The sequence below is a fragment of the Mixophyes fleayi genome, chromosome 2 (genome assembly GCF_038048845.1).
Source record: "Mixophyes fleayi isolate aMixFle1 chromosome 2, aMixFle1.hap1, whole genome shotgun sequence".
NCBI lineage: Eukaryota > Metazoa > Chordata > Amphibia > Anura > Limnodynastidae > Mixophyes > Mixophyes fleayi.
Window position 1 is genome coordinate 12,772,121 of NC_134403.1, and position 144,179 is coordinate 12,916,299.

Here is a 144,179-nt window from a genome sequence, read left to right on the forward strand (position 1 = left end):
ATACAGATAGCAACTTAGTGCCCATTATACAATACAGACAGAATTCTAGTGTCACCTGCACAATACAGAGACCGTTGTAGTGACCCCGGTAGAATGCAGAGAGCATTCTAGTGTCCCCTGTTCAATACAGAAAACACTCTAGTGTCCCCTGTATAATGAAGATACCATTATAATGACCCCTGTACAATACTGAGACCAATCTAATGATCACTGAGCCATTGAGACAGTGTTCTAGTGACTGCTGTATAATACACTGTACTAATGGCGGATGCTGGGCAAGGTAGGGCAGTGAGAGTGCATGATGGGACAGGTAGTGCAGTGAGAGCTCATACTTTGCATAATAGTGTAATGATTGTAATTCTGGGAGTGATAGTGCGGCAACAGCCCGTGCTGGGAGTGTTAATGTCATAATGTATATCATCAGCATCATCATCATTTATTTATATAGCGCCACTAATTCTGCAGCGCTGTACAGAGAACCCACTCACATCGGTCCCTGCCCCATTGGAGCTCACAGTCTAAATTTCCTAATACACACACACACACACACACAGCCAACCTACTAGTATGTTTTTGGAGTGTGGGAGGAAACCGGAGCACCCGGAGTAAACCCACGCAAACACGGGGAGAACATACAAACTCCTCACAGATAAGGCCATGGTCGGGAATTGAACTCATGACCCCAGCGCTGTGAGGCAGAAGTGCTAACCACTGAGCCACTTTGCTGCCGTGGAGCAATACTGTTGTCTTGTTTTTGGAGCCTGTGATGTTATTCGGTTTTTATCTTCTTAAAATTTGGAGCTTATGAATATTGAATTATATATAGTAGAAATGAGTGGTTCAGATTTGCACGCCAATATTGGATCTTAAAACGAGGCAAAATGCCATTTCCAGGATTTTTTCCCCCCAAAATTCTCATGAGAGTGTTGGATTGATATCTTTTGTATATGTAGCCCTCCCTCATTTTCTCAATTGCCATTTTAGGACAGACAGTGTGTAGAGAGGAGGTTAGCTAAAGTGCTCTGCTCTGAAAATAGCGTTCTGGGTGAACTAGGAACATGGGAAAGCAACAGAATCCAGTCGTTATTGTAAAGCAGTTCTGTAGAGATCAGTCAGCTACAATAGTTTGCTGACCAATTGCATTTAATTTCAAACAGTTTACACTCACTAGTGGTTATTGGTTGTTGTTAATACATATAATAGTACTAGTATATAGACTGAGTTAGATATCATTCTGAACTACATTAATGGCCAAAACTTTTGAGAAAGACACAAATATTGGTTTTCACAAAGTTTGCTGCTTCAGTGTTTTTAGACCTTTTTGTCAGATGTTGCAATGGTAAACTGAAGTAAAATTACAAGCATACGTGTCAAAGGCTTTTATTGACAATTACATTACCATTACGTTTATTTGCAATGTTGACCCTTCTTTTTGAAGACCTCTGCAATTCGCCCTGGCATGCTGTCAATCAACTTCTGGGCCACATACTGACTTATGGCCGCCATTCTTACCTAATCAATGCTTGGAGTTTGTCAGAATTTGTGGGGTTTTGTTTGTCCACCCGTCTCTTGAGGATTGACCACAAGTTCTCAATGGGATTAAGGTCTGGGGAGTTTCCTGGCCATGGACCCAAAATTTAGATGTTTTGAACCCGAGCCACTTAATTATCACTTTTGCCTTATGGCAAGGTGCTCCATCATGCTGGAGAAGACATTGTTCCTCACCAAACTGTTCTTGGATGGTTGGGAGAAGTTGCTCTTGGAGGATGTTTTGGTACCATTCTTTATTCATGGCTGTGTTCTTTGGTAAAACTTTACCAAGTTTTACCAAAGGTCGGTAAAGCCATAGTAAGCTGTTTAAGTACAGACATTTTCCTGTTTTTTTTTTATTACATGTAGGTCAGAAACCTTGGGCAAACATATTGATTTACTGAATATGTGAACATGGCAAAGTGACTATAAATACTTCCCCCCTCCACTCATTGCCCTCAAAGAAGTCATGTTTTAGGTATTTAACTGAGTGAGCTTCTGGCAGTGTATTAATCCTGTCTCCACAGATGTAGCACCCAAGGATGTTGCCACAGACACATGTGTAAAATATTATTATTATTATTATTAATTTTTATTTATAGGGCGCCACAAAGTATCCGTTGGGCCGTACAAGGACAAACAATGGCACAGTACAAGGTGAAACAGCACAGTACAAGTAACAGTAAGCACTATAACTCTGGGGGCTCAGGCACAGCATGAAAGAGAGGGAGGGAGGGGAAAAGTGAGTACAGGCAGGTAACTATGGCCCAAGAGGGTGGGCACGGATGACAGGTTGAGAGTCACTGAGGGGAGCGGAGAGAAGCGAGAGGAGACAGAGGGCAAAGGGACTGAGAGGAGGTGAGCTGAGTAGCTGGAGAGCGCAGTTAAAAGTGATGGAAACAGAATGTAGGAGAGCCCTGCTCAAAGGAGCGAACAATCTAAAGGGAGGGGAAGACAGACAGACACATGGATGAGACAGAGAGACGGGAGGAAGGGGGAGAAGGGAAGAAGGGATGAGAAAGAGAGGTAGCCGACCGATGGGAGTTTAGGCATGAGACTGGAAGGCTTTAAGGAAAAGGTGGGTTTTTAATGTTCAATACCGTCGCTGTGAAGGCCAATCAGTCTGGGGATGTTGCCCTTTTTTATGCGAGCACTGCTTGATGCCATTTTGGGGCTTGTTTGTTTGCAGAGTATTTAAAAAAATTATTAGTTTAGGCTTCCTCCAGTACCTCTTATCTTGCCATTTTGGCCTGATCCAGAGTCACACCTGTACTACTGTGGTAATAGAAAGTAGAGATGAGCGCAAACACCCATGTTTTGGCTTTAGTTCGAAAACTATCTTTGTATTTTGGGTTTGGCCAAAATTCTTAATATATTTTGCTTTTGCCTTTGACTTTGGATTTGGATTTAATTAAAAAAATTAGCAAAATAGGTAAAAATCATGTGATCTTGAGCTGATTTTGTTCAGACTATTGTCTAAATTTGAATTTTCGACCTAATCTGTCGACCATTTAAATTGTCGACCTAATAATACTGTCGACGCTTGAATTATCAAGCTACTGTTGTCAACTTTCTAAATGTCAATCAAATGAATGTCTTGCCTTGGACCGCATAACCTCTTGCTTCAGCTGTTGACATGGCAGGTAATTTTTTTTTTTTAACTGCTGCAATGAGCTTCTTTTTGCGGGCCACAGACAGCATCTCCTGTACCAACCTCTCATTATTTAAGAAATTCAGCCCACCAGGTTTTGTGTGCAAAGCATGCTACATCCCTATGAAACATAGTGGCAGAGAATTGGCTGATAGGATGGTCATGTTAGACAAGTAGATAGATGAAGGTGGACTGCGCCCAAAAGCAAAATGGTGGTAGTAATACCACGGACACAATATCTTTAATGTTAGACAGCATGCACCATAGAAAGTGAAAATGCAGTAAGAATCAGTGGTCATTAGATGGACAGTGGCATTAATAGACATTTAGACATGCAGATAGATGATGGTGGCCAGCACCCAGAAGAAAAACAGTGAAAGACCACACACACTATATTTTATAATGTTAGACAGCATGCATCATGGAAAGTGAAGAGGTAATTAGAATCAGATATCATTAGATGGACAGCAACAGCATCATTAGACATGTAGACAAGTAAATAGATAAAAGTGGGCTGCACCCAGAAGTACAATGATGAAAGAAAGACCACACAACCTATAATTTTAACGTTAGACAGTATGCATCATGGAAAGTGAAGATACAGTAAGAATAAGAGGTCATTAGATGAATAGTGGCATCAGTAGACATTTAACAGATTATGATAGACCAAAGACATAATGTTGAATAGTTAAAGATGAGATTATCCTTAGGACCACTCATCCGCCTACCTGCCCATATGTTTATCAAACTAAGCACTTCAACAACAGGGTCTGCCACTTTGGCTGGAGTGCTTGATTTTTTTGGGGCCCCCACAAAAGAGAACATTTTGGTTGTTGGTTGTTGAACTGGAGAAGAAATAGGCATTTTAACAACTTACTTATGGGCATTTTGCTAACAGTGGTCATATTCCTCAATGATGACAATATCATCACCCTCATCACTATCCTCATCACAGATGTCTAAATCAAGTACATTTTCTCTTTATAAAAGAAGATACACCAAGTAGGTAACCATTAGGTAGCAGGTGAGACACATTGTTGAGGGACAGCAGTGACACATTGGAGAGGGAGAGCAACGATGTATCAGAGCTCATTTGATGGACAGCGGTGGCATCAGTAGACATTTAACAGATAATGACAGACCAAGACCAAAATGTAAAATGGATGAAGATGGAATTGTCCTTGGGGCTACACATGCACCCATATCTTAAAAAGGACATGCACATAGTTTAACAATCCAAGCACTTCAGTGACATTGACTGCTACTTTTGTTGCTGAAGTGCTTGATTTATTTGGGCCCCCACAAAAGAGAACATTTCGTTGTTGGTTGATGAACTGGAGAATATATATGGATTTAACAAATTGCTTATGGGCATTTGGCTAACAATGGTCATCTTTATCTATGGTGACAATGTAATCACCCTCATCGTCATCCTCATCACTGATGTCAAGATCATCATCACACAATATTCGTTCATCCCCACTAGAATCTAGTATCACAGTCTTCTAGCATTTGGTCTGTCTGAAGTGTCAGTGTTCACATGTCAGCAAGCAGTGCAGGCCAGGTCCTCAGAATTAACCCCTGAGGGGGAGGGAGGCGGGCTCCCAGCAGAAGGTGACAATATCCTAGAGTCATTCCCTGAGGAGGAGAGAAGGGGGTTGCCAGAAGGTAACACTGAATCAGTCTCTCCAACCTCCCTTCCTCCGGCTCCTGCAATGATAGATTTATGTTAACTTAGGTTTATGTTAACTCTGATGTTAACTCTGATTAAAGTAAATTGTGCTAGATTAATTCTAGGGAGAACCGAAGGCTTCCTAAATAAGAGTGTCAGCTCTTCTCAGAAAAAACCTTGGTGGTGGCATAGTTGGTATCGCAAAGCTAGTGTGTGGCAAAGATAAGGAAGGATTTAATAATTTTAGACAGACCAGGTGGTTGTTTTTCGGTTAACCCTGTGTCACACACGCGTCACGCAGGCTCAGGTGAGTGCTGCTCGTGACAGTTAGCTCCAGATGTTCAAGTGGAAATTTAGAAATGGTGGTATGAAAAATGTAAGTGAATGGAATTTGTTAATATTACAATCCAATAAAGTAGGAGTATTGACAGCATGGCATAACACTGAATACCAGACCACCTTGACCACTGGTTAGCCCATGTCTAACCACATATGTGTTGTTATTATTCTTAATTGTATCTGTTATTATGTTTATAAAATTCATGTATGTCATATGTGTAAAATGATTGTCCAGCGCTACGGAATCGCCTATAAATAAACAGTGATGATGATTTTACTACCTTCCGCTGTTGATATCTTAAGCTCGGTTGCTGTTTGTCTGCATCCTGAGATGTTGAGGACTTGTTTAAAGAAGTGATTAGTACATAAAATATGGAAAGCTGAACAAAAAGTGAACACTCTATGCTTCCCTCCCCCCAACCAGTGTAGTTATTACACAAAAGCAGCTTTCTTTAACTAGGCTGTTCCTGCAACCAGCCCTCATTCGCAGGGTCTGGATAAGCAGCAGACAAAGATAAATGGTAAAAATACAGAGAAAAATCTCCCAGCAACACTGCTGTGAGTCAGTAAAAGAGCAGCCTCTCTACTTGTACATAACAATGCAGAATTCTCAGTTATACGTATTTGCAAATGCATGAAAAGCCACCCGCCACTTCACTGCGCTTTTGCTAATAGGGTGGTCCTAACTCTAATTACTGAGAGTCCCTATTGAATGGTTCATACATTTATTTGGTTTTAAATTGAGAGCTAACTTAACTAGAGGTACCCCAAGAGCATCAAAATGGCAATAATTTGATTGAGCAAATTCCATGTATCTGTTTCTTTGAGAGGCAAGTTCTGGTATCAGTAGCTGATGCTGAGTGCTGGACCTGTCACTCGAGGACCTGACCACACTATCTTAAAGTGTTTATAGTCACTGATTTCCTCTGAGCACTCTCCCATGCACCTAACACACTCATTCACTTATCTTCCAGCAGGACAGGAACTAAGTTTGATGTCCTCCTGATTTTGGTAGATACACACTGTAACAGCAGAAATAGTCCAACAGGAGTAGTAACCCCTCATCAGTACCACCAGCTAATAGCTGAGCTCCCCCTTCTAAACCTGCTCCCATTCTCATGGTGGTGTGGTTTCAGCAAGGCAGCTTTTAAATAATGCATCCCCACTGAATTGGTTACCTGAAATTCAGAGGGTGGCCATCTAGCCTCCACCAAGTCCTCAGGATGCAGCAGACACCCTGAAGTGAGTGTATCCAGGAAGTTTATCTGATTTCAGTAAAGAACAATGGTCACCCATTTGTTAGGCAGCAAAATATATTGTATCTAAAAGAAGTCTCTGCTCTTATACTGACTTAATTCATTAGTGTTTCAGCTTATGAAAAAGGCCCCAGAGCTGATTCACCTCTTGCACAACATGGCGGACCACTATTGCCGGTAGTCCAGCAATATTTTTAGCCAGTGGCTAGCGCAAATTCTCATGATGCCTCTTATTGGCTCGGTTTCCTGGTAACCTGGGTGAAAGCAGCTCTTTTAGGGGAGATGGGTCATCTAGCTGTACCTATAGGACCTGTCTGGGTACACTTAGAAACATGTAATACACCATACATCCAAAATACATGTACATAAAGCTCCACAATGCGTGACCTACATTACCAGTAGAGAGGAGATGCCATGCAGACTTTGTCATCATCATCATCATCACCATTTATTTATATGGCGCCACTGATTCCGCAGCGCTGTATAGAGAACTCACTCACATCAGTCCCTGCCCCATTGGGGCTTACAGTCTAAATTCCCTAACATACGCACAGACAGAGAGACTAGAGTCAATTTTGATAGCAGCCAATTAACCTACTAGTATGTTTTTGGAGTGTGGGAGGAAACTGGAGCACCCAGAGGAAACCACGCAAACACGGGGGAGAACATACAAACTCCACACAGATAAGGCCATGGTCGGAAAATTGAACTCATGACCCCAGTGCTGTGAGGCAGAAGTGCTAACCACTGAGCCACCGTGCCATGCAGACTTAATATACCCGGCATCCTACACTCATCACAACCTCTTTTTCTCCTTGCACCCGGTCAGCAATTTTTAGCTGTCTTAGTTAAATGGATTTCATTGAACAACTCTTGTGTATTTGGATATCTTTAGATAACATGGTCATTTAAATGATAACTGACTAAAATCTGCTAGGGACATGACAATTAGAACAATGATTACTACATCTGCTGTAAAATTAATGGTATGTGGATAAACCAAAACTTAGTGTCATCTCTAGAAATCAGTTCATAATTGTAAATTGATTTTTATATTCATTATTTTGTACAATATAAACCTATTTTCTGTCTAAATTTTGTATCCTAAATTTTGTGTCCCTAATAAAACATTGTTTGTTCATTTTAGTTTCAAAACCTAAGATCGAGCTGCACTTCGTTATGGTGAATTCTACGTTCATTAACACTGCAATCAAGGCTGCTTTTCTTCACTCGGACACACTGTACTTGGTTCTAGTAAGCCTAACACTGATCTGCTTCTGCCTTTTTATTTATTTTATGGCCATAATCTTAAGTGTCTACTTCACCACTGCTCATGTGCAAGAGGACGCTCGCTACATCTTATTTATACACATGCTCATCAATGACACAGTGTATCTTACATTAGGACTTTTTGTGTTCTTTACGACAGCATATTTAATTTATTTCCCTGTCCCCATTTGTTACATACTAGTCACATTGTCCACTATGGGATTTGCGGTGACTCCGTACAACCTTGCAGTCATGTGCTTGGAACGATATATTGCCATCTGTTTCCCACTAAGACATGCAGCATTTTGCACTAGAAAGAAATCATTTGTGGCCATTGCTGTGATTTGGATAATTGGATTTATACCCAATCTTGCAGATTTCATTATTCTGTGCTTTTCAGTTGAAAATAATTTTTTTCCCTTTTACTGTCTTTGTGTGAGATCCGTTTTTATGTTTAGCAAAGCTCAAAACAACTTGTGGTCTATCACCCATGTTTTAACTTTTTCCCTGGTGGGGCTGATAATCGTGTTCACCTACATCAAGATCATGTTGGTGGCTCTAAAGATCAACTCAGGAAAGTCTTTTGCCTCCAAGGCTGGAAAAACCGTTATACTCCACGCGTTTCAGCTCCTGCTATGCCTGACAGCTTTCACTTACACCATAACAGAAGCGTACCTTAGAAAACACCTTTACATGTTACCGTTAATCAACTTTTTCTTCTTCATGTGTCTTCCAAGGTTCATTAGTCCCTTAATTTATGGAATAAGAGATGAAGTGTTTAGTAAATGCATAAAGCGATTTGTTCTTTGTAAACCCTTTCGGACAGTTCCAAATTCAGTCCATCAAAACTTTCAAATAGGCCTCAAGTATTAGAGTTTATATGAAAGGTGAATAATAATGTATGTTTTAATATTTGTCCCATATAGGAAATTGACAGAATTAGGTCAATTTTATATTTAAAGATCAAATAACCCAAGTTGAAAGTGCACTAGAGGAAAGCCATAACACAAGTTTAACTCGGTTGCCACCTGCACAATCAGTCATATTTACTATATCTACAGTTATAAAGGAAACATTATTTTTACATGCCGTAATAGCCTCTCAACTTTCACTAGAGGTGCTATTTATCATGATAATTTGTATTACAGTGAAGTAATTATTTTTGTCACTACATATCTAATAAACAGTTGGCTATAACTGCAATTTACAAATCTTCCATTGCCATGGAAGCTCTGTAATATTTACCCTTCACATTCTACTCTACTGAACATTAGCGGAGTCCTGTAGCCTGTACAAAGCTGGAAGCTCGACTTAAGCTACCATTTCCTCTACTTAAATGAAAAAATAAATATAATAAAAAAATTATATATATATATATATATATATATATACAAGTATATATATATATATCTATATCGATATAGATATATATATCGATATAGATATATATATATATATATATATAGATAAATAGATATAGATAGATAGATATATATAGATAAATAGATATATATATATATATATATATATATATATATATATATATATATATATATATATATATATATATAAATATAGATAAATTGATATAGCTAGATATATATATATATTTCATTTCTCTATTTATTAACGCTGTCCTTAAATAGGTAGGCTTCCCAGGGTGAGATCGGAAGGGATGGTTTCTTTGCAACAGTTCCTCAGTGGATGCTTCAATGTTTTTTTACAGAGGTCAATCCTACATTCCAAGTCAAGGGCTGCTGAGTTTACAGCAATGTATAATATAACTTATATTTGCCTGAAGGTGGACGATCATTGCGTAACACTTTTATTGTTGTGGAATTACCATTTGAAAAATATATTAACACCATTGCCATATAGTGCACTTTAATTTGCTTTTATAGACAAACAAACATGCATCAGCAGACTTATGCAAACCCATAAATCAGATCATGGTCCTTTCTATTGTATTCTGCTTTTTTCCTACAGTTTTTGGAAAAAATAAATAACAAGAGAGTAACAAAACTTGCAAATTAGCACGCTTGCAAAAATCACAGAAAAAGTATTTCTTATTTGATGAAGTACAGTAAACGTACTCAGTATGTGGGATGCTCACACTCTCATTAATATAAGGTTAATATGTTACCTGCCTTAAAGTCATCAGCATATATAAGGCAGTAACTAGAGCATTAAGGAAAATTACAGAATCCATATATAAAAGTAAAAACATTCAAATTAGAAAAAAATATGTTTTTTTACATGATTTGGAAACACATAGTAAAAACATTTTGGGGGTTTTAGTAACACGTACTATCACTGTCTGATGGTACTCTGGCTGCTTCTTCTACAGTGCTGCAGCCACTCAAAACTGTCCACAGAAAAGTTCATCAGAGCTTTAGAAGCTATTCATTGTATACTGCGGCACGAGCACATTTCTCTTAATGTAGACACAAACAACTTCTTGTTTGATTACTTTGCATTATTGTCAGAATGGCAAAATAGTAGACAACTGTGGCGATTATGTATTGCACCTAATCACTGTTTGTTACATTGGCCCTAAATATTCATGTATGACAATGTGTATATTGTATGTAACCTTGTAATGTAATGTCAAAGTGTGCTTTGCTGATATATGTGACCTGCACAATTGACAAGAGTCATTTGAAAGTAACCAGGTCCAGAGACAGATAGCATCTCTGGGGATTTACAAGATGTGTAAAACAACTTGGCCAGCCAGGCAAAAGGAGCAGAGGTGAGACGTCCTACCCTTTGAAATTCCAGACTTATCTCAGGACATTGATAACTCATTTCCAAAAGCCCTTTGTCATTCTGGGAATCAATGTGACCTGACATTGAGAGAGTTAATTTCTAAAGTTGGGGGTGGGAGCAGTGTGAGAAGGTTTAGAAGTTAATTTCCATAAGTGGGGGTGGGAGAAGTGGGAGAAGTTAAAATCCATTGTCTGACCCAGTAATATTGTCATTCTATGAATCTATGTTGGAATGTGCCTTCTTTCCCAAAGTGTACTCCTCTCACGCCAAGTCTTAAACTAGTACGTTAGTGACTCTGGTTTTATTTCCTATTTTATTTATGAAACTTATTTGTGCAACTTATTTTGTATGTCTTGTTATTAAGTATTTGTACTTAAGCCTTGGAAACATTTTTCAAATTAAATACATTTAATCTAACATACTCTCCGTGATTCTTTGTGAACTTACAAAGCCAAGTGAGGCTACTGCTACATGTTATTGTGATTTAATTATGAAACATTAATAAATGGTTTTAGTGAACGCAAGGACTCCATAGTAAATCGTTCATGGTGGCAGAAAAGATGTATTCATTGGTAAGTGACTAAAGTGACTCCAGTCATAGACAACTGTTTCAGAGGTCGGGTGGGCGTTCATGACAACAACCTATAAGTTCCACACACTTTCTGGTAACCCTAACACTAAATTAACAGATACCAGCTCTCTGGACACCTGTCAACTAATTCAGTATAGGTCAACCTGAACAATGGAAATAGGCAGGTTTTTATACTTGATACTCCTCACACAGCCCTAGCTTGATGAGCAGGTGACACTCCCACCTTCTTTTTAAAAGGAATTCTCATCAGTTGCTCTGCTTTGATTGTTCTGACTGCAGACACCCCCTGTCAGCTTGCTCCTTCTGGGGGAAAAAAAACATTGAAACCATGTAAGTTAAAGCAGACTCTGCACTATTATTTTGTCACACATATGTTCCCCACCTGTTTATATTTAAACTTGGTGCACTGCTACACAAATGTGTAACTGTGTTTGCATCCTGTGCAGATTGTCAGCTAAATACCTCCTTTGTCACAATACTTGCACCAGAATGAGTTTGTTTGGACACCTGAAAAGTATCTGTACTGTATAATGTCCATTAGAATGGAGTCTGCTTCATTTCTGGTCACCAGAATCAATCTATTTTGAATATTTTTAACCAGAATTTGCTCTTTGTAAATGTGTCATCAGACTTGGCTCAGCTTCTTCGTACATGGCAAGAATACAGGGTGTCAGAATAAAATATCACAAAGGGTAGCAAAAAGTGTAACCATCAGCCTTGAGCCTAGGTTAAATATATTGGAAGGTGAGTAGAAAAAGCAAGGACACAACATTATCAAACTAATAAATAGCACAGGTAGGCAGGTGTGTGCCATGTATTATGTCACATGGTGACAAAAACAACCAATATATTGCCCATGGCTTTGTGTCACTGTCAGTATAGTTTATGAGATTATAAGATATTATTAGTTACGATATTTCTTTTGAAAACATGTAATAGCTAATGGTATAGACAGATCTCAAACATATGAGACTGTTAGGAACCCCTCCAGCCGGCACAACACAACTCGGAATCTACTCTGCCAGTCAGGTGTTCACTGGAGCCCCTGATGGTGGGGACAGACTGGGCCGCAGACTGACAGAGGGTCGTGAAGTGCGTACCAGCTGGGGAGAACCCAGGCAAGAAGAGTCAGGTCCACGCAGAGGTCAAGGGCCGGCAGCAGACAACAGTAACGATGAACAAGCTGAGGTCAGGGGTCACAGGCAAATAGCAGAACGGGTAAACAGGCCAAAGATCAGGGTCACAGGAAACACGAGCGAAGTCCAATTCAAAGCCAAGGGTCATACACGGGGAGTCAAATAGAGATATCAGGATACAGGACAGGAACTAGCAGGTCAGCAGACTGGAACACAGGAGCTATAACCGGCAATGAGGCAGCAGACCTCATTGCCCTAAATACCAGTGGCCACCAATCAGAGCCTAGCTCTGAATTAGACACAGCCCCCAGCATAATTAATAGGTTGCATTAATTAGCCCACAGGCTAGAGAATATTTTGAGCGCTGTGCCCTGCTTCCTCTCATTGCCGGGTCGCAGCGCTGAAGCGTCTTCTTGTTGCCCCGGCAACGGCCGGGTCAGGGCCGGAAGTGACGTCCCGGTCGCCATAGCGACGGCCGGGACGCAGGTGAGTGAGTCGCGGCGGCTGGGCACTGCCGCGGCTCGTAACAGAGACATTTGTTCTCCTCTCAGAGGAGGTTATCTACAAAGCACAAATCGGATACCTTACAGCGCACATTCAGATTCGGATGTGCTGCGCATCTAGATTTTCACAAACTCACCTAGATTCCTACTGGAGTGTATAGGTTTATGAAATAAGATGGATTTACACGGAGAGCAGCAATTTGGTTAGAGAGAGGGGAGAAATATTCAATATTTTCAGGACATCAAACATATAGATGAAACATCCTTGTACAATCATTGTATATTTTGGTGACAGATATTTACTGAATCAATGAGAGCAAGGCAGAATTATTTATGGAATGTATTTTTTTCTATTTCATTAGCTCCTCTATTCATAATACAACAATGATTGTCTATTGTGTCCAGTTAAATTGCTATCCAAAAGTTTTCATCACTTAAAGGGATTAGAATTTTTACCATTATTAGTTTTGGTGCAGTTTTTAAGCTGTAATCAGCTGGGTGAACCTGGACTTCTTTGTACATTTGGTTAGTAAGTTGTAGTCTAAATTTGGTACTGTGTCCTTATCCAAATGTAATTGAATACAGTTTGTGAGTACAGAATGAGAGGGAGATCTTACCTGATATTGGTGATTCATCCCGGTTTGGTCTGCGTTCCTTCAGTGTGCACATGTTCCTTCAGCTGGATGCCATCTACCTTCATCAGGATCAGAGGTTATATTGTGGCCATAATGATCTTTCCTTTACCTTTTTTTTCATCGGATTCCATTGACACCTCAGACTTATTCAGGGAAGGCTTCCTCTGGCATGTTTGTTAGAGATGTTGAATGAAATGATGTGGGAAAGGATGTTGTTAAGTTTTAATCCAATGCCTTTCACCTTTCACATGGATATAGGACTTCCTCAGGGACAATATATTCAGTAAATTGTAGCCATCATCGCCAGTTGCATTCCAAGCTTATCACATTTGTTCTAAATCTGCATTTAAGTTATACAGAAATTATTTTCATAAACTATCACATTTGGACCCTGCCATCACCTTCTCTAGATCAGATAATGTTTATGCTATCCCTCACTGGGAATAAACTTGGGTACAATATGTATATACTTAATATATATAGGGGTATACTTCAGGTCCCTTTTACTTCAGTTGTAGTGTCATCAAAATGAGGGGAAAATATTTAGTGTATACTCCAATTATAGGAGTCACTTCTATAATGTATCATACAAAAGTATTATCCTGTAGGTGTGTAATGATATTGTAATAGGATGTAATGCACTTGATTATCTCACAGTGATTTGCCTATACCCACAATATTCTAGCTCAAAACTAATTTTAGCTTCTTATGAGGACAAATGGGTTACTTTGTTTGCTAGAAAAGGGGCCATATACCACATTGTGGTTAATATCCTTAGCATATCATACCCAGTAGTAATGTGAGGGGGTAAGGGTTCTTGTGTGAGGTCTTCTTTCCTCCTTAACACTCCAACTTATATTCAACTAGATGCATAATATATATCAAGCTTAGAGAACGCCTTAAAAACTGAGATATATAAATGAGGTCTTGTCTCAAATGATTTATATGTCATATTCATGTTCCATATGCATTTTTATGTAAATGTTTCCATGATGGTTTGGTAAAAAGGTATTTCATTTCTAAGATTCCTGAATTTAAAAGTGCTTTGAATATAGGCCATAAAAGAGCTGTAAAGCTCTATCAGGCTAGACAAATAACTTTTCCAGTGAGGTCACAAGGAGGCTGGTAGACAGGGGGAAAATGTGGTTAAGCTATCCTGAAAATCTATAAGAGATTGTCATATTCCAGTAGGCCAATCTGTGTTGGGGAATAGATCCATGTTTCTGCGTCCTCAAATAGGAAATTGTGTGTATTTATTGTCATTCCATTTCTGTATTCTTCCTCTTTATTTTAGAACAAACTTAATTGCATCAATTTATATAAATGTGTGTCATTTAGTCATTTAATTTGTATACCGTAAGCATTGTGGCTATTTTGCCGTATTGCATTCTGCTTAATAATGTTCTGCGTTTGTGTTCTTAATTCAAGTTTTAGATAGCTGGTTATTAAAACACTACTGAAATACAGAGGATTATTTGGTAACTGTCACACACATGTCACACAGGATCAGGTGAGTGCTGTTTGTGACAAAACAAAAAGACAATAAAGAAGAAGAAAATAGGCCACAAGACAAGAATATCTGTAAAATATTTCAATGTGAGTGATGCAATGTTGTAATGCCGGAAATCTTCAGAGTCAGCTTTTCAGCAAGTCGCAATTCACTGCATGTCGCAATTTCAGCATTTGGATTTGTACAGTCGCTATAACTGCAGTTGGGATTATCCTATTCACAAAATCTAACCACACCCTTTAAATTTCCTTTGCCGACAGATATGGTGGATACCAAACTATGGCCTTTACATTCAATTGATCACTTGTTCACCTTCAATGCACCGTTTATGTGGAAAAGTGTGTTTATATTAATATAATAAAAACACCCAAACCCACAAAGGTCCACCTTTTATAAAGACTGCCACAATGACCTTTTACTCTAATAACAAATTTAAGAAATAAATGAAGCTAAAAATTGAAATGTTTTATTAAGTGAAAGTTATGGCTATAAAAAAGCTGTCCACGATTTTTACTCTCATATGACCACACCCCCCCCCCCCCACTACCTGCATTTTTTTCTATTTCATCCATGGGATACTGGATACATTTAGAGTGCAGTGGCAGGAGATTGGGCACTTTTAAATTTGCCTCTAATAGCTTAAGCTTTCCCTCCTTTAAACCCTGGAAGTCCTTCGGGAACTTTAGCTTTTTTAAGTGCTGTCAGAACTGGGAGATCTTTTTCTGTGGCTGCCCTAGGCAGCCTTTTGATTTGATGCAATTTTATTGTACTTGGAGTTCTTCCAGTCACTTTGCTCTGAACCTTGTGTCTGTTTAACAGATTGTGTTGAACATTTTGGCTGATTTATGTTCAATAGTAATCTTGGGCCTGATTCATTAAGGTTCTTAACTTAAGAATCTTCTTATTTCAGTCTCCTGGACAAAACCATGTTACAATGCAAGGGGTGCAAATTAGTATTCTGTTTTGCACATAAGTTAAATACTGACTGTTTTTTCATGTAGCACACAAAGATCAACTTTAAAGTTCAGTATACAAATAAGCTATCAAGTATTTGTTTGCTACATGAAAAAACAGTCAGTATTTAACTTATGTGCAAAACAGAATGCTAATTTGCACCCCTTGCATTGTAATATGGTTTTGTCCAGGAGACTGAAATAAGAAGTTTCTTCAGTTAAGATCCTTAATGAATCAGGCCCCTTGTTACTGTGCATGGCAGCTTTGCTCTTTACTTTGCATCTGTTTTGCAGTCTGCTTTCAGCTGCTAATTGTGCACTGCAGCTGTCCTCTATCTTTCCTGTTATGTCAGATTAGGGGAATAAGTCCACGGCCAAGCATAGGATTAGAGACTCAGTTTTATAAAATTCCTAAAGGTAGCACTCTAGTTGGTCTAGTGGCTATTTAGGTGTTGACACTTAGGCACATAGTATGGGGCAGAGGTTCAGCAATGCATTAGCCAGCAGGGGAATTCCACTGTAATAGTTGAACCTGCCTGGGTGAGACCTTTGGACTCGGTGGTAGTCAGCTTCACGGTACTGACTACCCTGACAGATGACAGCGCGACATGAGGAGCCCGACTGAAGAGTAGGCCGACCGGCAAAAAAAAGAACGTACCGGAATGCAGGTGTCTTCAGGTGACGACTCGCTGTGTGGCCGCCTCCCAAAAATGACGTCATCCTTAAGTGCGAATTGCCTTTAAAGCGGCGATGGACGTAGCCGTCTGTCATTTATGACATGTAAGTACTATTTTCGGGGTTATGGGTGTTAAGGATATTAGGGTTAATCATTAGGGTTAACCCCAATCCTAACCCTAATATCCCTAACACCCATAACCCCGAAAATAGTACTTACATGTCATAAATGACAGACGGCTACGTCCATCGCCCTAATGATTAACACTTAAGTCATTAATCATACATGTGCACTCCTCCATCTTTGCCATACATGCACCTCCTATCCCTCATCACAGTACATTCCCTCCCACTCCCTTATCACAGTAAATGATCCCCTCCCCCAAAGTAAATGTCCCCCTCTCCCCTCTCCGCAATCACAGTAAATGCCCCCCTCTCCCCCCACAGTTAATGCCCCCCCACAGTTAAGGCCCCCTCTCCCCCCCAATCACAGTTAATGTCCCCCTTTCCCCCCCAATCACAGTTAATGTCCCCCTCTCCCTCCCACAGTTAAGGTCCCTCTCTCCCCACCAATCACAGTTAAGGTTCCCTTCTCCCTCTCTTCCCCCTCCACAATTAAGGTCCCCCTCCCCCCTTTCCACAGCTAAGGTCCCACTCTCCCTCCCCTCTCCACAGTTAAGGTCCCGCACCCTCCACAGATCAGGTACCCCTCTCCCCCCTCCCTCCACAGTTAAGGTCCCCCCTTCCCCCCTCCCTCCACAGATAAGGTCCCCCCTCCACAGATCAGTTCCCCCTCCCTCCATAGATCAGGTCCCCCTCTTCCCTCTCCCTCCACAGATCAGGTGCCCCTCTTCCCCCCTCTCTTCCTTCACAGATAAGGTCCGCCTCTTCCCCCTCACTCCCTCCACAGATAAGGTCCCCCTCTTCTCCCCTCCCTCCCTCCACAGATAAGGTCCCCCTCTTCCCCCCTCCCTCCCTCCACAGAAAAGGTCCTCCTCCCTCCCTCCCTCCCTCCACAGATCAGGTTCCCCAGGCTCTCCCTGTTCCCTCCCTGCCACAATTATGGTCCTTCAGGCTCTCCCTCTCCCCCCTCCCTCTACAGTTATGCTCCCCAGGTCCCCTGGGCTCTCCCTCTCCCCCGCCCCCCAAACAAAAAAAGAGCTCACTAACTTACCTTTTCCTCGTGATGCTGCAGCTCTGCCTCCCGGTCACTGATACACTGGGAGTGCGGCGCGCGGTGATGACGTCACCATGCCGCGCTCCTAGCCTATCAGAGTCTGGAAGGCAGAGCTGCAGCATTGTGTAGAAGGAAAGAAAAAAAAGGGGAGGCACGATCGGTGATGGCGGGGCCCAGACAGTCCAGGGAGTCTGGACAGACGGATAGGTCTGTCCAGGCCCCCTAGTCTGTCCGGGCCCCTCACAGCGCTACTGGCCGTACCCCCCTGATGGTGGCCCTGCTTAAGTATGCTCACAAAGGGTTCCCTCTCCCTTCAAGCAATAGTTTGAATGAAGGGAGTCAAAACTCATGAATAATAATGGCACTAACTGTGCTGGGTGCAGGAGAGCTTAGTTTTACAATCTTAGTGCATCCATCTTACTCATTCACCTCCCTTCTTAAAGTTATCACTTTTACACTAAAAGACATTATTCTGACTTTTCTATCCAACAGTTTTTAATTACATTTATGAGCTTTAAGTAAAAATTGTGACTTGTTTAATTTATTTATTGCCAACCAAATGCCTATAGCCCATTACTTATCATGTTTGATGTGTATACGTCTACTTTCATTTACCAGTCATAAATATTCTGTGAAATGACTAAACTACAATTTGTGCAGTCAGCGTCCTCACAGTATGAGCCTGAGTGATTCTCCTAATGAAAATAACTACAGGTGATTTCCAACAGACGCAGGGGACAGATTACATCACTATGTTTTATTCCATGTGCAAGAACATTATGAATTTATTCCATAAAGAATGTTCATGTGGGACATTTGTTGTTGTTGGAACATTAAGATGTCCAAACAACTTCACCATCATGCATGGAAGATTGACTTGGTGCATTACATAATAATAACTTTTTTGCAGTGTAGTTGCCAAAAAGATTACTGTAGGGAGTCCATAGCAGATAAATACTTAAGGCCATCCATATATTACCAGAACCATGTTCTACATCAGCAGGCTAAGATCACCCACAGGTAAATTTACTACTTTGGTATGGGTATTTTATTTAAGTAAAATTTGTTCACAGTTAGAAATATTTCACATTAAATTGGGCTTTAGACATACACACACACACACACACACACACACACACACACACACACATATACCCAGTGTTATTTCCATGTATTCTGTCGGGGTGTTGGTCTAGGGTGGGATCCTATCGCTGTTTTGGATGGATATAATGGTCATTGGATCTTTATGCAATATTTTTATTTTTACCTGGTCCATTCATTTTTGAGTGGAGAGTTTACAGTATTATTGGTTAGAGATTTCAGGTTGTATAATCAAAAGAATACATATAACTTCATTTTAAGTTCTTTCATCTGGTTTTCTGTGTACAGTGGGCCTGATTCAATAAGGAAAGTTAAGCAAAAATATTGAGTCAGTTTTCTCCCGGACAATACCATGTTGCAATGCAAGGGGTGCAAATTAGTTTATTATTTTGTACATAAGGAAAATACTGTCTGTTTTTTCATGGAGCTCACAAATATTTCATAGCTTTATTTGTACACTGAAATTTAAAGATGATCTAGGACATGCTCTACCCCAAATATAAATCTGCCATCACATTTTAAATTTACCTCCCCCTCCAATGCAACATGGGTTTGCCTTACTTACTTACTTTTGCTCAATTTTCATGAATCAGGTATAGTATGCTTATGAATAATGTTTTAATTGTTATCATTCTTATTTGTATTTATTTTTTTGTTGCTTATGAGAGATCATCAAGTGTTATAACGGAGGACCCTGCCTGAGACTTTCTTTTTACATGACCTTTATTTCTTATAGAAGTAGCACTATTGCCAGTGCTGTTTCAGTATACTGACTAATGATAACAGCATTAAAGCTATGTACTCAGGGCCCTCTTAAGAACCTCTTGGGCCCCCGGGCACAGCAGTGCACCGGGGCCCCTATGTATACAAAAATAAAAAAATAATGATTATATATATGGGCCCTGCAGCCCAGGGGGGCCCGTCGGAGGCAGGAAAAAGAAAACCCTGAAAAAAAGAAGAAAATACTTACCGTGCTGTCAGCTGGCGATCCGGCTCCCTCGCTGGTCTCCTCCTCCATGCTGCGCTCCGCAATGGATGTCGGGCGGGCGTGATGATGTGACGCCCGACATGCACTGCCAGCGCGACGGAGGAGGAGACCAGGGAGGGAGCCGGATCGCCAGCTGACAGCATGGTAAGTATTTTCTTCTTTTTTTCAGGGTTTTCTATTTTTTCCTGCCTCCGGAGGGCCCCCTTGGGCTGCAGGGCCCCCGGGCACCTTGCCCAGCGTGCCCAATGGGAAAGACGGCCCTGTATGTACTGCAGTGTCAATGCAAAATAAATTAAATGATTATTGCGGTTTTTTGAGCTACCACCACACCAGTTGCATGCAGGATCAGGTAGGGCAACGAGGGACTAAAGAGTCGTGTTATCTTGCATCAGCTGCTACCACTCAACATTGTTATATAATATATGATATAATAATAATAATAATAATAATAATAAGAAGAAGAAGAAGAAGAAGAAGAAGAAGAAGTGATAATATAATATATATAATATGTTATGTAATATCTTATTTTCTTCTTTGATTACATTTCTCAGTGTATCATACATTTATTTTTTATAGTGTTTTGAGCTTTATTGTTTTGTCAGCTCTGCAGTTCTTTACTGTGGTCTCTTCCATCCACTTTTTGTCACTTGCTCTGTTACACATAATTGATTTGATGAATCTGACACATTTGAATTGAAATCAATTCAATGACTTTTTGCTCTGACGCACAACATACGTGCGAAAAAACGTCAACTTCAACAGTTGAATTAATTGTCTTCTGAATATTTTTGCTGAGTTTCATAAATGTATTTTATATAGTGGTTTGCATACTTAATATTTGGCTATTGTATTAGCTATGCTTTAAATGTATTACTTAATTATTAAGGTTAAACACTGCAGACTATTTGATAAAGGCTAAAAGAGTCATAGAGCTCAGAGTAACCAACAGTCACTACTGTCTGGAGGTATAATTATTTATATTACTGCTATCTATGTTACTCCTTTTCATAGTGCACCCTCTTCTGTCCCGTGAACCAGCAGAATAAGGGCTGATGTCTGATTGCTACTTATTAAATTATTTACATGAATTAATAATGCAATAATTAAATACAATAAATATATAATGTATTCATTATTCAGCAAAGCAACTCACTGCTTTGTTGTTTGCACTGTAGAGTTTCCAGTCTCCCTCCAATACCTCTCCCCTAACACCAACTAATGGCCACCAGGAGGTGGGTGTGGCATATACATTGCAGACTCCACATCTCTCAAGCTTCTGGTGTCACAGTAGAGTGACCTTTTGCCATGTTTCCTAAGCCAAGACGAGGATGCGATTCCGAATCAATTCACGTCTGGGCTCAAATTGTTAAAACTTGGAATTGTCGGATTGACGCTCATCTCATGTTTCATGCTATGCTGTGTATACAGGTTCTTATGTTTATTTTTTCTTGTGTCTTTATCAGTAGTGAGCTCTGTATAACTATAATTCATGCTGTGTGCCTCTGCCTGAACCATAGAGTGTCAGCATTATCTGTATTCTGACACAAACATTTCATTTTAAATTTTCATTTACATTACATTTTCTTTGCAATGCTGACTTAACAATACAAGTGCAAGAAAGTAATTAACCAATGCCAAATTCTAGTTATGAGATATATAATACCATTTGAGAGATAGGGAGTTGGGAATGTTTTGGTTTATCTGTGGTTTACTTGTTCTTCCACAATTTAGAGCTAGGACTTCTATATGACAGCATGATGATTAAGAGCTCTCTGGCTGCATACAAGAGAACAAGCTTTGTAATTATTCATCTAATTGGCAGATCTACAGTGTCTCAGCTACTGCTATGCGTACATATGTGGCCGCCAAGCGAGCCAGGTTTAGAGGGATTCTAAAACACTGAATGAGTGCCATGATATTAATTTAGTGTTCTTATTTACCCCATAGCACCCTTGGTGCCGGCTGCTGAAATCGAGGGACAGCAGCCAACAGATTCTTACCTGTAATGCTGCATGGTGCAAGGCTATGATGTCACGGCCCAGCACTACACTTTCAGACTAAAGAGAAAAAGGTGATCGTAGTACTTGAGGTACCAAGAACATTATACTCTACATTTTACATGAAGACCAGCCCCTGTTTATAATTAAAACTACAGGTTTGTCTGTACAAATATAATTTACAATGCACTTTGATATATCCAGCTTCCTCTCCTTCACGGTTTTAAACCCTCTGTGGTGGTAAAATTATTGGACAGCACGGTGGCTCAGTGGTTAGCACTTCTGCCTCACAGCACTGGGGTCATGAGTTCAATTCCCAACCATGACATTATCTGTGTGCAGTTTGTATGTTCTCCCCGTGTTTGCGTGGGTTTCCTCCGGGTGCTCCGGTTTCCTTCCACACTCCAAAAACATACTAGTAGGTTAATTGGCTGCTATTAAATTGACCCTAGTCTCCCTCTGTGTGTGTATGTGTGCGCGTGTATTAGGGAATTTAGACTGTAAGTTCTAGGTACAGTGCTGCAAAATTAGTGGCACTATATAAATAAAAGATGATGATGATGATGATGGAAGTAACTTCCACACCACATCTACATGTCCTGTTACATGGAGTGGTTACACTTTGGTGTAGAGATAGGTCCAAATGGGTGGTGCTATGCATTAGAAAGGGTAATGCCCTGCAAAATCCTTGACAATGAGAAGCAGGGTCATGGCCAGAGCTGCTGTTTAACTGTCATATTTTTGTCAAGAAAGAACGTCAGACTGAGTGGCTAACAGTAGAGCCAGAAAAGAGAGAAAAGTAGAGACAGTGAAAAAAATTAATGAATGTGATCCACAAGGATAAACCTACAGTGTGCATGCACTCACGATCATAGAGTTTACAGTCACAATCTTTTCAGCCGATGGTTATGATAGTTGAAGAGCACACATCTGAGGGTAAATCTTTTCAAATATGTTTAGTGTGTCCGCATGCTGAACAGGAGTTTTTTTTTTTTTCAGTCGTTACTAAAATCGTTATAGATAACACATTGGGGCGGAAAATTATGTAGTGTGTACCCAGCCTTACAGTGAGACAGTAATAGGGCCTGATTCATTAAGGAAAGTAAATAAAAAGGAGTGACTTTACACCTTGGCAAAACCATGTTACATTGGAGGGGGAGGTAAATTTAAAATGTGATGGCAGATTTATATTTGGGGTAGGATATGTCCTAGATCAACTTTAAATTTTAGTGTACAAATAAAGCTATCAGGTATTTGTGTGCTACACGAAAAAACAACCAGTATTTAACTTATGTGTAAAATAATAAACTAATTTGCACCCCTTGCATTGTAACACGATTGGTCCAGGAGAAAACTTATTCCTTTTTTTGCCTTACTTTTCTTAATGAATTAGGCCCTAAGATTATTAGCAGTTAGTAAAAACAAGCACCATTCTGACAGAGAGCACAAATATTTATATGATTTAGATAAATGATCACACTTAGACAGATATTGGAATAGAAAGAGAATTACTGACAAAACAAAGGTGAAAAAAGGAGAACCACAATGCCAGGGAATGTCAGCATACTTAAGAGGGTGTCAACAACGAGCGATTCATCATTAACATTAAAGGGAAGCCTAAGGCCAACTCTGCTTTAATCAGATCCAATACAGCCAATGCATGCCACAGATACAGATTGAACTAAAACAGATAATTGACACCACATTGCAAAATACAAATAGAGCTCACATCTAGTTATATCAACATTACAATTATCATACATTATGTGTATTATTATATACATTACATTATCAATGAATGGCCGAACATTTGCTAGAAAAATTGCATTTCAGAGAACTTTAAACTACAACGGTTAAAGAAAAAAATATAACATGGTTTACAAAGAACCCTATTGGTCTACATCTTCAGTTATTATCAGAGAACTTATAATTAACAGACTTTACTACTTATCAAATCTAATGATGTAATTTGCTATAAATGCCAACTCCTGTACTATAAATTCATCCTATTTTTTTCTCTTCTCTTTGCAGCTAATTGGCCAGTTTGTGACATTTCTCCTGCTGTAAAACATCTATTAAAAAAAGGACAAGACAATGGTTAACGTAACTACTCCTTACAGCAACATGACCTTATTTTCCAAATTTAACCTGGCCACTGAGAATATGAGGATTTTCTTTCTAGCGTTAATACTCCCAACTTTCGGCTTGTACCTCGTCTTTGTCACTGTCATACTGATCGGCATATTCTTCACCACAGCTCAAATCCGAGAGAATGTCCGATACCTGCTTTTCAGCCATATGCTCATTAGTGATACATTACAACTTTCTCTTGCATTCATTCTGTTCATAGCGTCTATATACATCTTCTACATGCCTGTTAGATTGTGCTGTGTCATAGCTGCAATTTCAACCACTTCAACTTTAATTACCCCCTACAATTTGGCGCTCATGTCCTTGGAACGCTACGTAGCTATTTGCTACCCTTTGAGACATGGAGAGATCTGCACTGCACAGCGATGTTATGTTGCAATTATCCTGACGTGGGTGGTGGGAGCTATCCCTGTTCTTACGGAACTTATTTTACTGGCTTACTATGTAGACAGGAGATTCTTTTCTTTAAAAATGGTATGTGTGTGGAAATATTTGGAAAAATATCCTGTGCAAGTCACTATAAGGTTCCTAACCATCTCCCTCAGTTTCAGCCTGGTGGGACTCACAATTATCTACACATATATCAGAGTAATGTTGGTTGCTCAGAAAATAGGGTCAAACAAATCTTCAGCGTCCAAGGCCAGAAATACTGTCTTGATACATGGGTTCCAGCTCCTCTTGTGTCTGTCGTCATTTAGCAGTGCATTTACAGAGTCTTTGATTATAAATCATTATATCTTTTTTTCAGTCATTAATTTCTTTTTGTTTATCTGCCTTCCCCAATATATCAGTCCCCTAGTATATGGTATTAGAGATGAAGTCGTTCAAAGATCTATAAGGAAGTTTTTCTTTCGTGTTTAAAAAGTAACATGAACTATACTTACATGATCATTTATTATTTTTCCTACTTATCTTACCAATAGAAAAAGAAAATTATTGAATATTTAAATGTCAAAACATATATTTCCCACATTGGCACACTAGCATACATTAACATACATATTAATACGTGCATTCATATACAACCACAATCTGGCATACCATATATAGCCGAGTAATCATTAATCCATGTCTTTCCTCTTTTCCTTGTCTGTCTACTCTCTGGTTATATATTTCCCCCACAATTGTCTTTGTTTCCCCTTCTTATAGCCTATCGTACGATTCTAATTGTATTTATCTATATCTCAACACCCCCTCCCCACACAATAAGGTGGTTGTGAATCTTGGAAGACTGGTGTCACGTTCCCATGTCTCCTGAGCACATGATCCAACAGTAAATTGAAGAGGCAAGTGGCCACTGGCATTGCTATAGTAGCAGTTGCAGGAGTACCACTAACTCCATTGTTTTACAATCTGCGGCCCCTTTGCCTTCGCATTGGTTTATCTGAACTACTGTGTGCAGTAGGATGTAGGATGTAGGATTTCAAAAATAATTTAACATTTCTAAATATTTCATGTGTTATTTTAACTGTAGGGCCTCCACTTATCCTTAAGTTGATGGAGGAACAAGTAAACCAGGGGCAAATGCAGTAATTCTATAGAGGCGTTTACAATTTCCTGATTTCAGAAAATAAAAAACACATTAAGCCTAATATTTTTGTTGAATTATGGCACTAGTTGTTGCTAGATTTTTACCATAGCAACAGAAGCAATCCAAAAAATATTGATAATGAGAACATTGATTGTAAAATGTTATAATGAATTGTGATTTTTGTAAAGAAAAAAAAGAAAAGAAAAGGGGGGGAAAAAACAAGGCCATGTATCCAATAAGCTAACTAGACTGCAGCCTAGGGTGCAAGGACTTGGGGGGAGGGGGGATGGGCTCCAAATTTTGGGGGGGATGCAAATTTGCAAAAATGTGATAGGAATAGGTATACACTGAAATAAATCTTAATACAGAAGAGAACAGTTGTTCAACAAAGTGAAGAGAAAACATGAAAAAAAAAAGTAGTACAGTTTTAACCCTGACATATGATCACGGTAAAGGCTGAAGACAATGAGTCATATTTTGGTGAGGGTTTGAGGATCAACATGTAAGAGAGACAGGGACAAGCATGATGACGAAATGAGTGACAAAGATTGCCGTGACCCTTTTAAAAAGCTGAGATTCATAATCAGGGGAACATAAACTTTGGTGGGGGGAGGTGCAAGAATTTGGATTTTAAACTATCGCAAAATTCGCTTTTACCTACTGAATATTAGCCTAGCATGGAATGTGAGGGGGCACTATGAGCATATTAACCTAGGGTGGTCTGATCCCGTAATCAGGCCCTGAATAAAACTAAACATGATTTATAATATTTGTGTAATTACGCTGCACTATAATTTCACTTACACATTCCCAAGGGTTATTGTACAGACAGGAATAAGGCTGCAATGAGGGAGGATCTCACCTCTGAAGCAGCTGATAATGTACTTCAGGATACACTCTGCCTCTTGTCACCATGTTCAATGTTTCGCAAGGTGAAGGAGCCGAGTAGCTAATACCATGTCTCTCCAGCCATCACCTGACTTCTATACTGACCCACTTTCTCTCTTCCCACTCTCTTTTTAATTCTCTCCAGTCTGGCTTCTATCCCCTTCATTCAACTGAAACTGCCCTCACTAAAGTAACAAAGGACTTACTCTCAGCTAAGTCCAATGGTCAGTTCTCCCTTCTCATACTCCTCGACCTCTCTCTTGCTTTTCACACCATGATCATTCTCTTCTTCTCACCACCCTTCACTCCCTAGATCTTCGCGGAACAGCTCTCTCCTGGTTTGCCTTCTACCTCTCTGGCCATTCTTTTATTGTGTCTGCTTCTGGCTCTCCCGCCCCCCTCTTCCCCTTTCTATTGGAATCCCACAAGCCTCTCTCCTTGCCCTCTGCTCTTATCTCTCTACACCATCTCTCTTGGTGTTTTCATTCATTCATTTGGCCACCAATACCACCTCTATGCTGATGACAAGCAAATGTATCTTTCCTCCCCTGACCTCTCTCCCGCTGTCCTAACCCAGGTATCTAGCTGTCTATCTGCTGTAAATATCTGGATGTTACAGCGCTTCCTGAAACTCAAGATCTCCAAATCCAAGCTCCTCATCTTTCCTCCTGCAAATGTTACTATCCCTCCCAATATCTCCCTCTTGGTTGACAGCATCACTCTTTCTCCTGTCACCCAAGCCCGCTGCATTGGAGTCACCCTTGACTCAGCCCTCAGCTTTACCCCTCATATCCAGTCCCTCACCAAATCCTGCCACTTCTGCCTCCGTAACATTACTCTCTCAGGAAGCAACCAAAATCCTGGTCCATTCACTCAACATTTCTCATTTTGACTATTGCAGCCTTCTTCTCACTGGTCTTCCTCGCTCTCGCACCTCTGACCTTCAATCCATACACAATGCTACTGTTAGGCTCATCTTCCAGTACCACCACACCTCTTCTGCTTCTCCTCTCTGTAAATCCCTTCATTGGCTCCCTATCTTTTTCAGAATTCAATTCAAGCTCCTTACCCTCACTTACAAAGCCCTTACTAACACTTCTCCCCCTTACATCTCTGACCTTGTCTCGAGGTACATACCTACTCGGCCACTCTGCTCCGCCTCTGACCTCAGCCTCAATTCAGCTCTCATCACCTCTTCTCATGTTCGCCTCTAAGACTTCTGTTGTGCTGCCCCTAATCTTTGGAACTCCCTACCCCTTCTGACTTGACTCTTCCCCAACCTTCAGTCCTTCAAACGCTCACTCAAATCTTACCTTTTCAAGCTCGCCTAACCTACCGCCTCCTAACCATTATATCCATCTTCCTCTTCTGCCATCTAATTTTTTTTTCACAATTGGTCCTACTGTCTCTTACCACCCCTCCCTTTCGAATGTAAGCCCTCGCGGGCAGGGTCCTCGCTACCTATTGTCCCACATCTGTCTCCTGTCATTTGTGCATCCTGTCACCAGGGCCGGATTAAGGGAATGGAGGCCCCTGGGCTAAGGGGGCCTCCATTCCCCCGTGAGGGCCCCCCCCGGTGAGCCGAGCTGAGCCGCGCCGCCGCCCCCCTCCCCCCCAGCACTTACCTCCTTCTCCTCCTTCCCCGGCGCGCTGTATGCTCTTTACTGAGGAGATCTCGTGAGAGTGAGACTCACGAGATCTCCTCAGTAAGGAGACTACAGCGCGATGGGGAAGAACCACAGTGAAAGTGCTCTGGATGCCCGAGGCCCCTGGGCTGTAGCCCAGTTAGCCCTAGGGTTAATCCGGCCCTGCCTGTCACATCTTTTGCTGCCCTCTCTGTGAGTCCCCATAGCATTACTCACACTCATCTGTGTTACTTATATGTATTACCTCATCTATTTGTTACTTGCTTCTGTATCCGGCACTACGGAATCTACGTCGTCTTATAAATAAATAAATAAATAAATTATTATTAATAATAATAATACTAATAATAATAGAGCCAATCAGGGCCATAGCTTTAATCCATCACATGACATCTATAGAGCCAATCATTCCCAGGCAGTCATGTGAATCTACAATAATCAGCAATGACAGTGCATCAGCTGCGGGGGATGTACAGGCCTGTGCTAGATAGGAACAGGGCCAAGAGCGTGCTGTGCATCATTCAATGTGGTACTGACAGAATATGTAATCCAATCATATGGGGGTTTCTGGGCAAAAGAACCCCCCTTCCCCCCTAAATGTGCACATGCAAACAGCAGCTAAAACCATCATTGACAATGACCTGTACTGACAAAATATAATTTACAGTTTACATTATTATTATTATTATTATTATTATTTTATTATTTAGAAGGTTCCACAAAAGGTCCACAGCCCTGTAAATTACATTTACAGTAGTATACAATAAGTAGACACAATGATCGATATTACATGAAAAATAATACTTAAAAAATAAAACAATAAAAAGACCAGACCTACTGATTAAACAAACAAACAAATAACTTGTAATTCAGATCACATTTTTTCGCAGACAGTGAGTCATGGTCCAAAGTTTAGTAGACCTCGGCTTAAGAAACAGGGAAGCAATCTTGGAAATACAGAGGATGAGGAAATAATGGAAGGAGAACATGAGGAAATAGGGTCCTGCCTATGAGAGCTTACATCCCAAAGGGAAGGGGAAGACACAATTAAGGATGGGGCTGAGTAGTGGAGTGGTTGTGATTGACAAGGCAAAGGAGTTAGGAGAAGGGCAGATAGGATTGAATAAATAAATGAGTTTTAAGGGCACGCTTCAAGCATTTGAGAGTAGAGGCTAACCCAATCGTGTGTGGGGGATCGTTCCACAGGTGGGGTGCAGTCTGGATGAAGACCTGGAGGAGGGAGTCGGAAGAGGTTATCAGTGTGGTAGTGAGGGGGTGGTCGTTGGCAGAGCGGAGGGGGGCGGCAAGGAGTGTGGAAAAAGATGAGGGTTGGTGATATACTGGGGAGGATTTAATGAGGGCTTGGCAGGTAGGGTGAGGAGTTAAAATGTAAATCTGTAGACCACAGGGAGACAATGTAGCAACTGACAGAGAGGGACAGCAGAGAAAAATAAAGTGGGCAGCAGCAGCATTAAGGATAGACTTAAGAGGAGCAAGGCTCGGGTTTGGTAGGCAAGAGAGGAGGAGGTTACATTGATCAAATTGAGAGATTATAAAGAAGTGAATAAGAGTTTTGGTGTCTTCCATGGTGAGAAAAGGTCAGATCTTGGATAATCCAGATAGTTAGTAAAAATTAAAAAGACACTAATCCATGAAGTTCAATCTTTCATAAGTTCCATTTGTGTTGATCCAGAGGAAGGCAAAACAAAATCCTCAATTTAATAGCTGCTAACATAGTCTCATGGGGGGAAAAACCCAGAAATGTCAATCAGATAAATTTCCTTTTCATAATATCTTTTACAAAGATAGCTACAGACACAATTTCTTGTAATAAAGGTATCTGATACATTTTTAAATTATGTTAATGAATTTACCATCACTTGTGGTAGGAAGCTCAATAGCTAAACCCACCAGCTGTCTCCTTGTCCTCTGTGTGGTCGTTTATCATACTGTGTATGTGACCCTAAAATTCACCCACATCTGTATTAACATTTTGACATTTCCCTGGTGAGGCAAACAGAGAGGGAAGGGGTGTGCAAGCATAGGGAGAGTATAGTAAGCATGTGTTCACTTAATTGCTATATATTTAGAGTTGTAAAATAAAAAACAACATGTCCCCTCAAAAAAGTTATCTAAGCATCGGGGACTGTGCTAAATATTCTTTGATAAGCACCAACTCTCATTAAAATTAAATTAGTATCACAACACCTTAAGAAGTATAAAAATATATTTATTTAGAACAATATAATATATAATACATTAATAACACCATAAACTTTATTAATTGAGATGTTTATTATGATATTGCAATAATTCTGCAGTTTGTACAGAGACATGGGACTACTATGGCAACCACAGTCAGTTGATGTAGTGAGCAGAGAGGCAATGGAATGCTCTTCTGAGCTCTGTCTGCGCTGTGCACTGTAAAATCCCCACCACTGACCCCGATCCCCCTCTGCTTTCACATGACATGCCTGTGTGTGTGTCTTACCTTAATCAGGAAAGGGCTGGCAAATTTTGGCCTTGGAGGCAAGATTATATTCAGCAGCCTATTTAAAGGTATAAAATGCAGGTAGCCCAGTTTTTCCCAGCCCAAAGTAGCCCACTATGAGACCGGCCTGGGGGGCAGATTCCCCCCCACTGCCCCCCAGCCCAGCCCGCCCCTGCCCTTAATTATCAAACTGTATTAATTTCTGATGATATTTTGCACTGACCCTATATTCACATCATATGTCAAGCCTATTCCACACAGTATATCACCCATCTTCATATTTTGGACTACCTAGATAATAGAATGATAGATATTCTGAATTCCAGGAAAACCATTTTGTTTAATTTTCCTCAATTAGGTATACATTAAAGCTTCATTTACAAAGTATTTCACAAAAAAAACTGTTTTATATAGATTAAAGTATCCAAGGACTTGTATATAAGTTAGAAATTGGTTGCACCTTAGTATAATTTCTTTATATGCACAACCATCCAATACATCACTAAACATATCTCATGCATCCTTGGATGTGTGGCACTATTCACAGCTTTTTGCAATCCAACTCAGGCACAATACTAAGGAAAGTGCTTGCACTATCTATTGTGGTGTGGAACTAAAGTCATCATCATCATCATCAGCTATTTATATAGCACCACTAATTCTGCAGCGCTGTACAGAGAACTCACTCACATCAGTCCCTACCCCATTGGAGCTTACAGTCTAAATTCCCTAATACATACACACACACAGATCAAGAGAGACTAAGGTCAATTTAATAGCAGCCAATTAATCTACTAGTAAATCCTAGTCAGAGCTGGATTAAGGCTTTGGGAGGCCCGGGGCACTTAAGACAGGGGGGCCCCTAGGATCTAAAATTAAGGCAGTGGCTCCCAAACTTTTGCAGTTCGCGGCACCCTTAGAGTCTCCATTTTCAAGCCAACCCCTCCAAAATAATTACCGAGCAGTCCCGTTTTATAAGTAGTTGGGTCAAAATAACGTAATAAGTATTTAGGTCAGGACGGAAATACTTAGTAAGTTGTTTGCAAAAATAATACACATAAATCCAAGGGAAAAGAGTATTTTTATATATTTTTTTTCTATTATATTTCTGTCAAAGAATAATTTACAGCTAGCTCACTCTGTGCCCTCCTTCATCTCCACACACTCTGTGCCCTCTCTGCATCCACACACTCTGTGCCCCCTCTGCATCCACTATATATACTATATACGTACGTTTTTCCAATGGGCTTTCTCAGAGGAGTGACCAGATTGTAAGCATAGGGTCTGTTTTATGTTGAGTCCAACCAATAACTTGCCCTCATTTTCTGATGGATATATAGAGGAACCTATCAGTCTTCCATGAACACGGTACGTTGCACTTACACATATCATATCAGATTTCTATAATATGCCAATTTCTATCCAAATATGGACAGCGGGTAAGTATCATATAGCTGTACATATCATTTATACATTTTCAAATAGACAAATAAAAGAGCTTGCAAATGTTGGCTGAGTACAATATGGATGTGTTAATTGTGATACATTTCAAGGTGGTCTTATCCACTGATACACCTACCAGGAGATGAATCTCTTGCCAGTGTTCTACACCTGGAGCAAAAATCCATAATGTAAAAAAGAAGAATAAAGTAAATAAAAAAGTAAAAACGTGTGCCCCTCGCCCCAAAGTCAACAAAGTATCAGCACTGATAGCCTGAGCTGGTTAAGATTAATATGGGGGAGCCACCTAAGTATGCTCAACATTAGTCTAAATTTCCTAGGGATTCGCAGACAAAAAAAATTCAGGCCGCACTAGGAAAAACTTTCCCTGTGCTGTTAGCACTGGAGTTCCTCCAAACAATCCTGGCCGGTGGATGCTGGGGCATTAATCCAAAACCTTCTAGCATTTCATCTATTATTTGATGTTCTCTCCTAGCACATATGCCTCCATTTTAATACTGCAAATGTCATGCGCCAGACCTGGTGATCGGTTCTATCATACCAGAGTCCAGTGCTCTTCTTCCGGGCCCAGATGCAGTTCTACTGTGGTGGGTGCTCCATCCCCTATGCAGCTTCCTTCTCTCCATGATTACATACCCTAGAGGTGACAGTGGGGAATTGCCAGTCTTTTATGTACTCTGTTGATGATACCTCTTACAGCCTGCTTCATCTATAAAATTCCAGTCACTTACATTTTAATTACATTTTTCATACCGCCACTTCGAAATTTCCATTTAAACCACTGACTGTACCTGTATATGTTCTAGTGCCATTTAGTTCAGATCCATTTTGATATCAAATCAGTACTGCAGGAATGGAGAATACATCATTTGTATAACAATTCTACACTGTATTGTAACATTGTACTACACTGTATTCTAATTCTCTAATTCCAGCGTGAACCTCATCATGATCAAAGAAATGTTATAAGCAGAAAATAACAATGCAGTGGTAGATGCACAGGAGCGGGCTGGCCCGTGGGGCAGGGAGGACAGCGCCCCCCTGGGCCGCTCAGTCAGACCGCTACTTGGGCCGGGGAGGTAGGCCGGCCGGCCGGCCACCCCCCGGATGCAAAATTCAACACTTTCCCCCGCGGCCGCATCTGATGACATCAATCATCAATGACGTGGCCGCATCCCCTGTCATGTGATGCGGCCGCCTGTGTGCCCCCCGGGCTTCTCTCTCCCAGCCCGCGCCTGTAGATGCATAAGGCTTCTCTGGAAAAATGTGCCATATGCATAACATAAAAATGCATTCAGGTACAAGCCATACTGTAATATTCTATTACATTCTATTTTAGATACTGGCATGTGGTTGCATTAGGAGCAAAGATGCATCCTATGTGAAACATAAACTGAACTGGTAGATGTATAGGGATTTTCTGACTCCATTCAGCTAAATATTTGTGATTATATATTGTGACATTCATTACAATTTTTAATGTATACTAATAAAATATTTTCTGTTTTTATATTACCCTATTATCCCTTGAGTGCCCCATAAACACATGCTCCCTTATACTAGACTAGTGGATATTTTCCTGGTGCAGTATAGTTGTTCACTTTAAATTTATCAAATGGGCTCTGTAAGGAGTGGGTGGGGTGGGGTATGTTATTCCGGTTATAGTTATTCCGACAACTAATATAGCGGCAAAAGAATTCACAACAATATGGGTTTGACATGAATCAAATGTAGACTTACTATAATTATAATACTATAATTTTCAGGATTTTCAGACTCAGGACATTGATACCACATGGTTTAAATGATAGTAAAGAGTTAAATAATACCTGATTGTATGTTCAAGATTGTAGTCTCTACTAGGGATGTGCACCGGCAACTTTTGGAGTCTCGTGTTTTGTGTTTTGGATTCGGATTTGCTCGATGTTTTGGGTTCGGATTTGTTTTGCAAAACACCTGCCGAAAGGTTTTGGTTCGGATTTAAGGTTTTGGATTCGGATTTTTTTTGAAAAAAACATAAAAAGTGTAAAAATCTATTTTTTGGGCTTATTTTCACTCCTACGCTATTATTAACCTCAATAACATTCAATAACAATCATTTCCACTAATTTAAAGGCTATTCTGAACACCTAACACCTCACAATATTTATTTTTTTTAGTACAAAATGTTGCAACGAGGTATCTTTCTGGACTGCGTAGAGGAGTGTTCCCCACAATATAATTAAAACCCAATACACCCAATAATAGTATCTGCACTGCGTAGAGGACTGGCCACTGGCCACCACAATATAATATATAGAAAACCTTCAACAGGTCTGAATTACACCCAAAAATAGTATCTGCACTGCGTAAAGGGCTGGCCACTGGCCACCACAATATAATATATAGAAAACCTTCAACTGGTCTGAATTACACCCAAAAATAGTATCTGGACTGCGTAGAGTAGTGGGCACTGGGCACCACAATAAAATATATAGAAAACCTTCAACAGGTCTGCATTACACCCAAAAATAGTATCTGCACTGCGTAGAGTAGTGGGCACTGGGCACCACAATAAAATATATAGAAAACTTTCAACAGGTCTGAATTACACCCAAAAATAGTATCTGCACTGCGTAGAGGACTGGCCACTGGCCACCACAATATAATATATTGAAAACCTTCAACAGGTCTGAATTACACCCAAAAATAGTATCTGCACTGCGTAGAGTAGTGGGCACTGGGCACCACAATAAAATATATAGAAAACCTTCAACAGGTCTGCATTACACCCAAAAATAGTATCTGCACTGCGTAGAGTAGTGGGCACTGGGCACCACAATAAAATATAGAGAAAACCTTCAACAGGTCTGAATTACACCCAAAAATAGTATCTGCACTGCGTAGAGGACTGGCCACTGGCAGTGGCCACCACAATATAATATATAGAAAACCTTCAACAGGTCTGAATTACACCCAAAAATAGTATCTGCACTGCGTAGAGTAGTGGGCACTGGGCACCACAATAAAATATATAGAAAACCTTCAACAGGTCTGCATTACACCCAAAAATAGTATCTGCACTGTGTAGAGTAGTGGGCACTGGGCACCACAATAAAATATATAGAAAACCTTCACAAGGTCTGAATTACACCCAAAAATAGTATCTGCACTGCGTAGAGGACTGGCCACTGGCCACCACAATATAATATATAGAAAACCTTCAACAGGTCTGAATTACACCCAAAAATAGTATCTGCACTGCATAGAGGACTGGCCACTGGCAGTGGCCACCACAATATAATATATAGAAAACCTTCAACAGGTCTGAATTACACCCAAAAATAGTATCTGCACTGCGTAGAGTAGTGGGCACTGGGCACCACAATAAAATATATAGAAAACCTTCAACAGGTCTGCATTACACCCAAAAATAGTATCTGCACTGCGTAGAGTAGTGGGCACTGGGCACCACAATAAAATATATAGAAAACCTTCACAAGGTCTGAATTACACCCAAAAATAGTATCTGCACTGCGTAGAGGACTGGCCACTGGCCACCACAATATAATATATAGAAAACCTTCAACAAGTCTGAATTACACCCAAAAATAGTATCTGCACTGCGTAGAGTAGTGGGCACTGGGCACCACAATATAATATATAGAAAACCTTCAACAGGTCTGCATTACACTGCACATACGGCTGCTCCTCCATCCTCTCCATCATATACATGTTGGAGTTTCAGAGTGTCAAAACATCTTGTTTTTGATAATGACAGTGCATTTTGAATATTTTTTGATTTGCCCCACAACACTGAATGTACTTTATCTATGATACGCATCTATCTTTCTTGACTGCGTAGTGTGGTGGCCCCGGTACACAATTTGGTACCGAGGCCACAATATAATTAAAAAACCCTCCACGGGTCAGAATTCCACCAAAAAAGGGTATGGACTGCGTAGTGTGGTGTGCCCGGAACACAATTTTTTACAGCGCCAACAATATAATTATAAAATTGGGCATCAACTGTCACCGTTGTTTAATATCTGATACACCTAAATATGGACTGCACAGTGGAGTGGCCCCGGTAGTAAATTTGGTGCCGGGGCCACAATACCTCCTCCAACTTCCAAGTGTAGTGTTTATAAAGACAGACAGCGTCAAAGTGTTATTTGTTGACTTTCTTAACACTAAAATTGTCCCTGTTGCAAATATTCGTGCAATGGAGAGTTACTTTTTCATTGAAAGACTCAAGCTTTCAAGTGTAGTATTTATAAAATATAAACAACAATAGAGTAGTTCTAGAGCACGTCAATACCTCTTGTTTTAAATTATGACAGGGCATTTTACTTTTGGTTTAATTTCTTGAATTTGTTGAAATTTGGTTTTACTTTTTGAACATGGCAAACGACTATTGATTGGTCATATAATGCAAAAAAAAAAGTTCCAAGATGGAATTGTCCTTGGGCCCTCCCACCCACCCTTATGTTGTTGAAATAGGACATGCACACTTTAACAAACCAATCATTTCAGCAACAGGGCCTACCAAACAACTTTGGCTGAAATGATTGGTTTGTTTGGGCCCCCACACCAAAAAAGCTATTCATCGCTCCCTGTACAGACTAAACAGACTCTACTGAGGCAAGATGTCATCCTCATCCTCAACCTCTGATTCCTCTCCCCCTACAGTGTGTACTTCCTCCTCATCACACATTATCAATTTGTCCCCGCTGGACTCCACAACCACAGGTCCCTCTGTACTATCTGGAGGGCAGTGCTGTACTTCATTGAGGAATTGATTATTCATTTTTATAAACATCATTTTTTCAACTTTCTGAGGAAGCAACCTCCTTCGCCGCTCACTGACCAGGTTCCCTGCTGCACTAAAAACTCTTTCCGAGTACACACTGGAGGGGGGACAACTCAGGTAAAATAGAGCCAGTTTGTACAGGAGCTTCCAAACTGCCTTTTTTTCCTGCCAGTAACAATATGGACTGTCTGACATGTCTACTTGGATGGTGTCAGCAAAGTAATCCTCCACCATTTTTTCAATTGTGACAGCATCCAATACAGCGAGAGTAGACATGTCTGCAATGGTTGGCAGGTCCTTCAGTCCGGACCAGATGTTATCAGCATCCCCGCCAGCGCCTCTTTTAGGAAAACTGAGCTTTTTCCTCGCAGCCATAGATGTGGAAGAAAATGAGGGTGGAGCTGTTGGCATGTCACAGTCCTCTTCAGAGGACAATCTCCTGACCAGCAGGTCTTTGCACCGCTGTAGACTTGTGTCCGCCGGAAACAGAGACACAACATACGCTTTAAACCGAGGATCGAGCACGGTGGCCAGAATGTATTCCTCTGACTTTAAAAGAGTGACCACCCTCGGATCCTGGCAAAGCATACGAAGGGCTACATCCACAAGAGCTACATGCTTGGTGTAATCGCAATGGCTTACCAGCTCCTCCCTCAATTTCTCCAGCTGCTTCTGCAACAGCCTGATCAGGGGAATCACCTGACTCAAGCTGGCAGTGTCGGAACTGACTTCTCGTGTGGAAAGTTGAAATGGCTGCAGAACCTTGCACAACACGGAAATCAGTCTCCACTGCGCTTGACTCAGGCGCATCCCCACTCCTTTGCCTATGTCATAGGTGGCTGTGTAGGCCTGAATGGCCTTTTGCTGCTCCTCCATCCTCTGCAGCATATAGAGGGTGGAGTTCCAGCACGTCACAACCTCTTGTTTGAGGTGATGGCAGGGCAGGTTCATGGTTTTTTGATGTGCCTCTAGTCTGCGATAGGCACTGGCTGAATGCCGAAAGTGTCCAGCAATTTTGCGCGCCAACGCAAGCATCTCCAGCACACCCCTGTCACTCTTGAGGTAATGCTGCACCACCAAATTAATGGTGTGGGCAAAACATGGGACGTGCTGGAAATTGCCCATATTTAATGCCCGCACAATGTTACTGGCATTGTCTGACACCACAAATCCCCATGAGAGTCTAAGTGGGGTAAGCCACTGGGAGATAATTTCCCTCAGTTTCTCTAATATGTTGTCAGCATTGTGCCTCTTATTAAAGCCTGTAATACACAATGTTGCCTGCTGCCAAAGTTGACGAGGAGGGTGTTGCTGGTGTGTATCCAACTGGACCACGGGATTTAGGTGTCCCTGTACCAATGAGGGTCCTAGCCCCAGTTCCTGAACTAACCACTGAACTATGAAGGTTATTCAGGTGACGTATAAGGGAAGATGTCCCTAGGTGGGCAAGATCCTTACCCCTGCTTATTTGAGCTTTACATAAGCTACATATGGCCATACATTGATTGTCCGAATTTGGATAAAAATAACTCCAGACTGAAGAGGTGCATTTTTTGGTCTTCTGACCAGGCATGATGATGGGCTTTTTCATCCCATGGATATCAGCTGTTTCCACCCCTGGTGCCTCATTTACAATAACCACATCACCATCCTCATCATCAAGTTCCTCCACAGCGCCAGCTACATCATCAATAGGCTCCTCCCGAGCCACCTCTTCCCGTACAGTGATGGGAAGGTCAGGCTTGACAACCACCAACACCCTTGGACTCGCATTGGGGATTTGTGATAATTTCTCTTTAGAAGGCAGAGTTGTTTGCTGTTTTGTTGCTGACAGCATAACTCTCTTCAATTTTTTGTAGGGGGGGGGAGGAGGAGGGCTAAGATCCGTGGGTGAAGCTGAACCACTAGTCATGAACACGGGCCAGTGCCTAAGCCGTTCCTTGCCACTCCGTGTCGTAAATGGCATATTGCCAACTTTACGTTTCTCCTCAGATGATTTTAAGTTTCTCTTTATGCTACTTTTTCTTAACTTGGGCTTTTTGGATTTTACATGCCCTGTACTACGAGATTGGGCATCGGGCTTGGAAGACGACGTTGATGGCATTTCATCGTCTATGTCATGACACTTGGGAATAATGGGGAAATAACTATGCCCTTAGAAGCACGGAGCACAGGACACAGCACCACTGGACTGAACAGGACACAGCACAGGACCCAGCAGCACCACTGAACTCAGAAGGACAGAGCACAGGACACAGCACCACTGGACTGAGCAGAACACAGAGCACAGCACAGCACAGCACATAACTGAACAGCACGAGATATAGCAGGACAGAGGACCACCTAACACACCCTCCCTCTACCCTGATCAATGCCCGAGTGAAGATGGCGGCGACTAGCGGGGAATTTATAGGATCCGAGTATCGCGAGATCCGACAGCGGGATTATGAGTCAGAGCCTCGGTTTCAGATTTGAATTTGGCGCCAATACCCGGATCTGTCTCAGATTCGACTCGGATCAGCAACTTTCGGGTGGGTTCGGATTTCCGAAATCCGAGTGCGCTCATCTCTAGTCTCTACCAAGGATTATTTACAGTTATACGTGTTCCCCATTTGTGTCCTCCCTATTTCTTCTATTTTTGTTACCATAGAATACTATGGGACGACTAGTTTTGAGTTCTAATAACATTAAGCCTTCAATCTTGTGTGGTTTTTATATAAGTCGCCATATTTAACAAGATGGTCTTGCTAGCCATTATGGGCCAATTTGAGGGATGATCTCCTACTCTTTTACTTCTCCTACTCTTTTACTGCTATCTGCTTTATGATTATAGACAGTATCCATGTCTATTTAGATTTTCAAATTTAGATTTTCATGTTAGTATGAATTGTTCAAAGTAATTTGAATATTATTTATCTGTTCATATCTATATAGTTGTGTCACACATTTCAGATTTGTATGGTTGCCCTCTTCTTAAGAAGTGTATCTTTGTGTTTGTTTGAATTTAGACATAATAACCAAATTATCTTTGTATTGAAATGATTATGGCAATCAATTTTCAATATTTTTTTATTTTTTATTTATTTTATTTTTGTAAATATAGGATAGCTGGTTGTCTTTTATTTTGTTCGATATCCTTGGCGTTTTTTAATGAGATACTAGCAAGTCAATTATTTTTTGATAATGTATATATGGGACTGATTCATTAAGGATCTTAACTTGAGAAACTTCTTATTTCAGTCTCCTGGACAAAACCATGTTACAATGCAAGGGGTGCAAATTAGTTTTCTGTTTTGCAGAGAAGTTAAATACTGACTGTTTTTTCATGTAGCACCAAATACTTGATAGCTTATTTGTACAATAAAATTTAAAGCTGATATTTGTGTGCTACATGAAAAAATAGTCAGTATTTAACTTATGTGCAAAACAGAATACTAATTTGCACCCCTTGCATTGTAACATGGTTTTGTCCAGGACACTGAAATAAGAAGTTTGTCAAGTTAAGATCCTTAATGAATCAGGCCCATAGTGTTTATTTGTCATTAATTTAGTATGGGGATTTTAAGCCTTTATGTATTTTTATTATTAGTTATTTGCTGGTTATCTGTTTTTTTATATGTGTAAACGGAGTTGCCAATATTTTACATGTTAGTATGGTGCTTTTGATCTCATGCACTACCTGCGCAAATTTGCGAAGAAATATATGTCAATACACCCGACCTTGACTGGGAATAAAATACAAGCTGGAGACTAAGGAGGTTATATAAGATCATTGGTGGATTTAGATCATGTGACTATGGCTTGGTGCTATAAATAGTACCTTGATATGAACTATTGGTATAGCTCTGATGAAACGGCTTTTTATTAGCCATGAAACGCGTCAGGTATTACCAACTATCTTGGTGTAAATTGCTGCTTCACTAAACCCCAGGGCATTTACTGATATCAAAATTGATAGCAAGTGAGTTAGAGATCTTGTGTGTTTGTTTTATAGTAAATCTACATTTGATTCATGTCGAAATTATACTGTTCTGAATTCTTTGTTCTATATTTGTTATCAGAACGAGTACCACCGGTAAGGAGCAGTTACATCCATATATAAAGCAGGCTGTATGGTTAACTGCGCTCCCTATTGGATAATGTAAAAGCTGCCAGAGGAGGAAGTATAGGTGAAAGTCGGAATAGGAGGAACATCTGTTTCATTCATAATTTATCCGTGATGAAGCCCGCACGGTGCGGGGGAAAGGCGTTGGATATTACACCACCACTGAACTTTATTTGCCATCCACAACTGGCCCCTTGGATCACTGTAGCTGAGTGGGGGGGAAGATTTCACCTCGCTATCCCCCGTTCGCCAGATTCCAAGCCTACCACGTCAGCCGAATAGGAGAAGAGCTGGGACTACTATCTACCCTATGCGCATGCGCGCACCGCTGGAGACGCCGCGCTCACTTCCCTTCGTTCACGGCTGAACTTCCCACCGCCACCTGTCCACCAGGGGAGGTAAGAATGAAGACTGGAATCAAGGCTCCCACAAGCACCTCATCAAAGATTAAGTCCTTTACTACTGTCTCCTGACATCTCGGCATCATCATCTCGATCTGGATTTGACTTTGCATATAGCATATCAAGAATTTGGCTCATGGACCGTCACTCCAGACCTTTAATTATTTTCTTATTCAATCAGCGGGCCTGCTCTAGGGACCCTGTACTGAACCGTACACACTTGCTCAGGATTTGACTTTTTAACGTATATATCTGTCTTTTGGACCTAAATTTTCATCTTCCGCACGCAATATTGCTAGCCAAGGCTGTCGAGATATATCCTTCACTATTGGTCCATTACATTGTTATCGTTGTATTCTGGCCAGAATCGCATTGTTATGTCGACATTTGTTTAATAAAGAAGTCCCATGTTTATGTTACATGAATACACTTTTCCTCTTTCCCATACATTTATTCACAGGTACCCTTTCTAGTGCTAAGGAATCTCTTCCATTTGTACATCCATATATAAAGGTTTTTTATATTCTCCCTTAGATTATGTTGTGGAAAAAAATTCCCTTCAGACTGCTCCAGGAAGCAGATTCCAGTTGGATATAGCTCTTTAATAAAGCTGTAGATGAGGGTATGGGAGAATTTGCAATAATTTACATGCTGCTAAACTTGTTTTTTTTTCATTAGGTTTGTTTGTGGGACTATATGTTCCAGGGGGCTCTGGATGCAGAGGCGTGCTGTCACTTGTAGTTGTACAACATCCAACATGCTCTGGCACCCATTGTACTTGGTCTATGCTGGCTTGCCCCTTCCATCTCCCATTCCACCTCTTTGGTTTTAGGGAGTCGCGAATGTAACATAGGACAAAATCTGTATATAGATGTATTTATATGTATTTTTTGGGGCACATGCGCAAAATGGAAACGTGTATTTTTTGCTAATAATTCAGTTGTACATCCAGCGCCACAGTCCCTAGTTCTCTAGTCTTCTGAAATAACTAGTGCTCTATCTATATGTTACTGGATTCAGTATATGAGGGTGACAGCTAGCACTGTGGTAATTCAAATCTACCAGATGGGCTGAGTGGTGCTCAATCCTGGACCCCTACTCCACATACATGTACTATACATACTACATACATACTGTGTGAGACTAATTTACACAACATCTTCCTATTACAAGAAATTTAAATAGCTTTAGTTTAGAATAAGCAGTAAGCCGTGGACCCCAAGCTCATATTTTCACTAAGGTCGAATGGGGAATTACTAGGTGTACTTTGAAATGAGCTCTATATTTATTGTCCATTTAATGTATTGTTATTATTCATTTTTACATACTATGCCAGCCTGTAAACACATCTGCAAGATTACTGCCAATCAGACTAGCACAGCAATTAATAAACAAGATATGATGTGTAATTAAACCTAATACAGCAAAGTGGTCATGTGTAACTACACTGTGAAACTGTCTTTCTAACTTCTGAACTATATTTTACCTATTGGGATCCACTTAGTTTAACACAGTGTACTGTCTATTCAAGTTTAATCTTCCTGTTACTGCAAATAAATGATGCAATATGTACTTACTAGAACATTAAAAAATAAAGGTCAGTGAAGTGAAATTCTAGTGGGAATCTTACTTTGAGGCTATAAAAAATTGTGGCTGAGATGAAACTGCTCTACTCAAGCTGAAGATATCACACCTGCACCTATACGGAAATGCTTGATATATCTGTGTGAGTACATATTTAATTACATCTAGATGAAAAATATCTAAAATGATGAAGCAAGCATGTGTTCCAAATTATTTTATGTTTGAAAATAATGATGTAATACATCTAAACTTTGCATTTGTCCATATATATATTCATATATATATATATGTATATATATATTAGAGATGGGCGGGTCCGGTTCTCCGAGAACCGAACCCACCCGAACTTTGGGTATCCGAGTACCGAGCTGAGCAGCTCGGTACTCTCCCGCCCGTTCCAAATCCAAATCGAGGCCGAACGTCATCGTGACGTCATCGGATCTCGGGGCTCGGTTCTCGCGATACTTCAACTTTATAAATACACGCCTCCACAGCAATCCATCGCCATTTGACAGAGGGAGAGAGCAGGGTGTAGTCATAGGCTGATTAGAGCAGGGACAGAGAATACAATATTGTTCTTGCAATTGCTCTAACCAAAATCGCTAGTGCAGAGAGGAGGATAGAGGTTTATTATTTTTTCTTAATATTTGGCACTCCCCAGCGCTTTTGGGGTGTCCCCCATAATTGTGCATAAATATTTCTGGCTGTCAAAAGTCATATCTGTCAGCAGTATCTACCAACTAATTTGTAGCACTCCTCAGTGCTTTTGGGGTGTCCTCCCTAATTGTGCATTAATATTTCTGGCTGTCAAAAGTCATATCTGTCAGCAGTATCTACTAAATAATTTTTAGCACTCCTCAGTGCTTTTGGGGTGTCCTCCCTAATTGTGCATTAATATTTCTGGCTGTCAAAAGTCATTTCTGTCAGCAGTATCTACTAAATATTTTTTAGCACTCCTCAGTGCTTTTGGGGTGTCCCCCATAATTGTGCATAAATATTTCTGGCTGTCAAAAGTCATATCTGTCAGCAGTATCTACCAACTAATTTTTAGCACTCCTCTGTGCTTTTGGGGTGTCCCCCATAACTGTGCATAAATATTTCTGGCTGTCAAAAGTCATATCTGTCAGCAGTATCTACCAACTAATTTTTAGCACTCCTCAGTGCTTTTGGGGTGTCCCCCATAACTGTGCATACATATTTCTGGCTGTCAAAAGTCATATCTGTCAGCAGTATCTACCAACTAATTTTTAGCACTCCTCAGTGCTTTTGGGATGTCCCCCATAATTGTGCATACATATTTCTGGCTGTCAAAAGTCATATCTGTCAGCAGTATCTACCAAATAATTTTTAGCACTCCCCAGTGCTTTGCACTCAGAATGGATGTTAGTGTTCCCAGTACGTCATCTGGCCAAGGCGATGTCAAACAACAGAGTGTTTCCAAATTAGTGCAAAAAACAAAACCCCCAAAAAAATTTACTGTATTGAAGCGAAAAAGAAGTGTAACTGAGCAAAAGTTAAGTGACGATAAAAAAAAAATTGCAAGCATGCCATTCTACACACGCAGTGGCAAAGAGAGAATGAGGCCTTCACCTTTGGCTATTAGTGGCAGATCCCAAAAAGTTACCCAGCCTACAATTGGTGCACAACTACTGTTACGCGTCAAAGCCGAGCTGCAAGATAACAGTAAGGCATTAGAGGAGAATGTTTGCTCTGATTCACAAATGACAACAATCCCTGTGGAGAGTCCATCCAACAGTGGGATGTCTAATCGTGAGCATTCTGCTGATGTGTGCCTTAATAGTCCGAGTGTAGCCGGTGATACCCAAATTGAGGATGCCACTTTTGAATTAGAAGAGGATGAGGGGGAGATTTGTGTAGGTGACGAGGGCGCTAATGAGGATGTTGATGAGGATGAGGTTGTTTGTGTAAGTCCTGCACCAGTGGCAGCAGTTCTGGCACATGACAAGAAAAAGGCCATTGTCATGCCCAGGCATAAAACAAAAAAATCCACTTCTTATGTGTGGAATTATTTCTACCCAAATCCAGACAACAATTGTATAGCCATTTGTAGTGTATGTCAAGCCACAGTCAGTCGAGGGAGGGACCTTAACCATCTTGGAACCTCGTCTATGTTACGCCATTTAACGAGAGTTCAAGGCAAAGTGTTGGGAAAAGCTGAAAGTTCTTCCCCAAAAAATACAAGCACTCCATCATCAGCTAAGACCCTCCGCTCACCGACATCCCGACAGCTACAAAATACACCCACCACACCACCCTCATCAATATCCTCAGTAGCGCTCGGAGTTAGCCCGGCATCTCACTTAAGGCTGGATGACTCCTGCACTATTATTGATTCCTCTGAAGAAAGCGTTAGTCCCACTGCTGCTGCTGTTGCTGCTGCTGGGGGTGAATCGTCATCCCAGAGGCAGGTCAAGAAATTTATCCTTAAGGGTAGGGTGTCATAGACAGAGTGACCCCAAACTGACTTTGTCCATTTCTCATAATATTGTACAGTCTATAACGGCTGAATTTTTTTGTATTTTTGACAAGTGGAGGGGGGCCTATAGAGGCAGAAACCAAACTGGCTTTGTCCATTTCAATTAATATTGTACAGTCTATGACGGCTGAATTTTTTGTCTTTTTAAACAAGTGGAGGGGGGCTTATAGAGACAGAAAGCAAACTGTCTTTTTCCATTTCTTTACATATTTAACTATAAGTGTAGGGTGTAATATACATCCAAAGACGATGGCTGCATTGCCAATATGCATAGATGGAGAGGAAGACAATCTGTTTTGTGTGTAGAATAAATGAAGGCCTACCAACGAAGAATTAAACTGTTTTTTTGGATGATTTATTACCTCAACAATTAGATTACTTATCTCTAAAACAGTTGGAGCACTAAATTGGGTTATTTTAGGCCCAAAAACATTGATTTTCCAACAAAATAGCAAAACAAAACCAAGCAAAACCAAAACCAAAACACGACGGTAATCCAGATCCAAAACCGAATCCAAAACCAAAACACGGGGGTCAGTGACCATCTCTAATATATATATATATATATATATATCGTGTTAGATTTTATTTACATTGCAAAATATTTTTTATACACTGGTCCTAAACCTATTCTGGGGAGTATATGAAAACCAACAGGTGAATGTTTGAAATTCTTCATTATATTTTTCTTTTTTTTATTTCTTTGTGTCCACTTATATGTAATGTAGAACTGTTGAGTTGATAGTTGTGGTTCTACTTGTGCATTTGTCTCCTTCACTACCTCTGTTGGCTCATTAGATCTTGATGGCTTCTTTCACCTTGGAGTGCGTTTGTGAAAATAAATAATAAATAAAATTTAAACAATACAAACTTTAATAGAGTTAAAGCAAAATGTGCACAAAGTAAAATAATAAAATAAACAATACAATAATAATTAAAATGATTTAAAAGTGATTAAAAATAAATAAAAACTAAGTTATAATAAAATAATAAAAACTAAAAATCTAAAAATCATGTTGAATAAATAATGATGAAAAAGGTAGAGGCCGTATGTGTTTGGGTTCTGATTGAGTGTATCCTTTTCCATCTATAGTCCATCATGAGAATAAGCTTGTGCTTCTGTCCAGTCAATAGTGGTTCAATTTGAATTCTTGAAAATTAGTTAAAATTAGTTAAAATGAACTCAAATGAGTTTCACTGATCACTTCCAACCTTCTTTAAATACCCTCCAGCTGTTTGTATCTGTTGCTTTCCCCTTTAATAACTTCCATATTACTTTTCCTTTCGAGGGAGACTTTTGGTTGTGGTGAGGATGCAAATAAAATCTAGTAAACATAGTTAAAATAAGTGGTCCTGGGCTCCCCCTATGACAATCAAAATCTACTGGGGAAGCGAGATCCCCCCATTTTGCTGCACAAATAAAAAAAAGGGAAATCAGAACCTGAAATGATATCACTCTTTTGCTAATGGTACGCAAAAATAGGGTCGTAATTAAAGGACACCACATTATCAAAATATTTTAAGAAACCCACAAGCCTTCCAAAGACATATTGAAATTTTAAAGATTTGACATAGAGAAACAAGATATCATATTCTTGTTTTCTATTCACTTCTGGTCATAAAGCCTAGGAAAATTGGCAAATGGATAGAGGGTATGTAAAGGATGGGCGTTTTTCAATTTAATTTTGAGAACAACTATTATCTTATATTTTACAATGAATTTCAGCTTATACCTCTCCCTTTCACAATTTTGCACCCCAAACAAATTTTGCGCCCCCTCAAAAGCCTTGCTCCCTAGGCTGAAACCTAGTCAGCCTATTGGTTAATCAGGCTAAAAAAATCGCATGCAAAATAGTTTACCTTTGCCCATATACAGAGTCACTCTAGATCCAAATCGGCAACATGAGCACCATATTTATGCCAAGAGCATAAATAGCGCAGTTACGGCCATATGCGTAGCTCTACGTCTGTACATTGGAATCCTATGACCCAGGTTTACAGCAGTCCTTTTTACACTTAAACCAACCCAAAATACAACTGTGCATATAACCTAAAACACTACTGGCTATTTCTTGCTATTATCAATTAGCTCATATTAACTCTTGGTGACATTATCTAGCTTTCTTTAATAAGTTTATCTATATATTTATTTACCATTGCCAATGTTATGTGATAATAGATCCATTAAACACTTTTAAAGTTTCCATATCATCGTCGTCATCATCATCATTTATTTATATAGCGCCAGCAAATTCCGTAGAGCTGTACAATTGAGAACAATCACCATAATAAAACAATACTGGGTAATACAGGTAGAAAGGCATGAATTCCCTGCTTGCAAGCTTACAATCTGTATAATAACTTAATAGTTAGATGCACACGCTACTGTCACTGCAAAACTAACCCATAATCACACTGTCGGCAATAATAAATTCACCTTATTAATCCTAAACCAGAAAAAAATATTTGCAAAGAGACAGCCATATGTGATTTAAATCATTTATTAGAAACATAAATAAATGAAAAAAAAATTTAATAAAAAAATATTTGTTTTTTGTTTAAATGTAAATAAATATTAAATTGTGTAAACTCCATTCCAGATATTGGACAATATTTCAGAGACATGCCAGCAGGTTCGGTGCCTCTTGGGGCAGGCACTCCAGATATGTCCTTTGGCATATAACATCTGCATCTGATTCACAAACATATGTGACCTATACACACGTTTCCTGGGACAGACAAGTTGTAGTTGCTGGCAGGGGAGGCAACAACATTGTTGACCAAAATATTTGTCAATGTTATCCAGAAGGCGCTATGTGGCAGAAAAAATTATAATCAAAAGAGTCAAAATAAATACACCTGACATTAAAAGTAAAATAAATAAATAAAAAAGGTATTTGAAGACTAGCTAAAAATTCAAAAAACACAATATGTGATCACAAAATACATTTGATGCATTTTAAAAAAATGGACCCCGAACAGGCGTGTATGAAAAAATGCTAGTGTGCATCGGTTGCATATGTCGAACGCGCCTTTACATACTTATCCTACATCTGAACACCCTTCCCTTCCCTGTTCCACCTCTTCAAATGTAAGGAGTCAAAAGTGTCAGATGCACCCAAGCCAGCATGCGCTCATAGCATACATTCACTTTCCTAGCATGCGCATCCCACAAGTTATACTATGCAAAATAGTATAATACTCACTAAGTATCAGCCTCTGAATGTACATAATATGCATTTATCCCATTTTCACCCTCTACTACACTAGCATTCAAAAGTTTGTAATCACTAAGAAATGTCTTGATGTTTGGAAGAAGATTTAATTTTTTCAAGGTACCATTAAATTGACTTGAAAATATAGTTAAAACATTACTGCTGTTGCAAATGACTATTACTGCTTGAAATAACTGATTTATAATTTATTACTCACATATGACTGCAAAGCCCAAAATTCAGCAGCTATTCATCATCATCATCATCATCATCAACATTTATTTATATAGTGCAAGCAGATTCTGTAGCACTTTACAATTGGGCGTAAACAGTGATAAAACAACTAGGCAATACATACAGAGATGCAAGAAGTCCCTGCTCGCAAGCTTACAATCTATGGGGCAATTGCTTGATACACAAGTGCTACCTGATATTGCATATTTCTCCAGCTGGAATGCAAAGGTTAAAAAGTATTTAGTAGGCTGTATGTTCAGTCACACAAATATGTTGGTCAGAGGGTTGTTGGCTTGTGTTAGCTGTGTAGAGGGTGGTAATAGGGTAACCTAGGGAGATTAAGAGGGTGGTTGAGGAATATTATAAGCTTGTCTGAAGAGGTGGGTTATCAGAGAATGCTTGAAAGTTTGAAGACTAGAGGAAAGTCTTATTGTGGGTGCGCTCGAAAAAGTCCTGTAAACGGGAATCAGAGAATGTAATGAGAGTGGAAGAGAGACGCAGATCTTGCGCAGAATAGAGGTGTCGAGTTGGGAGAGATTTTGAGACAAGTGAGGAGATGTATGTTGGTGCAATTTTGTTGATGGCCTTCTATGTTAATAGAAGAATTTTATATTGGATTCATTGACAAACAATGAAGGAATTGCAATAGTCAATTCGGGTGATGATGAGTGCATGAATTAAAGTTTTTGTGTGTATTCTGGAAATGTCCTTTAGATGTATGCAGCATGATGTAACTATAGAGTTGATGAGGGGAGCAAAGGATAGTTGTAAGACAAGGATTACACCTAGGCAGTGAGGTTGCAGGCTGGGATTTATGGTGATGTTATCAACAGAAATAGAAATGTCAGGTAGGCAACTTCTGTTGGTGGGTGGGAATTTTATTAATTCTGTTTTTGAAAGATTGCGTTTGAGTTGGCCATTATTCCAGTGTGCATAACTAAAGTTCAATTCTGGGTTCAAAAATGGCCAAAACAAAACACCTTACTCAAGAAACATGTCAGTAAATTGTTGTTTTGAGAAATGATGGCTATCTTTTTCGTGCATTATATTGCCAAGAATCTGAAGATCTCATACAAAGGTGTCCACTACTGTCTTGATACAAAAGGGCAAACTGGATCTAACCAGGATATCATCATCATCATCGCCTATTTATAAAGCGCCACTAATTCTGCAGCTCTGTACAGAGAACGCACTCACATCAGTCCCTGCCCCATTGTAGCTTACTGTCTAAATTCCCTATCATACGCACACAGACTAGGGTCAATTTTGATAGCAGCCAATTAAGCTATTAGTAAGTTTTTGGATTGTGGGAGGAAACCCACGCAAACACAGGGAGAACATACAAACTCCACACAGATAAGGCTATGGTCGGTAATCAAACTCATGATCCCAGTGCTGTGAGGCAAAAGTGCTAACCACTGAGCCACCGCGCTGAAGCAGGAGGCCCAGATGCGCAGCTGCACAAGAGGATAAGTACATCAGAGTCTGCAATATGAGAAAAGCGCCCTACAGTTCCTGAGCTGACAGTTACCTTAAATTAGAGATGGGCGGGTCCGGTTCTCCGAGAACCGAACCCACCCGAACTTTGGGTATCCGAGTACCGAGCTGAGCAGCTCGGTACTCTCCCGCCCATTCCGAATCCAAATCGAGGCCGAACGTCATTGTGACGTCGTCGGATCTCGGGACTCGGTTCTCGCGATACTTCAACTTTATAAATACACGCCTCCACAGCAATCCATCGCCATTTGACAGAGGGAGAGAGCAGGGTGTAGTCATAGGCTAATTAGAGCAGGGACAGAGAATACCATATTGTTCTTGCAATTGCTCTAACCAAAATCGCTAGTGCAGAGAGGAGGATAGAGGTTTATTATTTTTTCTTCATATTTGGCACTCCCCAGCGCTTTTGGGGTGTCCCCCATAATTGTGCATTAATATTTCTGGCTGTCAAAAGTCATATCTGTCAGCAGTATCTACTAAATAATTTGTAGCACACCTCAGTGTTTTTGGGGTGTCCTCCCTAATTGTGCATTAATATTTCTGGCTGTCAAAAGTCATATCTGTCAGCAGTATCTACTCAATAATTTTTAGCACTCCTCAGTGTTTTTGGGGTGTCCTCCCTAATTGTGCATTAATATTTCTGGCTGTCAAAAGTCATATCTGTCAGCAGTATCTACTCAATAATTTGTAGCACTCCTCAGTGTTTTTGGGGTGTCCTCCCTAATTGTGCATTAATATTTCTGGCTGTCAAAAGTCATATCTGTCAGCAGTATCTACTCAATAATTTTTAGCACTCCTCAGTGTTTTTGGGGTGTCCTCCCTAATTGTGCATTAATATTTCTGGCTGTCAAAAGTCATATCTGTCAGCAGTATCTACTCAATAATTTTTAGCACTCCTCAGTGGTTTGCGCTCAGAATGGATTCAAAGCAGTCCACATATGATCTAAATGAGCAACCAGGTTCTGTCACCAATCCTGATGTTAGTGTTCCCAGTACGTCATCTGGCCAAGGCGATGTCAAACAACAGAGTGTTTTCAAATTAGTGCAAAAAACAAAAACCAAAAAAAAATTTACTGTATTGAAGCGAAAAAGAAGTGTAACTGAGCAAAAGTTAAGTGACGATAAAAAAAAAATTGCAAGCATGCCATTCTACACACGCAGTGGCAAAGAGAGAATGAGGCCTTCACCTTTGGCTATTAGTGGCAGATCCCAAAAAGTTACCCAGGCTACAATTGGTGCACAACTACTGTTACGCGTCAAAGCTGAGCTGCAAGATACCAGTGAGGCATTACAGGAGAATATTTGCTCTGATTCACAAATGACAACAATCCCTGTGGAGAGTCCATCCAACAGTGGGATGTCTAATCGTGAGCATTCTGCTGATGTGTGCCTTAATAGCCCGAGTGTAGCCGGTGATACCCAAATTGAGGATGCCACTTTGGAATTAGAAGAGGATGAGGGGGAGATTTGTGTAGGCGACGAGGGCGCTAATGATGATGTTGATGATTATGATGCAGACAGATACCAAATTGCCTTTCTCAATTTCTATTTATATTCTAGATTATATAACGGCTGAATAGTTTTCTATTTTACTCCTAGTGGAGAGAGGATCTGATGCAGACAGATACCAAACTGCCTTTGTCCATTTCAATTTATATTGTACAGTATATAACGGCTGAATTTATTAGTATTTTATACAAGTGGAGGGGGGCCTAGAGAGACAGAAACCAAACTGGCTTTCTCCATGTCAATTAATATTGTACAGTCTATAACGGCTGGATTTTTTTGTATTTTATACAAGTGGAGGGGGGCCTAGAGAGACAGAAACCAAACTGTCTTTCTCCATGTCAATTAATATTGTACAGTCTATAATGGCTGAATTTTTTAGTATTTTATACAAGTGGAGGGGGGCCTAGAGAGACAGAAACCAAACTGTCTTTCTCCATGTCAATTAATATTGTACAGTCTATAATGGCTGAATTTTTTGGTATTTTATACAAGTGGAGGGGGGCCTTGAGAGACAGAAACCAAACTGGCTTTTTCCATTTCTTTACATATTTAACTATAAGTGTAGGGTGTAATATACATTCAAAGACGATGGCTGCATTGCCAATATGCATAGATGGAGAGGAAGACAATCTGTTTTGTGTGTAGAATAGGCCTACCAACGAAGAATTAAACTGTTTTTTTGGATGATTTATTACCTCAACAATTAGATTACTTGTCTCTAAAACAGTTGGAGCACTAAATTGGGTTAATTTAGGCCCAAAAACATGGATTTTCCAAAAAAATAGCAAAACAAAACCAAACAAAACCAAAACCAAAACCAAAACACGCAATGGCAGTTTTGCAAAACCAAAACCAAAACCAAAACACGACGGTAATCCAGATCCAAAACCGAATCCAAAACCAAAACACGGGGGTCAGTGACCATCTCTACCTTAAATAGCAACTGTCAAATACCAGTGTTTTCTGCAACAGTACAAAGACTGAAAAAGAATGTTATGGGTGGATGAGGCTAAGTTTTAGGTATTTTTAATGATATGTGACTGTGTTGGTGCTGGTAAGGTGGGAGATGCCCCCTGCCAGGCTGTGTCCAAAACTGTATAATAAAGCACTATTTAACCATGTAATGTGGCATACCATCTGTACTTCTGGAGATCCCTAGTACCTTAAACTAGTGGATGTAGCTATCCTAAGAAGAGCTACTTGAGCTAATAAAACATCACTACTTAAAGAACCTGCTTTGACAATTACTTACCCTGCTATAATTCCTGTGACCTGCAGATTAAACCAAATCTAATCCGTTATCCAGCTGTTCTGTGATTAGAACCCAGCATGCAGTACCGATGGTCGGCCCACTACCTTGCAGCTCTGGCCAGTGTGATAGGCCAGGGGAGAACCATCCACAGCAACCCTGATCTAAAGGAAGAGGTCAGGTGTACCGGTCCAGGCGCCCAGCGAGGGGGTACATTTCCAGCAAAAGTTACCAAGAAGGAACCGGTTCTAGGTGCCAGCGAAGGAGCCTAGTGGCAGCAACAGACTCCTCCTACTATGACAGGAGGGGCACATTTGGGATAAAGAAAGGGGACGGTGACAAGGCAAGCCCAGCCGGTCCCCAACACAACAGACAGGGTGGCATAGGCTGTCCATCCTGTCACAGGAAGCATCTTAAATGCATATACAATATTGTTGATTTTCACCTAGAAGATAATAATAATAATAATAATATTAATTCATTCATGAGTTGCTATTTCACATCATGCTACTTAAATGTAATGTACTCATGAATTTTTATTTTTGTTCTACCACAAGTGTGATATAATCGTATATCCAACAGTGGAAGAAGAAAATACTCACTGGGCCAGTGCTTTGTGATAAGTATTTAATCACTCTTGGAACTCAGCGAGCTGCTCAGAAAGAGTGAGACTCGCCCTTTACAGTGAAGTGGTTAAGCTCTTAAATCTTTCCAGAGGGTTAGTTATATGTATACTAATAATTACAATTTGTCCATGGAATTCATAGGTTTTATTTAAGTAAATTTTTAAGCATGTTTATTTTCTATTGTTGTGCACTGTTATTATTATCATTATTATTATTACCAGTAGTAGTAGTGGTAGTAGTAGTAGTATTGTGCCAATCATATTACGCAGTGCCATACAGAGGGTATAAATCATGCACATCAGTTCCTGCTCTATTGGAGATCAAAGTTTATATTCTGTACCATCCACACACACCAGGGTCCATTTTTGTGTTGCATGCATTATTTTAATGCTCTACACTACTTTCTTAGTGAATGTATATTTCCCTTTCCATTGTGTTACACTATGCATTCTTGTGTAAAGTGACAAGAAAATGAGCTAGGTATCTTCAATGTCACATATATGATTGTTGACTGTATCAGCAGCGTATACAACCCGGCATAGAGATTTTTTTTACCATGTGGTGAACAATTTTCCAGAGGTTTCTCATGCTATATTCAGTTTGAAACACAATTAGAAATAACTCTTATCTGAAGGAGTCCTACTTACTACTACTTAGAGGTATTTTGGGACTCTGTATTCTGTTTACACTCAAATGTTGTTACACTCATTTTCAATGAGTATTTGTGTGGAATTGAAACTTTAATTAATTCAGTGTATTATTATCATTGTGTTATAAACATATCAGGAACTCATTGCTGTTGTGTTCTTGTGTCCCCTTTCAAGCTTAATAGTTTCCAGAAAACTTGGCAGGAGTCAGTCTCCAATGGTGAACTCCACATCTGTCCACAAGAACATCACCCAGCTGTCCACCATTAATGAATGGTTTGATGAGATCTCCCGAACAGTTCTTGTCATCCTGACAATTTTGTGTTTCATCGTCTTCGTCTACTTCATCACAGTTCTCCTGAATGTCTTCTTTAGCTCTCCTCACATGCGAGAAAACGCTCAATATGTTCTCTTCACTCACATGCTCATCAATGACACATTATAACTTGCCTTGGGAATTTTTATTTTACTTACAGCCCTTTACCTTATATATTTCCCAATGCCTTTATGTTGCATCATTCTCACTCTGGCAGCCTCTTCATTTCAGGTTACTCCATACAACCTTGCCGTCATGTCTCTGGAACGTTACATAGCAATATGTTTTCCCCTGAGACACTTAGAGTTTTTCACTGCAGGGAGAGCTAAGTTAGCAATAGTCATGATTTGGGTCATTGGATTTGCCCCAAGTATTGCAGATGTGACTGTCATTATCTACTCAACTAAATATATATTTTTATCTGTTAATGTGTTGTGTGCCCGTACAATGCTCATAATAAGTCCACTTCAAAATATAATTAGATCTTTCATCCATATTCTTAGTTTCACCATAGTGGCATTAATAATTCTATTTACTTACATTATTATGAGTGAGGCCATTAGCCGAAGGAGTTTAAAATCATGTGGTGTGAAGCTGATAATGTTACTCACCACTGGGGGGTTTTAAGGCTGTAGTGTAATCAGCCAATTAGGAAGGAAGTGGGAGTGTCGTGGAAAGAATATCAAGCAGTGTGAGAAGGAGAGAGCTTCCTGTTTCCTGGATCCGGAGAAGCTGCAGCATCAGGCTTAGTATCTGGCTCCTCTGTATTTGTAGTTTTATCTGTTGTGATTTGTTTTTGCTTTCTCTACCTCTCTCTCTGTTTTCTCCTTCCGTTTGTCTGCTTCTCCTGTCTATTTTTCCCCCTTTTTCTGTACTTTGTCCTCCCTTCCCCAGCATGGCATCATCCCGCCCCAGAAGGTCCCGCTCCATTCCCGCCAGGTTTGCGGGGTCCCCTCCCCCCCCGTCGTCGCTGGCTGCGACTTCAGCCCCAGCAGTTCCCCCTGGTCCCCCCCAGTTCTGCCCAGTCGCCTGTATGCCCCCCGGGTCCTCCCGGCGGAGGCATTAGTATGTCCAGGAGGGCAGCCGCCCGCCGCCCTCGTGACTCGGCCGCCGCGAGTGTGTCTCGCGGGGCGGGGCCGGGTCGCGCACGTAGGTCCAGGGCTCCGGAGCGGGCGGTGAGGCCGCTCGTATCCGGAGCTGTCCACCGCATCAGGCAGGCTGCCAGAACCCGAGGCAGGGGATCTCCTTCCCCCGCGCCTGGGGTTCCCTCCGTGGCCTCGCCAGCTCCAGCCCCCCCTCCCTCCTCCGTTGGGCCTACTGTCTCCCCCTCCATCCCTCCTGGTCATGTCGCCAGTAGTGTGGTCCTGGGCCAGCCTGCGGTGGAGCAGGGCCAGGGGTCCCCTTACAGAGGCCTGGGGCCCGTTATTGTTCATCCCGTTTGTTCTCCGGGGTCTCTAGTTTTGGGGGCGGTTTCTGGGTCCCCCTCCGGGGTTTCTTCCGGGCAACAGTTTCCCGGGTCCCTTCCTCATTCCCTCCACTATTCGTCCCAACTGGCCACCCCCCACTCCCTTCTCCCTCTCAACCCCCTTTCCTCCCTGTCCTCCTCCCAGGCCAGGGACCCCCCTCCTCCCCCCTCCTCATCCTCCCCCCTCCTTTTTTCCATGGACTCCTTGCATCAGGCTGGGGTGGGGATATCTTCCAACAGGGCCCCTGGTTTGCTGGGCCCAGCCCCGGTGGGTTTCCCCCTAGGGATGGGGGGTTCAGCCCATCAGCAGTCCCCTTCTGTTTGTTCGGCTCCTAATCGATCACTGGCCTCTGACACAGCCGTGATGTGGCCGTTGCAGCAACATGTCGGCCAGCAACACAGGGTGGAGGGACCCGCCCCCTCTTGGTCATTACCGTACCCCCCTAGAGGTTATGGGTCTGTAGTGGAAGCGGGGAATCTGTGGTCGGCCCCTTATCCAGCCCTTGCGGGTCAGTACGTGCATTCTTATCCTCAACCCTCCTTGTTTAATAGTTCTGGCGTTTCTGGTACGGATACGTTTTCTCTGGTTAGACAACAAGGAAGTAGGGATCAAGGGGTTCCCCCTCAAGCGGGTTTCCTAGGTCACCTCATGGTTCCCCCCCCGGTGCCTACCCCGGATGGGGTTCCTACTCAACAGTTGCATAACCTGTCGTCCCCACGTGCTAACATGCCTTCTTATCCAGCTTCACAGATGCAGCCATCTTCAGTCGCAGGGCAGACGGGCGTGGACGGAGCAGGGTCGCAGCTCCAACAGGAAGAGGCAGCGGGGACTTCGACAGGGCAGCAGGGATCGCACCAAGTTGTTTCGGAAGGCGAGGGCGGAGCGAGATTGGATCTGCAGGAGGCGCAGGCAGCGGTCGGTGAGTATGATGGTTCTACTGTAAGCAACACCTACATGTCCAGTTCTAGCATAGCCACCACCAGTGATGAGTCTGCCCCATCTTCTCCCAGGCAGGGTCAGCGCAAGCTCATTAAAATTCTTAACACCCACTTCGGGGGAACTAAGAGGAAGAGCGTAGATCGGCGGGAGGCAGCGTCTCCTACTCCGGCTGGAGGTCCCCTGGTTAGATGTGAAAACACGGCATTGTTGATAGGCGCAGCATGAGGCACAAGATCAAGAGAGGTCATTATGTTGATATATTTGAACTGACGAAGGTCGCTCAAAAGGAGTTGGCGGCTGCGTGCATGCGAGGGGGAGTCGGGGAGGATGCTTACAGAAACTTTTCGAACTGGGTGACAGGGTACTCCGTTTTCTCAGCTTGTTATTTGGAAACTAGACCTGATGCACTTATAGACGTATGGAAATACCTTCACCTTATTAATGAGATGCATAGTTGTGAACGCCCAGGTACCTGGAGATTGTACGATAAGCTGTTCCGCGAGAAGGTACACGGTCAGCTTTATATGCCCCTGGCTTTTAAGGATGTTGAGATCTGGTTGAGATTAAATAGAGCCCAGGTGTGGGAGGTGAGCATGGGGTACGGTCCCCCTCAGTTAGCCAGGTTTCCGTATGGGGGGAGACGAGGTGCTCCCCAGTCTTCCAAAAACCGTTGTTTCGCCTTTAACAATTCCTCATGCGGGAGGGGGGATTCGTGCCGGTATAGACACGTCTGCACCAATTGTAGAGGCAGTCACCCCCTTAAAGAATGCCCTAGGGGCTCCGTCGGAGTCGGTAGGGGACGGGGAGGGGCGGGGGGTTCTGTCTAAAGCGGACTCCCCCATTATATTCCCTATCCTCTGCAAATGGCTGTCCCTTTACCCAGATGCGGCGCAGGCCTCTTTTCTCAGGGAGGGTTTTCGCCTTGGTTTTCGGCTTCCCATAAATAGTGGGGTGGCGGGTACTGCCGCCAGAAACCTTCGCTCAGCGTATGCACACCCCGACATCCTAGCGGAAAAAGTGGGTAAAGAGATAGGCCTTGGGCGCATGGTGGGTCCTTTTTCATCTCCTCTCATTCAAGACTTAGTCATTTCCCCGGTGGGAATAGTACCTAAGAAGGCCCCAGGAAAATTTAGGTTAATCCAGCATTTATCTTACCCGGCGGGTAAGTCAGTTAATGATGCTATTGACCCCCAAATTAGCTCAGTGGTGTACCAGTCCTTTGATGATGCGTTAGCACTAGTGAGAGAATTTGGCAATGGTGCGCTTATGGCCAAGTTGGACATAGAATCGGCTTTTCGCCTCCTTCCATTGCATCCAGAGTCCTTTAAATTTATGGGTTTTAGAATTCAGAACCGTTACTATGTGGATCGGTGCCTGCCAATGGGCTGTTCAGTATCGTGCGCATATTTTGAGGCTTTTAGTTCATTCCTCCATTGGTGTATCGGGGCGGGGACGGGACATCGCGGCATTGCGCATTATCTGGATGACTTCCTGTTTATAGGTCCGGCTGATTCCCCTAGTTGTAAGGAAACACTGTATGCTGCGCAGGCGTTGTTTCGTGTGATGGGGGTGCCAGTAGCTGCAGACAAAACGGAGGGCCCGGCCACATGCCTGAGGTTTTTAGGTATCGAAATTGACACAGTGGAAGGTTGTTGTCGTTTACCATCTGATAAAGTGGCTAAGTTACAATCCCTGATACAAGAGGTCTTGGCTGTTCCATCTTGTACGTTGCGTAAAGTTCAATCATTGCTAGGTTCTTTTAACTTCGCCTGCCGAGTAATACCCATGGGCCGAGTATTTTGTAGGAAGCTTCAGCTAGCAACGTCAGGCTTGCGTAGTCCCCATTCTCAGGTGCGTTTGTCAACAGAGATTAGGGAGGATCTAGGCATATGGAGTCGTTTTCTAGTGGCTTTCAACGGTGTAAGAGTATGGCCAGCTCACGCAGTAGCTAGTACATCTTTGGATTTGCATACAGACGCATCAGGCTCGAAAGGTTTTGGTGCCTTTTTTCAAGGGGAATGGTGCGCGGCACCCTGGCCGGAATCATGGAGATCCGAAGGCCTGGTGCGAAATCTGTTAACGTTAGAGTTGTTTCCCATCGTTGTGGCTTTGGAGCTGTGGGCTGTCCGGTTGCGCGGCAGGAGCGTGGTTTTTTGGTGCGACAACTTAGGTGTGGTGCAGGCTATTAACAAGCAAAGCGCCTCCTCACGCACGGCGATTAATTTGCTCCGTGTCCTGGTGTTGAGGTGTTTAGAGTCTGATATTACCTTTCGGGCACGTCATGTTCCTGGAGTGGACAACCAAATAGCTGATGCTCTTTCCCGCTTTGAATGGCAGCGTTTTAGATCTCTGGCTCCACATGCAAGTTTAACTGGCTTACAGTGTCCTCCTTATGTTTGGCAGATGGTTCGTTAGGGATAAGGTGGCTAGCAGAAGCGTCCCTGGCTCCGGCAACTAGGAAATGTTATCAAGGGGCATGGGAACGTTGGTTGAGTTACTGCGCATCTTGCAACAGCGACACTTCAGGTCAGATTCCCTCCATTACGGGTTTTATGTGGAAGTGTTACAACGAAGGGGTTTCTAGAGCAAAGATGGGGTCCCTTTTGGCTGGTATTTCATTCACGGCTAAGTTGAACAGCGCGCAGGATCCCACAAAGTCATTTATCATAACTAAAGCGCTGAAGGGTTGGTCCAGGATTCAGCCTATAACTAGCGACACACGCCGGCCGATTGACGGGCAAATTTTAGCCAGATTGATTGCGGCATTGCATTATTTAGCTACAGATGACTATGAGGCTTTGCTATTCGGGCTGGCTTTTTCAATGGCGTATCACGGAGCCTTTAGGGTTAGTGAGTTGGTAGCCAGATCTAAGAACGACATAGGGGGAGCTTTGTTGTTTAGAAATGTTATTTTACAAACTAATGTGATACGTTGTAAGATAGTCAAATCCAAAACGGATCAGCTAGGCAGAGGTCATTGGTTAGCGATTACGGAGCAGCAGGAGACATCCATATGCCCGGTCAAGCTGGCCAATCAATTCGCTAAAATTCGCCCCCCAGGGGAAGGTTTGTGGTTAAGTCATTCGGACAATACGCCAGTAACTAAATTTCAATTTAGTGCTTTGTTAAAACGGGGCCTTGGGGAGGTTGGCCTTAACCCTGTTGAATATGGCACGCATTCTTTCAGAATAGGGGCGGCCACCGCCGCTGCAGCCAGAGGGGCATCTGTCAATGAGATTCAAGCGCTAGGGAGATGGAAGTCACAGGCCTATAAGAAATATATCCGGCCGGATAAATGAGCCTTGTAAGGGCTCTTATATATATATGGTCATGTTCTCTCCTTATGTCTCTCATGGTTCTTTATCGCTTTCATCTCTTCTTTTCTCATCTATCACTTGGTGACCCAGGGTTATGCTGCTCGCTGTGTTAAACGGGGGCATGGAGGGATTTTTCCTCTTGTTTTCCTTGGCAAGGCCTGATTAGTGTGTGTGCCTCCCGGGGTTTACAAGGGGTTTTTACCTACATATGGGTTACCAATTTTCCATTTCCTTTTGTTAAGAATTAAAGAATAAAGATAATTCCAGTTTAGCGAGACAAAATAGATAAAAATAAATAAATAAATCAGTCAATAAACGAGACAAAATAGATAAAATCAATTGCCTTTAGAACTAAAGATAGGATCTTTTTTCCTTTTCCAATATTCGAATTTAGTTGGGGTGGCCCCTCTGGTAGGGAGGGGATACCTCAGCGAAGTGTTATAATTTAAATAAAAATAAAGATAAAATAATAATATAGTTCTGTTTGTTAACACGGTTGTTTGGTGGATCAATTCTCAAACACGGTTATGATTGATGAGACTATTCAATTTGTTTTAGGTTTTTCGGTGAAGAAGACGAGGATATGGGTCGTGGGTCATTCATTTATCTTTTGGGCTGCGAAGCACAGGATAGCGGAGAGTTTGTCCGGTTTCACACACCCAGTTGACATCCGCTGGTTGGGTAAAAGGGGCATGGTATGGGCGGCTTTGATTCCCACGTTAAGGGAAGAAATAGAAGTACACGGTACCCCGGATATAGTGGTCATTCATTTGGGAGGTAATGATGTAGGAAAGGGCAAATCCCTTGATTTAATCATTAATATTCGTGAAGATCTCGCACAGATACATGCCCGATGGCCTTCAATGAAGGTTTGTTGGTCCAACATAATACCTCGATTGTCCTGGAGATCATCTATTCCCCCGGCCACATTGATAAAGGTGGTTAAAAAGATAAATGGATACGCAAGACAGAACATTAGGGGCACGCAGGGGGTTGTCATTAGTCATCCTGGGTTAACGGTAGACAAGAGGCATCTTTTTAGAGCAGATGGGGTTCATTTGTCGCCAGTAGGAACGGTTTTGTTCATAGAGAGGATTTTTTCAGAGCTCAAGGGTTTAGTTTTTTCTTTAGGTGGCGGGCCGCGTGGTCCGTAGGGCACTCGGCTGTGGCAGGAGAGCATGGCAGTCATAAGGTTGTTAAACATACGGTACTTAATGTGTTGGCAATATAGCCTTGGTTCCCTCAATGTTATTAGACTCGTTGGTACTCTTGTAAGGAGTATCAGGTTTTTGCCTAGAAAGGGCTTGACCAGTTTGAGTCAGAGGGTATTGAGTTAATTTATAGTGTATAGTACCGGCCAATAGTTAAGGCGTTAACCTGGGTTGGTGGAAAGGAGGCGATCTTCCACCGTATTGGTTCATGTTGGTTTTAGCTGGCTGCCCTTGCTCTTCGCCACCTCTATAAAGAAAAAGGTCCAAATTGTTTATAGCATTTTGATAGTATTGATAGATAAAATAAAATAAAGATAAATAAAATAAAATAAAAATAAACAAATAATTTAAAAATATTAATGTAATAAAAGGACCTTTTTTATTCCAAACTTAAGTCGGTGTCCGTGTCTTTATTTTATGGTTGTATATGTGGGGATGTTTTAAACAAAGAGGGGAATGCATTTGAAGGGTAATCAACACTATGCATTTTAAAGTTATGCTGGTTGCCAGGAAGTTTGGTTCAGGTGGATCTTCTGCTTTCAAAGCTGGAAGAACGGTGATGCTTCATGCAGTCCAGCTCATGTTATGCATGATATCTTTCATCGCCTCTCTAACAGAGAAATTCTACCCAGATTACATAACTTTCATGCTGATATCCAACTTCCTCATATTCACCTGTTTGCCCAGGTTCCTCAGTCCTGTGATTTATGGCATAAGGAATGAAACATTTTGCAACTACATAAGAAAACTGTACTCATTCAAATTGTAAAGAGTCATTCTTAAGCTAGAACATCTGCTAATCGCCTAATAAAGATATTTGACATTCTAATGGGCTGCATGGAATATTTTTTTTAAAACCTAAATTATGCATCAATTAAAAAGTAGCTCATTAACTAAGTGTTGCTGTTCACTTTCATTAAATACAAATGTATATATCTCAGGAACTAGTCAGAAATTAAGACATTATAAAATGTCAGAGATCAATGGGAAATAGTTAAAGCTATATTTATCTATCTATCTATCTATCTATCTATCTATCTATCTATCTATCTATCTATCTATCTATCTATCTATCTATCCATATCTATCTATCTATCTATCTATCTATCTACCCTTACAGTACTGGGGTCATGAATTCAATTCCAGACCATGGCCTTTAATCTGTGTGGAGTTTGTATGTTCTCCCCGTGTTTGCGAGGGTTTCCTCCGGGTGCTCCGGTTTTCTCCCACATTCCAAAAACATACTGGTAGGTTAATTGGCTGCTAACAAATTGACCCTAGTTTGTGTATGTGTGTTAGGGAACTTAGACAGTAAGCTCCAATGGGGGCAAGTACTGATGTGAGTGAGATCTTTGTACAGCGCTGCAAAATTAGTGGCGCTATATAAATAAATGGTGATGATGATGATATATATAGATATATATACACGAGAGGTTACAGTACTTTTACAAATAAAAATAAGTGGAACAAATCTCTAAGGAACATTATATGTCATTTTACATGATGCCATATTAATAGAGTATGTCATATACTGTAAATACAAACCGTTCAGCATTAGCATGAGGGTGCAATGTAGTCATAAAAATACACATAGTAGTACATATAATACATGGAATAAGCAGGTGGCGGTCTCTGAAGATTGAAGTAGGGAAGATTTTTGTAGAAAAATCCATGTTTGGGAAACAAGAAAACAACATCATGATTAATGCATACATATCATTAGTACCAATTTCTGGTGTTGAAGTCGCATAATTAGATGAAGTCGGCTAAATTGATTAATATTGGTTTACCGTGCGATTGTGAGTAGTATGTCACATCATGTCAGGGTTAATAGCGCAATCGTATAGGTAAACAGCACGTAAACTTTTATTCACACCTACATTTCTAAATACTACACATTTATTAAAGTTCCAACACACATTTGTTTATTAATAAATTAATTAGAGATTATTTATACATAGATATATCTACAGTAAAGATATTTATGGTTAAGGTCCTCAGAAATGTATGAAGTTTGGTCTCATATTAATCCATATTTTACCAGCAGAAATCCAATTTCAACAGAGGAGTGATCAAAAGCACTCTGTTTATGGATCAGTTTAAACTGTTTTTTCAGCGGGAAGACACGTATGTAACAAATGGAGTAAGTTGCCCCCACCTTTAGAAAGAGGATCAATTGAACTGACCTATGACCAGCAGTCTACTGGAACATCGTAAACCCTGGACTAATGAAGACATTTCTTAGTATTATCTGTGTATAATTGGGAAATCATAATTGTTTTTTTCTAAACCAAACTGAATATAAATGGGCTTCTGTTACAGAAACAGTCTCCTTACCAACATCAGCTTTGATGACTGTTCCTGGATCCAGGGTGCGCTGCGTATGTATCGGTTATACTTTGTAACACTCTTATTGTATTTTGCTGCTTATTACTATAAAATCTCTTTTGTGCTTTGGAACCACATTGATCGCATCGGACAATCGGTATTGGCGACAATATACATGGATGTAACAATTTGGGGGCTCGTGATTGATGCCACACTACTCAAGGATTTGCAAAGCCTACAGATTTTGGTTTAACAACAAAGGGTGGAGACGTGTCATATACAGGAAAGAACGTAAATAGTTTTGTACCTTTTACCATCCATTGTTGCTAAACCTAATATCCGCATTTTGTAATTTTAGAGATGCTGGTGTTAATCATTTTGCGATTAACACGTGGTTTGTTTGCATAGCATACGCTTATATTTTGCTATACATTTACCACATGTTTAAATGGTTATACTGATAGATATTGCTGTTGTATTTTATAGTGAAAGGAATTGTTAAAACCTCTGAGAAATTATTACCAACATTTGGGGAAATATTTTTATGTACAGAAAGCAAAAGTGTATGTGAACTGTGAATTGTGTGATTGTGAAAGTAAAGAGGCTGTTGAAGAAACAGGGTGTAAAATTGACATTAAGGTTGGTATACAAGGTATACATTAAAAACAAAGGTTTTTGTGATAATCCCAATTGTAATCGTAGAGCGCACAGATAACTTGTACCTGTAAGATGTGCGATCGGACTGCACATGTTGCATGTGCAACCGTGATTGTGGATTGTGGATGGTCTGAGGAAATTCACTGGAAAGGGTGGTATTTTTTAGGGATGTGCACGGGCGACTTTTGAGGTCTCGTGTTTTGTGTTTTGGATCCGGATTTTCTCGATGTTTTGGGTTCGGATTTGTTTCGCAAAACACCTGCCGAAAGGTTTTGGTTCGGATTTAAGGTTTTAGATTCGGATTTTTTTTGAAAAAAGCATAAAAAGTTAAAAAATCAAGTTTTTGGGCTTATTTTCACTCCTACGCTATTATTGACCTCAATAACATTCAATAACAAGCATGTCCACTAATTTACCGTGTATTCTGAACACCTCACAATATAGTTATTAGTCCAAAATGTTGCAACAAGCTATCTTTCTGGACTGCGTAGTGGAGTGGTCCCCACAATATAATAAGAAAACCATCAACTGGTCTTAATCGCACCAAAACATGTACCTGGACTGCGTAGAGGAGTGGGTCACCACAATATAAATTAAAAACCCTGAACTTGTATGATTCGCACCAATAATGTACCTGGACTGCGTAGAGGAGTGGGTCACCACAACATATATAATAAGAAAACCCTGAACTTGTATGATTCGCACCAATAATGTACCTGGACTGCGTAGAGGAGTGGGTCACCACAATATAAATTAAAAACCCTGAACTTGTATGATTCGCACCAATAATGTACCTGGACTGCGTAGAGGAGTGGGTCACCACAATATAAATTAAAAACCCTGAACTTGTATGATTCACACCAATAATGTACCTGGACTGCGTAGAGGAGTGGGTCACCACAATATAAATTAAAAACCCTGAACTTGTATGATTCGCAACAAATAATGTACCTGGACTGCGTAGAGGAAAGGGTCACCACAATATATATAATAAGAAAACCATCAACTGGTATGAATCGCACCGAATAATGTACCTGGACTGCGTAGAGGAGTGGGTCACCACAATATAAATTAAAAACCCTGAACTTGTATGATTCGCACCAATAATGTACCTGGACTGCGTAGAGGAGTGGGTCACCACAATATAAATTAAAAACCCTGAACTTGTATGATTCGCACCAATAATGTACCTGGACTGCGTAGAGGAGTGGGTCACCACAATATAAATTAAAAACCCTGAACTTGTATGATTCGCACCAATAATGTACCTGGACTGCGTAGAGAAGTGGGTCACCACAATATATATAATAAGAAAACCATCAACTTGTATGATTTGCACCAATGATGTACCTGGACTGCGTAGAGGAGTGGGTCACCACAATATAAATTAAAAACCCTGAACTTGTATGATTCGCACCAATAATGTACCTGGACTGCGTAGAGGAGTGGGTCACCACAATATAAATTAAAAACCCTGAACTTGTATGATTCGCACCAATAATTATTATTATTATTATTAATATTTATTTATAAGGCGCTACAAGGCATCCGCAGCGCCGTACAGAGACAAACAAAATCACAATACAATGGGAGACAGCACAGTACAGTAAACACAGCAACTCAGTACGCTCAATGCACAGCTAGAGAGGGCGGGGAAAGGGGAGGGAGGATCCGAAAACGACGGGGCCCAAGAAGGGGGGCGCGGAAGACAGGGAGACCCCCAGGGGGGAGGAGGGAGCGAAAGTGGACGTGGGGTGGAGGACCTTTCAGGAGGAGGGCTAAGTAGCTGGAGAGCAGAGTTAGAAGTGGTGGAAACAGGAGGAGAGATGGCCCTGCTCAGAGGAGCGTACAATCTAAGGGGAGGGGTGGACAGACAGAGAGACGCAGGGGAGAGAGGGAGAGTAGGGGGACAGAGGCAGAAGATAAGGTAGGAAGTTAAGTGGGAGACAGAAAGGCTTTAAGAAAAAGGTGGGTTTTTAGGGCCCATTTGAAGCTGGACAGATTAGGGGAAGTTCTGATGGAGGGAGGGAGCTTGTTCCAGTGGAGGGGGGCAGCGCGGGCGAAGTCTTGGATACGCGCGTGGGAGGAGGTTATAAGGGGGGAAGAGAGGCGACGGTCAGAGGCAGAACGGAGAGGGCGGGATGGAGCATGAATAGAGAGGAGGGTGGAAATGTAGGGCGCAGTGGAGTTGGCGAGGGCCTTGTAGGTGAGTGTAAGGAGCTTAAAGAGGATTCTGAAGGGGAATGGGAGCCAGTGAAGGGCTAGGTAGAGGGGGGAGACAAAAGAGGAGCGGCGAGAGAGGAAAATAAGCCTAGCTGCAGCGTTAAGGACGGATCGAAGGGGATCGAGATGAGAGTGGGGGAGGCCAGTGAGGAGGAGGTTGCAGTAGTCCAGGCGGGAGATGATCAGAGAGTGGATAAGGCATTTGGTGGCATCTTGGGAGAGGAAGGGCCGGATGCGAGCGATGTTGCGCAGCTGGAAGCGGCAGGATTTAGCAAGAGAGAGGATGTGGGGGCCAAAGGAGAGAGAGGAGTCGAGGATGACACCAAGGCAGCGAAGTTGGGGGACAGGCGAGATAGAGGTATTGTCGACAGTGATGGAGAGGTCAGAAGGGGATGGGGTATGAGAGGGAGGAAAAACTATGAGCTCAGTTTTGGCAAGGTTAAGTTTGAGGAATCGAGTGGACATCCAGGAGGAGATGGCAGAGAGGCAGGCGGACACCCTAGAGAGGAGGGAGGGAGAGAGATCAGGAGAGGAGAGGTATAGTTGAGTGTCGTCAGCGTAAAGGTGGTAGCTGAAGCCGAAGGAGCTGATGAGTTCACCCAGGGAGGAGGTGTATAGAGAGAAGAGTAAGGGTCCCAGAACAGAGCCCTGAGGGACCCCAACTGGAAGGGTGGATGGGGGGGAGAGAGACCCAGAGGTGGTGACAGAGAAGGAACGGTGAGTAAGGTAAGAGGTGAACCAGGACAGGACTGGGCCGGAGAGGCCGAAAGACTGGAGGGTGTGAAGGAGGAGGGGGTGGTCAACGGTGTCAAAGGCTGCAGAGAGGTCAAGGAGGATGAGAAGGGAGAAGTGGCCCCTGGCTTTTGCAGAGAGGAGGTCATTGGTGACTTTAGCCAGGGCAGTTTCAGTGGAGTGGAGGGGGCGGAAACCAGACTGGAGAGGATCAAGGAGGGAGTATTCAGAAAGGTAGGAGGTGAGACGGCTGCAGACGAGCCTCTCAAGAATTTTGGAGGCAAAAGGGAGAAGAGATATGGGGCGATAGTTCGAGAGAGAAGTGGGGTCGAGATTAGGTTTCTTAAGAATGGGGGATACGAGAGCATGTTTGAAGGAGGAGGGGAAGATGCCAGTGGAGAGGGAGAGATTAAAGAGGTGATAATAATGTATCTGGACTGCGTAGAGGAGTGGGTCACCACAATATATATAATAAGAAAACCCTGAACTTGTATGATTCGCACCAATAATGTACCTGGACTGCGTAGAGGAGTGGGTCAGCACAATATAAATTAAAAACCCTGAACTTGTATGATTCGCACCAATAATGTACCTGGACTGCGTAGAGGAGTGGGTCACCACAATATAAATTAAAAACCCTGAACTTGTATGATTCGCACCAATAATGTACCTGGACTGCGTAGAGGAGTGGGTCACCACAATATATATAATAAGAAAACCATCAACTGGTATGAATCGCACCGAATAATGTACCTGGACTGCGTAGAGGAGTGGGTCACCACAATATAAATTAAAAACCCTGAACTTGTATGATTCGCACCAATAATGTACCTGGACTGCGTAGAGGAGTGGGTCACCACAATATAAATTAAAAACCCTGAACTTGTATGATTCGCACCAATAATGTACCTGGACTGCGTAGAGGAGTGGGTCACCACAATATAAATTAAAAACCCTGAACTTGTATGATTCGCACCAATAATGTACCTGGACTGCGTAGAGAAGTGGGTCACCACAATATATATAATAAGAAAACCATCAACTTGTATGATTTGCACCAATGATGTACCTGGACTGCGTAGAGGAGTGGGTCACCACAATATAAATTAAAAACCCTGAACTTGTATGATTCGCACCAATAATGTACCTGGACTGCGTAGAGGAGTGGGTCACCACAATATAAATTAAAAACCCTGAACTTGTATGATTCGCACCAATAATGTATCTGGACTGCGTAGAGGAGTGGGTCACCACAATATATATAATAAGAAAACCCTGAACTTGTATGATTCGCACCAATAATGTACCTGGACTGCGTAGAGGAGTGGGTCACCACAATATAAATTAAAAACCCTGAACCTGTATGATTCGCACCAATAATGTACCTGGACTGCGTAGAGGAGTGGGTCACCACAATATAAATTAAAAACCCTGAACTTGTATGATTCGCACCAATAATGTACCTGGACTGCGTAGAGGAGTGGGTCACCACAATATATATAATAAGAAAACCATCAACTGGTATGAATCGCACCGAATAATGTACCTGGACTGCGTAGAGGAGTGGGTCACCACAATATAAATTAAAAACCCTGAACTTGTATGATTCGCACCAATAATGTACCTGGACTGCGTAGAGGAGTGGGTCACCACAATATAAATTAAAAACCCTGAACTTGTATGATTCGCACCAATAATGTACCTGGACTGCGTAGAGGAGTGGGTCACCACAATATAAATTAAAAACCCTGAACTTGTATGATTCGCACCAATAATGTACCTGGACTGCGTAGAGAAGTGGGTCACCACAATATATATAATAAGAAAACCATCAACTTGTATGATTTGCACCAATAATGTACCTGGACTGCGTAGAGGAGTGGGTCACCACAATATAAATTAAAAACCCTGAACTTGTATGATTCGCACCAATAATGTACCTGGACTGCGTAGAGGAGTGGGTCACCACAATATATATAATAAGAAAACCATCAACTTGTATGATTCGCACCAATAATGTACCTGGACTGCGTAGAGGAGTGGGTCACCACAATATAAATTAAAAACCCTGAACTTGTATGATTCGCACCAATAATGTACCTGGACTGCGTAGAGGAGTGGGTCACCACAATATAAATTAAAAACCCTGAACTTGTATGATTCGCACCAATAATGTACCTGGACTGCGTAGAGGAGTGGGTCACCACAATATAAATTAAAAACCCTGAACTTGTATGATTCGCACCAATAATGTACCTGGACTGCGTAGAGGAGTGGGTCACCACAATATATATAATAAGAAAACCATCAACTGGTATGAATCGCACCGAATAATGTACCTGGACTGCGTAGAGGAGTGGGTCACCACAATATAAATTAAAAACCCTGAACTTGTATGATTCGCACCAATAATGTACCTGGACTGCGTAGAGGAGTGGGTCACCACAATATAAATTAAAAACCCTGAACTTGTATGATTCGCACCAATAATGTACCTGGACTGCGTAGAGGAGTGGGTCACCACAATATAAATTAAAAACCCTGAACTTGTATGATTCGCACCAATAATGTACCTGGACTGCGTAGAGAAGTGGGTCACCACAATATATATAATAAGAAAACCATCAACTTGTATGATTTTCACCAATAATGTACCTGGACTGCGTAGAGGAGTGGGTCACCACAATATAAATTAAAAACCCTGAACTTGTATGATTCGCACCAATAATGTACCTGGACTGCGTAGAGGAGTGGGTCACCACAATATATATAATAAGAAAACCATCAACTTGTATGATTCGCACCAATAATGTACCTGGACTGCGTAGAGGAGTGGGTCACCACAATATAAATTAAAAACCCTGAACTTGTATGATTCGCACCAATAATGTACCTGGACTGCGTAGAGGAGTGGGTCACCACAATATATATAATAAGAAAACCATCAACTTGTATGATTCGCACCAATAATGTACCTGGACTGCGTAGAGGAGTGGGTCACCACAATAATATTAAAAAACCCTACACAGGTCTGAATTCCACCCAAAAAGTTTATGGACTGCGTAGTGTAGTGTTCCCCACAATATTATTTAAAATTTTTGCAGCAACAGTCAACGTTGTTTAATATCTGATACACCTCTATCTGGACTGCATAGTGGAGTGGCCCCGGTACCCATTTTGGTACCGGGGCCACAATACCTCCTCCAAACATGGTACAGACCATTCGTCATTGAGATCCCATCAAGTATGTTAAAGACAGACAGGGTCGAAGTGTTATTGGTTGACTTTGTAAACCAAAAATCTGTCCCTGTTGCACATAGTAGTGCAATGAAGACTGACTTTTTTCATTTAAAGGCACCATCTTTCAAGTGTAGTGTTTGTAAGTCATATTATACTTTTGGTAAAATTGGTTTATTTTGTTCCTCTTTATGGTAACTACTAATAGAATTAAAGTATTAAATAGAAGTGGCAGTTCCTCTTTATGGGAATTAGTAATAGAATTAAAGTATTAAATAGAATTAAAGTATTCAATAGAGTGGTATAGAGTGGTAGTGTGGTATAGAGTGGTCCCCACAATATAATAATAAAACCCTCAACTGGTCTGAATTCCACCAAACAAGTATCTGGACTGCGTAGTGGGGTGGCCCCGGTACCCAATTTGATACCGGGGCCACAATAAAATAAATACACCCTCAACTTGTCTGAATTCCACCAAACAAGTATCTGGACTGCGTAGTGGGGTGGCCCCGGTACCCAATTTGATACCGGGCCACAATAAAATAAATACACCCTCAACTGGTCTGAATTCCACCAAACAAGTATCTGGACTGCGTAGTGGGGTGGCCCCGGTACCCAATTTGATACCGGGCCACAATAAAATAAATACACCCTCAACTGGTCTGAATTCCACCAAACAAGTATCTGGACTGCGTAGTGGGGTGGCCCCGGTACCCAATTTGATACCGGGGCCACAATAAAATAAATACACCCTCAACTGGTCTGAATTCCACCAAACAAGTATCTGGACTGCGTAGTGGGGTGGCCCCGGTACCCAATTTGATACCGGGGCCACAATACCTCCTCCAATTTCCAAGTGTAGTGTTTATAACATCTTAACACTACACTAATTCTAGCACGTCAAAACCTCTTGTTTTAAATAATGACAGGGCATTTAACTTTTGATTTAATTTATTGAATTTGTTGGCATTTTCTTTTACTTTTTGAACATGGCAAACGACTGTTGAATGGTCACATAATGCCAAAAAAAAAGTTGCAAGATGGAATTGTCCTTGGGCCCTCCCACCCACCCTTATGTTGTTGAAATAGGACATGCACACTTTAACAAACCAATCATTTCAGCGACAGGGCCTACCAAACAACTGTGGCTGAAATGATTGGTTTGATTGGGCCCCCACACCAATAAAACAATTCATCTCTCCCTGTATAAACTAAACAGGCTCTACTGAGGAAAGATGTCGTCCTCATCCTCAACCTCTGATTCCTCTCCCCCTACAGTGTGTACTTCCTCCTCCTCACACATTATCAATTCGTCCCCGCTGGACTCCACAACCACAGTCCCTCTGTACTGTCTGGAGGGCAGTGCTGTACTTCATTGAGTAATTGATTATTCATTTTTATAAACATCATTTTTTCAACGTTGTGAGGAAGCAACCTCCTTCGCCGCTCACTGACCAGGTTCCCCGCTGCACTAAAAACTCTTTCCGAGTACACACTGGAGGGGGGACAACTCAGTTAAAAAATAGAGCCAGTTTGTACAGGGGCTTCCAAACTGCCTTTTGGAGTTCTAGCACGTCACTACCTCTAGTTAATTTAGATTGCAAGGCTTGTAAATATAAATACTTTGAACATAAAAAAAGCAGGCTGCACAGACTGTGGAGCTAGAAAGTGAAATTAAATGGTCCACGTTACTTTGGTGGCTATCTATGCCCCCCCCCCCCCCCCCGCCCTACACTTGTAGTTGAATATAAATAAAGCAGCCTGCATAGACAGTAGAACTAGAAATTCAAATATACAAAGAAATGGACAAAGGCAGTTTGGTATCTGTCTGCATCAGATCCCCTCTCCATTAGGAGTAAAACAGAAAACTTTTCAGCCGTTATATAATCTAGAATATAAATAGAAATTGAGAAAGGCAATTTGGTATCCATCTGCATCATAATCATCAACATCCTCCTCAGCGCCAGCTACATCAATATCCTCCTCCCAGTGTACAACATTCACACCTTCATTAGCCAAATCTGTAACTGGACTGTGGGTGATCCTTGCAGCATATGCAGAGGGAGTGCTGCAAATGCTGGATGGAGTCACCTCTTCCCGTACAGTGATGGGAAGGTCAGGGTTCACAACCAACAGCACCCTTTGACTCACCTTGGGGATTTGTGATGTCATCTGTTTAGAAGGCAGAGTTCTTTGCTGTTTTGTTGTTGTTGCTGACAGCATAACTCTCTTAAATTTTTTGTTTTGTAGGGGGGGGAGGAGGGCTTAGATCCTTGGGTGAAGCTGGACCACTAGTCATGAACACGGGCCAGGGCCTAAGCCGTTCCTTGCCACTACATGTCGTAAATGGCATATTGCCAACTTTACGTTTCTCCTCAGATGATTTTAAGTTTCTCTTTTTGCTATTTTTTGAGAACTTGGGCTTTTTGGATTTTACATGCCCTGTACTAGGAGATTGGGCATCGGGCTTGCCAGACGACGTTGATGGCATTTCATCATCTATGTCATGACTAGTGGCAGCAGCTTCAGCATTAGGAGGAAGTGGGTCTTGATCTTTCCCTACTTTATCCTCCAAATTTTGGTTTTCCATTATATGTAGCACAAGAGAGCGTACCCCTAAGCCACACACACTCGGCAAAGCCTTTAAAAATTATATGCGGCACAGGAGAGTACCACTGAACTTATACACTGCTGAATCAGTGAACTTTGTAATAGCAGTACCACTGGACTTATACACTCCTGAATCAGGGAACTGTGTAATAGCAGTACCACTGGACTTATACACTGCTGAATCAGTGAACTTTGTAATAGCCGTACCACTGAACTTATACACTGCTGAATCAGTGAACTTTGTAATAGCAGTACCACTGGACTTTTACTGCTGAATGTGTGAACTTGGTAATATTGCAGTACCAATGGGCTTATATACTGCTGGATTGGCTTTGCAAATTTGGTTATAATTATTTATTTATTTTTATTTTTTTTATAACTTTTTTTTCTATTTTTAAAAAACTTGGGAATAATGGGGAAATAACTATGCCCTTAGAAGCACAGAGCACAGGACACAGCACCACTGGACTGAACAGGACACAGCGCAGGACCCAGCAGCACTACTGAACTCAGCAGGACAGAGCACAGGACACAGCACCACTGGACTGATACTGCAGAATGTGTGAACTTTGTAATATTGCAGAACCACTGGACTTTTACTGCTGAATGTGTGAACTTGGTAATATTGCAGTACCAATGGGCTTATACTGCAGGATTGGTTGTGCAAATTTTGTTGTAATTAAAAAAAAATGTAATTAGTTTTTTGTATTTTTTTTAAATAATTTTTTTTTATTTTTTTAAACACTTTGGAATATTGGGGAAATAACTATGCCCTTAGAAGCACAGAGCACAGGACACAGCACCACTGGACTGAACAGGACACAGCACAGGACCCAGCAGCACCACTGACCTCAGAAGGACAGAGCACAGAACACAGCACCACTGGACTGAGCACAGCACAGCACAGCACAGCACAGCACAGAACTTAACTGAACAGCACAGAATTTAACTGAACAGCACGAGATATAGCAGGACAGAGGACCACCTAACACACCCTCCCTCTACCCTGATCAATGCCCGAGTGAAGATGGCGGCGACTAGCGGGGAATTTATAGGATCCGAGTATCGCGAGATCCGACAACGGGATTATGAGTCAGAGCCTCAGTTTCAGATTTGAATTTGGCGCCAATACCCGGATCTGTCTCGGATCCGACTCGGATCGGCAACGTTCGGGTGGGCACGGATTTCATAAATCCGAGTGCGCTCATCTCTAGTATTTTTCATTTCAATATTTAGTGCTTCCAGTTCTAAAGTACTCAGAAGGAACTTCACTGGAAAGGCAGAGTATTGTTTTGTGCTGTGGCGCATAGAAGATTCCATCTCCACACGAGCACAAAACATTTATATTTCCGATTCTCCAGTGGAAAGTGCCTGTGTTAGAAGTGAGTGGACTAGCAGGGGTTTATTGCTGCAAAACACTGAGGATTCTGTTTCCAAATGGGTGCTACACAAACGTGTGAGATGAGCGGTGTAACCAAAGTACAGGTTAAGCAAGGACCTAGAGGATCGGCGAAGTATATTATAAGTGTATAATATGGTATGTACGCAACAGCGTACTGTGATAAATGAGTCAATATGACCTATGAATATGTGAAATCCTTTTCTAAAGTTGGTAGTTTTCCAGTGATATTGAGTACTGTTAGAGATAAAACTTTGTTTGATAAAATCACTAAAACTGAGGATTAAGCAACCTGACTGTTTAAAACTGTGGTGTGTGGCACGAGAGAGCATGTGTAGTGGAAGGTAGCGTTGCGAAACAAAGAGAAGTGAGCGCAAGCGCGCCCCGCTACCATGTGCGGTTGGGGGGAAAAGTAAAACCGATATTAAAAACAAGTTAACCCGTGCATGATACTCATGCATTCTAGTCAAATCAAGCTACTTAAGGTGTTAAAAAGGTTCTTGTCATGCATTTGGGGCTAGGCCAGGCCTCCTCAGGGGAAGAGCGTTACTTCCCGACGTAAGCGCCCTTTTTTAACATGGTTTTGTCCACATGTCACCACCTCATCATTTTTCTCCATCACCTCATCCTTCATCTTTATCGCCACATCTATCCAGATGTCTATCCAGACACAGGGATCTCTCTCAGCGGTCCTGAGTATCACACTCCTCTCGCTCTGTCACCCCCGGCAACCACCAACCACTCCCCACTGTCACCCACGGCAACCACCAACCACTCCCAACTGTCACCCCCGGTAAAAACTAACCACTCCCCACTGTCACCCCCGGCAACCACCCACCACTCCCAACTGTCACTTCTTCAAGAAATATATATATATTTTTTTAAATCTTTATAAACACTTTTAACAATTAACAAATTAAATTAACAAACTAAAAACATCTTAGTATACCAAATTTCAGCCCTTTCTGAGTTTTTTTTTCCACACACACTAAGAATTTAGTAGGTCAGTGAATAACTTCGCCCAGCAGGTGGCGCTACAGCAAATTTCAGCCCTTTCTGAGTTTTTTTTTCCACACACACTAAGAATTTAGTAGGTCAGTGTATAACTTCGCCCAGCAGGTGGCGCTGCAGCTTGTTTTGTTTTTTTTTGCACACACAGACACACGCCACTAGGCTTTTATATAGTAGATAATAAAAATAACAGAAACAGCTAATATCCCATATTGAGTGATATACAAGATAATGTTCCAGAAGAAGATAATGAACCCACTGTTGTTTTAACCATTGCCCATGCAGTTAACATACAAGAAATGCCATGTAGGCAAGTAAAGGGAGCTGTCCCACCAACGGGGGCAGTGGCTGAAAGCAGTGAGTCTAGTGTAGGAGTCAGTAGGTGGGGGAATATCCATTCTACTGAAAGAGTGCTTTCATCAATTAGTCCTGAATGTAGTGATTTGGTGGGCTTACATCCAGTCCGTACAATAGCAATTCCTAATGGGAAAGCGGACAAAGATGTTGTAGTTCCCATAAGACATGTAGCAATGCATTGTCCATGGACTAGGTTTGAATTACGTTCAATTATTTCTGATTTCCGAGACCCAAAGAAAGATTTGGCAAAATGTCAGAAATTTGTTAAATATTTGGGTAATGCTCAATAATCAACTAATAAATATTGGCGAGTGGTGTTGAGGGCCTGTCTTCCTCCTTATATTGGCATACAAAAAGTTATAAAGGATTGTCAATTGGAGGAAGATAATTCCTTAACAGACAAAGATAATCAAGCAAATATCAAAAAACATAACCATCCAATTGGGTGTCTATTTTCCAGTAGTACTGGACTGTAGCAAAATTTTTAATATTAGACAATGGGATAGTGAACCTGCAGTAGATTATTTTTCCTGAGCCTTGGCAAGAAATTAAAGAGGGTTACAGCGCTGACAAAAATGAATATCCAGATCAATTAAAATAATAATTAATGAAAATGCTCCTAATATTTCTTGACTATACACTATTATTATTATTATTATTAATATTTATTTATAAGGCGCTACAAGGCATCCGCAGCGCCGTACAGAGACAAACAAAATCACAATACAATGGGAGACAGCACAGTACAGTAAACACAGCAACTCAGTACGCTCAATGCACAGCTAGAGAGGGCAGGGAACGGGGAGGGAGGATCCGAAAACGACGGGGCCCAAGAAGGGGGGCGCGGAAGACAGGGAGACCCCCAGGGGGGAGGAGGGAGCGAAAGTGGACGTGGGGTGGAGGACCTTTGAGGAGGAGGAGGGCTAAGTAGCTGGAGAGCAGAGTTAGAAGTGGTGGAAACAGGAGGAGAGATGGCCCTGCTCAGAGGAGCGTACAATCTAAGGGGAGGGGTGGACAGACAGAGAGACGCAGGGGAGAGAGGGAGAGTAGGGGGACAGAGGCAGAAGATAAGGTAGGAAGTTAAGTGGGAGACAGAAAGGTTTTAAGAAAAAGGTGGGTTTTTAGGGCCCGTTTGAAGCTGGACACATTTGGGGAAGTTCTGATGGAGGGAGGGAGCTTGTTCCAGTGGAGGGGGGCAGCGCGGGCGAAGTCTTGGATACGCGCGTGGGAGGAGGTTATAAGGGGGGAAGAGAGGCGACGGTCAGAGGCAGAACGGAGAGGGCGGGATGGAGCATGAATAGAGAGGAGGGTGGAGATGTAGGGCGCAGTGGAGTTGGCGAGGGCCTTGTAGGTGAGTGTGAGGAGCTTAAAGAGGATTCTGAAGGGGAATGGGAGCCAGTGAAGGGCTAGGTAGAGGGGGGAGACAAAAGAGGAGCGGCGAGAGAGGAAAATAAGCCTAGCTGCAGCGTTAAGGACGGATCGAAGGGGATCGAGATGAGAGTGGGGGAGGCCAGTGAGGAGGAGGTTGCAGTAGTCCAGGCGGGAGATGATCAGAGAGTGGATAAGGCATTTGGTGGCATCTTGGGAGAGGAAGGGCCGGATGCAACACTATGAAAACAATAAACAAAGTGGTTCTCATAAAAACACTAAAATGGATTATTTTGACAATCATCATCATTATCATTATCATTTATTTATATAGCGCCACTAATTCTGCAGCGCTGTGCAGAGAATTCATTCACATCAGTCCCTGCCCCATTGGAGCTTACAGTCTAAATTCCCTAATATAGACACACACACTCACACACAGACAGACTAGGGTCAATTTTTGATAGGAGTCAATTAACCTAACAGTATGTTTTTGGAGTGTGGGAGGAACCGGAGCACCCGGAGGAAACCCATGCAAACACGGGGAGAACATACAAACTCCTCACAGATAAGGCCATGGTCGGGAATCAAACTCATGACCCCAGTGCTGTGAGGCAGAAGTGCTAACCACTAGGCCACTGTGCTGCCCCAATCAATACATATACAAAAATCCTCCACATAAAATTAATATTTGTTCAGTATAATGTAATCACAAATATATTCATTAATAACTATATATCATAATATATGGCGAAAATCAACACAATAATTTTGTATAGAGAAACTATGTAAATATAGATGGTATAATCATATCACCATATTATAACATGCTATTGTAACAAAAAATAAATTTTCCAAAAGGATATTCATTGGTTTGGAAACATAAGAATCAATCCAGCTTCTGAATTCCACAGTGTATATATGCCGTAGGTTACCAAATAGATACTGCTTCTCCAGCTAAAGATCATTGGCAGCAATGACAAAATATACGGGGTTACCAGATATAAAAGATGATATGCATCACAGGGAAGTAGCCGTTTCAGTATTAATGGATGGCCTCAAGGAAAATTTAAAAACCAGGGTACAAACCTCATTACCTAACTGGAGAGTGATCACAGTAGATGCCCTCAGGGAATCTGCTATAGAACATGATAAAAATATATGTATAAAGAAAGAGGTGCAGAGTGAGAGGTTAATGATGGTAAGTATCCAGGCACTAGAAGGACTACACACACACAGACTCACAACACATATTATGGGAAACAGAAACGACAGGAGTCAGTGAGGTATTTTAGAAGCTTTAAAGTAAAGAACTGTAAAGAAATGTATAGAGGGGAATATTGGAACTACAGAAAGTTTGGTACCAACAACAAAGGAGATATACACCTGTCTCTGAGGTTTCCCATTAGTTGCCGACACACATTATAGCAGCAAATGCTTTGAGGAAGAACAGTAACCATCATTAGGGGTTAGGTCATACATGTGTCCTACAACCAGTTAGGTTAATTGAAAATCTTAAGGAAGAACCCAAAGTGACAGTTGATGTATCTGGCTTAAAACTAACCTTTCTTGTAGATACAGGTCAGATCAGTGATAACTTCTAACTTAAGTTTACAGGTTGCTAAACAAAAACTGTTCCAGCTATGGGAGTAATGGGAAAAGTGCAACATTATCCTTTGACTAAACTTGCAGAGGTTACCATCGGGCCCCTGCATACCAAGCATTAATTTCTCTTGGCTGCAGCGGCTCCTACTAACTTACTGGGCAGAGATTAATTATGCAAAATGGGATGTGTTATATATTGTACCCCAGATGATTTATTTCTGGATATTCCAGGAAAGTTTGCTTCGAGGTACAAGATATACTAGACATCCCACAAAGGCTAATGATGTACTCTACTGTTCTAGATCAATGTCCATCTCAGGTGGAGGTAATCGCAAATACGAGGTTCCTTATGGACCAAAGATGGAAAAGTCACTGGATTGATTGCAAACGTAGCCCCTGTAATGGTTCACTTAAAAAGTGATATGCAAGTTCCAAAAATACCACAATACTCATTAAAACCAGAGGTGGAATTAGGAGTTTATCCTGTGCTTGAAAGGTTGCTGCACAAGGAATTTTAATTCATATATCCAGTGCAGCTAACAGTCCAATTTTCATAGTAAAGAAGAATGGGGGGAGGAGCTACAGATTAGTTCAAGATTTAAGGGGAATTAATAAAGTAGCTGAGAGCCAATTCCCTGTAGTGACCAATCCAGCTGTCATCCTCATGCAGATTCCTCCATCTGCCAGTCATTTCACAGTAATTGATCTCTGTTCTGCATTCTTCTCTGTTCCTCTTCATCCTGACTGTCAGTACCTCTTTGCTTTCTCCTATAAAGGGGTACAATATACATGGAAGAGATTTCCCCAAGGGTTTTATTGATAGCCCCAGTATTTTCTCTCAGGCCTTGCATGACTGTTTGCAATCGTTCCAACCAAGAAATGGGTCTGTCTTATTTCAATATGTTAACGATTTGTTACTGTATTCTGAATCATTTATGTCATCAGTGTCTGATACTAAACTGTTGTTGCTTCTTCTCTTCCCGACAGGGCACAATGCTACAAAGGATACATTACAGCTATGTCAGATCAAGGTAAAATACTTGGGACACTGTCTGACGCAAGTGCTAACACACCTGACAATGGACATGATTCAGGCGATACAAAACATGACACTGCCGCAGAACCAGCAATAGATCCGTACTTTCATCATCATCATCATCATTTATTTATTTATATAGCGCCAATAATTCCGTAGTGCTGCACAGAGAACTCATTCACATCAGTCCCTGCCCCATTGAAGCTTACAATCTAAATCCCCTAACATACACACACATAGACCGAGAGAGACTAAGGGCAATTTAATAGCAGCCAATTAACCTATCAGTATGTTTTTGGAGTGTGGGAGGAAATACAAACTCCACACAGATAAGGCCATGGTTGGGAGTCAAACTTATGATCCCAGTGCTGTGAGGCAGAAGTGCTAACCAATGAGCCACCGTGCTGAAGCAGGTGGCCCAGATGCACAGCTGCACAAGAGGATAAGTACATCAGAGTCTGCAACATGAGAAAAGCGTCTTATAGGTCCTGAGCTAAGCCACCCTGCTGCTTATGCTACCTTGCTACCTTATTAGGGATGTGTGGATACTGTAGATCATGGATCTCAGATTTCTCTATTCTGGCCTTGCCAATGGAGGAGTTAGTCTCGTTATAAAAACCTGAGCTTATTACACATACTGCGGAGTCAGACCAAGCATTCTTTAACTTTAAAGAGACTCTGATTAAAGCACCTGCTTTGGGAATATCTGACTATGAAAAACATTTGAGCTATACTGCACAGAAGCTAATGGTTGTGCAGCAGGTGTCTTGACACAGAAACATGGTTATGCTAGCACACCAGTAGCATACTATAGTGCACAATTGAACACTGTGGCAAGATATCTCTCTATGGGGTATATTTACTAAACTGCGGGTTTGAAAAAGTGGAGATGTTCCCCATAGCAACCATTCAGATTCTAGCTGTCATTTTGTAGAATGCACTAAATAAATGAAAGATAGAATCTGATTGGTTGCTATAGGCAACATCTCCACTTTTCCAAACCTGCAGTTTAGTAAATCTAGCCCTATGTGTTTAAGAAGTATAGCAGCAATTGCTCTTTTGGCAAGTAAGAGTGAGGACGTAGTACTAGGACATAATTCAACTGTTTATACACCACATGCAGTATCTGTCCTGCTAAATTCTGCTCAAACTAGGCATGTTTACTCAGCAAGATTCACAAAATGGGAATTAGCACTGATAGCACCTGCAAATATCACAATTAAGAGGTGTAATACTTTAAATCCAGCTACATACCTACTATATGTGCCTCGAGATGCACAAAGGGTGGAAGGACAGGAGTCTCTCTTATCTGCATTATTTACATGAAAATTAGTAATCAACTCAGAAAAACAGAGAGTACTAATTTATTGCTTTTTAAAGGTAGGGTTGGCAGGTCCGTAGAAACGGAGAGGGGTAAACCAAGAAAGTATTAATGAACAACATGTTACTACAATATTTATGGCTGAGTCCGCTTGACCCACCACTAAAACCCACCAATTCCCCACTGCAATAATGCATAAACACATAAACAATGTATGATAATACCTACATGAAAAGAAACAGTCTGGCAAGTCAATCTGTGGATCTCGCAAGCTACGCAAAGGATCCTTTGTTCGTAGAACCCAGGTCAGTGGTGATGCGTGGTGGGCGTTATCTAAGAGTTCCAAGAGGGAATCTCACGAAGGTGGACAGTCCAATCCACACCTGAAAAATAGAAAAGAAAAAAAAAATATATAGACCAGTCTGATCTATTACTAGATCAGGCAAAAGCCACTGTCAACCAATCAGATAGGTTGAGTGAGGTTAGAGGAAAAGTTAATGTCCCAGCCTTTTAGCAATTGGACGCCCTCTTCAGGGGTGCAGATGATGTGCATAGAGTTATTGTTCTGAACCATGAGCTTTACTGGGAACCCCCAGCAATAGAAAATATCTCGAAGATCTGTGGTGACCGCTTGAAAAGAACGTCTCTTAAGCATAGCTGCTGCAGAGAAATCCAGAAACAGTTGCAGATCTGTCAGTATATCTGCGTGTTCTGTAGCTCTCACTGATCTCAACAGTTGTTCCTTGACGTAGAAGAAATGCATCTGAAGAAGGGTGTCTCTGGGCAATGAACCAGTGAATGCTCTTGGTTTGGGAAGACGATGGATCCTGTCAATCAGGAGATTGTGATCTGAAGCTGCAGGGAGTAACTTACAAAAGAGTGCTGAGACATAAGATTCTAGATCGCGTCGGTTACAGAGTCCGGGATGCTTCTGACTTTTATATTATTGCGCCAAGAGTGGATTTCAGTAACTGCCATATTATCTTTAAAAGAATCAAACTCTTGATGCATGGCTTCGTTGGCGTCTATCAAGGCATTGTGCGATTCCACGACGTCTCCTATTTTCTGATCAAGATGATTAGTACAATATTCAATCTCCTATATTTCTCCTTTGTGGATGGATGCTTGCATAGTTGAGGTAAGTTGAGTATTGAAAGTAGCAAGCATTTGTTGCACCATACCAACCGTGATAAAAGCGTTAGGATCATAAGGTATCGCCGAGGGAGTGGAGGGTGTTGCCAGACCATCTGACGAGTTGGTTCCAGTGCCCCCAGAATGTAGGGACTCCAGTGGAAGGGAGGCCTTTTTGTATTTGTTTGGCGCCAGAGGTTTAAAGTAGTTGACAGTAGGAATAGACTTATCAGGTTTTGATTTTTTCTGGCCATGTTGAAGGATCGCAATGTAGAGTAGGGCATGGTCAGTAGTCAGTAGTAATACAGGTGCAGCACAAATCCGTGCCTGGTAGTCGAGGTAGAAGGGAGAGTGCTGTTACTTAGACATGTATGGGGTCCAGGTTCGCCCCTAGTTATGCCAACATTTTCATGGCCTCGTGGGAGGAGTGCCATGTGTGGGAAGGGCATGGCTTTGGGGCGGACCTGGTCACCTGGTGTCGATACATTGACAATATTTTTTTTGTATGGAGAGGCTCAGAGACAGATCTCCAAGCTTTCTGTGAGTATTTAAATAGGAATAACCAGTTTATTGAACTTACCTTCAATTTTAGTGAGTCATGTATACATTTTCTGGATATTACCATCTATATAGATGAGAAAGGTATACAAACTAAAACTTATAAGAAGCCCACTGATACCATGGGGTATATCCAGTATGATAGTCATCATTATTACAGGTGGTTGGACAACATACCCTATGGTCAAATGAAAAGAATGAAACGCAATTGCAGTGATGATCATGTTTGTAGGGAACAGATTAAAGATCTGAAGACAGTTTTTGCGAATAAGGGTTATGATGTTAATTCATTAAGTCAAGTGGAGGAGAAAGTGCTAAAAATTGATAGGGACAGTCTTTTTACTCCGAAAGAGAAACAAATTAAAGATCGGAGTCATAAGTATGACTGAGTGTTTATATCTCAGTTCAATAGGGAGTTTAAACATGTTGAGAGAATTATTACGAAATATTGGGGTATTCTTTAAAGGGATAATATTATAGGAAGTTCATTACCAGAAAAACCCGTTTTTGTATACAGAAAAGCCCCTAATCTTAAGGATCAATTAGTAAGAAGTTCATTACCAGAAGAAAACAGGAAATCAATAAGAACTATTGGCTTCCACAGATGTGGACTGTGTCTTGCTTGTAAAACAGTAAAATCAAAATCCAGTAAGACTACATGTCTAGACATCAATGGATATCAACTCAAAATAAAACAGTTCATTACGTGCCACACGACTAATGTTGTATATATTATAGAGTGTCAATGTGACAAATTCTATGTAGGGAAGACGTCTCTCCCCCTGAAAACCAGAATTCGCGAACACATATACAATATTCGAAAAGGTCTAGAGACCCATTCAGTGTCAAATCACTTTAAGACTGAACATATATGTAAACCAGAACATATCAAACAATTTTGTGGCATACAGACAATAGAGAGTAGTTGGAAGAATAGAGATACGGCCGGCTCCCTTTCAAAGGCCGAAATGAAATGGATTTTTTTACTAAAGACCTTAACCCCTAGGGGTCTTAATATAGAGTTTGAATTGAAGTGGTTTATATAATTTCAAAACCTCTATATTGAATTAATAACGAATACAATAGTTTTATGATGCAAACAGATATTTTGTTTGCATTTCTAATTAAGCTCTTGTCTTTTCCTCTTTTCATGTCTCCTTACACCTTTCACTTGTTGGGGAATTTGATTAAAACTTATTGGGAAGCATGATGGTAATTGAAGAGGAAAATATGAAGATTTACAGATTCCAAGTGATCCAGATTTTACCTATCCACTTATTTATGTATATTTGTACATGTGGACTTTCGCTTGGACTTATTTGTACTCAGATTGCTGATTCATGTGTGTTCAAACATGTTCATATACCTACCTTAATTTTAAACAGAAATATTTCGTATTTTGTATTTTCTGTATTTTTGTATTTTATATGTACATGGTAAATGTGTATCCTCAGAATGAAGTATGTAGGATCACATAATAACCTTTTTAAGTAGGGCGAAATTATGATAGTATCCAAAACAGCAATTAAGCTGTTCTTATTCCCGTTATCTAGCCACCAGGCAATCATATTAGGATATGTTTGTTCCTGTGAATAAAGTTTTAAGGTTCACAATCTCCTTACACCGGAAGTTGACGAGTGCTTTTGGATTATATCCAAGCCTCGTTTTCAGAGGACAAGGAAGTAGGGTGAAATTTGTCATGGGACAAACGTATACCGGAAGTCGACGAGGGTTGTTTGGATTAATCCAAGCCTCGTTTTAGACGGAAAAGGAAGTATGGCGGAGTTTGTTATGAGACACACTCTATGAATAGGGATTTATATAGAGGCGATAATACACTGTTATCCTACCTTGAAAAAGACTCTGACTTAGAGTCGAAACGCGTTGGAAGGATAAGTGTAAGCGGGATTTCGTTACATCTTTGAACTGACATCGTGGAGGAAATTTTTATGTGTATATCCTGAATACATCTGGTATGAGTATACACATTACCATTTTGGGATATCCTTGATGTCATGTTTTATATGTACAGGTCTCTTTTTTTGGAGATAATACATTTTTATTAAATGGTGTTTTTATGATAATGCACCAGATTGGTTTTTATTTCTTCCTTTTGGCACATCATGCTAATACTCTGTAGAGGAACTTGAAAGCGGCACACAGAAAGGATTACTAGAGATGCTTTATTAAAGCTAACATCTTGTAAGCATATACCTTTGGGGGAGATGGTGTAAAAAGTCACAAGAATTACGGTGGTATTCCTTCGTTTTTATCACGAGGTTGAAGAATATACTTCTTTTCCGGGAACTCTGTGGACTTTTATATTTATATTGTAGTCAATCTGCACTATTATCTCTCCATTTGTTTTATTTTCATGAGTCTGATTTTCAGACTATAGGAATTCCATTTGAGGAGAGAGATAGGGGTCATCCATCCAGTAAAGGGAGTACAGAAGTCCCTATCTCCTGTGAGATGTGAGAAGGTGCGCGCTAAGTGTATGTTAACTGTATTTTATGTTTGTGTATTATTTGTGGAGAATAGTGGACACTTCTCTACATACATCAGGCTGCACACTGAGTGGAGCGCCACATCAGATCAATTACTTTTTAGTGTTATATGTATGGGGTAGTAGTAAGAAAATCAGATATTAGGCATGTTAAGGTTAGAACACCATGGACCAAAAAGCTTGAAGCAGGTCATAGCTCAAAAAGGCTGTAGGTTGATATGGATCAGACGTTACAGTATAGGCAGTAGACAGGGTAAGATCTACTCTCAGGCTTGTCATCAAAATTATATATTTATCTCCAAATGATGTAATGTGATCTTATTTGTAACAAAATAACCCCCTTTACCTGGTGTGGTGTCACAATTATGCCTACCCACTCTATTTGTTGCTGGGAAGCCTACCATAGGAAAAAAAGCCTCCATTCCTTGGGGTGTACATCAGAAGTGATGTGATGTTAAGGCAACCAACCCTGAAGTGGTGTATAGTTTGTTAAAAAAAAATAGCCCCAAGCCCAGTTCTGGGGGTTCAAGTTCACCTGCCTGGTGTAGGGTGCAGTAATGCACTGACCTTAATCCTTGTATTGGGGTCCTATCCAGTCCTTCATCTGGTCTTATATGAATACTCTATACAAAGTGTCTTTTTTTGATATGTCTCAGTGTTCTCCACCGATTGCCCTGAAATCTGTTTGCGTTGGAGGGATTGAAAGTCATTTCATAGGACTTTTTAAATTTATTTGACTATGATAAAATCTTTCCATAAGTATTTCCCTAGATTACATTAATGAAGATTTCAGGTTTATACTAAGAGTTTTCAAAAAAATATTTAAATGAAAGACCCTTTCCTTTCCTTTCCCTTTCCCTTTCCTTTCATTTCCCTTTCCCTTTCCTTTTCCTTACCTCTCCTTTTCTTTCCCTTTCCTTTCTTTTGCTTTCCCTTTCCTTTCCCTTTTCTTTCCCTTTCCTTTCCCCTTTCTTTCCCTTTCCTTTGCCTTCCCCTTTCATTTTCCTTTCCTTTCCTTTCCTTTCCTTTCCTTTTCTTTCTCTTTCCTTTCCTTTCCTTTCCTTTCCCTTTCTTTTTCCTTTCCTTTCCATTTCCTTTCCTTTTCCTTTTCGTTTCCATTATTTCAATTTCCTTTCCTTTCCCTTCCTTTCCCTTCCCTTCCTTTCCTTTCCCTTTGTCCCTTTTCCTTTTCCTTTCCCTTAACTGTCCTTTAATTCATAGCCTACTGCTGGTATTGGGAATTTCAGGGGACCCCATTATTTTTGCCACACAGATTTTGCTAATATCAACCTCAGCCTATCTTGGCAACATTAGCACCTCATTGTTTTTTTTTTTTCTAATTTTATATTTTTATATATTTTTTTTTCTAATTTTTTGACAGCAATGACAAGCTCCGTGCTTATGAAAGATAATCAACACCGATTTTTCACCAAGGGAAGAGTAGCTGCAGATACTTCTCCTAGAGGCATATACAGTCATGGCCAAAAGGTTTGAGAATGACACAAATATTATTTTTCACAAAGTTTACAGCCTTTATTTTTTATGATGGCAATTTGCATATACTCTAGAATGTCATGTAGAATGATCAGATGAATTGCAATTAATTTCAGAGTTCCTCTTTGCCATGACAATGAACTTTATCACAAAAAACAACATTTCCACTGCATTTCAGCCCTGCCACAAAGGACCAGCTGACATCAGGTCAGTGATTCACTCATTAACACAGGTGAGAGTGTTAACAAGGACAAAGTTGGAGATCACTCTGTCATGCTGATTGATTTAGAATAACAGATAGGAAACTTTAAAAGGAGGGTGGTGCTTGAAATCATTGTTCTTCCTCGGTTAACCATGGTTACCTGTAAGGAAACACGTGCAGTCTTCATTGCTTTGCACAAAAGGGCTTCACAGGCAAGGATATTGCTTCTAATAAGATTGCACCTAAATCAATCATTTATCAGATCATCAATAACTTCATGGAGAGAGGTTCAATAGTTGTGAAGAAGGCTTCAGGGCACCCAAGAACGTCCAGCAAGCACCGGGACTGTCTCCTAAAGTTGATGCAGCTGTGGGATCGGGGCACCAACAGTGTAGAGCTTACTCAGGACTGGCAGCAGGCAGGTGTGAGTGCATCTGCACGCACAGTGAGGCGAAGACTTTTGGAGGATGGCCTGGTGTCAAGAAGGCCAGCAAAGAAGCCACTTCTCTCCAGGAAAATCAACAGGGACAGACTGATATTCTGCAAAAGTTAGAAGAATTCTACTGCTGAGGACTCGGGTAAAGTCATTTTCTCTGATGAATCCCCTTTCAGATTGTTTGGGGCATCTGGAAAAATGCTTGTCCAGAGAAGGAAAGGTGAGCGCTACCATCAGTCCTGTGTCATGCCAACAGTAAAGCATCTTGAAGCGATTCATGTGTGGGATTGCTTCTCAGCCAAGGGAGTGGGCTCGCTCACAATTTTGCCTAAGAACACAGCCATGAATAACATCCTAAGAGCAACTTCTCCCAACCATCCAAGAACAGTTTGGTGATGAACAGTGCCTTTCCAGCATGATGGAGTACCTTGCCATAAGGAAAAAGTGATAACTAAGTTGCTCGGGATAAAAGCATCAAAATTTTGGGTCCATGGCCAGGAAACTCCCCAGACCTTAATCCCATTGAGAACTTGTGGTCAATCCTCAAGAGACAGGTGGACAAACAAAAACCCACAAATTCTGACAAACTCCAAGCATTGATTAGGCAAGAATGGGCGGCCATCAATCAGTATGTGGCCCAGAAGCATTGACAGCATGCACGGGCAAATTTCAGAGGTCTTCAAAAAAAAGGGTCAACACTGCAAATATTGACTCTTTGCATAAACTTAATGTAATTGTCAATAAAAGCCTTTGACAATTTTGAAATGCTTGTAATTTTGCTTCAGTATACCATAGCAACATCTGACAAAAAGGTCTAAAAACACTGAAGCAGCATAGTTTGTGAAAAACAATATTTGTGTCATTCTCAATTCTTTTGGCGATAACGGTATGTCGCTGCTTCCCACTCTACATGGTGTGTAAGTTGTGTTAACACCCTCTTTTTCTGCTCTAGCAATACCAGCATGCCCCTTCACTTCAGATCTCTACATGTAATCTTTTCTACTCTACATACACAGTAAGGAAAAGCACATTTTGTGTGTCTGTGTTGAACTTATTTTCCACTCTACTTGAGACCCATTGTGTCCAACTCTACAGAACTAGCATATAAACCAGGTTTGCATCAGGAGCAACAAGAGCAGTGCAGTCAATGCGTGCAGCTGTGTTAGTAGTAAATTAGCAAGCTGTATTACTCTATTTGTATAATAATGTAATGAAGTGTCAGATACACAGCAAACAATAGTGTCTGGACAATGATATTAATAAATGGGAAAGTCACATTTACCATGTAAAAATTATTTAAATACAACTAAATGTAATTAAATGAAGTGAAATATGAAAATATGTTAAGTAATCATCATCATCATCAGCTATTTATATAGCGCCACTAATTCCGCAGCGCTGTACAGAGAACTCATTCACATCAGTCCCTGCCCCATTGGAGCTTACAGTCTAAATCCCCTAACATACACACACACAGACTGAGAGAGACTAAAGGCAGTTTAATAGCAGCCAATTAACCTACCAGTATGTTTTTGGAGTGTGGGAGGAAACCGGAGCACCCGGAGGAAACCAACACAAACACAGGGAGAACATAAAAACTCCACACAGATAAGGCCATGGTCGGGAATCGAACTAATGACCCCAGTGCTGTGAGGCAGAAGTGCTAACCAGGAAGCCACCGTGCTTCCCAGTGCAAATAGACAGCTGCAACTTCATATAATATAGCAGAAGCAGCTATTTATTGCTGAAATCATCATCATCATTATGTATTCTAGCACCCGTAACAGATACTCTTCCTGGAAGGTGTATATGTGTTGGCAAACAGGTCTACCTCAGTCGCTATCACATGAACATGCCCTTGCTGTACTCAGCCTATGCTCAACTGTCTCTTCCCTCCTCAATTCCACCTCTCCAGTCTAATGAGTATCAAATGTAAGATAGGGTCAAATCTACGTAAGGATGCATGCGCATGTATTTCCTGGAACACATAAACAAAATGGAAATTTGTATTTTACGCTAATAAAACAGATGTACATCCAAGAGGCCCTATATCTCTAATCTTCTGTAATAACCTGTGCCTAATTGAATATTACTGAAGATTAAAGTCTCAGTTTGACAGCAAGCACAGTGACCAATGAAATCCACCATGAGGCCTCAGTGGTGCTCAATCCTGCTCCCCCCACTTCACATACCAGTTTCACATGATAACTAAAGGGAACACTCATAATGCTTTAATCTACTATGAGACTAATTTAAACAACAGTTTCATAGTGCTAGAAATTGAAATATGCTAAAGTTCATTAGAATATACAGTAGGTCCTTCATCCTAAACTCACATTATATCTCAAAAAGGTCATATTTGCACTCAGGTTGGATGGGGAAGTTCTATGCCAAATTGCTGTCATGGAATCCAAGGTCTCAGTACAAAACTCCTCAATGGTCAAGCAGCGTACTGTACAATCTACAAGGTTCTTGTTTACTATTGTTAGAAGTATACATTAAAAGGAAATCAATATACATTTTGCTTAATGCATTCTTATTTCTCACTTTTATTTTGCATGCTTTGAAAGTCTGTATAAATATGTGCAAGCCTACAGGAAATTAGCCTAGCACAGTGTATAGCATGCAAGATAAGAGGGTGTAATTAAACCTAAGACATCAGATCAGTCATGTGTAACAAGACTGTAAAACTGTCTCTCCAACTTTTAAACCACATCTTACCTCTTGGGACCCACTTAGTATTTAATCGCAGTATAATGTGCATTCAAGTTTAACCTTCCCATTACTGCAGTATAAATGGTACACTTGGCACCTCTGAGAGTGCCACAAAATAAAGGTCAGTGATGTAATATTCTATAGGGAACCTTACTTTGAGACTATAAATATATGCATCTGAGATGAAACTACAGTGCTGAGGACTCAAGCAGAAGATATCTGGACCTGTATCTATACTGCAATGCTTAACATATCTGTGTGAGTAAATTTAATTAGCTTTAGATACAAAATCTATCTAAAATTATTCCACATGCATATGTTCTAAATTATTTTATGTTTCAACTTATTTAAAGATTTAAATTTTTATTACATTTAAACATTGCATTTGTACGGATATTCTTTCTATTTTTCATTTACATCCCATAATATTTTTTATACTAGACTTAAATCTTTACTAGTTATGTACCTAGAGGTAAGTATATGAAATGAAGTAGACCAATTTGAATTTAAATTTGTATATCATTTGAAATATTATTTATATTACTTTATTTTGTTTTCATTTTTTATTTCTTTTCTTTCTGTCCATTTATGTGTCTAATATTAAATCTGATAGATGCTGTACACCTTGTGTACTTGTAAAGGTACTAGGTATTGTGCTTCATTAGTTCTACTGGATCATTAGATACTGTTTGTTTGTTTATTTCTTTTAAAATAAAGCGTGTTGATATAAATAATTAAAGTTAATTAATTAATAAAATTGACAATAATAAAAATTAAAATAAAGTAAACATTTAAATATAATGTAAGCTATTACTACATTAAACAAAGTGAAGATTATAACAATAAAATAATAATAAAAATAATTTGAACATGATATAACATAAAAAAACATAATAAAATAAATAATATAAAAATAATATTGAATAAATAAATTAAAAATGTGGGTCCGAGATGTTTGTGGGTTGTGGTTAATGTGCTGGTATTGTCCTCTCCCATCCCTAGTCAGCTTAGGAAAGAGGTTGTGCTCCTGTCCAGTCCATAGTTGTCCTATTTAAATCCATGACAAGTAGTTGAAAATAATGCAAATTTTTCACTGCTTAATTGCAACCCTCATTTAAATACTTTCTAGCCATTTAAATCAGTCTGTCATTTCTGGTTTTTCTGTTTCAATCTATATTCAAAGCAAACAAATTATTGAGCATTTTGTATGTTTTGCAAGGCATGTGGGTAACTTAAATACTTCAATAATCATTGCATTTTCCTGCTGATTGCAAGAGAGGATTATCAGTAAAAATCCTTGATTAAAAAATGATCTAGTGCTCTCTCTGTGTCAATCAAAGTTGGATCCCCCAGTTTTACCTAAAAAATTAGAAAAAGTAGTGACATTACATCCAGGAGTTACTCTATTCATTCTAGCTTGAAAAAAATTGTGAATTAATTAAAGGACACCACATTGATCATCAAAATATTTTGAGCATCCCACAAACCTTCTAAAAATCAATTGAAATTTCAATAATTTGGCAAACAAGATGTGACATGCTGTGATATCACTTCCGGGTGGAAAGCCTTGGAAAATTGGGTGAATGGATAAAGGGTATTTAAACGGAGAACAAGCCACTACAAAAGAACATTAATCTGTATCGAAGCTCGATTTGTGCGAAAAATTGCTGTGAGATTCGGTTTTGCTCATCTCCAATGAAAAGAGTTGTATCATATAAATGTATTTTCTTCATTATGGTAAGTTTTCCTTATTGTGTTGACACAAGAAGTGCGTAATAATTTGTAAAATATGTATTTTCTTGTTTGTACTGGAATATATCTAGTTTTGAAAAAGTGTAAAATAAAATAAAATTAACTAATATTTTTCTAAATATAAACTGGGGCTATGACAAAGTAACATTATAAAAGAGCATCTAGTTACAAAAAACTATAACCTAAATAATAGTTATGTAGAACAGAAGGGATTTTTATTTATTTTTAACTTTGTTTTATATTTCTCTCCGGCGGTGCTAAGTTTAATATTTTATAGAAATGTAATTATTATATTTGTATATACCACCATTCCTTTCTTGATGTTTGTGATTTAAATTAGTTTTCACATTTATAGTATGTATTGAGCATGTACTATTATTATATGTTAATTATTTGAAGGGCTCTAGGTATTTGATTAGTAGGGAAACATTACTTTATTACGTATTTTATTTGATTAAATATTACTACGGACATTAGGGGCAATTTGATATGTATTATTGATCAGTTGAGATTAAATTATTTGAGATTATATGCATAAATTTATAGTTTTTTAATGGTTATTCTCATGGTATAATAAAAACTTGACTATGCATTACACTGTTGTCTTAGAATATATATTGTATAACATGATTGTTATGTTAATATTCAATTTCCTAATTTGAGTTGGTTTAATAAAGAAAATTCTAACTCATAGCCACTGTTAAGTATATCTTGATGAAGTCCATTTCATGGGCAAAATGTGAACCAATTTCATTTGATAGGTGACAATCTGTAATCATCCTGCTTGCTCTGCTGATGTCAAGACATTACCATGTATGAGATGGGGATAAATACCAATTTAGGCAGCACAGGAATTATACATAAATTACCATTACACTGTAGTCTTGCGTTTCACTAAAAGGTTAAAGAACCTTACAAATGGTGAAATAGCGTTTCCTAGAGGTGAGTTGAATTGTTGAGACCCCTTTATCAGGGAGAAGTAGGGGCATGTATGAGGGGCCCCATTTGAATTTTCTACCAGCACATTTTTGTTATTAAAAGAAAGTTTCTATTTTCAGTGTATTATTGTTAATTTTTCACATTTCCATTTAATGCAGTTTGCAGAAAGAAAAGCTTTTTATGCCACTTTATTGTAGTTTATTGTCTTCAGTTAATTACATTGTATTCCTATTAAGAAAAAATTGCAACTTGGCCTTAACTTAACTTTTTACATTTGACAACAAGGTTTCCACCACTATATATTTTTTTTATTAGTTGAAGAAATACCCTTCTAATTGTTTGACAGCTCACATTGTTAACTTTATTGTACTCAGTAGGTTTATTTAGCACATTTTGGAAGCTGTACATTTTCATTTCACAGAAAGAAAGACCACCCCATTCAAAAAAAAAAATACAATGTAATATAATGTACAACAGGAGCATAGAATAGAATTGTCTAGCTTTTTTTGTTCCATTCAAATGTACTCAAGGGGGGAAGGTTTTCAGCTTTAAAGAAGTCGATATAACCACATTGTTTCAGTTCAAATAGCAATGAATAAAATGTTCATTATTTTGAGGGCTTGTCGCTCCTTTTCGGTTGTAAAGCTGTAAAAAATTACAATGTTTATCTACTTAACTATATTTATAAGGCTTGATAGATATACAGCACTAAAGAGTGAGAGGAAGTTTTTTCCCAAAAAAGTTTTCTTTAAATCGTGGGAAATTTAAACATTGAAAAAGTCCTACTGAACCACCAAGAATTGGTCAAAACCCTTACATACTATTTTACTGTACACATTGTGGAGATAAATTAATTAAGATTCATTAGTTGGAGTAGCTAAATTCCTGATTTGGATTTCCACTAACAGTAAGAAAGCTGTCATAACAAAGCTTCTATGGGTTTTAAATCATACTTTTCTAACCCCTATGCCGAGTTCTTTCCCCATGTAATGAGACAATTTTACCACTTTTGGGCTGGTCACATTCCAACATCGATATTAGTTCTGTTTCTCTACGGAAACCTCAAATATCATACCTTCTTTTTTTAGAAGACTTTGTTAATTCCAAAAATGCCAATGGTTTCTTTACAACACAATACTGGAATTCTAGTAGTTTCTAAAATGTGGTAAAATAGTGAAAAAAATCAAGTTTTTCATGCATATTGCCAAATAAAAGTTTGGGAATATTTGCATGACATGGATAGTCACCTTGCTGAGTAGCTCAATAACTCCTGAAAACAATGGTACCACAATTTCAAGAGGATCTTTTTTATTAGCTGTAGAGTAGTGCACATATTCTCTGGTGATTATAAATGTTCACCAGACAATAAAAACAAGGGGGTAAATGTATGAACCTCTGGATTCTTCAACTCCGGCGAGTTCAGCGTCTTCAGTGCTTAAATTTAAAGCTGCGCTGCCTTGTAAAGGGAAGTTTCCCTTTACAAGGCAGCGCCACTTTAAATTTAAGCGCTGAAGACGCTGAACTCGCCGGAGTTGAAGAATCCGGGGGTTCATACATTTACCCCCAGGGCAACACTGTTTGGAAGAGCAGACTACCTTCTTTCAAACAATGGTATCCTAATGTCAATTGGACCATTATGGAGAAAATAAAGACTCTTTTAGTGATCAAAAGAAAATATATGGTAATTTACCTCTTTCAAATGACCATAACCCCATATCTGTCAGAAATCAGAATGAGGGAGATTGGGGTACTTTAAGAGCCTCCCACATCCGTGGGCTATTTTCCCCTAATGCTGGACCTGCTATGTGGCCTCTGTTTTGCATTCAAATTGTGCTATATTTGTTTCAAGTCAATTTTATATATAAACTATAATTGATTCAGTATATTATTATCATTGTGTTATAAACATATCATGAACTCATTGCTGTTGCATATTTGTGTCCCCTTTCAAGCTTCAAAATTTCCAGAAAAGTTGTCAGGAGTCAGTCTCCGATGGCGAACTCCACATCTGTCCATTGGAATATCACCCAGCTGTCCACCATTAATGAACGAGTTGATGAGATCTCCCGAACAGTTCTTGTCATCTTGACAATTTTGTGTTTCATTGTCTTCGTCTACTTCATCACAGTTCTCCTGAATGTCTTCTTTAGCTCTCCTCACATGCGAGAAAACGCTCGATATGTTCTCTTCGCTCACATGCTCATCAATGACACATTATATCTTGCCTTGGGAATTTTACTTTTACTTTCATCCCTGTACATTATATATTTCCCTATGCCTTTATGTTGCATCATTCTCACTCTGGCAGCCTCTTCATTTCGGGTTACTCCATACAACCTTGCCGTCATGTCTCTGGAACGTTACATAGCAATATGTTTTCCCCTGAGACACTTAGAGTTTTGCACTGCAGGGGGAGCTAAATCAGCAATAGCCATGGTTTGGGTCATTGGATTTGCCCCAAGTATTGCAGATTTGACTGTCATTATCTACTCATATAAATACACATTTTTATCTTTTAATGTGTTGTGTGACCTTTCAATGTTCATGATAAGCCCACTTCAAAATATAATTAGATCTTTCATCCATATTCTCAGTTTCACCATAGTGGCATTAATAATTATATTTACTTACATTAAAGTTATGCTGGTTGCCAGGAAGTTTGGTTCAGGTAGATCTTCTGCTTTCAAAGCTGGAAGAACGGTGATGCTTCATGCAGTCCAGCTCATGTTATGCATGATATCTTTCATCTCCTCTCTAACAGAGACATTCTCTCCAGATTACATAACTTTCATGCTGATATCCAACTTCCTCATATTCACCTGTTTGCCCAGGTTCCTCAGTCCTGCGATTTATGGGATAAGGGATGAAGCATTTTCTAAATATATAAGAAAATTGTACTCTGGCAAATTTTAAGCTAGAACATGTGCAAATGGTTCAGTAAATATATTTGAAATTCTAAAGGGTTGTGTGGAATATTTTATGGTAAAGTGCATTATTTATCAACTAAAAGTAGTTCAGGAACTCAGTAATGATGTGTAGAACAGATAAACCTGCAACACAACTCAATTTAGATGTTACGGCCAAGAGACACAGCAATATAAAACATATATACTATCTGATCATGTACCATACAAGGAACAAACAATTCACTGTCAATTTAACACCTCACAAGGATCTGTAATGCTAAAAGCAGATATCTCTCCCTCAGAGGGTCACATTACACACAGACAACAGAAGAAGATTTTCCACATACTTTTATTAACTCAGTAACCTTTAAATTGTAACCCTTATATTGCCTTCTCATTCTTTACATACATTTTCAATACATATTACATGGTCTCTTTTTACAAATCTGTCCATTCAGCTTTGTCACTTGTCAAACTTACTTTGTTAAAAGTAGCTATGTACAATATCTCACTGAAAAGCTGTATGCTTTTCATACAGTCCTTTCTCCTAGGTTATACTATAGAGGTCCTGAATAAGTTTCTGCTAAATCTGTCTGTCCAGATACTTAATGCTGCTAGATGCCTAGTCACGAAACACTGATTTTTGGTAAGTATGAAAAAATGTCAGCATACTTAAATAAGAAAACCCCCAAATTCTCTCAAATTTGGGCCGATTGGTTCATATACAATAGCCCCTCTGGCCCAGCCCCAATGCCTGCTCAAGCTCAAAATATTTTGGCTATCTTCCTATGAACAGGGTCGGGTAGGCCAAATTCTGTTCTATTTTTAGGTAGGATAATACTAGAGATGCTCTGGCTAGGATTTCTGAAAACCAAACCCATCCGAACTTAGGGGATCCGAGTAGGCTCGCGAGCCAGCTCATTACTTTTGCGTATCCTTGGATCTGAAAAGAGGCAAAACGTCATTGTTGCATTGTCGGATCTTGCGGGTTTTGGATTCCATAAGTAACTCCCCCCCCAGGAGATCCAGTGTCATTGCTCACACAGAAACAGGGGTAGCAGTGTTCTTGTCACTCTCCAGTCTCTAGTGACATTGCTCAGTGTCATTGCTCACACAGAAACAGGGGTAGCAGTGGTTTTGTCACTCTCCAGTCTCCAGTGACATTGCTCAGTGTCATTGCTCACACAGAAACAGGGGTAGCAGTTTTCTTGCCACTCTCCAGTCTCCAGTGACTTTGCTCAGTGCCATTGCTCATACAGAAACAGGAGGGGTAGCAGTTTTGTTGTCATTTGACAAAAATTGACTGGAAATGATTGGAAATTAATGTTATTGAGGTTAATAATAATGTATGGATAAAAAAGATCCAAATTATGTGATATTAGCAAAAAAAATATGGATTTTAGAAACAAATCGGGATGCAAAACCAAAACCAAAACACGCAAGGGCGGTTTTGCCAAAACCAAAATCAAAACACAAAGTTAATCCAGATCCAAAACCAAAACACGGCGATCAGTGAACATCTCTAGATAGTACATGATTCACAGGTCTAACTGGTCGCCTATCACCGGGGTTTCCAGGTGTGGTCTCATCATTCCCCACCTTTCCTTCCTCCTCCCCCTCTTTACTTATGCATACACCTGTATACCCTACTGTATGCCTCATTTCATTTGTGTTTGCCCACATGTATTTGTGCAGAATATTTGTCTATTGCATACCTAAAATTATAAATAAAGGTATTAAAAAAATAGAAAAGCTGTATGCTACAACCTATACACAACATACATTTGATATAAAAATGAAGACACAGTACATTTATTAATATACTGCTGTAGAGTGCTCAGACTGCATGCTCTTTTAGTTATTTTGCCATTCAGAACCAAAGACTTATGAATTATGGGGAAATCATTATTTATTGATTAAGGGGGCAAAAATAATTCAGGATCCTTATGCAGTAACCCCATGGCAACTCCAATAGTTCATCTGTAGAAAAAGGCAATGACATCAACATGTGACCAAAACAGAATTGTGTTTATTTGTTTCGATTTACAGGACCAACATGGCTGCATGCTGCAGAAACAGTACAGCTGCAAAATTTGGAAGAATCTGTCACCACTCAGACAGAGTGGGATGAGTACACGTCATAACCCTCCATGTTGTCAAAATGTATTCTGCACCTCCTGCTGGAAAGTATCGATACTAGAGATGCTCTGGCTAGGATTTCTGATAACCAAACCCATCCGAACTTAGGGGATCCGAGTAGGCTCGCGAATCGGCTCGGTACTTTTGCACGCCCTTGGATCTGAATGGAGGCAAAACGCCATTGTTGCGTTGTCGGATCTCGCGGGTTTTGGATTCCATAAGTACCTCCCTCCCCAAGAGATCCAGCACCTTTGCTCACACAGAAACAGGGGTAACAGTGTTCTTGTCACTCTTCAGTCTCCAGTGACATTGTTCAGCGACATTGCTCACACAGAAACAGGGGTAGCAGTGTTCTTGTCACTCTCCAGTCTCCAGTGACATTGCTCAGTGTCATTGCTCACACAGAAACAGGGGTAACAGTGTTCTTGTCACTCTTCAGTCTCTAGTGACATTGCTCAGTGACATTGCTCACACAGAAACAGGAGGGGTAGCAGTGTTCTTGTCACTTGACATAAATTGACTGGAAATGACTGGTAACTAAAGTTATTGAGGTTAATAATAATGTAGGAACAAAAAAAGAGCCAAATTATGCGATTCCAGCAAAAAATATATGGATTTTAGAAAAATAATATGGATTCAAACCAAAACACATGAGGGCGGTTTTGCCAAAACTACAGTCAAAACCAAAACATGAAGTTAATCCAGATCCAAAACCAAAACCAAAACATGGGGGTCAGTGAACCTCTCTAATCGATTTCCATTTAATAAAAATGACTGAGCCTTAATGCTAACTGTGTTGCTGCTGTTTCCCAGTTAGAATATGATTTGTTAACACACTTAACTCTTATGTCTACCTCATAGTTGATAACTATCACGGAATGTCCGGGAGACTCACAAATTTTTGGGAGCTCTCCCGAGCTCCTGAGAGAGCAGGGCAAGTTCCCGGATCCTGCCCGCTGTGTTGAAGTTAGGGGGGGGGGGGGGGTCCTGTCCCTTGCTATAATAGGCCGAAATTGGTATTGTATAACATAGTATATATACAAGTTAATTTAGGTTTTATATTATGTGTTGAAAAGAGGGGTTAAATTTACCCAACCACACCTGCACTTTATTTCCCACAGTGAATTGACTGTGGCAAAAATAATTTCCCAGTAACAAGTCAAGTAATCCCCATGGTCAACGAAGGGTGGGTACTGGGCATTTTCAAATAAAGGATAATCTTGCTTGGATCTCCTTCCTTAGCTGAATCATAATTTTATATATATATAAAAACAGAAACAGACTTAGATCCTCTGCACTCTCCATGTACAGACTGGGGTGCAAGAGGGGGTTTCCCACATTGTATAGGTAAAAAACAGGGATACTCTGCACTCTCTAAACACATAATTAATGCTGTACTAAATACTTTTCTATATTAAAAACAGGGAATGTTAGTTCCACATATTGCAATATATGTTAAGCCGACCAACTCACTTCAAAGTCTTCCCATTCTGGTCAGTCCTAACATGACCAAATGCTATGGCCGTAACTAGGCAGGTGCGGGTGGTGCTGTCAGCCCAAGGGGGCGCAGCAGCCGCCCACTACCTGCCTCTGGGCCTTCACATGCGTTCCACTGCGGAAGTTGAGGGCTGAAGTCTCTCTCTCTCTCATACCCCTGCACCAATCTCTGTAAAGTTACAACTATGACTCCATTATGAGGAGAAATTCTTTACAGTTAACACATATATAATTAAATTATGTATTCTAAAAAGTACACATAGATTGATTGTATATATATATATATATATATATATATATATATATATATATATATATATATATATATATATATGCATTGCATTTACAATACATGTTTTATATTGACAGATTTGTTTTCCTTAATTTCCACATTAATTTAACTAGATTGATAGTGACCTGTTTTTTCCTCTATTCTTTGTGTTTTTCCATAGCCCTTTTCTCAGCTAATAGTCAGATGTTTAGGGAGCCAGTCTTCCTTACCTGTTTCATGTATAAATTGTAGTTAGGGAGTAGATCTAGAAGGTCGGACCTGGGATTACATATGAGAGACTCCTTAATTCATGGAAGTAACAATTGCTTCAGGAACACTCAGCATGGATTGGTCATAGACCTTACCTGAGTCTGCCTGGTAGGCCAATGGCCCCAAATAATACCATGGTCCATTTGGGGGAGGAGAATTCAGTGCATTTGGCTGTGTGTGTGTGTGTGTGTGTGTGTGTGTGTGTGTGTGTGTGTGTGTGTGTGTGTGTGTGTGTGTGTGTGTGTGTGTGTGTGTGTGTGTGTACATCTGTGCCTTATTCAGCAACCTCATATGTCATTGTTCTGTTTCTGTCTGACTTTTTTTGAGCTGATTTGTTACTACAGCACTACATAGTTTTTGTTGTGCCTTACAAAACAATAGATAATGATGGGAGGTATTTAAAAGCAATGCCATTAAATAACGTTTTCAACAATATGGAGGATATTTGTATACAGGCCAATATTTTGGTTTCATAAACCCATAGGAGCTTTCATTTTTCATTTTTACTCATTGAACTTCTCAATATACTGGTATATTACCATCTACCAAAAACATATTACTTATCCACAGTGATGTCCAATTATCTCTCTAATTAATCCAGTAGCCCTTAATCTATCTCTCTCTCTCTCTCTCTCTCTCTCTCTCTCTCTCTCTCTCTCTCTCCCTCTCTCTCTCATCCCACTAAGTGCAATAAAAGTTATACACATGTTAAACTAAATATTGTTTGGAAAAAATAAATTAGTGGAGAAAAATTTGCAGACAGGACTCCATCACTTCTGAAGTGGTGACAGATGGGGACATTATAGACCCCTTTATGTTGTAAATTCATTTTTCATGCACAGGTCCACGCACAGGTCTAAACAAGCACACAGAGGAAAAGGAATAAGATCATTTAAAGGAATCATGGAGAAACAAACCAAACACCTACAGCAAGCAATGGAAGGAGGGACAAATTAAATACATTGAGAGGGAAAATAAACTAAAAGTTCAGGTAGTGGCAGCAATAACTAATATCAGGGATGGATAAGACACGTTTACATATTATCTGACATTCCCCCAGTGAAGAGATGTAAATCAGTGATACTGACAGCAGATAATAGCTTTAGGTGATTGGTCGCCTGTGAGACCCCTTGTACCTCACCTTACAGAGGGGCTTCTTCTCCTCCATGCTTCTGTGCTCATGTTTGGGGTCCGCAGACATGTAACAGAATTCTTTCAGTAAAGTGCTAGTCACACCCCCACATTAGATTGGCCACACCCACTTGGCAAACGTCACTCCCACTTAGATGGGGGGCGCCGGTGCCCTGTCTCGCCCAGAGCACTAAAATGTCTAGTTACGGCACTGTCAAATGCTATGCTATTTTATCTGGGCTTAAGGCTTACCTGCTCACGGCTTTTAAAGGCAAGTCTTTCCCAAGCACTAGCAGCCATGGGGGACCTGGGACTTACCTGACACAAGTTGTAATTAATTGATGTAAAGAATGGGGTGCAAGAGTGATGGGACTTATATTGTATAAACAAAAACAGATGTAGATCCTATGCACTCTCCATGTACAGACTGGGGTGCAAGAGGGGGTTGCCCATATTGTATAGACAAAAAACAGGGATACTCTGCACTCTCTAAACACATAATTAATGCTGTACTAAATACTTTTCTATATTGGAAGAAGGGAATGTTAGTTCCACATGTTGCAAGATATGTTAAGCTGATAAAATAGCATAGCATTTGATCATGTTAGGACTGACCAGAATGGAAAGACTTTGGCTTGAGTTCGTCAACTTACCATATATTGCAATAAGTGGAACTAACATTCCCTGCTTTTAATATAGAAAAGTATTTAGTACAGCATTAATTGTGTGTTTGGAGAGTGCAGAGTATCCCTGTTTATATATATATATATATATATATATATATATATATATATATATATATATATACTGTAATCTGTGTATGCTATATTTTAAAAGCTAGGGCCACCTTGGTGAGACCAACCCCACAGATCTTGTCCCAAGCAGAGCCTGTTCTAAAAGTGGGCTACACACAGGCTATTGTCGCTGCAAGTACCTTGTATATTGTCAGTGATTAGGCTCCTTTGTTGTCATCAATTGTGGGCACACATTATCATCATCATCAACTTTTATTTATATAGCGCCAGCAAATTCCGTAGCGCTTTGGAATTGGGAACAAACATTAATAAGACAATACTGGGTAATACAGACAGACAGAGAGGTAAGAGAACCCTGCTCACAAGCTTACAATCTATAGGACAATGGGAGTTTGGTACACAAGGGCATGTTCTACATTTTATTGCACAATGGACCAGCTGGAATGCAAAGGTAAAAGTACTGAGTGGGCTGTGTGTGGCAATGTTGGTCAGATGGTTAATGTCTTGTGTTAGATGTGTAGAGGATGGTAATAGGGTAATCTAGGGAGATTAACATGGTGGTTGAGGAATATTATAACCTTGTCTGAAGAGGTGGGTTTTCAGAGAACGCTTGAAGGTTTGAAGACCAGAGGAAAGTCTTATTGTGCGTGGAAGGGAATTCCACAAAGTGGGTGCAGCCCATAAAGTCCTGTAATCGGGAATGGGAGGATGTGATGTGAGTGGAAGAGAGACGTAGATCTTGTGCAGAATGGAGGTGTCAAGTTGGGAGATATTTTGAGACAAGTGAGGAGATGTATGTCGGTGAAATTTTGTTAATGTCCTTGTATGTTAGTTTAATAATTTTATATTGGATTCGTTGAAATACAGGCAGCCAATGTAGAGACTGACAGAGTGGCTCAGCAGAGGAAGAACAGTTTGCAAGGAAAATCAGTCTAGCCGCTGCATGAAAAATAGATTTTTGGGGTTCAAGTCTGACTTTGGGAAGACCAGTATGGAGGTAATTTGCGGGAGATGATGAGTGCATGAATTAAGGTTTTTGAATTGTTTTGTGTGAGATATGTGCATATTCTGGAAATGTTCTTTAGATGTATGTAACATGACTTATATATAGAGTTGATGTGGGGAATAAACGACAGTTGTGAGTCAAGGATTACACCTAGGCAACGAGCTTGCGGGGTGGGATTTATGGTCATGTTATCAACAGAAATAGAAATGTCAGGCAGGAAGCTTCTGTTTTTTGGTGAGAATATTATTAATTCAGTTTTTGAAAGATTGAGTTTGAGTTGGCGAGAAGACCTCCAAGATGTAATGGCAGAAAGACAGTCAGTAACAGATGGTGAAAGATCAGGAGAGGATAGATAGATTTGTGTATCATCTGCATAGAGATGATACTGAAATCCAAAGGAGCTTAATAGTGTTCCAAGAGAAGTGGTGTAGATAGAGAATAGCAGAGGACCTAGGACTGAGCCTCGTGGTACTCCAACTGATAAAGGAAGCGGAGCAGAGGTGGATCCAGGGAAATTAACACTGAAAGAGCGTTTACATAGGTAGGATAAAAACCAGTGCCTTCAAGATCTAGGACAGTGCCTTCAAGACCTAGGGATTGTAGCGTTTGTATGAGGAGAGAGTGGTCAACAGTGTCAAATGCAGCCGAGAGATCCAGGAGAATTAGAAGAGAGTAATGGTTATTACTTTTTGCTGTGATCAAATTATTGACAACCTTGGTCAGCGCAGTCTCTGTGGAGTGTTGAGAGCGAAAGCCTGACTGAAGAGGAACCTATAGGTTGTTTGCTGTAAGAAAGTGTGTGAGGCGACTGTAGGCAATTCTCTCGAGAAGCTTGGAGGGGCATGGGAGCTGAGGGGGAATGAGCACAGGAGACAGGGACCTACCAATTTGTGAGGGAATGGGATCAAGAGGACAGGAGGTAGAGTAGGAAGATGAGAAGAGAGTAGAAACTTCCTCTTCATTTGTGGGATCAAATGAAGAGAGAGTGTTAGAGGGTGCTACAAAGGAATTGAGCTGATTGCTTGTCGAGACTATTATCCGCAGACTTCATGGGTATGCTGACAGCAGGGGTCCAAATGAAATGGGGACAGAGCCTCTTTCTCTATTCAACCATCGTGAGATAAAAAATTCCAATCTGGGAGCCAGAGAGGGGAGTTCGCACCATGTACCCAGGATCCATAATAGTCAGAAATGGAGCGGGGACCAGAGGAATCATCAGCTATGAATTCCTAATGCTTGGAGGTGCTCTGGAAGATTTGGCAGTATTTATTCAATATTTATGGGGGCAAAAGATATTATTAATTATTTATTCCTTATAGGGTCATTAACTATTTATTCATTACCGCATTCATACGGCATGTGAATAAAAGGAAAAATTAAATGACATGATATTCAAAAATTATTCATGGATGCCATTTAATAGTAAAACCCATCTCTCAATCAAACCAAGAGCAAAGCGTCCTCTGAAAGTTGACGTATAAGTTGTTATAGCTCAAAATGGTCCAGGGCAGATTATGACCTCTCCAGTCATAAGGAGCCTCATGTGGAAGATAGGACCAAATCTGCACACGGATGTATGTGCATGTATTTCCTGGTACACGTGAACCAAAAGGTGTACTTTATGTTAATAAAATGAATATATATCCAACTCCACAGGCCCTATATCTCTAATCTTCTGAAATAACTAGTGCCCTGTCTGAATGTTCCTGAAGATTTAGTATCTTAGTTTGACAACAAGAACAGTGGGCAATGAAATCTACCATGATGCCTCAGTGGTGTTCAAACCTTGACCCCCCACTACACATACAGTTTCCGCTGATTACTAAAAAGAACACTCATAATTCTTTAATATCTACTATGAGACTAGTTTAAGCAACTATTTCATATTGCAAGAAATTTAAATATGCCAAAGTTCATTAGAGTATACAGTAAGTCCTTCACTCTAAGCTCACATTATATCTCATAAAGGTCTTATTTGCACTCAGGTTGTATGGGGAAGTCCTATGCCACATTTCTGCCATCGACTCCAAGGCTTCAGTTCAAACCTCCTCAATGAGCAAGCAGCATACTGTACAAGCGATAAGGCACTTGTTTAATATTATTAGAAGTATACATTGAAAAGAAATCAATTTTTATTTTGTTTAATGCATTGGTATTCATCACTTTTATTTTTTCATGCAATGAAAATCTGAATATATATTTGCAAGACTACAGGCAATCAGCCTAGCACAGTGTATAGCATACAAGATAAGAGATGTGTAATTAAACCTAATACATCAGATCAGTCATGTGTAACAACACGGTGAAACTGTCTTCCCAACTTCTAAGCCACATCTTACCTTTTGGGACCCACTTAGTATCTAATCACAGTATAATGTGCATTGAAGCCTAACCTTTTCATTACTGCAGTATAAATGGTACATTTGGCACTTCCTAGAACATTACAAAATTAAGGTCAGTGATGCAAAATTCTACGGGGAATCTTACTTTGAGACTATAAATATAGGCATCTGAGATGAAACTACAGCGCTGACAATTCAAGCAGAAGATATCTGAACCTGTATCTATTCTGCAATGTTTAATATATTTGTGTGAGTAAATTTAATTACCCCTAGATACAAAACATATCTAAAATTATGACATATGCATGTGTTCTAAATTATTTTATGTTTCAACTTATTTAAAGATTTAAATATTTAATAAATATAAACATTGAATTTATGTGTAGATTTCTTATTTTTTATTTACATTGCATAATATTTTTATACTAGTCTTAAACCTATAGTGATTACTTACCCAGAGGTAAGTATATACAATTACGTATATATATTTTTAATTTTAATTTGTATATAATTGTATATGTTATTTATATTACTTTATTTTTTATGTCTTACTTTTTTATTTCTTTACTTTGTGCCCATATATGTGTCTAATTTTAAATCTGAAAGATGATGTATACCTTGTGTGCTTGGAAAAGTACTGGGTATTGTAGGTCTGTGCGTCATTATTTCTACTGGTGCATTAGAAACTGTTGGTTTCTTTCTAATTAAAGTGTGTTACTGTAAATAATGAAAGTCAAATAAAGAATACTATTGAAAATGATAAATACTATAATAATGTAAAAATAAAAATTTAATTTAAGAAATTAATACATTAAATAAAGTAAAATTGAATACAATAAAATAATAATAAAATGATTTGCACATGATACAACATAAATAAAAACAATATTTTTTTTTAACAAATATATTTTTAATAAATACAAATAAAATGTGGGTCCCAGATGTGTTTGGGTTCTGATTAATATGCTGGTAGTGTCCTCTTCCATTCCTAGTCCAGTTTGGGAAAGAGGATGTGCTCCTTATCTGATCTATAGTAGTCCAATTTGAATCCTTGAAAAGTAGTAGAAAAAAAAGCTAATATTTCCCTGTTCATCTGCAACCCTACTTTAAATATCCTCTAGCCATTTATCACAGTGTCATTTCTGTTTTTTCTGTGTCAATCTATATTTAAAACAAACAAATGTTTGAGCTTTAAGTATGCTTTGAAAATCTGTGCTTTCAAATGTATTTTACTGCTGATTGCAAGAAGGATTTATTGCTAAAAATCCTCATCTCTATGAGAAAATTTGTATCACAGCAATGTATTTTTATTCGTTAGAGTAAGTTTTCCTTATTTTGTTGACAGAAAAAGTGTGCAATAATTTATAAAATATTTTTTTCTTATTTTCACTGGAATATATCTAGTTTACAAAAAAAGTGTAAAATAAAATAGAATTAACTAACATTTTCTAAATTTACATAAATAAAAATTGGGGTTACAACTAAGTCATATTATTAAAGAGCTCCCTGTTACAAAAAATCTATGACTTGAATGTTATGTTGAACAGAAACGATTATTATTTATTTTTAACATTTTTATATTTCTCTAAGTATTATATTTTATAGAATGTAATTATTATATTTATCTTTGAGGTTTTTTATGACCACCAATCCTTACTTGATGTTGCTGATTTAAATTAATTGTTACATTTATATTACATATGCAGCATGTACTACTATTATATGTTATTTTTTCGAGGGGCTCTTGGTATTTGATCAGTAGAGGAATATTATTATGTTATCCATTTTATTGGATTAAATATTTCTACAGACCCGAGGGGCAATTTGATATGTATTATTGATCAGTTGAGATTAAATTATTTGAGATTATATGTAGAAATTGAAAACTAGCTTTTTAGTTCACATTCTCAGGTTATAATAAGAAGCTGACAATGCATTGCACTGTTGTATTATAATATATATTGTATAATATGATTGCTATGTTCTATAAAGGGTTAATATTCAATTTTCTATTGTGAGTTGAATTATAAAAGAAAAAAATAACTTATAGCCACTGTTTAATATCTCTTGGAGATGTCCATTTTAGGGTCAAAATATGTGAACTAGTTTCATTAGATAGGTGACAATCTAAAATCATCCTGTTTGTTTTGCTGAAGTCAAGACATTCCCATGTATGAGATGGGGAGAAATAACAATTTAGGCAGCACATGGAGCATACATCAATTACCATCATAGATTTAATTTGAGTTTTTCTACAAGCTAAAAGCACCTTACAAATGTGGAAATAACGTTTCTTGAAGTTGAGTTGAATTGCCAAGACCCTTTTATCGGGGAGAAGGAGGGTCATGTATGAAAGGCCCCATTTAAATCCTCTACAAGCACTTTTTTTGCTATTAGAAGACTGTTTATATTTTTAGTATATTATTTTTAATCCTTCACATTTCCATTCAATGCAGTTTTGCAAAAACAAAAGCGTGTTTGCTTGTTTGTTGTAGTTTATTGCCTTCAGTTTATTACATTGAATATTATTATATACATCTTATTAATATTTAATTGCAGCTTGGCCTTTACCCTTAAATTTTCAAGTTTTTCCACAATGTTCGTGCCACTATATTATTTTTGTATTAGTTGCCAGAATACTCTTGTTATGGTTTGGCGGCTCATAATGTTGACTTAATTGGACTCAGAAAGTTTATGCATATCATTTTGGAAGCTGTACATTTTCATTTCTCAAAACGAAAGACCACCCTATTAAAATAAATAAATAAATTGCAATGTAATGTAACGTACAATTGGAATGTAGAATAGAAATACAATGCTTGTTCCGTTCCATTCAAATGTACTCAAGGGGGAGAAATGTTCTCAGATTTGAAAATAGTTATTATTGCCACATTGGTTTCTGTTGAAATAGTAATGGGTAAATTGTTCATTACTAAAAAACAAATTTTGAGGGATCCTCACTCCTTTTCAGACATAAAACTAATAAATTACAATATTTTCTACTTAACAATATTTATAAGGCTAGATGACAAATAGAATTTAAAGGTGAGATGAGTGAATAACTCAAGTCTCCTTTTCCCCAAAGTTTTTCTTTAAGTTGTGGAAAATTTAAAACTACAAGAAGTCTTACTAAAACACGGATTGTTCAATAACCTTACATATACTGTGTTACCAGAAACACTGTAAAGGCAACTAATTAATATTTTTTTTAGAGTAGGATAAACTAATGATTTTAATTTCTTCTAACAGTAAGCATGCTGTCTGAAAGAGTCCAACTAGAGGTATCTTTGGGTTCTGTTTTGCATTCAAATTTTGTTACATTTATTTTCAGAGGTAACTTTGGGTTCTGTTTTGCATTAAAATTTTGCTACATTTATTTTCAGTCAGTATTATATATAAACTATACTTCATTCAGTGTACTATTATCATTGTGCTATGAACATATCATGAACTTATTGCTGTTGTATTCTTGTGTCCCCTTTCAAGCTTAAGCATTTCCAGAAAACTTGGCAGGAGTCAGTCTCCAATGGTCAACTCCACATCTGTCCATTGGAATATCACCCAGCTGCCCTCCATTAATGAACGAGTTGATGAGATCTCCCGAACAGTTCTTGTCATTGTGACAATTTTATGTTTCATCTTCTTCGTTTACTTCATCACAGTTCTCCTGAATGTCTTCTTTAGCTCTCCTCACATGCGAGAAAATGCGCGATATGTTCTCTTCGCTCACATGCTCATCAATGACACATTATATCTTGCCTTGGGAATTTTCCTTTTACTTACAGCCCTGTACATTATATATTTCCCAATGCCTTTATGTTGCATCATTCTCACTCTCGCAGCCTCATCATTTCGGGTTACTCCATACAACCTTGCCGTCATGTCTCTGGAACGTTACATAGCAATATGTTTTCCCCTGAGACACTTAGAGTTTTGCACTGCAGGGAGAGCTAAGTTAGCAATAGCCATGGTTTGGGTCATTGGATTTGCCCCAAGTATTGCAGATCTGACTGTCATTATCTACTCATCTGGATATATATTTTTATCTGTTAATGTGTTGTGTGATCGTACAATGCTCATTATAAGTCCACTTCAAAATATAATTAGATCTTTCATCCATATTCTCAGCTTCACCATAGTGGCATTAATAATTATATTTACTTATATTAAAGTTATGCTGGTTGCCAGGAAGTTTGGTTCAGGTGGATCTTCTGCTTTCAAAGCTGGAAGAACGGTGATGCTTCATGCAGTCCAGCTCATGTTATGCATGATATCTTTCATCTCCTCTCTAACAGAGGCATACTTCCCAAAGTACATAACTTTCATGCTGATATCCAACTTCCTCATATTCACCTGTTTGCCCAGGTTCCTCAGTCCTGTGATTTATGGGATAAGGGATGAAGCATTTAGTAAATATATAAGAAAATTGTACTCTGTCAAATTTTAAGCTACAACATGTGAAATTGTCTAGTAAAGATATTTAAAATTCTAAAGGTTTGCGTGAAATATTTTTTTATAAAGTGTTTTATTGATCAATTAAAAAGTAGTTCAGGAACTCATTTATAATTTGTAGAACAGATAAACCTGCAACACAACTCAATTTAGATAGCATGAAACACAGCAATACAAAACATATATACCATCTGCTCATGTACCATATAAGGAACAAACAATTCACTGTGCAAAATAACACCTCACAAGTATCTGTAATGCTAAAAACAGATATCTCTCCCTCAGAGGGTTACATTACACACAGACAACAGAAGAGGATTTTGCACTCTGTTATACACTTTTATTAACCCAGTAACCTTTAAATTGCCTTCTCATTCTTTACATACAATTTAAATAGATATTACAGGGTCTTTTTTTCAAATCTGGTAAGCTATCTCACATCTTTTCAACTTGCAAATGTGTGGTTAGCTATTCATTGAAATGTCTGCCCATTCAGCTTGGTCACTTGTCAAAGCTGAAAGTAGCTATGCACAATATCTCACTGAAAAGCTGTATGTTACAACTAGAGATGGGCGGGCTCGGTTCCCCGAGAACCGAACCCGCCCAAACTTCAGATATCCGATTACCAAGCCTGCTCGGCTCGGTACTCTCCCGCCTATTCGGAATTGAAAACGAGGCAAAACGCCATTGTGACGTCGTCGGATCTCGGAGCGCGGTTCTCGCGATGTTTCAAATGCATAAATGTCCGCCTTCACAGTAATCCAGTGCCATTTGACAGAGGGAGAGAGAAGGGTTAGGTTGCAGCATTAGAGCAGGGAAATAACAGTTATTACAGCACTTATTACAGCACTTACTACAGCAGGAAGAGAGCAGTTATTTGAGCAGGAAGAGAGGAGGATAGAGGAGGCATTTTTGCAAACATTACAAACTGTTTGGGGTGTCATATTCCCTCCTAAAGAAACTATTTTCTGCCTGCAGAAAATGTAATATACCAGCACAATTTCTTTCTGAATTTGCAAACTGCTTGGGGTGTGACATATTGTCCTGTTCCAAAAAATCTATTTTCTGGTGCTGAAATTATTATATACCAGCATTATATTTTTCTGAATTTGCACTACAAGTGTTTAGGGTGTCAGATATTCCCCAGCTCTAAAACAGCTATTTTTTGCTGTTGAAATTACTATATATCAGCACTATATATTTCTGAATTTGCACTACAAGTGTTAGGGGTGTCAGATATTTCCATCTTTGAAAAAAACAATTTTTCTGGTGCTGAAATTACTATATACCAGCACTATATATTTCTGAATTTGCACTACAAGTGTTTGGGGTATCAGATATTCCCCTCTTTCAATAAAACTATTTTTCTGGTGTTCAAATAATTATATGCCAGCACTATATCCTTCTGAATTTGCACTACAAGTGCTTTGAGTCTCATTAAAATGAATTCACAGCAGTCCACATATGAGCAGGATCAGCAAGCAGCTGCTGCCACCAGTCCTGATGGTAGTCTTTCCTGTACGTCATCTGATAAAGCCTATGTAAAAGTGCATAGTCTTTTTAAGTCAGGGCAAAAAACACACCCAAAAAAACCTTTTACCGGGTTGAAGAGAAAAAGAGGTGTAAGTTAACTGCCGAGAAAAAAAAATTGCCCACATGCGATTCTACACACGCAGTGAGTGACAAAGAAAGAATGAGGCCTCCGCCTTTCTCTATTAGTGCGAGATCTAAAATTTTACTGAGCCTTCTTCTTGTAAGGTAACTCGTGACCAAGCAAGACCAAGTAATTCGGAGTCCAAAAGTGGCGCACAACTACTGTTACATGTGAAAGCCGAGCTGCAAGAAAACAGTAAGGCATTAGAGGAAAATGTATGCTCTGAATCAGAAATTATACCAATTTGTGAGGAGAGTCCATCCACAAGTGGTATGTGTAATCATGACCATTCTGATAGTGTACCCATAAAGAAGGGCCCTTTCTGCATTTCTGCTGATGTGTGCCTGAACAGCCCCAGTGTAGCTGGTGACACACCAATTGAGGATGCCACTTTTGACTTAGAAGTGGATGAGGTGGAGATTTGTGTAGGCGACGAGGGCGCTAATGAGGATGTTGATGAGGATGAGGTTGTTTGCGTAAGTCCTGCACCAGTGGCAGCAGTTCTGGCACATGACAAGAAAAAGGCCATTGCCAAACAAATCCTGACAACAGCTGTACAGCCATTTATAGTGTATGTCAAGCCACAGTCAGTTGAGGGAGGGACCTTAACCATCTTGGAACCTCATCCATGTTACGACATTTGACGAGAGTTCATGGTAAGGTTTTGGGAAAAATTGAAAGTTATGGCAAAAAGATAGCAAGCACTACATCATCAGCTAGGACCCTTCTCTCACCTACATCCCGACGGCTGCGATTTACACCCACCACACCATCCTCATCAATATCCTCAGTAGCGATGGGAGTTAGCCCTGCATCCCCCTTGGTAAGGCTCGATGACTCCTGCAGTATAATTCATTCCTCTGAACATTGTTTAAGCGTTAGTCCCACTGCTGCTGCTGTTACTGCTGCTGGGGGTGAATCTTCCTCTCATAAGAAGGCCAAGAAAAAGAGCATTACTACTTTACAACAATTAACTGTGAAACAATCTTTTGCTAGAGGATGCAAATATGACAGCAGTCACCCAGTCGCCAAGCGAATCACAGACGCCATGGCTACTATGCTAGTGTTAGATCTGCGTCCAATATCCACAATAAATGCAGCTGGTTTTTCACAGTTAATTGATGTTTTGTGTCCCCGTTTCACAATTCCATTGCAAGGTAAAGCTATTCCGCAACTATACCAAAAAGTTTGTAAAAATGTAGAAATTGCCCTCAAAAATGCCATTCTGCCCACTGTACACTTAACCACAGATATGTGGACAAGTGGAAGTGGGCAAACCAAAGACTATGACAGCCAACTGGGTTGGTCATTCGCCTTCACCAGCAGGAACAGCAGCAGCATGTACACCACTACGTAACATTTGTCATAGGCAGGCTACTCTTTGTATCACCGGCTTCACTAACAGGCATACAGCTGATAATTTTTTACGAAAACTAAGAGATGTGATTGATACATGGCTTATACCACTTGGACTCTCCCCAGGATATGTCATTTCTGATAACGCCAACAATATTGTGCGAGCATTACAGCTGGGTGAATTCCATCACATCCCCTGTTTTGCTCATACAATAAACTTGGTGGTGCAGAGCTTCCTAAGAAATAACCGTGAGGTGCAAGAGATGGTTTCGGTGGCCCGTAAAATTTCGGGACATTTCCAGCATTCTGCCACAGAATGTAGGAGATTGCAGCAGCTCCAAGAACAATTTAATTTGCCCTGCCACCAACTTAAGCAAGAGGTGTTAACAAGGTGAAATTCCACCCAGTACATGCTTCAGAGGATGGAAGAACAGCGCAAAGCCATCCAAGCGTATTGCACAAGCCATGACATTGGGAAAGGAGGGGGAATATATTTCACTCTTGCACAGTGGGGAATCCTTTCTGTGCTGTGCAAGGTGCTGAAACCATTTGAAGTTGTGACGTGTAAAGTGAGTTCAGACTCTGCTAGCTTGAGTTAAGTCATTCCCTTAATTCGGCTATTGGAAATGCAGCTTAACAAACTGAAGGAGGAGATGAAAGAAAGCAGCTCCGCAAAAGTATGTTGGCCTTGTCGATCAAGTACCTAATTCGCTTTGCAATGATCCAAGAGTTATTAAAATCTTGAACTCGCATCACTATGTTTTGGCAACTGTGCTTGATCCGAGGTTTAAGACCTACATTGATTCTTTGCTTCAAAATGACCGAGATGTGAACCTTTGCATGGAGCTATTGGTCAGCAAGTTGGCTGCTGAACTGGGCCTTGGCTTCACGACGTCTCCTTCTTCAATTTCTCAAGCAGCTGCTGCTCAGAAAAAATTGAACTTTCCAAAGCGAAGCAGGGATGACGCAGGGGGCAGACCACAACAGTTTGACATCTGGGCTGGTTTGAAAGATTTTACCAAAAAATGTGTGACCTTGCCCATAACTCCATCCAATCCTACTATTAACATGCAAAGGATGGTGGAGTATTGTTTTCAAGAGGTATTTGATATGGAGATGTCAGACAGTCCCTTTCCTTACTGGGAAGAAAAACATTTGGAAACCCATGTGCAAGCTTGCATTGCAATACCTAAGCTGCCCATCCTCCAGTGTGTACTCTGAAAGAGTATTCAGCACAGCCGGAACCTTGTCAGTGATCAACGTAGGAGGTTACTTCCGAAAAATGTGGAAAAAATGATGTTCATCAAAATAAACTACATCTTCCATGAAGAAGGCCTTTACCATCAAAGACATCAAAGTACTGGCAGTTATTTAGTGGTGGATTCCAGCGAAGATGAATTAATAGTCTGTGATGATGATGTACACACTTGTGAAGGTGAGGATGATGCCGAAGATGATCATGACAACATCTTTTAAAAACTTTCACTATAAGTGTAGGGTGTAATCTACCTCTAAACAGAAAAGGGACTTGGGCATTTCTATTTAACGTACAGTCTTTAAAGGCTGCTGTTTTGTCAATTTCACTATAAGTGTACTGTGTCATACACAGACAGACACCAAACTGCCTTTATCCATTTCTAATTTATTGTACAGTCTATGCAGGCTGGGTTTTTTCTATTTAATTACAAGTGCAGGCTTTCAGATACAGATAGACACCAAACTGCCTTTGTCCATTTCTATTTTATTGTACAGTCTATGCAGGCTGGGTTTTTTCTATTTAACTTCAAGTGGAGGGTGTCAGATACAGACAGACACCAAACTGCCTTTGTCCATTTCTATTTTATTGTACAGTCTATGCAGGCTGGGTTTTTTTTCTATTTAACTTCAAGTGGAGGGTGTCAGATACAGATAGACACCAAACTGCCTTTGTCCATTTCTATTTTATTGTACAGTCTATGCAGGCTGGGTTTTTTCTATTTAACTTCAAGTGGAGGGTGTCAGATACAGACAGACACCAAACTGCCTTTGTCCATTTCTATTTTATTGTACAGTCTATGCAGGCTGTTTTTTTTTCTATTTAACTTCAAGTGGAGGGTGTCAGATACAGATAGACACCAAACTGCCTTTGTCCATTTCTATTTTATTGTACAGTCTATGCAGGCTGGGTTTTTTCTATTTAACTTCAAGTGGAGGGTGTCAGATACAGACAGACACCAAACTGCCTTTGTCCATTTCTATTTTATTGTACAGTCTATGCAGGCTGGGTTTTTTTTCTATTTAACTTCAAGTGGAGGGTGTCAGATACAGATAGACACCAAACTGCCTTTGTCCATTTCTATTTTATTGTACAGTCTATGCAGGCTGGGTTTTTTCTATTTAACTTCAAGTGGAGGGTGTCAGATACAGACAGACACCAAACTGCCTTTGTCCATTTCTATTTTATTGTACAGTCTATGCAGGCTGTTTTTTTTTTCTATTTAACTTCAAGTGGAGGGTGTCAGATACAGACAGACACCAAACTGCCTTTGTCCATTTCTATTTTATTTTACAGTCTATGCAGGCTGCTTTTTCTTCTATTTCAATTTTAATCTCTGGGAATCATCTAGACCCAAACAGAACCTCTGCAATGGGCATATTTATAAAATAGTCTTTGCAGGCTGCTCCTTTTTCTATTTAACTATAAGTGTAGGGTGTAATATACACCCAAAGGCGATGGCTACATTGCCAATAGCAAAGATGGAGAGGAAGACAAGCAGGCTTGTCTGTAGAATTTGCAGACAAGTGTTACATTACATTGAATAAATATGAATTTCGATAGCTCTTTTTATACCATTGGCTGCCACCCTGGATTGGTGTGTGTAGGTTTGTGTGTACACTAGATACAAACAGAAAAAATGCTTTGGGCATTTCTAATGTTCGCACAGTGTTTCCAGGCTGCTTTTTTTTATTTAATTATAACTGTAGGGTGCAATATACAGATAGACACCAAACTGTCTTTTTTGCTATGAATTTCGATCGATCTTTTTAGTGCGTTGTCTGGCACCCTGGATTGGTGTGCGTCTACACACATCCCAGGGGGGGCAGCGCTCATTGACATTTATTAGCTGTAGAATTAACTCACTTATCCAATAAACAGGTGGAGCACTAAATTAGGCTATTTTACCCCCCAAAAATGGAATTTTTTAACAAACTGCAAAACAAAACCAAACAAAACCAAAACCAAAACACGCAAGGGTGGTTTTGCCAAAACCAAAATCAAAACACGGGGGTCAGTGACCATCTCTAGTTACAACCTATACACAACATACATTTGATATTAAAATGAAAACACGTTAAATTTCTTACTATACTGCATTAGAGTACTCAGACTGCATGCTGTTTTAGCTATCTTGCCAATCAGAACCAAAGACTTATAAATTATTGGGCAATCATTATTTATTGATTAAGGGGGCAAAATTAATTCAGGATCCTTATGCAGTAACCTGCCATCGCCAATTTCAGACTCCTTCATTATTGAAAAGATTTCTATGGCTTTCTATTGGCATCATAGACCAATGGCATGTGATTAGAGCAATCTCGTCTGACAGAACCACTTCTAAAATAACTGTCTATTTCCTGGCGGTTTAACATGCGGCTTTGGAACGGTATAGTGATTTCAGATTTGGTGGTTTGAAATGTTTGAAATATAGTGCTTTAATGTGCTGTTTGGCCTTTAGTAAATTCTCATGGTTTACAAATCGCGCACAAAACACTAACAAACACTTTAGTAAATCTCCCACTTATAATTATTTCCTTTACGCTGTCTATATAAGGCCAACACTACTTCTAATATTTGCATAAGTAAAGTCTTGTTTCGTTTGTCCATTTATCACCTTCAGCTTTGTCGCTCACAATCCTACATTCTGCAACCCATCGACTTTAGTCCTCAGGACTCGTCCTCTCAGGACTAAGCAGTTTGGTCATTTGTGGTGTGTCTCTGAAATTTACCCAGCCAAGTGGGTAATCCAGCATAGTGACAAATATATTGCTATGGAAATACATTTTTACACTTTTCACAAGTTTTCTTTTACATACTGTAACTTTGTTCCTTTCATTATGAGTCTATTATACACTTACAGGGAGCATATTTCCATACTGTCACAAATCCTGTGTTTAGATATTGAATCAGTATATAGGGCAGCACAGTGGCTCAGTGGTTAGCACTTCTGCCTCACAGCACTGGGTTCATGAGTTCAATTCCCGACCATGGCCTTATCTATGTGGAGTTTGTATGTCCTCCCTGTGTTTGCGTGGGTTTCCTCCAGGTGCTCCGGTTTCCTCCCACACTCCAAAAACATACTAGTAAGCTAATTGGCTGCTATCAACATTGACCCTAGTCTGTGTGTGTGTATGTGTGTGTATGTTAGGGAATTTAGACTGTAAGCTCCAATGGGGCAGGGACTGATGTGTATGAGTTCTCTGTACAGCGCTGTGGAATCAGTGGCGCTATATGAATAAATGGTGATGATGATGAAATGGTGATGATGTATTCAGCTCTCAGTGCATAGCATGTCAAGCACAGCTGACGCAAGTTTACTGAGTTGCCATCAGGTGATTGTTGACATCACAGAAGCGGGGAGATGAACTCCTACACAGTATATAAACCTGCTCTTCCATTCCAAAATATCAGATATGCTGTTCTGAGCTCCTTAATGCCTTATGCGGTTTACAGCTTGATTCCAGATTATTGACCCGCCTTGTTCCTGACTTTGTGAGACCTGGATCCTGTTTTTGTTCTACACTGACAGATTGGTTTTGATCTTTGCTTTTCTTCACTATTCCTTTACTTGCTGATTCTGTTCTGTTAAACTTCATCATGCTGATGTCAGCTAGTCTGACTAATCTGCCTTCAGAGTTACTTGCCTTAAGTGCTCCACCAACCAAGATAAGGGCCAGTTCAGAGGTCTGCGACCTTGTTAATATATGCAGCCAAATCCATCCTTCTTTACGGTGGACTCTGGAGAATAGCAGTAGTGTCTTAGACTGGGCACAACCGCTCTCTTGCTGTGCCCACAACACCAGGCCACATAGAGACATTTTTTTTACTGAGCCGGAGAGTCTGCTCTGATTATATCAATAAGGTGTTATTAAGAATGTAAATTCACAGTTTAACACGGTATATAAACAAGTTAATTTAGGTTTTACATTATGTGTTGAAATGAGGTGTTACATGTGCCCCAGCACAGCTGAACCTCATTTCCCAGAAATAATTTCCCAGTAACAAACTCAAGTAATTCTCATGGTCAAAGTGAGGCGGGTGCTGGGAATGTCATAACAAAGGTTAATCTTGCCTGGATCCCCTTTCCTAAATGTAGCTGAATCATGATTTTACATATATATATATATATATATATATATATATATATATATATATATATATATATGTGTGTATATATGGAATGGATTATGCATTCAGAGGACCAAGCCAGGAAGGAGGACATTGCTATATATATTGTCAATGATTGGTCTCCTTTGTTGACATCAATTGTGGGAACACATTATCCGCAGACTTCATGGGTATGCTGACAGCAGGGGTCCAAAAGAAAGGGGGACAAAGCCTCTGTCCCTATACAACCCTCATGAGATAAGAAATTCCAATCTGAAAGTCAGAGAGGGAAGTTCGCACCATGTACCCAGGATCCATAACAGTCAGAAACGGAGCGGGAACCAGAGGAATCATGAGCTATGAATTCCTAATGCTCAGAGGTGCTCTGGAAGGTTTGACAGTGTTAATTAAATATTTATGGGGGCAGAAAATATGATTAACTATTTATTCCTTATGGGGTCATTAACTATTTATTCATTATCACATTTATACGGCATGTGAATAAAAGGTAGCTCAGTCCTGTGCTTGGACTTACAGTGGGGAAAAATTAAATGACATGACATTCAAAAGTTATTCATGCATGCCATTTAATAATAAAACCCATCTCTCAATAGAACCAAGGCCAAAGCATCCTGTGAAAGTTGACGTTTAAGTTGTTATATCTCAAAATGATCCAGGGCAGATTGTCACGAAGAACATTCACCTGAGCCTGCGTGACGCGTGTGTGACACAGGGTTAACCAAAAAACAACCACCTGCTCTGTCTAAAAGGAATAAATCCTTCCCTATCATCATCACCATCTTCACAATTTATTTATATAGCGCCACAAATTCTGCAGCGCTCTACAGAGAACTCACTCACATCAGTCCCTGCCCCATTGGGGCTAACAGTCTAAATTCCCTAACACACACACAAACACACTAGGGTCAATTCCCTATCTATGCCACACATTAGCTTTGCCGTACCAACTATGCCACCACCAAGGTTTCGTTATGAAGAACTGACACTCTTATTTAGGAAGCCTTCGGTTCTCCCTAGAATTAATTTAGCACAATTTACTTTAATCAGAGTTAACATAAACCACAATGTTCTCCTCATTTCAATTATGTAGCGTCTTGACCAAACTGTCGCATGAATTCGTAAGAACACAGAGACTTGAACTTATTAAGTGTAATTTAATATGGAAAATACATCCACAGTGCTTAAGATAAAACAATTAAGAATATGACATACAAATATAATGCAATTGTTTCTTATAAAATAAAAAGGATAAGACACAGAATTGATAACTCACATATAATCAAGTTTCTGGCGCTGGGAGAAGCAGCAAAATGGGACACTCTTCAATATCAGATTGACTCCCAAAAGTGAAAAAAATCCTTAGAGTCACAGTACAGTATTATAACCAAGATGCAGGGCCCACAGCCCCCCTTCCTGTGATGTCAGAACTAAGGTCTGTGGGAATGCAAATTAGGTTTTTAGGACCCATGTGGACCTCTCTTAAGTCAGGTTTTAAATGCCTTGTCCCAACTTATTACCAGTACGGCGTACAAACATGATTTTACCTCCACGCAACAGGTCATAAGTTCCCCTTCATCTGCATACCACACATGCCCCTGGTAAGTATGATATTGGAGAAAATTAATTCACAAACACATATTTACAGATTTATATGTCTCCAAAATTAGCTTGGCTATGACACAGATCATGACATCTCCAGTCATAAGGAGTCTCAAGTGTAAGATAGGACCATATCTGCATACGGATGTATGTGCATGTATTTCCTGGTACACATAAACCAGAATGTAATGTGTATTTTATGTTAATAAAACAGATATATATACAACTCCAAAGGCCCTATATCTCTAATCTCCTGAAATAGTTAGTGCCCTGTCTGAATGTTCCTGAAGATTTAGTATCTTAGTTTAACAGCAAGAACAGTAGCCCATGAAATCTACCATGATGCCTCAGTGGTGCTCGATCCTGGACCCCCCACTCCACATACAGTTTCAGCTGATTACTAAAGGAAACACTCAGAATTCTCTAATATCTACTGTGAAACTAATGTAAGCAACAGTTTCATATTGACTGAAATGTAAATATCCCAAAGTTCATTAGAGTATACAGTAAGTCCTTTACATTCGTGCCACGGACTCCAAGGTTTCAGTCAAAACTCCTCAGCGGGCAAGCAGCATACTGTACAAATTGCAAGGCTCTTGTTTACTATTGTTAGAATCATCATCATCTATTTATGTAAACCCACTAATTCCGCAGCCCTGTACAGAGAACTCGCTCACATCAGTCCCTGCTCCATTGGGGTTTACAGTCTGAATACCCTAACATACTCACACACAGACCGAGAGAGACCTAGGTCAATTTAATAGCAGCTAATTAACCTACTAGTAAGTCTTTGGAGTCTTGGAGGAAACCCACGCAAACACTGGGAGACCATACAAACTCCACGCAGATAAGGCCATGGGCAGGAATCAAACTCATGACCCCAGTCCTATGAAGCAGAAGTGCTAACCACTGAGCCACCATTTTGCATGCTGTGAAAATATAACATACAAGATAAGAGATGTGTATTTACACCTAATAGATCAGATCAGTCATGTGTAACATCACTGTAAAACTGTCTTTCCAACTTCTAAACCATATCTTACCTCTTGGGACCCACTTAGTGTCTAATCACAGTGCGATGAGCATTCGAGTTTAACCTTTCCATTACTGCAATATATGTGGGAGAATATTACAAAAGTAAAGTTAGTGATGTAAAATTCTACAAGGAATATTACTTTGAGACTATAAATATATGCATCTGAGATGAAACTACAGTGCTGACAACTCAAGCAGAAGATTTCTGGATCTGTGCCTATACTGCAATGCTCAATGTACCTGTGTGAGTAAATTTAATTATATTTAGATACAAAAGCTAACTAACATTATTTCACATGCATGTGTCCTAAATTATTTTATGTTTCAAATTATATAAAGATATTTAATATATCTAAACATTGCATTTATATGTATTTTCTTGCTTTTTTTTTTATCACATAATATTTTTATACTTGTCTTAAACCCATAATGGTTTCCTACCTATAGGTAAATATTTGAAATTAAGAAGACCATTTTTATTTCAAACTTGTACATAATTTTAAATATTATTTGTATAACTTAACTTTTGATATTTTAGTTTTTTATTTATTTTATTTGTGTCCATTTATGTGTCTAATTTTAAATCTGATAGATGCTTTACACCTTGTGTGCTTGGAAAGGTACTGGGTATTGTGAGTCTGTGCTTCATTAGTTCTACTGGTTCATTTGATACTGTTGGTTTCTTTCTAATTAAAGTGTGTTGATATAAATTAGTGTTCCCAAACTTTTGCAGTTCGCGGCACCCTTAGAATCTCCATAATTTTTTCAAGGCACCCCTTTCAAAATAATTACCGAGCAGTCCCGTTTTATAAGCATTTGGGTCAAAAAACGTAATAAGTATTTAGGTCAGGACAGAAATACTTATTTAGTTGTATGCAAAAATAATACACATAAATCCAAGGGAAAAAAATATTTTTATATATTTTAATCAATTATATTTCTGTAAAATTATTTACAGCTAACTCACATTGTGCCCTCCTTCATCTCCACACACTCTGTTCCCTCCTTCATCTCCACACACTCTGTGCCCTCCTTCATCTCCACACACTCTGTGCCATCCTTCATCTCCACACACTCTGTGCCCTCCTTTATCTCCACACACTCTGTGCCCTCCTTCATATCCACACACTCTGTGCCCTCCTTCATTTCCACACACTCTGTGCCTCCTTCATCAACACATTCTGTGCCCCCTGCATCCATACACTCTGTGCCCCCTGCATCCACACACTCTGTCAAAGTCAAATAATTGGATGAAAGAAAGTATATTGATTAATAATGTTTTACCGTGCGATTGTGATCAGTACGCCACGTGTCATGATGCAATCGCACGATAAATAACGCATGCATACACTTACACATTCACTTATATATATTTCATACTTATAATAGTACCAATCCACAGTTGTTTATGAACAAATATAGCAGAGTTTATGGTGAAATATTATAATGATTATATGTACTTTAGTGAGACCTAAGGTTCAGGTCACAGAAAACATATCATGTCTGGTATCATTCTAATTCCTTATTTATCTGCAGACGTTCAGTTCAATCGACGAAAGGATTGCACCTTGTGTATGTTAGATATGGATTATAGGGAATAAATGATCATGTATAATATTGTGTGTGTAATGCTAATAGACCAGTTTGAACTAGTTCTTGGCGGGAAGATTAGTATGCAACTTTTGGAGAGCTGACCAACACCCTTGGATAGCATTGTTTGAACTGACCAATGACCTGCATTACACTGGACCTTCCTGAAGCCTGAACCTTTGGGAACTGTCGAAGTCGTATAATTGGATGAATGAAAGTATGTTGGTTAATATTGTTTTATCGTGCGTTTGCACTCAGTATGCCATGCTACACGTATATTGATTCCAATCCACAGTGATTTATGATTACATGTACACTTTAGTGTTATTTAAGGTTCAGGTTATAGGAAATGTGTCATGTCTGGTATTATTTTAATACCTTATTCATCAGCAGTTGTCCGGTTCTTTCGCTGAAGAGATCGCACATTGCATACTCTAGTTAGTCATGTTAGGGAATAAATACTTAAAGTTATACTGCAATGTGTAAATAGACTAGCTTAAACTGGTTTCTGGGTGGGAGAATCATCTGGAATGTTGACCCTCAGCCTTAGAGGGGGTTGTTTGAACTAGCCTATGATCTGTTTACACTGGACCCACCTGAAGTCTGGACCTATAGAAGCAAGCCACGTCATCTGCATTGTTCTCTCTGTAACACTGAGGGGTATATTTACTAAACTGCGGGATTGAAATAGTGGAGATGTTGCCTGTAGCAACCAATCAGATTATAGCTGTCATCTTGTAGAATGTGCTAAATAAATGATAACTAGAATCTGATTGTTTGCTATAGGCAACAGCTCCACTTTTTCAAACCCGCAGTTTAGTAAATCTAGCCCTGAGTGTGTATATAATATAGCTGTACTCCCACTGACTTCAGTCATTCTCTGACCACAGTAATTACTTTGTGCGTTGGAAACACAACACAATCGCTTGGGCAATGCTTATTTGAAAACGATTGAATTACTTTAATAGAACCTAGAATGTAAATAATTAAACTCAAATAAAGAATATAATTTAAAATAATAAATATTATAATAAAGCAAAAAAATTGTAATACATTAATACATTAAATAAAGTAAAAATTAAGATAATAAAATAATAATAAAAATGATTTTAACATTATATAGCATAAAGAAAACTATAAAATTAAAAAAATAGTATTGAATAAATAAAAATTTTGGTCCTATATGTGTTTGGGTTGTTAATATGCTGGTAGTGTCCTCTTCCATCCATAGTACCGTTGTGCTCCTGTCCGACCCTCAGTTGTCCAATATGAATCTTTGAAAAGTAGCGGAAAATAATGCAAACGTTTCACTGCTCATCTACAATCCTACTTTAAGTGCCCTTTAGCCATTTATCACAGTCTGTCACTTCTGGTTTTTCCATGTCCATCTATATTTAAAGCAAACAAATGTTTGAGTTTTAAGCAAGTTTTGGAAGGCATGTGGGTTACTTAAATACTTTGATAATCAGTGCTGAGCCCTTTAATCACTGCAAATGTAGTTTTCTGCCAATTGCAAGAGAGTTTTATCACTAGAAATCCTTGTTTAAAAAATTATCTATGGCCCTCCATGTGTCAATCAAATGTTGGATCTGCCAGTTTCATCGCACAAATGAAAAAAAATTGCATATCTACTACAAGTGACTCGTTTGCAATTGCCAGGAAAAAAATATAAAAGTTATTAAAGGACACCACATTGATTATCAAAGGATTTTAAGCACCCCACTAGCCATTTAATAATATACTGAAATGTAAAAAAAAATGAAATTTACAAACAGAAAGCCTTAGAAAATTGATGAATGGTTAAAGGGTAATTAAAAGGAGGACAAACCTCTGCAAAAGAAGCTTGATCTGTAGTGAAGCTCGATTTGTGTGAAATGTTGCTGTGAGATTCGATTTTGCTCATTCTCAATGAGAAGATTTGTATCACGGCAGTGCATTTTTTTCATTATGATAAGTCTTCTCTATTTTGTTAACAAAAGAAGTACGTAATTATTTGTAAAATATTTATTTTCTTGTTTATACTGGAATATATCTAGTTTTCAAAACAGTGTAAAATAAAATAGAATTAACTAAAATGTTCAAAATGTTCAGAAGTATAAATTGGGTCTACAACCGAATCAAATTATAAAAGAGTGCCCTGTTGCACAAAAAATCTATGGCCTAAATTATAAGTATGTAGAACAGAAAGGAATTTTTGTTATTTCTCTCTTGAAGAACTAAGAATAACGATTTATAGAGTGTAATTATATTTACTAGTTAAAAGTCAAAATAACGGAAAAAAATAAGAGTAAGATCATGTTGGACCCTTTTGATCCTGTGACTTTACCCTTGTGACATCATTGATTAAATAGTTTGTCAGGTGACTACTCAGCTGTAAAATACTTAACGAGGAAAAAAATCACAAATACTGTTCATGGGACCACGGTTATAAGCATTAATATTTGTTTCATCAAAGTTACGGACATCAAGATTGTCGTGGCATCTTGTCCGCTAACTTTGTAGGCGTTGACATGATATTACCTCTGTCCTGTTCGCTCTTCGATTGTTTTCTCTGTAATCATGGTGTCATGAAAAAACTCCTATGGCTCTTAAATCATCCATTTTTAACTCCAAGGTCCACGTTTTTTCCCTATGTGATGAACCAATTTTGGCACTATTAGGCTGGTCACATTCCAACATCAATATTAGTTCCATTTCTGTGCAGAAGCCACAAAAAATGCTTTCTTTTATCAGAAAACTTTGTTAATTCCATAAATGCCATTGGTTTCTTTATAACTCAATACTTGAATTCACAGTGGTGTCCAGAATTTGGCACAATAGTCAGAAAATCATGTTTTTAATATATATTACCAAATAAAAGTTTGGAAATGTTGACATAACATGGATAGTCACCTTGCTGAGTAGCTCAATAGCTTCTGAAAACATTGGTACTATATATTTTTTTTTTCGTGTATGCAAATATTGCATGTATAGTGGTACTTTTTTATTAGCTGTAGTACAGTGCACATATTCTCTAGTGATTATAAGTGATCACCAGACAATACAAAAGGGGCACCACTGTTTGGAAGAGCAGATTACCTTCTTTCAAACAATGGTATCCCAATGCCAATTGGACCATTATAGAGAAAATAAAGACTCTTTTAGTGATCAACAGAAAATATATCGCAGTTTCCCTCTTTCAAATGACCATAGCCCCATACGTGTAGAAATCAGAATAAGGGAGATTGGGGCATTTTAAGAGCTTCCCCCATCCCTGGGCTCTATTGCTATGGGACATCATTATGCATCTGACATTCCACAAAGAAACTACTGCGTAGCCTGTGCTTTATGATCAGAGTTTATTACTTGAGAGTCTGTAAGCTGCTGAGGATGAGTGGGTCTTGTTTTTTTCCATGAAGGGGTTAAACCTTTTCAGAGGGTTAATCTTTATATGTTAATAATGACAAACTCTCCATGGAACTGATACGTTTTCTTTAAGTATTTCAAGTCCTAAATATTTTATTATTTAAGTTGTACATTATTTTATTTTACTCGCTTGTTAACTCTCGCCTTTACTACTGTAACCTCCTTCTCTCTGGCCTACCTGATTCTCACCTTGACCCTCCTAAGTCTATCCTCAATGCTGCTGCCCGCCTCATTTTTCTCTGCTGCCGCTTTGTATCTGCAGTCTCCCTCCAACAGTCACTACATTGGCTACCCATACCCTACAGAATTAAATTTAAACTCCTCACCCTCACCTTTAAAGCTCTTAATCAATCTTCCCCTCCCTACATCTCCAATCTCATCTCTACCTACACTCCTAGCCACCCCCTCCGCTCTGCCTGTGACCGCCGCCTCACTACTTCACTGATCACCTCCTCTCACTCTTGTCTTCAGGACTTTGCCCGGGCTACTCCCCTGCTGTGGAACGATCTTCCACGTTCCATCAGGTTTGCATCTACTCTCAAAGGCTTCAAGCGTGCCCTTAAGACTCATTTCTTTATTCAAGTCTATCAGTCCTCCTCCTAACTCCCTTGTCCCGGCTCTCTCCCCCAGTTAGTACCACCCTATTTGTGTCTCCCCCTTCCCTTTAGGATGTAAGCTCTCATGAGCAGGGCCCTCTTTCCTTGTGTGCTCCTTCTACTGTTCCTTCACCCTCTGTACCTCTTAGCCTGCTATGCTAGCCTGTTTTCCCTGTATTCTTAAGCCTCAGCCTTCTTCTCGCTGATTTCTACCATCCCTTTCACTATCTGTCCCAGATATAATCTGATTTGCTTTACCCTGTCACCTGTGTTTGTATATATTTTTGTATTATGTGTGTCTTGGTTCTGTGGACCCTTTGTGGCGCCTTATAAGTCAAAGATAATAATAATAATAATAATAATAATAATGCTCTATATTACTATTAGTCACTGAAAATTTCCTTTTGAAGATATGCTTTCTTGTGGAAAATGATCACAAGAAAATGAGGCAGACATAATTTTCTTGTGGTATCTTCAATGTCAGATTTAACCACTGCTGACTGTATTAGCAGCATACACAACCCGGCATAGAGATTTATTTTACATGTGCTGATCAATTTTCCAGTGGTTTCCCATGTTACATTCCATTTGAAACACAATTAGAGAAAACTCGTGTCTGAAAGAGTCCGACTAGAGGTATCTTTGGCTTCTGTTTTGCACACAAATTGTGCTATATTTATATTTTATTTATATATAAATTATACTTGATTCAACATGCGATTAACATTGTGCTACAAACATATCATTAACTCATTGCTATTGCATTTTTGTGTTCTCTTTGAAGCTTCAAAATTTTCAGAAAACATGGAAGAAGTCAGTCTCCAATGGTAAACGACACATCTGTCTATTGGAATATCACCCAGTTATCCTCCAAAAATGAATGGTTTGATGAGATCACCCGAACAGTTCTTGTCATCTTGACAATTTTGTGTTTCATCTTCTATCTCTACTTCATCACAGTTCTCCTGAATGTCTTCTTTAGCTCTCCTCACATGCGAGAAAACGCTCGATATGTTCTCTTCGCTCACATGCTCATCAATGACACATTATATCTTGCCTTGGGAATTTTACTTTTACTATCAGCCCTATACATTATATATTTCCCAATGCCTTTATGTTGCATCATTCTCACTCTGGCAGCCTCTTCATTTCGGGTTACTCCATACAACCTTGCCGTCATGTCTCTGGAACGTTACATAGCAATATGTTTTCCCTTGAGACACGTAGAGTTTTGCAATGCAGGGAGAGCTAAGTTAGCAATAGTCATGATTTGGGTCATTGGATTTACCCCAAGTATTGCAGATTTGACTGCTATTACCTACTCATATAAATATACATCTTTATCTTTTAATGTGTTGTGTGCCCGTTCAATGCTCGTGATAAGTCCACTTCAAAACATAGTTAGATCTTTCATCCATATTCTCAGTTTCACCATGGTGGCATTAATAATTCTATTTACTTACATTAAAGTAATGCTGGTTGCCAGGAAGTTTGGTTCAGGTGGATCTTCTGCTTTCAAAGCTGGAAGAACGGTGATGCTTCATGCAGTCCAGCTCATGTTATGCATGATATCTTTCATCTCCTCTCTAACAGAGACATTTTCCAGAGATTACATAACTTTCATGCTGGTATCCAACTTCCTCATATTCACCTGTTTGCCCAGGTTCCTCAGTCCTGTGATTTATGGGATAAGGGATGAAGCATTTTCTAAATATATAAGAAAACTGTACTCTGTCAAATCTCTGATAAATATATCTTAAATTCTAAAGGGGTGCGTGGAATATATTTCTTTTAAACTGAATTATTAATTAATTAAAAAGTAGCTTAGTAGCTCAGTAATGATGTATAGAACAGGAAAACCTGCAATACAACTTAACTTTTATTAAAAGTAGTAGTAATATTCTGTGTATGTCCCAGTATCCGGACAGTTGAACGACAGTGTTGATCTTCCTACCTGTTCTTGTAGCTTTGACGATTACTTGAACTTTGGTTCATTTTTAAAATTTCCATATTAGTAAAAGGCAAAGATAAAAGCATACTCTAGACTGTTCCAAGACAGATGACAGCAAGCATATGGCGTAAAGTACAGGCTTGCTGTGAAATTATTACACACATTTTAAAACAAATCATATATATATATATATATATATATATATATATATATAGATAGATAGATAGATATATATATTCCCGACCATGGCCTTATCTGTGAGCACTTTGTATGTTTTGCCCGTATTTGCGTGGGTTTCCTCCGGGTGCTCCGGTTTCCTCCCACACTCTAAAAACATACTGGTAGGTTAATTGGCTGCTAACAAATTGACCCTAGTCTGTGTCTGTCTGTCTCTCTCTCTCTGTGTTAGGGGATTTAGACTGTAAGCTCCAATGGGTCAGGGACTGATGTGAGTGAGTTCTCTGCACAGAGCTGCGGAAATAGTGGCGCTATATAAATAAATGGTAATGACAAAGTACAGGCCTGCTGTGAAATTTTTACACACATTTTAAATATATATATATGTATATACGGTCTGTCTTTACATATCTGATCAGGTACACATCACAATAGATCATCTGTTCCACCTAAAAAAGTGTGGTTAGCTATTCACTGAAGTTTCTGTCCAATCAGCTTGGTCACTTGTCAAATTTACTTTGCTGAAAGCAGCCATGCACAATATCTCACTGAAAATCTGTATGTTGCAAAATAAACACAACATACATTTGACATTAAAATGAAGTAGTATTACATTTCTTAATATACTGCTGTATTAATAATTGATCATTTATATAACTATAGCTTATTCAAGATATTTAGCAAAATAAAGATTAATGAACATATTAATGAGCTATACTAAAATCTGAATGTACTTTAGATAAAATGGTTTCCAGCAAATGATTGTATGTAAGCAAACAAGGGGTTTTAGTGAGGGAGACTGATATGCACTAGAGACCTGTTTGCTGTCACCTTGATTGTGACTGTTGTCACAGAAGATCAATCAACCCTTTTTTGTTGCCCAATTAAGAGCCCCAAGGACCAAAGCTGTGCTAAAAAATATTTTGGCTGTAAAGGACATAGTTTTCAGTTCAAGCTCAGTATAATAAAATATCCACAGCCAGTTTTCAATTTCTTTTAACAGAGGGACACAAGTAGAGATAAAAATCAATTATCATGTTGCATATGTGTAGAGGTTGTTATAGCTATCTTGCAATTCATAACCAAAGACTTATGGATTACTGGGCAATCATTATTTATTGATTAAGGGGGCAAAATTAATTTATAATTAACTTATGGGGCAAGTTTAATTTTTCAATATAGTTTTATAAATTTGCTCCTTAATAAAATTAAACATTAACCCCCATCCCCCACATGGTTCAATCCACAGGATCCTTATGCAGACAAACCCATTGCAACACCAATGGAGCCAAGCGCTGAATAAGACGAAGATGGTGAGTCCATCTATAGAGAAAGGAAATAACATCAACAAGTGATCGAAAAGAAATGTCTTCGCATGTTCCCATTTACAGGTCGAACATTCTGCAAAAACAGTACAACTGCACAACTTGGGAGAATCTGTTGCAGCGCAGACAGAGTGGGATGAGTACACCACCTTAATCCCCCATGGTGTCAACATGGATTCTGTACCACCTGCTGGAAAGAATTAATACCCATTTAGTAAAAATGACTGTGGTGATATAGAGCTGAAAAGGGCCTATCAGGAAACTTAATGCAAATTGTGTTGCTGCTATTGCCCAGTTAGATCACAATTTGTTAGCACACCTACCTTATGTCTACCTCAACTGCAGCAAACAATCATCATCTGTGTCAGCTTCTCCTCCAAGATGAAGTGTGCACACCAGGTGTGGCAGAGGTAGAGGCTAAAGAAGGGACATGCAAAAAAACATCTTAAAAAAGTAAAGAAAATATTTTTGGCATTTCGTTACAGCACTGGCAATAAGTAAAACACTTTTTGAAGATCACTTACATGTTGAGTTTTGTTGAATTATATTTTGTCTGTTCTTCCTCCCCCACCTGTGTATTATTTATGTCCCATGATGGTAACAGGCCCCCAGCATCCTCACTGTGTACTGGTATATGAATATAAAGCAGTACAATAAACAATGGCGCTCAATTCAGAGTTATGTACATAACAAATAAATGTTCATTCACACCAAAACACTTCTTACATATAAGGCAGCAGCCTTCCATCAAAGCTTCGGTTGGTAAAGCCCATAAACATGAAATCTGGGAAATAAAGAAGGAGGACACAAGGGTACCTAATAGTGTAGTATTTTATGGAAAGTATTCCTAAAAAACCAATAGGTGTAAGTAAGAGGCGTACTAGATGTATAATTCACAAGTGCTCATCTATACAAGAATTCTGGGTTGGTTCACTTAGATCCTGTACATCCACTCATCATCATCATCATTTATTTATATAGCGCCACTGATTCCGCAGCGCTGTACAGAGAACTCACTCACATCAGTCCCTGCCCCATTGGAGCTTACAGTCTAAATTTCCCAACATACACACAGACAGACAGACAAACACAGACTAGGGTCAAAATTGATAGCAGCCAATTAACCTACTAGAATGTTTTTGGAGTGTGGGAGGAAACTGGAGCACCTGGAGGAAACCCAGAGAGAACATACAAACTTCACACAGATAAGGCCAAGGTCGGGAATTGAACTCATGACCCCAGCAGAGCTGTGAGGCAGAAGTGCTAACCACTGAGCCACCGTGCTGCCTCACGTCTTGCGTGCTCATATAAAAGAAAAAGGAAATAACCAAACTGGTGTATTATTGTCAGACCAATAGTGAGTTCAATAAGACAAAATCACTTCTATCTATGCGTACCAGAGGATTAAGATATTTTGCTTATCTGTACAAAGTCTTGTCTAGTCAATACTGTTCACGTCCGGTTCACTCCATCAATCGATGTAGGAAAAGCAAAAGGTCCCATATGGTGTAGTATTTTATAAATCATAACAATTTTATTGCCTAGAAAATATAAAATGAATGCTCACAATACATATAAACATAAAAGCTTTTCTGTAGTCCTTAATTTCCACTCTAGTGGGTAAGATGTCAGGAAAACTTTGCTGATGAATAAGACTGGATACAGAAGTTGACATGAGGGTACTACTGTATACTCTTCTAGCTCAACGCGTTTTGCCTAACGAAACTTCCTCAGGAGGATAATATGTCATGTCAAATAGTTCATATATTAATAGCAAATGCATCTGCCATTGTGCGCATGCTTACTGTGTGGTACTTACTGTGCATTCGCGGCACAGACATGACAACGCCTATGAACTTGTTTTGAAAATGGCAAGTTGTCTAAGTTTTCTATAATCAATATATATATTGCATATAAGCATATAAAGCATATAAAGTATATCTGAAGGTAAAGAACATATATTTATATGGCAGCTATTATTCTTTAGATATACTTACTACGGTGGCCAACTTTGTTTTGGGCAGACCACAGCCAATCCATCATCACTACTAAGTAAAGCCACCTAATTGAAAATGGGAAACATGTATTGCATTCCTTATTAATGTGATGCCACATATGTGTAATCTATTCATACATAATAGCCTATAGAGTCCATTATTGGAAGCCCTATGACCTAGTTGTAACCACATAAACAATAATAACAGAGATATTGTTTAAAAGAGCAGTCATTATAAAAGTATACATGATAAAGTATATGGTGAATATATAAACTCATCTTACTTAATTCATGTAGATTCCATTTTTTAAGGATTCCATAAATAATTAAGATAAACAATATCAAATAAATAAAAGTACACAAACAATCCACTCAAAACGAATATATTCCTTAGAAGAGAACATGACAGAGGTATTAGTTCTAAAGTTGTTTTCAAAAAGGATAGCCAACTACTGATGATGAGGACGTTTGAATCACAGACCACCTGCACATTGAGAGAGTGATAATGGTGGTGATTGACATAGGCACCGATCAGCCACAACATTCAAACCACTGACAAGTGATGTGAATAACATTGATTATATCTTTACAATGGCCCCTGTCATGGGGCGGTATATATTAGGCAGCAAGTGAACAGTCAGTTCTTGAAGGTGATGTGCTGGAAACACGAAAAATGGGCAAGCATAAGGATTTGAGTGACTTTGATTAGGGCCAAATTGTGATGGCTAGACGACTGGGATGGGGCATCTTCAAAACACCCAGTCTTGTGGGATGTTCCCAGTATGCAGTGGTTAGTACCTACCAAAAGTGGACCAAGGAGGAACAAATGGTGAGGCTAGGTACAGGCACAAGGAGAATGAATACCAGGATAGTCAGGAGGCATGAGGCACCGGATGTCAGGCACGAATGGGGAAGTGCAGATACAGGTTACCAGGTTTAGCCAGTGAGAGGAGGCACCAGATGATCCACAGGAGAATCAGGCAAAGGAGGGTCAGACGAGCCAGGGGTCAGAAACAGATAGATACACAATTATACCAGGAAGTAAGCAGGATTATGGTCAAATGTAGCCAAGGTCTTGGATCACAGTCAGAGGTGCAGAACAATGGATCAAGCAGAGGTCAGAGGTCAGATAATCAGGAGAACAATAGGCACAATTACACAGGAGTACAGGCAGAGACCAGAAGCAGCAAACAATTGAAGAACTGCAAGGAGAAATGTTTGGGCAGGTATTTAAGGCAGTGGAACAGGTGCAGGAGATGATAAGGGAAGGAAGTTAACTCCTGCAGGCGAGGTGGAAATGTCCAGTGAAAAAACAGCAGCATCTCTTGTGAAACATGTGCAGGTGATGATCAGGTAAGGAGGTAAACTCCTGCAGGTGAGGTGGAAAATGTCCAATGGCAAAGCAGCAGCACTTCTGGTAGCTGAGAGATACTGCAGACGAGATACAAATTAGGATCAGAGTCCTAACCTAAAACAGCAGCACCTCTTGTAGCATAAATGTACTGCAGGCCAGATACAAATTAAGATCAGAGTCCTAACAGTTTGTCCATTTATTGCTTTTAGCTTTGTCACTCACAATTCTACATTCTCCAACCCATCGACTATATCTTTGTTCCTCACAACACATCCTCTCAGAATGAAGCGACTTGACCAGTTGTGGTGTGTCTCTGAAATGTACCAAGCCATGTGGTTTACGCGGCAACATGACAAATATATTGCTATGGAGTTAGATTTATCAACCTTTCATAATTATTTTAATATTTTTCCAGTTTCATTATGAATCTTTTCTGATACACTGTCTTATTAGGAGCATATTTTGATTTTGGCAGAAATCCTGTATTTATGTAGATGCATGACTGAGTTGCAATCAGGTAATCGCTGACATCAGAGAGATGGGGAGTTTAACTCCCACACAGTATATAAACCTGCTCTGTCTGTCATTTCTTGCCTGAGTAACAGCTTTGCTTTTCTGTGCTCCTGAATGTCTCATGCTGTTTACTGCTTGATTCCTGATTATTGTCCTGCCTTGTTCCTGACTTTGTCATACCTGGATCCTGACTTTGTGCTACGCTGACAAATTGGTTTTGACCTTTGGCTTTCCCTGACTATTCCTTTGTTTGCTGATTCAGTTTAATTAGCCTGCATCATGCTGACCTCAGCTCATTTGTCTATTCTGCCTTCAGAACTACTTGCCAGTTTAACACAATATATAGACAAATTAATTTAGGCTTTACATTATGTGGTGAAATGAGAGGTTACATTTGCACACAGCTGCAAAAAAAAATTCCCTGTAACGATGTAATGTAATGTGTACAAGTGAATACAATCATTTGAAAAGTGCAACTGGGATAATTAAGGCCACTGTGTATGTCAGAATAAGAAAATGTGTTTCGGCAGTCTAAATCAAACAACATATAAATCATTATTTGTCAGCATATGCATAAATAGGAGAATTTTGTGCACTATAGAGCTACATTGGGATAAGCTCACCTTCCAACATCAAGGTATTCCTGTGGGTGAGTCCCTAGTAAGTGAATCAAATACATATTCAGAATGTCACATTTAAAACACTCCTTGATTCCCAGCACCTGGAGGGAGAAATTAACTTCCAAAAAACAAACTAGAAATTAGTGGAAAAGAAGCAGGTGTGCATCTTTAAATTAATGAAATGTGTACAAGTGAATAAAATAATTTGAAAAGTGCAGCCAGAACAATTATCTCTATTAAGGTGTATTCTGTAGGTGAGTCCTTAGCATGTGAAGCAAAAAATATTCAGAGTGTCACATTTTAAATATTATCTTTATTTGAAAAATGTACGCTACTTTCATTCAATAGCTTCTTTGATTGTACATTAATTACTATACTATGAGCACCCTTTCTCTCTATGTGTCTTGCTATTTATTTACATATCGATGGATAGATGTACAGATATATCACCACCATTTATTTATATAGCGCCACTAATTCTGCAGCACTGTACAGAGAACTCACTCACATCAGTCCCTGCCCCATTAGGAGCTTACAGTCTAAATTGCCTAACATACATACACAGACACAGACTAGGGTCAATTTGTTAACAGCCAATTAACCTACCAGTATGTTTTTGGAGTGTGGAAAACCAGAGCAAAACACAGGGAGAACATACAAACTCCACACAGATAAGGCCATGGTCGGGAATTGAACTCATGACCACAGTGCTGTGAGGCCGAAGTGCTAACCACTTAGCTACCGTGCTGCCCAGAGAATTTCAGCACTACACTACAGCTAATAAAAAAGATCCTCTTGAAATTGTGGTACCATTGTTTTCAGGAGTTACTGAGCTACTCAGCAAAGTGACTATCCCTGTCATGCAAACATTTCCAAACTTTTATTTGGCAATATGCATGAAAAACATGATTTTCTTTCACTATTTTAACACATTTTAGAAACTACTGTGGATTCCAGTATTGTGTTGCAAAGAATGGCATTTTTGGAATTAACAAAGTCTTCTAAAAAAATTAGGCATGATATTTGAGGTTTCTGTAGAGAAACAGAACTAATATCGATGTTGGAATGTGACCAGCCCAAAAGTGCTAAAATTGTCTCATCACATGGGCAAAGAACCTCGGCATAGGGGTTAGTAAAGTATAAGTTAAAACTAGAGAAACAGAACTAATATCAATGTTGGAATGTGACCAGCCCAAAAGTGCAAAATTGTCTCATCACATGGGCAAAGAACCTCGGCATAGGGGTTAGTAAAGTATGAGTTAAAACTAGGGGTGTGCACCGGCCACTTTTGGTGTTTTGGGTTTTGGGTTCTGATTAGCTTGAGGTTTTGGGTTCTGATTGGTTTTTCCAAAACACCCCACTAAAGGTTTTGGTTCTGATTTTGGGTTTTGGGTTCTGATTTTTTTTTAAAAAAGCATAAAAAGTGCTAAAATCCATATTTTATTTTTTTTTCTCTCCTACACTATTATTAACCTCAATAACATTAATTTCCACTAAATTCCAGTCTATTTTGAACACCTCACACCTCACAATATTGTTTTTAGTCCAAAAGGTTGTACCGAGGTAGCTGGATATCTAAGCTAAGCGACACAAGTGGGCGGCACAAACACGTGGCCCATCTAGGAGTGGCACTGCAGTGGCAGACAGGGTGGCAGTTTGAAAAACTAGGCCTCAAAGAGCACATAATGCCAAAAAAAGAGGTGTAAGATGGAATTGTCCTTGGGCCCTCCCATCCACCCTTATGTTGTTGAAATAGGACATGCGCACTTTAACAAACCAATCATTTCAGCGACAGGGCCTACAAAACTGTGGCTGAAATGATTGGTTTGTTTGGACCCCCACAAAACGAGCTGGCAAAGAAAAAAAAGAGGTGCAAGATGGAATTGTCTTTGGGCCCTCCCACCCACCCTTATGTTGTTGAAATAGGACATGCACACTTTAACAAACCAATCATTTCAGCGACAGGGCCTACCAAACAACTGTGGCTGAAATGATTGGTTTGTTTGGGCCCCCACACAAAAAAAGCTATTCATCTCTCCCTGTACAAACTAAACTGGCTCTACTGAGGCAAGATGTCGTCCTCATCCTCATCCTCTGATTCCTCTCCCCCTTCAGTGTGTACTTCCTCATCCTCACACATTATCAATTCGTCCCAGCTGGACTCCACAATCACAGGTCCCTCTGTAGTCTCTGGAGGCCAGTTCTGGTCTTGATTGAAGAATTGATAATTCATTTTTATGAACATCATCTTCTCAATGTTTTGCGGTAGCAACCTCCTTCGCCGCTCACTGACCAGGTTCCCCGCTGCACTAAAAACTCTTTCCGAGTACACACTGGAGAGGGAACAATTCAGGTAAAATAGAGCCAGTTTGTACAGGGGCTTCCAAACTGCCTTTTTTTCCTGCCAGTAAGAATAAGGACTGTCTGACATGTCTACTTGGATGGTGTCAGCAAAGTAATCCTCCACCATTTTTTAAATGGTGACAGCATCCAATGCAGCAACAGTAGACATGTCTGCAATGGTTGGCAGGTCCTTCAGTCTGGACCAGATGTTCTCAGCATCCCCGCCAGTGGGTCCTTTATGAAATCTCAGCTGTTTCCTCGCAGCCACAGGTGTGGAAGAAAATGAAGGAGGAGCTGTTGGCATGTCACGGTCCTCTTCAGAGGACAATCTCCTGACCAGCAGGTCTTTGCACCGCTGTAGACTTGTGTCTGCCGGAAACAGAGACACAACATACGCTTTAAACCGAGGATCGAGCACGGTGGCCAGAATGTATTCCTCTGACTTTAAAAGACTGACCACCCTTGGACCCTGGCAAAGCGTCTGAAGGGCTTCATCCACAAGAGCTACATGCTTTGTGGAATCGCAATGCTTTAACAGCTCCTCCCTCACTTTCTCCAGCTGCTTCTGCAACAGCCTGATCAGGGGAATCACCTGATTTAAGCTGGCAATGTCGGAACTGACTTCTCGTGTGGCAAGTTCAAACGGCTGGAGAATCATGCACAACATGGAAATCAGTCTCCACTGCGCTTGACTCAGGCGCATCCCCTCTCCTTTGCCTATGTCGTAGGTATCTGTGTAGGCTTGAATGGCCTTTTGCTGCTACTCCATCCTCTGCAGCATATAGAGTGTGGAGTTCCAGCGCGTCACAACCTCTTGTTTGAGGTGATGACAGGGCAGGTTGAGGCTTTTTTGATGTTGCTCGAGTCTGCGGTAGGCAGTGGCAGAATGCCGAAAGTGTCCAGAAATTTTGCGGACCACCACAAGCATATCCTGCACACCCCTGTCACACTTTAGGTAATGCTGCACCACCAAATTTATTGTGTGGGCAAAACATGGGACGTGCTGGAAATTGCCCATATGTAATGCCCGCACAATGTTACTGGCGTTGTCTGACACCACAAATCCCCAGGAGAGTCTAAGTGGGGTAAGCCACTGCGAGATTATTTCCCTCAGTTTCTCTAAGAGGTTGTCAGCGTTGTGCCTCTTATTAAAACCGGTGATACACAACGTTGCCTGCCTTGGAACGAGCAGGCGTTGTGGAGATGCTGCTACTGATGCAGCTGCTGCTGTTGCTGCGGAAGGCGATGCATCTACCCAGTGGGCTGTCACAGTCATATAGTCCTTAGTTTGCCCTGAACCACTTGTCCACATGTCTGTGGTTAAGTGGACAGTGGGTACAACCGCATTTTTCAGAGCACTGAGGACACTTTTTCGTACTTCTCTGTACATCCCGGGTGTTATGTTCTTGCCCTTAGAATTGCCCTCATTCAAGATGGCTGTGATTGCCTCATGAAGTTTCCATCTTGGATCTCTGATATGAACTTGCCCTTACAATAGCCCTTATCCAAGATGGCCAGAACTGTCTCAGGAAGATTCCATCTTGGATCTCATTTCCTGTTTGGGCCTAGAAAAGGCACTTCCTGTTATGCAGCCTTTGCTCGAGTTTTGTGTTTGTGTCTGAACCAGATGCTTCCACAGAACCTTGCTCCCTTGTGATTTGGAATACAATTACTTGGTACCTCTACAGGATATGTATCCTGTTGATACTTTGGACTTGCTTGCTGGACATTTAAGATTTATTTCTGTATCAAAATAAATCCTGTTTACTACAGTACTACCTGGCTATTGGGTTCCGTTTGTAATACCAGAAGTGTGACAGGATACTTGAGCCCAAAATGACGGACCCCGCCGGGTTAGAACCATCTGCTTTACAGCGACTTTCAGATCTCAGTTTCCACATGCATTCTGCTTCAAGACAACCACAGGAATTTCATGCAAAATTTCAAGAACTGGAGACCCAGTGTACAAATAATTTCCAACTGCAAAATCAACAGATAACTGAGTTGCAAATAAATGTTCATGAACTCAAAGATCAAATAATGCTACAAAATGGAGTTATTACAGAACTACAGGTGCGGCTTCAAGAAGTTAATGCTGTAGCACCTTCAGCTGCAGTACATCAGCCCACACTCCCACTACCTCCGGCTCGATTCTCAGGTGATCGTAAAAAATACAGAGGTTTTATTAATCAATGTAATATGCATTTTGATTTACATCCTACTTATTTTTTGACTGATGTACAGAAAGTACGTTGTATTCTTTTATTGTTAAAAGATGATGCCTTGGCATGGGCTTCTCCTTTGATAGAAGCAAAAAGTCCCATATTACAAGATCTTTCTAATTTTAAGGATGCAATGAACCAGATATTTGATGATCCAAATCGAAGTGCTACTGCTGAGTCAGTTTTATTAAAGATGCGTCAGGGAAGACGTTCAGTGGCTGAATACACCTCTGATTTCCGAAGATGGATCTTGGACACAGATTGGAATTCGGCAGCTAAGCTGTCTGTTTATAGAAAGGGGTTATCTGAGTTCATTAAAGATGAATTATCTAGAGCTGATGCACCCACTGAATTTGAAGCCTTTGTTAAACATTGTATTCGTATTGATGCTCGTCAAATGGAGAGGAAACAAGAAAGATGGGGTTCCATGTGGACTCGTCCTAATTATCCAGAACCAGCAATATCAAATTACTCTGGAACTCCTGCAACACAACAAATTGAGGAGTCTGAGCCAATGCAAATAGATACCATTCGCAAACAGATTTCTATTGAAAGAAGAGATCAACGACGACAAGAAAATCTCTGTTTGTATTGTGGTAAATCTGGACATTATGTATCTAATTGTTCTCAACGACCTCGCAAGACAGTTGCTACATTGATTGAACCTAAAGACTCTGACCAGGAATCTATTATTTCATGCTGCTCACATCAACTGAATGCTATTATTCCTCAAATCTCTTCACTGTCTACATTTGAGAGAGAGAACAGAAGAATAAAGAATCATTTTTCAATAGCAATACAACTTGAGATAAACTCTCAACTTATTTCAACCATGGCAATGCTGGATTCAGGAGCCAATGGTAATTTCGTGGATATAGATTTTGCTAAACAAAACCATATAGTATTTCAAGAAAGAAAGACTCCTGTATTGATGGAGACAGTTGATGGGTCCCCTCTGAATTCTGGTCCCATCACACATGAGACAGAACTTATGTCCCTGATGATAGAACCCAATCATAAGGAGGAACTCACTTTTTTTCTCATCTCTTCTCCAAATTTTCCCATAATTTTGGGTCTCCCTTGGTTTACTAACAATAACCCAGCCATTAACTGGGAGTCTCAAACCCTAACATTTCAGGATCCTATCAGTGTGGTCCCGCTTGCACAAGAAGAGAATCAGATCTCAGTGTCCCCCTCTTCTGTGGAAGAACAATTGCCTGTTCAATATCAGGATTTAGCAGATATCTGTAACAAACAAAATGCTGACAAATTACCCCCCATCGACCATATGATTGTCCCATTGATCTATTACCTGGGGCTGCTATTCCTTTTGGTCGGATTCATTCATTAGCTGATCCTGAATTAAAGACGCTAAAGACTTACCTGGAGGAAAATGAAACAAAAGGTTTTATACATCCTTCAAAATCTCCAGCAGGGGCTCCTATTTTTTTTGTAAAAAATAAAGATGGATCTTTGCGGCCATGCATTGATTATAGAGAATTAAATAAAGTTACTATAAAGAACAGACATCCACTTCCTCTCATCGCAGAATTATTGGAAAGACTGCAGACAGCAAGTATTTTCACAAAGCTCGATTTAAGAGGAGCGTACAACCTAATACGCATTCGACCAGGTGATGAATGGAAAACGGCTTTTCGAACAAAATATGGACATTATGAGTACCTCGTGATGCCGTTCGGGTTATGTAATGCCCCTGCTACTTTCCAACATTTTATAAATGATGTCTTTTGAGATTTGCTTGATCTTTTCATTGTTGTATATCTTGATGATATCCTTATCTTTTCTAATTCTTTACCAGAACATCAAGAACATGTTCGAATTATTTTACAACGGCTACATATAAACCAATTATACATCAAGTTGGAGAAATGCGAATTCCATCGTACTCAAATAAAATTTTTGGGTTACATTATATCCCCTCAATGACTGTGTATGGATCCCTGTAAAGTGTATGCTGTGGTAGATTGGCCCATACCTAAAAACGTCAAAGATGTGCAACGATTTATGGGCTTTGCTAATTTCTATCAACGTTTTATAAAGGACTTTTCTGGAATTGCTGCCCCCATTACTCAGCTCACAAAAAAGGTTTCCTCCTTTCAGTGGTCACCAGCAGCTGATAAAGCTTTTTCCATTTTGAAAATGAAGTTCACGTCAGCTCCTATATTAATTCATCCTGATCCTACACTCCCATTTGTTTTGAAAACTGATGCATCGGATTCAGCTATAGGAGCAGTAATTTCACAAAGAGTAGGAAAAAAAATGTTTCTTCACCCCTGTGCTTTTCATTCAAGGCAAATGACTGCTAATGAAAGAAACTATGATGTGGGAAATAAAGAACTTCTTGCCATTATAGCTGCATTTTCAGAATGGATACATCTTTTAGAAGGTGCAAAGCATCAAGTGATAGTCCTCACCGATCACCGGAATTTGGAATTCCTTAAATCAGTAAAAAGATTATCTCCCTGACAAGCTCGATGGGCTCTCTTTTTAAGTCGTTTTGATTAGCTAATTTCCTATAGACCTGGATCGAAGAATGGAAAAGCTGATGTCCTCTCAAGAGCCTATGCGGAGAATCCTCAACAGGTAAAGCCTGTTCAAACAAATAATTCCTGATTCAAATTTTTTGGGGGCTATTTGTACAACTGAGTTATTAACAGAGATCAAGAATGGATATGATATGGATTCTACCCTCATGAATCCTCCAAAAAATGTTAAATTATCTTATGACAACAGAGTCTGGCATATGGCACATCAACTGTACGTTCCAGAAAAAGCACGGTTAAAGGTCATGCCCACTATACCATGACTCTAAATTAGCAGGCCATAAAGGACTTCAGAAAATTCAAGAACTGTTAAGCCGTTCATTCTGGTGGCCCAACTATAAGGAAGATGTAGCAAAATATGTATCCTCTTGTACAACGTGTGCCAGATTTAAGACTCCTCGTGTTTCTCCTTTTGGACTACTACAACCTTTGCCAATACCTACAAGTCCATGGGATTCCATTTCCATGGACTTTATTGTAGAACTTCCGAGATCTAAGAATATGACCACTATCTTTGTGGTTATTGACAGACTGACAAAGATGGCTCACTGTATACCCTGCCAGGGTACTCCTACAGCAAAAGAAACAGCAGACTTACTTATAAAATAAGTTTTTCGTTTGCATGGCGTTCCTAATGATGTGGTGTCAGACCGAGGCGTTCAATTCACATCACGATTTTGGAAACAGTTTTGCAAATCCCTTGGCATTGTGGTGAACTTGTCCACTGCATTTCATCCACAGTCAAATGGACAAACGGAGCGAACAAACCAAACACTTGAGCAATACCTCAGATGTTATATTTGTCACCTACAGGATGATTGGGTTGATATCCTCCCCATGGCTGAGTTTGCTTACAATAATTCTCAACATTCATCTACAAGATTTAGCCCTTTCTATGCTAATCTAGGATATCATCCAAATATTTGTCCCAATCTACCTTGTGACTCTCCAATTCCTGCTGTGGAAGATAGACTGATTATTATGCAAACTAATCTTGAATTATTAAAAGAGACATTGAAAACTGCTCAAGGAAGATATAAAAGTGATGCTGACAGATCACGAAGGGCTGCTCCAAATTTTAATATTGGTGATGAAGCATGGTTGTCAACTAGACATTTAAGAATGAAGGTACCATCTGCTAAGTTGGGAAGTAAGTTTATTGGTCCATATAAGATCATTGCACAGATTAGTTCAGTGGCGTTTCGATTGGATCTTCCTGATTCCATGAAGGTACATCCTGTTTTTCATGTATTATTACTAAAACCTTCAGTTAAGAATCCATTTCCTGGTCGCTCTTTGCCTCCTCCTGAGCCAATTCAAGTTGATGAGCATGAGGAATTTATAGTCGAAAAGATCCTGGACTCTCGTATGTTTCGAAACCAATTACAGTATCTGCTACGTTGGCAGGGATATGGGACAGAAGATGACTCTTGGCAATCTGCAAAGCATGTTCATGCCCCACTTTTGGTAAAAGCATTTCATCAACAGCATCCTGGGAAGCCTGGTCCTAAGTCGTCCGGAGGACGTCGTTGAGAAGGGGGCATCCTGTTATGTTCTTGCCCTTAGAATTGCCCTCATTCAAGATGGCTGTGATTGCCTCATGAAGTTTCCATCTTGGATCTCTGATATGAACTTGCCCTTACAATAGCCCTTATCCAAGATGGCCAGAACTGTCTCAGGAAGATTCCATCTTGGATCTCATTTCCTGTTTGGGCCTAGAAAAGGCACTTCCTGTTATGCAGCCTTTGTTCGAGTATTGTGTTTGTGTCTGAACCAGATGCTTCCACAGAACCTTGCTCCCTTGTGATTTGGAATACAATTACTTGGTACCTCTACAGGATATTTATCCTGTTGATACTTTGGACTTGCTTGCTGGACATTTAAGATTTATTTCTGTATCAAAATAAATTCTGTTTACTAAAGTACTACCTGGCTATTGGGTTCCGTTTGTAATACCAGAAGTGTGACACCGGGTATCGCCTGCCTAGTGAAGTGGAATCTCTACGGGATTTGGTACCGGGGACACAATACCTTCATCAACCGTCTAAATCCCACTCCACTGATGGCGGACACCGGACACACGTCTAACACCAACATAGCTGTTACGGCCGCAGTTATCCGCTTTGCCATAGGATGACTACTGTCGTACTTTGTGCTCATGGCAAACGACTGTTGTACGGTCAACTGTTTAGTGAAAGACGTAGTGTTCTTACGACTTCCCCTCCGGGAAGATGACCGACTACCAGCAGCAACAGCAGCAGCGGCAGTAGTAGGCGTACCGCTGCAGGATCCTCCAGAAGAATCCCGGATTGAAGAGTCATGCCTGTGACATGGCCTGCAGGACTATCTCTAATCGAGATGGTGGAGGAAATTGACGAGGAGGGTGTTGCTGGTGTGGATACAACAGGACCAAGGGATTTAGGTGTCCCTGGACTGCTGACGGTCCTAGCCACATGTCCTGAACTAAACACTGAATTATGAAGGTTCTTCAGGTGACGTATAAGGGAGGATGTCCCTAGGTGGCCAAGAATCTTACCCCTGCTTATTTGAGCTTTACATAAGGTACATATGGCCATACATTTGT

At 39.9% G+C, this 144,179-nt stretch overlaps 5 protein-coding genes, 1 long non-coding RNA gene and 1 pseudogene across 6 annotated transcripts; all 7 read left to right on the forward strand.

Moving 5' to 3' along the window:
• Positions 1-7,627: 7,627 nt before the first annotated feature.
• Positions 7,628-8,590, forward strand: LOC142139774 (odorant receptor 131-2-like). Its single transcript, XM_075197644.1, has one exon. The coding sequence runs from the start codon at positions 7,628-7,630 to the stop codon at positions 8,588-8,590; it is 963 nt and encodes a 320-aa protein (XP_075053745.1).
• Positions 8,591-17,785: 9,195 nt separating this feature from the next.
• Positions 17,786-23,956, forward strand: LOC142140034 (uncharacterized). The gene is made up of 4 exons (XR_012688271.1): positions 17,786-17,949; positions 21,485-21,603; positions 21,701-21,824; positions 23,782-23,956. It is a non-coding gene; the product is annotated as an uncharacterized LOC142140034 (long non-coding RNA).
• Positions 23,957-42,841: 18,885 nt separating this feature from the next.
• LOC142139775 (uncharacterized) lies at positions 42,842-55,379 on the forward strand (annotated as a pseudogene).
• An 812-nt stretch (positions 55,380-56,191) lies between these two features.
• Positions 56,192-61,845, forward strand: LOC142140697 (uncharacterized). The gene is made up of 2 exons (XM_075198488.1): positions 56,192-56,975; positions 60,871-61,845. The coding sequence occupies exons 1-2, from the start codon at positions 56,252-56,254 to the stop codon at positions 61,464-61,466; spliced, it is 1,320 nt and encodes a 439-aa protein (XP_075054589.1). The 5' UTR covers positions 56,192-56,251; the 3' UTR covers positions 61,467-61,845.
• A 28,813-nt stretch (positions 61,846-90,658) lies between these two features.
• On the forward strand, positions 90,659-109,904 carry LOC142139776 (odorant receptor 131-2-like). The gene is made up of 2 exons (XM_075197645.1): positions 90,659-90,707; positions 108,944-109,904. Exons 1-2 carry the CDS (start codon positions 90,691-90,693, stop codon positions 109,902-109,904), a joined length of 978 nt encoding a protein of 325 aa, XP_075053746.1. The 5' UTR covers positions 90,659-90,690.
• Positions 95,111-96,053, forward strand: LOC142140564 (odorant receptor 131-2-like). Its single transcript, XM_075198274.1, has one exon. The coding sequence runs from the start codon at positions 95,133-95,135 to the stop codon at positions 96,051-96,053; it is 921 nt and encodes a 306-aa protein (XP_075054375.1). The 5' UTR covers positions 95,111-95,132.
• Positions 109,905-127,354: 17,450 nt separating the features above from the next.
• On the forward strand, positions 127,355-128,290 carry LOC142139777 (odorant receptor 131-2-like). Its single transcript, XM_075197647.1, has one exon. It carries the CDS (start codon positions 127,355-127,357, stop codon positions 128,288-128,290), a length of 936 nt encoding a protein of 311 aa, XP_075053748.1.
• Positions 128,291-144,179: the final 15,889 nt, after the last annotated feature.

Excerpts from the sequence above, each read along its gene's own strand:
- LOC142140697 (XM_075198488.1), top strand. The coding sequence starts at position 56,252 with ATGGACTCCTTGCATCAGGCTGGGGTGGGGATATCTTCCAACAGGGCC. Across the intron at positions 56,976-60,870 it reads GGAGGCGCAGGCAGCGGTCG|GTTTTTCGGTGAAGAAGACG; the intron begins GTGAGTATGATG and ends AATTTGTTTTAG.
- LOC142140564 (XM_075198274.1), top strand. The coding sequence starts at position 95,133 with ATGGCGAACTCCACATCTGTCCATTGGAATATCACCCAGCTGTCCACC.
- LOC142139777 (XM_075197647.1), top strand. The coding sequence starts at position 127,355 with ATGGTAAACGACACATCTGTCTATTGGAATATCACCCAGTTATCCTCC.
- LOC142139774 (XM_075197644.1), top strand. The coding sequence starts at position 7,628 with ATGGTGAATTCTACGTTCATTAACACTGCAATCAAGGCTGCTTTTCTT.